Source organism: Triticum aestivum, chromosome 6A, assembly GCF_018294505.1.
Source record: "Triticum aestivum cultivar Chinese Spring chromosome 6A, IWGSC CS RefSeq v2.1, whole genome shotgun sequence".
NCBI lineage: Eukaryota > Viridiplantae > Streptophyta > Magnoliopsida > Poales > Poaceae > Triticum > Triticum aestivum.
This window is the reverse complement of record NC_057809.1, coordinates 106,910,180-107,054,358: the sequence shown is the minus strand read 5'-3', so window position 1 is coordinate 107,054,358 and position 144,179 is coordinate 106,910,180. Positions and strand designations below refer to the sequence as shown.

Sequence of the window (144,179 nt, the reverse complement as noted above, 5' to 3'; positions counted from 1 at the left end):
GAGTATTTGGCTCAAAGTGCTACATTCTTGATAAGCATCGTCGTTCTAAATTTGCTCCTAAATCTCATGAAGGTTTCCTACTTGGTTATGGCTCAAACTCTCACACTTACCGTGTCTACAACAATTTCACCCGAAAGGTTGAAGAGACGGTAGATGTGAAGTTTGATGAATCTAACGGCTCGCAAGTAGAGCAATTGCCAATTGATGTAGGAGACAAAGACCCTTCAGAAGCAATTCAAGACTTGTCCATTGGCAAGATTCGTCCAACGGAAGTGAAGGAAAGTACCTCGTCCATCCAAGTGGAAGCTTCTACCTCATGACAAGGTGAACCAAGAGTTGATACGGAAGCATCCACAAGTGGGACACACCAAGATGTAGAAAACGAGGAAGCGCACCAAGATGAACATCAACAACCTCCTTCTCCACCACGACAAGAGAAAGACAACATCAACAATGAAGAAGGCCAAGAAGAAGCACAAGATGAAGAGGATGTTCCACCCCGACCCAAGCAAAAGCTTTCACGAGTTCGAGCAAGAATTGCTAAGGATCATCCCGTCGAGCAAATCTATAATGATATCCAAACCGGGAGAATCACTCGCTCTAAAACTCGTTTAGCTAACTTCTATGAACATTACTCATTCATCTCTAGCATTGAACCTATGAAGGTTGAAGAAGCATTGGAGGATCCAGACTGGATAAACGCTATGCATGAAGAGCTACACAACTTTGAGAGAAATCAAGTGTGGACATAGGTCGAGAAGCCCGACAACAACCACAACATCATTGGTACCAAATGGGTGTTTCGCAACAAGCAAGATGAAGATGGACAAGTGGTTTGCAACAAAGCATGTCTCATCGCCCAAGGCTACACACAAGCTGAAGGTATGGACTATGGTGAGACATATGCTCCCGTTGCTAGACTTGAGCCCATTCGCATCTTACTTGCTTATGCTAATCACCATGATATCACCTTGTACCAAATGGACATTAAAAGTGCTTTTCTAAATGGCAAAATTGAGGAAGAAGTTTATGTTAAGCAACCTCCCGGCTTCATCAATCCTAAGAAACCTAATCATGTTTACAAACTTCACAAAGCCCTTTATGGTCTTAAACAAGCTCCTAGAGCATGGTATAAATGCTTGACCAAGTTCCTTATTGAAAAAAGGCTTTGAAATTGGTAAAATTGATTCTACTCTTTTTACTAAAAGGGTTAATGGAGAACTATTTGTGTGCCAAATTTATGTTGATGATATCACATTTGGTTCAACTAACCCTCATTTTAGTTAGAAGTTTGGAAAGCTAATGTCGGAGAAGTTTGAGATGTCTATGATGAGTGAACTCAAATTCTTTCTCGGTTTGCAAATCAAGAAAACTAAGGAAGGTACCTTTGTCTCTCAAATGAAGTACACCAAGGACTTATTCAAGAAGTTCAATATGCAATAATGCAAAGGTATGACTACACCCATGCCTACTAGTGGACATCTTGATTTGACCAAAGATGGTGAACCGGTTGATCAAAAGGTTTATCACTCTATGATTGGTTCATTGTTATATCTATGTGCCTCTCGTCCCGATATTATGCTAAGTGTGTGCATGTGTGCACGATATCAAGCTGCTCCTACAGAATGTCATCTTAAGGCTATGAAAAGGATAGTGAGATACCTAATCCATACACCAAATTTTGGCATTTGGTATCCTAAGAGGTCCTCTTTTGATCTTGTTGGGTACTCCGATTCGGACTATGCCGGAGACAAGGTTGATAGAAAATCCACTTCGGGTACTTGTCAATTCCTTGGTAGATCTCTTGTGTCTTGGTCTTCCAAGAAACAAAACTCGGTATCCTTATCCACCGCCGAAGCGGAATACATTGCCGCTGGTTCATGTTGCGCTCAATTACTTTGGATGACCCAAACTCTTAAAGATTATGGGATATATGTGAAACATGTTCCATTGCTATGTGACAATGAAAGTGCTATTAAGATTGCTCACAATCCCGTGCAACATTCTCGAACTAAGCATATTGAAGTTCGTCATCATTTCATTCGAGATCATGTTGCAAAAGGGGACATTAACCTTAAGCATGTTCGCACCGATAAGCAATCGGTGGATATATTCACTAAACCACTTGATGAGAAAGTGTTTTGCAGGTTGAGAGGTGAATTGAACATCATTGATGCTTAAAACTTGGAGTAGGAACTCCATTTGATACATGAGGGGCATGAGCCTTTGACTAATCCTCGATATTTATCTTATAATGCTATTCATATGTCTTGGATATATTTGTACCTTGCATGTTATCTAACCCGTGTAGGTACTTGGTTGAATCTAAATCTATGAGATTGCAACTCACTCACATCTTGAGCAATCTCTACATCACCAAGTCTCTACACAATGGTGGTTGAATACAAGGAAGCACGAAACCATTCAAACATATCCTTTGGCAAATTCTATGTTGAGTCTCATGATTGTCATTTTGGATACACAAGTGCTCTTCCTTGCAAAGCTAACCCATGTAGGTATATGAACTCAAACTCCAAGTGGTGCTCCCAACTCTTGATGAACTACATCAACCTTGAGCAACCCACACAAGTTCAACTACATGATCAAGATCAACACCACCACCCAAGGTATGTTATTCCATCTTAGAGAAGCTTTACTCCAAGTCATGAGCCAAAGCAACTCGACAAGATGTGAATACATCAAGATGCTTAAACAAAAAATGGTAACCCATTTTGAGCTTAAACGATGAGTATGACCTATGATCAAGTGCTCTCACTTGACTCCCAAGTCAATATACTCTAACATAGCTGACTTTGTCACCGACCATTTCTAGATGAAGTTCTCTAGTATTTCTCCGTGTTTTTGCATTTGCATATTTGTTTCTCCATCTAGAACTTTTAGTTTCTTTTCTTTCCTTTTTGTTCTGCATTTTCTGCATCCAATTCATTACAAATCTTTCAGTAAATTCCTTGCATATCCTTGTGAGATCTTACTTGTCTAGTGAGTTGAGGTGACAAGTGGTTTCACTCTGATGAACTCGGTCACACCGGTTTGTTCTCTTCGGCCCAACCGAAATCTTTCGGTGCAACCGAAGCACACAACTCGGAGTCACCGATTCCATCACAGGAAAACCAACTTGCCACTTATTCCTGATTTCTTTTTGCTCCAGCTCCACTCAATGATTCTTGTCCTCTACCAGCATCATATTAGACATGCTGCTTTGCTCTGTGACTCAAGGACCAACCCATTTGTATCACATGTCCAGAAGAGCCCTTCTTGGAAATTGATGTCAAAGGGGGAGAGAGAGATCACATCAAAGCTTAATCCTTCCTATAGGGGGAGAAAGAGAGAATACTCAGGGGGAGAGAGTTGCTCAACTAGGAGAAAGTAAAATCATCAAAGACCCCAGATGCTTGGTGTTCAAGAGGAGAGATGTCACATGTCTTTAAGAGGGGAAAGACATGTTTGGTTGCTTGCTTTAGCTCAAGCTCTATTGTTTCCTTTTTGTTGCTCTGATTTTCTGTTCCCTATCTTCTCCCAATATCCCATGCAGATTCAGGGGGAGCAAGACATCTAAGGGAAGGAAATCTCTGATTTTATTGCATATCTTTACCTTTGGGGACATGTCTATATCCAATGTGGTACTTAGTACTCACTTTACATGTCATCCCAGTCTTGGTTCTCTTGTGGTTTCTCTTGCTTGCTCTGGTCAGTAGGTGTATCTGTGTTATTTAACCTTGTTTGCGCAGGTTCATCCCATCCTAAGCCAACTCAAGACCATAAGGTAAGTATATGCGTCAAAGTCATGTGAATGAGAAGTTCTTGCTGATGTACATACTATTTGCAAGAAGGACTCATGAGCATGAAGGTACATTTCTCACATTCACATCATTTGCTCTGATGCATATAGCCAAGATAGATGTAACACATTGCTTACTCTGTCATGTTTACGGATTCACATGCTCCTATATTCAATATTCACATGATTGCATACATGTAGGGGGAGCCTATGTGTGGTACATGTCTTTCCAAAGCTTTACTTGCTATTCTCTATATCTTTATCTAAAGCTTTGATGTATGTTGTCATCAATTACCAAAAAGGGGGAGATTTAAAGCACAAGTGCTCCCTGGGTGGTTTTGGTAACTAATGTCAACATATCTCTTGTTGGACTAACACTTTTACCTAGTATGTTTCAGATAAGTTCAACAATGGAGTGGCATGGACTAGAGGATGTGGAACCCCTTCAAGATGCTAAGGACAAAGGATTGGCTCAAGCTTCAAGATCAAGGCTCTACATTTTCTATTTTAGTGATCTAAGATCACATTGAGTCTATAGGAAATCCAATACTATCAAGAGGGGATGAGGTGTTGCTTAATGGCTTGCTTGCTCAAAGTGCTTAGTGATATGCTCCAAAACCCTCAACTACCTTCCCACATCCACATATGACCTAAACCAAAAGTCAAACTCGGCCCCACCGATTCTATCTATCCGGCGCCACCGAGTTTCAGATGTCATAGCCACTGCCACAAACCCTAGCAAATCGGTTTCACCGATAGGGATCTCGGTCTCACCGAGATGGGATTGTAATCTCTCTGTGTATGTCCATTACCAAAATCAGTCTCACCGAGTTTGAGCAATCGGTACTACCGAGATTACAATGCAAACCCTATGGTTAGCTTATTACCAAAATCGGTCCCACCGAGTTTGTGTAATCGGTCCCACCGAGTTTGCCTAACCAACTCTCTGGTTAGCTTATTACCAAAATTGGTCCCACCGAGTTTGTGTAATCAGTCACACCGAGATTACGTTATGCCCTAACCCTAACCATATCGGTCCTACCGAGTTGCATCTCAGTCCCACCGAAAATCCTAACGGTCACAAGGTTTGCTGAATCGGTCAGACCGAGTTTAATCATTCGGTCCCACCGAGTTTGGCAAATTGTGTGTAACGGTAAGATTTTCTGTGGAGGCTATATATACCCCTCCACCCACCCTTCATTTGTGGAGAGAGCCATCAGAACATACCTACACTTCCAATACACATTTTCTGAGAGAGAACCACCTACACTTGTGTTGAGGTCAAGATATTCCATTCCAACCATATGAATCTTGATCTGTAGCCTTCCCCAAGTTGCTTTCCACTCAAATCTTCTTTCCACCAAATCCAAATCCTATGAGAGAGAGTTGAGTGTTGGGGAGACTATCATTTGAAGCACACAAGACCAAGGAGTTCATCATCAACACACCATTTGTTACTTCTTGGAGAGTGGTGTCTCCTAGATTGGCTAGGTGTCACTTGGGAGCCTCCGACAAGATTGTGGAGTTGAACCAAGGAGTTTGTAAGGGCAAGGAGATCGCCTACTTCATGAAGATCTACCGCTAGTGAGGCAAGTCCTTCGTGGGCGACGGCCGTGATGGAATAGACAAGGTTGCTTCTTCGTGGACCCTTCGTGGGTGGAGCCCTCCGTGGACTCGCGCAACCGTTACCCTCCGTGGGTTGAAGCCTCCATCAACGTGGATGTACGATAGCACCACCTATCGGAACCACGACAAAAACATATGTGTCTCAAATTGCGTTTGAATACTCCAAACCCTTCCCTTTACATTCTTGCAAGTTGCATGCTTTACTTTCCGCTGCTCATATACTCATTGCATGCTTGCTTGATATGTATTGTGTTTGTTAAACTTGTGCTTAAACTTCACTTAAACTTAAGAATATTAAAAACTGCAACTTTTGGCACTTAGTGTCTAATCACCCCCCCCCCTCTAGACACCTCTTCTCGATCCTTTTAGAAGGCAAGCTAGGCAGTACGGATATGTATATCTCCTCCTTTGTAACCGACCTTGTGTAACCCTAGCCCCTCCGGTGTCTATATAAACTGAAGGGTTTTAGTCCGTAGGACAACATACAATCATACCATAGGCTAGCTTCTAGGGTTTAGCATCTCTGATCTCGTGGTAGATCAACTCTTGTAATACTCATATCATCAAGAATAAATCAAGCAGGACGTAGGGTTTTACCTCCATCAAGAGGGCCCGAACCTGGGTAAAACATCGTGTCCCCTGCCTCCTATTACCATCCGCCTTAGACGCACAGTTCGGGACCCCCTACCCGAGATCCGCCGGTTTTGACACCGACATTGGTGCTTTCATTGAGAGTTCCTCTGTGTCGTCGCCGTTAGGCTTGATGGCTCCTACTATCATCGATAGCGATGCAGTCCAGGGTGAGACTTTTCTCCCCGGACAGATCTTTGTGTTTGGCGGGTTCGCACTGCGGGCCAACTCGCTTGGCCATCTGGAGCAGATCGAAAGTTATGCCCCTGGCCATCGGGTCAGGTTTGGAAGCTTAAACTACACGGCCGATATCCGTGGAGACTTAATCTTCGACGGATTCGAGCTCGTGCCTTGTGCGTCACGCGGTCTCGATGAGTATGATTTAGCTCTACCATCGGACAATGTTCAGGAGATCGCACCGGCAGCCGCTCCGGCCCTCAATTCGGAACCAGTTGCGCCATCCATGAACGGGTGGATAGACCCCGCCACGGAGGCCGTATCCTTTGCGGCGATCGAGCCGAATATTGACCTTACCCTTCACGAGAGTCGTGTTGCCAAATTGCCGGATCCTTCTCCGGACACGGACTCCGAACCACCTGCGCCTGTTCCTGTCGAATCCGATTGGGCACCGATCATGGAGTTTACCTCCGCGGATATTTTTCAGCACTCTCCCTTTAGCGACATACTGAACTCATTAAGGTCTCTCTCCTTGTCATGAGAGTCCTGGCCGAACTACGTCCGGTAGGATTGGGATGCGGATGACGAAGAAATTCGCCGCCCACCCACCACCCACTTAGTAGCCACTGTCGATGACTTAACCAACATGCTCGACGTCGACTCCGAAGGCATCAACGGTATGGACGATGATGCGGGAGGCGAAGAGGAACCACTGCCCATAGGGCACTGGACGCCCACTTCATCACATGACGTATATATGGTGGACACACCTAAAGAAAATAACTACGAGGAACGGAAGGACGCAGTGAAGGGTTGTTCCCTCGAGAAGCAGTCAAAGCGGCGACGCAAATGCCGCTCCAAATCCCGCCTCGGCAGACATAACGATCACATAGACCCAGCGTTAGAGCAGGGTGAACCATTGCCCGACCATGGCAACACGGAAAATCAAGCCGAACAACCCAACCCCGTCGAAGATAACAGTCCAGACGACATCACACCGGACAGGCGCCAGGAGCAACATAATGCCCACCAAAGGCTTGTTTCCACAACGAGGATTCTAAGAAAACAGAAGCAAAGGCTCAAGGCTGCACAAGACACACTCAAAATCAAATGGAGTGAAGTACTCAACACTGCAGCGAAATACGGCAGTAATCGCCACACCAAGAGCTATCCGAAGCGAAAGTTGATACCTGAATTTGATGAGGAGGCCTTAGATCCTCCACAATTAAAAAATAAAATGGCCATCCGGTCGGATAGACGACCTCATAGCCAACATAAAGCGGCAATCGACACCGCACATAAACCAGTACATGATCCGCGAAAGGGCTAGCATCAAAAGGACGGCGCAACCAGATCCATCTATGGACCACGCAGGCGCGCTCCAACATACAATGCAACACAACAAACATCCGAACACCAAGGTACACCCAAATACAGGGGTGCCGCACACCCTCTATGTTTCACCGACGAGGTGCTGGATCATGAATTTCCAGAGGGATTCAAACCCGTAAACATAGAGGCGTACGACGGAACAACAGACCCTGGGGTCTGGATTGAGGACTACATCCTCCATATCCATATGGCTCGAGGAGATGATCTCCACGCCATCAAGTACTTACCCCTCAAGCTCAAAGGGCCAGCTCGGCACTGGCTTAAAAGCCTCCCCGAAAACTCCATCGGAAGCTGGGAAGAGCTCGAAGACGCCTTTTGGGCAAATTTTCAAGGGACATATGTCCGACCATCGGATGTAGACGATTTAAGTCATATAACTCAACAGCCCGGTGAGTCAGCCCGAAAACTTTGGAACAGGTTCCTCACTAAAAAGAACCAAATAGTTGACTATCCAGACGCTGAAGCCTTAGCAGCCTTCAAGCATAGCGTTCGAGATGAGTGGCTCGCCAGACACCTCAGTCAAGAAAAGTTGAGAACAATGGCAGCATTAACAAGCCTCATGACCCGTTTTTGCGCGGGCGAGGACAGCTTGTTAGCCCGATGCAGCACCAGCGACCCAAGTACATTCGAGGTCAGGGATGGAAATGGGAAATCATGACGCAGCAAGAATAAGCGCCGGAATAAAGAAGACAGCCCGAAGAGCACGGCGGTAAACGCGGATTTAGAAGCTCTCGGCCAGGGCAGCAGAAGCCGCCCTCCAAAGGCAATAGAGACAAATTGTCCAGCCTAAACAAAATTCTGGGCCAAATATGTCAGATCCATAGCACCCCTTATAAACCTGCAAATCATACCCATAGAGAATGTTGGGTCTTCAAACAGTCTGTTAAGCTCAATGCCAAACACAAGGGGCAGGATACACCAAGTGAAGACGAGGACAAGCCTCGCAAGCAAAGCACAGGGGAACAGAAGAAATTCCCACCAGAAGTCAAAACAGTCAACGTGTTACACGTGATAAAAGGGAGAAACAAAGCGGCACCTTTAGAGGAACATGCCCCAGGGCCTATCACCGCGGAGCTCTGCCACTGGTCGTCCCAACCGATCACCTTCGACCATCGGGATTACTCGGCAAGTATCCGGCGTGCAGGATGGGCTGCCTTGGTATTAGATCCCATAATTGATGGATACCACCTCACCTGAGTCCTGATGGACGGCGGCAGCAGTTTAAATCTGATATATCAGGACACAGTCCGCAAAATGGGGATAGACCCAAAAAAAAATTTGCCGCAGCAATGCTACCTTTAAAGGAGTAACGCCAGGCCCGGAGGCTCACTGCAGGGGCTCCCTGCTACTAGAGGTTATATTCGGTTTCCCCGGTAACTTCCGCAGCGAAAATTTAACTTTCCACGTCGCTCTGTTCCAAAGTGGCTATCAAGCACTACTCGGGCGTGAAGCTTTTGCTTGCTTTAACGCAATACCGCATTACGCTTCCCTCAAACTCAAGATGCCCGGTCCACGTGGCATTGATACGTCTCCAACGTATCTATAATTTTTGATTGCTCCATGCTATATTATCTACTGTTTTGGACTATATTGGGCTTTATTTTCCACTTTTATATTATTTTTGGGACTAACCTATTAACCGGAGGCCCAGCCCAGAATTGCTGTTTTTTGCCTATTTCAGTGTTTCGGATAAACAGAATATCAAACAGAGTCCAAACTGAATAAAATCTTCGGAAACGTGATTTTCTCACCGAACGTGATCCAGGAGACTTGGACCCTACTGTAAGGGATCAAAGAGGTGGTCACGAGGGTGGGGGCGCCCCCCCTAGGGCGCGCCCCCTGCCTCGTGGGCCCCTCGGTGCTCCATCGACGTACTCCTTCCTCCTATATATACACACGTACCCCCAAACGATCAGAAGAGGAGCAAAAAACCTAATTCCACCGCCGCAACTTTCTGTATCCACGAGATCCCATCTTGGGGCCTGTTCCGGAGCTCCGCCGGAAGAGGGCCGTCATCACGGAGGGCTTCTACATCATCCTAGCCCCTCCGATGAAGTGTGCATAGTTTACCTCAGACCTTCGGGTACATAGTTAGTAGCTAGATGGCTTCTTCTCTCTCTTTGAATCTCAATACAAAGTTCTCCCCCTCTCTTGTGGAGATCTATTCGATGTAATCTTCTTTTTGTGGTGTGTTTGTTGAGACCGATGAATTGTGGGTTTATGATCAAGTCTATCTATGAATAATATTTGAATCTTCTCTGAATTCCTTTATGCATGATTGGTTATCTTTGCAAGTCTCTTCGAATTATCCGTTTGGTTTGGCCAACTAGATTGGTAGTTCTTGCCATGGGAGAAGTGCTTAGCTTTGGGTTCGATCTTGCGGTGTCCTTACCCAGTGACAGAAGGGGCAGCAAGGCACGTATTGTATCGTTGCCATCGACGATAACAAGATGGGGTTTATTTCATATTGCATGAATTTATCTCTCTACATCATGTCATCTTGCTTAAAGCGTTACTCTGTTTTTAACTTAATACTCTAGATGCATGTTGGATAGCGGTCGACGAGTGGAGTAATAGTAGTAGATGCAGAATTGTTTCGATCTACTTATCACGGACGTGATGCCTATATACATGATCATGCCTAGATATTCTCATAATTATGCACAATTCTATCAATTTCTCAACAGTAATTTGTTCACCCACCATAGAATACTTATGCTCTTGAGAGAAGCCACTAGTGAAACCTATGGCCCCCGGGTCTATTCTCATCATATCAATCTCCATCACTTTTATATTGTTTTGCTATTTACTTTGCTTTTACTTTTTACTTTGCATCTTTATATCAAAAATACCAAAAATATTCTATCTATCAGATATCACTCTCGTAAGTGACCGTGAAGGGCTTGACAACCCCTAATCGCGTTGGTTGCGAGTAGCTATCGCTTTGTGCAGGTACGAGGGACTTGAGCGTGGGCTCCTACTGGATTGATACCTTAGTTCTCAAAAACTGAGGGAAATACTTACGCTACTCTGTTGCATCATCCCTTCCTCTTCGGGGAAAACCAATGCAAGCTCAAGACGTAGCAAGAAGGATATCTGGCGCCGTTGCCGGGGAGTCTACGCAAAAAGTCAATATACCAAGTACCCATCACAATCCCTATCTCTCGCATTACATTATTTGCCATTTTCCTCTCGTTTTCCTCTCCCCCCAATTCACCCTTGCCATTTTATTCGCCCTCTCTCTCTATCCTCCCTCTCTGTTTTCCTCTTTTGTCCGCTTGCTTTTTGTTTGCTTGTGTGTTAGATTGCTTGTTTGTCGCAATGGCTCAAGATACTACCAAATTGTGTGACTTCACCAATACCAATAATAATGATTTCCTTAGCACTCCGATTGCTCCTCTTACCGATGTTGAATCTTGTGAAATTAATACTGCTTTGTTGAATCTTGTTATGAAAGATCAATTCGCCGGCCTTCCTAGCGAAGATGCCGCTACTCATCTGAATAGCTTCGTTGATTTATGTGATATGCAAAAGAAAAAGATGTCAATAATGATGTCGTTAAATTGAAGCTATTTCCCTTTTCGCTTAGAGATCATGATAAAGCTTGGTTTTCGTCTTTGCCTAAGAATAGTATTGATTCATGGAACAAATGCAAAGATGCTTTTATCTCTAAGTATTTTCCTCCTGCTAAGATCATCTCTCTTAGAAACGATATTATGAACTTTAAACAACTTGATCATGAACATGTTGCACAAGCTTGGGAGAGAATGAAATTAATGATACGTAATTGCCCTACTCATGGTTTGAATTTGTGGATGATTATACAAAAAATTTATGCCGGATTGAATTTTGCTTCTAGAAATCTTTTAGATTCAGCCGCGGGAGGCTGTCGGCGTTCTGGGAACGGGGGTCCCTAGACTTGCCTGCCTGCGGCCTGCGGCGTGGCTCAAAGGGGGACCTAGCACAGCCCATCTTCACCACCACAGACCCAAGACCCTCGCGAGGGGCCAAGCCTCGCGAGGCGGACGACGTGGAGCTTCCTCAGGTACGGCCTCATCAGCTGGCTCGCGAGGAGGCGGAGAGATCAAGGCGGGGTACCTCACGAGGTGCGCGTGATGCAAGCCATGACGACCAAGGGCGTCAGGCGGGTGCCATCCCGCACAGTGTCATCCTTTCCTCTTTGGTGCAAAGGGGGCAAGCGCAGCCGCGGAGTACCGAGGCATCAGGAAAAGGTTGCCATTTCGGTGCAACAAGACCAGGACCAGGAGGACGGCAAGACGGAAGTCATTGTGGAGCCCAAGACGGCGTCACCACCAGAGCTTTGTGCAGGCGGAGACTACTTTTGTCATGATAGCTGGTACTAGCTGTCCCCCTTCAAATTATCCCGCCATTGTTGGCTCCCTTCCTGCTCGATATTTGGGAAGAGGACCAGGGCCTCTATAAATAGGACTAGCCACCCCCAGGGGAGGGGGGCATCGAGAATCAGGCGGTGAGAGAATCAAGAAATCGAGAATCAGAGAGAGAGAGAGAGAAGGGTAACTGAACTCCTCCCAGCAGTTCATCGCCCCAGCCAAGAACAGACCCTCGCGAGGCTGTTCTTCCTTGTATTGTTCATCATCATCAGCCCAAGAGGCAATCCACCACGCCGCACACTGGAGTAGGGTATTACACCACAACGGTGGCCCGAACCAGTATAAACCCTGTGTCTCTCGTGTTGTTCTTTCCATAGCTTAGATCTTAGCAAGGCGGAGGGGTGCAGGTAGGTAGGAGGCGAAATCTCCGCGCGCACCCCAGTGTTCGAACCTCAAGGGTCTGCCGGAACCTGAAATCCGACATTTGGCGCGCCAGGTAGGGGTGCACCGGAATCCACCTTCTACCGCTTCGTGCCCCGTCGCGTCGTCATCACCATGCCCGGCGACCAGGCGGGCAACCCAGATCCATGGGCGGCGTGGCCCGCCCGCGCAGGGCCGCTCGCCTCGGGCGACCCCGTGCCCCAGGCAGCTCGCGGTCCGCACGGCGCTGCGGGCCACGGGCGACGCGGACAGGCTTCGATAGCTCTCACGCCGCGGCAGGCACGGTCGGCAGCGAGGGCCTCCAATCACGCCACGACCACGACACCGTACACCCGCTGGGAGCAGGCGAACTCGAGGGCCGCACTCACGGTGGCCCGAGAGCTGCTGCAGTGCAGGCTGCTGGAGGGCGGCCGCGACGTGCTGCTGGAGCGGGTGGCGGAGCTCCTGGGCTTCGCCGCCTCGGGGGCTCACCCCTTCTGCACCCAGCTCCCAGCTCAAGCCCAGGGCGGCCCGCGCGGGGGCTCCGCGCGCGCCCACGGGCTCCAAGGCTACTCCAACGCCAGCGAAGCTGTCAACACCGGACTGGCGGCGGCGCTGCCCCCGCTCCCGGTTCGTGAAGAAGAAGGACTCGACGCGACCCGCGGCCCCAGTGGATAGCCGCGCTGCCACCCCACGGTGGGTGCGTCAGGCAGGACCGCGTGGCACGCGGAGCACTATGGTGTGGCCTTCGGGATGACGGCGCCAGAGGAATACGTGCCCCTCATGATGGACCAAGGACACCCTCACGAGAGCGAACAAGGCTTGCTCCTCAGCCCAAGCTGGGGGGATGAGGCACCAGAAGCTGAGCCTTCCCAGGAGCCCCGAGACGGTCCCACTGGCCACGCTGGAGGCAATGATTATCGGGTACCGCTAATTCTTCAGGAGAAGGCATACGCTAACCATGGATCGCGGGAGGTGCAAGTCGCCACAGCGAGCAGCTGCCCCGCTCCCACAGTCTCCTACCCCTCGGGAGGAGGGCGCAGGGGGCTGCAGGAGATGGGCCGAGATCCGACATCACCACCGCGGCGTTCAGAGCAAGGTGTTCTCAGGAGGTAGGCCCTCTGCTGGGGAGGTGCCTCAGGGCCTGCCCCTGGCGGAGGACCCGTGGTCGTTGGGGGAACCGCTGGCGACCGCTCTACCCCATCAGCGGCGTCCTGGTTTCTGGTCGTCGTTGATGGCACTAGAGTGTGGCGCAAGGCGGGGCCCTCATCTGGCAATATGAAGCAAGGCCAGTACCTGTGAAGAAGGCCCAGTGCCTGTGAAGCTCGCTGCCCCGTGACACTCTCACGTAATAATGAGTGGGGTTGTACACGCCCCGGAGTCTCAGGGGTGCCGGCCTCAGGCCCTGGGGCTCCCTCTCACACCCAGTGGCAGCACTTAGCTCCACGCTGGTGAGAAGACGTCCAAGACTAGATTAGGTGCCGGACGCGGCCTTTTGTCTGCTTTCGTTGCTTTTCCCTTTGGTTGTCGCTTTCCCCCGCTGGATTCAAGTTGGATTCGAATTTTAGATTTGCGTGTGTTCGGGGAAGGGGTGCTTAGTCTCGTTCGAGAAATTTCTCGCGTTTTGGTTACCGCTTCGCCTCAGCTGCCTCCCCTCGTGAGCCCCTCGCGAGCCGGGTCGGGCCTAGCTTGCACGCAGCCCAGACTGTCGCCACCGCATCCTCTCAGGAGGGTGTTTTACTGCAGGTCCTACGGATCCAATCAGGAAACACTCGGGACACCACAACCTCCCACAGGCTACCTCAGGGCCAGCACGGGACAAGGTAAACTAGCCGACCAGCGCGTCGCTTAAGCCAACCACTTGGCGCGGGCGCATGGGCAATGTAGTGTCTACTAATACAATGAACACGAGTTTTACATGAGGGGCTCCCCCTCCAAAATGCTCTCACAGCCATCAGGCCAAAACCTGAGTTCTATTCATGCAGGGTAAGGAAGCAGGAACGATGCACAATCAGTCGGATAAATCCCCCAATGCATCCTCGAGAGCACCACCCGGGCCGTTGCTGGCGTCGCTGAACTCGCCATCGATGTCCGCGTCGCCGCCAGCGGCGTCAGGGCCGTTCACCACACCGCCCTCATCGGCACCTACGACCACGCCGTCGTTGTCTGAAGCGAAGGCCCTGATAAGAGCATCCACATTGTCTTCCACCCAGTGCGCCAGGTCGCCTTGGACGGCCTGGGGGACTGGGGCGATGGCGGCATCGAAATCAAAGTGGGGATCCATGTTCTGGAGATAGCTGAAGACGCGAGAAAAGGCACGCCCGAGCAGGGCGCGGCTCCTCTCCTCCACCAACCTGTCAGCCCTGACCAACCGCGCCTCCAGCTGCGTCACCACGTCAGTAAAGAACTGAAGATTGTCGGCGTAGTTGACTGCATGCGGCTCGCCAACAGCCACCTTGCAGATGTTGCCCAAGGCTGTGTTGGCTCTCTCCCGGAGCGTGGTGAGCATGGGGCCGTGCTCATGCTCCAGGATCCGCCGCTGACGTATCTCATCCGCATTCTGGCGCGCGATGGCCTCAGCCTCCTCCACCCGCTGGCGAAGAAGGAGCACCTCGGCCTGGGAGGTGGTTAACTCACCTTGCGCCACCTTAAGGGCGGCCCGAAAAGCATCGGCCCGCCATGTCGCCCCCTCCAACTTGGCTCTCAAGGCAGCAGTCCTGCCTTCAGCCTCGTCCTGGATCAACCCCAGCTTCTCCTCGAACTCGTGCTCGAGGTTCAAATGCGCCATCGCCACCCGACGTCCGACTTCCTCCAGGACACGGGCTTCCAGTGCAGCGACATCATCCTCCGCCTGTGTCACCAAGCGCTCCCTCGTCTCCAGACGCTCGTACTCGCGGGTACGTTCGGCGGCTTCCAGCGTCAGCGTCTCCTCACGCTTCTGGAGCTCTACTGAATCGCCAAAGGCCACCTTCATCAATGCAAGGGCTGCCTCGCACAGCTCCACCTGCTCCTCCAGTGAGTGGCACCAGGCCAGGAGCTCCCGAGCCGCTCCTCCACCGCCTTTCGCCGTCGGTTTGCTTCCCGGGCCTCCTCAGCGGCCCAAGATCGGGCCTCCCAAGAGGCCACCAGCAACGCCTTGGCCTCTGCGTCGTCAAGATCGCGCTGACGGCGCGCAAGGGCAATGGCGCCCTCCAGCTCGCGCCTCTCTGCGGCCAGGCGCAGGCCCTCGGCCTCAAGGCGCACGTCTTCATCAGCAAGCTCCTCACCAAGCAGGCTTACTGCGTCAGCCTCCCTTCGAAGGAATCCTTGGCGGAGAGCGCGACGCCCCCGAGCGCGCTCGAGCACGTCTTCCACACCATCATCTGCCCCAAGCAAGCGTCGGGGGCCATGAATCAGCACTCCCCCTCCGAGCTGGGGGCTGGCACCCTCGCGACGGCCGGGCACGCCGCGCCAAAAGCCCGGCCTGGAGCCAGCCCGTCCCCAGGTGAAGAGCGCAGGGAGCGTCTCAGCCAATCGCAGTCCATGACCAGGCGAGAAGCCCACGGCAGGCTGGCTATGCCACGAGAAGGCCTGCGGAAGAGGATCGCGAGGTGCGCAGGGCCATGATGCGCCTCGGGATGGTCCGCCTCTTCGATCGCCCTCACCACAAGGGCTCCGCTGCTCGGGGCGCTTGAGGACGATGGTGGGGGCGAAGCCAACGGGGACGGCACCTCAGCCGTCTCCGCAAGCTCAGCTCGAAGGGGCCTGCGGAGCAAGGGTCAGTAAAAGCAACAGAAGGATCGGAGCTGGGAAAGGAGAAGGCTTACTCATCAGTGGCGAAGTACTTCCTACGCTTCAGCAGGCGACAAGGGTAATCGTCGCCCAGGGCCTCCCTTCTCTTCTGGAGGGCCTCAAAGTCCATGCGGAAGCGGCCCAAGAGTTGGGCGCAGGGACCAACCTGCGACGAAGACGGAGCGTCAAGCGAATCTGCATCAGGGGCGCCTGCCTGGTGCGCGCTGCCAATCGCCTCGCCAAGAGAAGCAGCTGGAGCCTCAGGGGCCTCATTCACAGGCGCTGAGGGCAGCTGCTTGCCACCCCCAGCCTCAGCGGCACGGGCCCCAAGAGCTGCTCCCTCATGAGCATCGCCCTGCGCTGTCACCCCGCCGGGAGCCCACTCGGTCTCTGGCGCCTCATGCCTCCTTGCTCCGCCGCTTGAGGAAGAGTCGCCGTGGCCGACTGAAAGGGCAGTCACCATCATTGGGTTCTCGCGAGGTCCCTGGAGGCCGGCGGGGCGCGACCCCCACTCATCAAAGATAGACATCTGCTTCACAAAGTCGCCCCTGCTCTGGCAGAGGTACATCAAGGCCCCTCCCTGCTGGATGCTGCCGGGGTTGGGGTCCCCAGTCAGGGTCAAGAGCGCTGTCCTCAGCACTTCAGGAGTCAGGTCCTCTTCCTGGAGCCTCATACGATCATCGCGCTCGCTGAAGGCCCACATCCGGCGGGAGTGGCATTGGAGAGGAGCAACGCGGCGTAACAGGAACTCCTTCACTACCTTGGGCGCTGTCACGCCAAGCAACCTCAAGAACGCGAAGCGGTGCCAGACGAAGATGAGCCGGGGGCTCTCAAGCGTCTCCTGGCCCCAGCCCGAATTAGGGACAGCAGGCGAAGTTGGCTCCGACAGCAGGGGGCTGGGCACCCCTGCGTCCACATACAGCCGCCGCTCGCGGAACCCAGCCGCGGGCGGGGGGAGCTTGAAGTCAATCCCAGAGGCCGCTGTCTCAGGCGCGACAACGAAGCTCACGCACGCCCAGCATTGGGTAGGGTCGACAAGGCGCAGCGAGAAGAAGTGGCGCAACAAGGCAACCGAAGGAAGGATGCCCATCATAGCCTCGCAAACAAAGGCAAAGACCGAAAGGAGGGTGATGGATTCAGGACCCAGATGCATCATGTGGATCTGATAGTGGGAAAGTACGGCATTGAAGAAATCAGAAAAGGGAGGAACCAGACCCGCCCACAGGGCGTCGGCGAAATACGGGACCTCGGTGACTATCCTGTCAATGGAGAAGTGGGACGTGGGCCAGGCCGTCGTCCTCCCGCATTCATTGAAGATAGTGGCCAGAGTCGAGCTGATCTTGCCTAAGCCCTCGGCGGGGGCCGCCAACGGCGGCGAGCAAGGCGGAGGCACGGGTTTCTTCCCTCTTCCCTTCTTCGTCGGAGCCATGGCGATGGGGAGGGGGCGAGTTCGAGATTGGGTCGAGAACAGGAGCTGGAGTTCGAGCGGAGGAAGGACAGAGGGCGCTCGAGCGATAGAAAGGGGAGCGGCTGTGTACAACTACGAGTCCACCTAGCATGGCGCAAAATAAGGGAGGCGTGGGGGAACAGTGCCGCCCACGTCCAATCAACCGCCACACGGCGCCCAAGGCCGCAGGCTGTTAGGGCCCGCGGCGCTTCGCCCTCGCCCTTCCGCCTCCCTGCACGGCCAAGTCCGGGTGCACCTTGGGCCCGGGGGCTACTGTCGGCGTTCTGGGAACGGGGGTCCCAAGACTTTCCTGCCTGCGGCCTGCGGCGTGGCTCAAAGGGGGGCCCAGCATGGCCCATCTTCACCAACACAGACCCAAGACCCTCGTGAGGGGCCAAGCCTCGCGAGGCGGATGACGCGGAGCTTCCTCAGGCACGGCCTCATCAGGCTGGCTCGCGAGGAGGAGAGATCAAGGCGGGGTACCTCATGAGGTGCCCGTGACGCAAGCCATGACGACCAAGGGCGCCAGGCGGGTGCCAGCCCATGCAGTGTCCTCCTTTCCTCTTTGGTGCAAAGGGGGCAAGCGCGGCCACGGAGTACCGAGGCATCAGGCAAAGGTTGCCATTTCGGTGCAACAAGACCAGGACCAGGAGGACGGCAAGACGGAAGTCATTGTGGAGCCCAAGACGGCGTCACCACCAGAGCTTTGTGCAGGCGAAGACTACTTTTGTCAGGATAGCTGGTACTAGTTGTCCCCCTTCAAATTAGCCCGCCATTGTTGGCTCCCTAACCGCTCGATATTTGGGTAGAGGACCAGGGCCTCTATAAATAGGACTAGCCACCCCCAGGGGAGGGGGGCATCGAGAATCAGGCGGGGAGAGAATCAATAAATCGAGAATCAGAGAGAGAGAGAGAGAGAGAGAGAGAGAGAGAGAGAGAGAGAGAAGGGTGACTGAACTCCTCCCAGCAGTTCATCGCCCCAGCCAAGAACAGACCCTCGCGAGGCTGTTCTTCCTTGTATTGTTCATCATCATCAGCCCAAGAGGCAATCCACCACGCCGCACACTGGAGTAGGGTATTACACCACAACGGTGGCCCGAACCAGTATAAACCCTGTGTCTCTCATGTTGTTCTTTCCATAGCTTAGATCTTAGCGAGGCGGAGGGGTGCAGGTAGGTAGGAGGCGAAATCTCCACACGCACCCCAGTGTTCGAACCTCAAGGGTCTACTGGAACCCGAAATCCGACAGAGGCACTTTTATGGAAATCACTTTAGGAGATGCTACTAAACTCCTAGATAATATTATGGTTAATTATTCTCAATGGCATACTGAAAGAACTTCTAATAAAAAGGTGCATGCGATAGAAGAAATTAATGTGTTGAGTGGAAAGAAGGACGAACTTATGAAATTATTTGCTACTAAGAGTGTTTCTTCTGAACTTAATGATATGCCTTTGTCTACTTTGATTGAGAATAACATGGATGTTAATTTTGTTGGTAGGAATAATTTTGGTAATAACGCTTATAGAGGGAATTTTAATCCTAGGCCATATCCTAGTGATCCTTCTAATAATTATGGGAATTCCTACAACAACTCTTATGGAAATTATAATAAGATGCCCTCTGATTTTGAATCCATATAATTTATTTTTATTCCTTGCTATTTGCTCCTGTTTAGTAATAAATAAATTATTTAGCCTCTGTTTAGGTTGTGTTTTTTGTGTTTAATTAGTGTTTGTGCCAAGTAGAACCGTTGGGAAGACTTGGGGAAAGTCTTGTTGAACTTGCTGTAAAAAGCAGAAACTTTAGCGCTCACGAGAACTGATGCCATTTTTATTTGAAGAGTGCTATTTAGTTAATTCTTTTTGCAGATGATTAATAGATAAATTCCGCACGTCCAGAAATTTATTTTAGAATTTTTGGTGTTCTAGATCTTGCGCTAGCTACAGATTACTACAGAGTGTTCTGTTTTTGACAGATTCTATTTTTCGTGTGTTGCTTGCTTATTTTAATGAATCTATGGCTAGTAAAATAGTTTATAATCCATAGAGAAGTTGGAATACAGTAGGTTTAACACCAATATAAATAAAGAATGAGTTCATTACAGTACCTTGAAGTGGTCTTTTGTTTTCTTTCGCTAACGGAGCTCACGAGTTTTCTATTTTGAGTTTTGTGTTGTGAAGTTTTCAAGTTTTGGGTGAATTATTTTGATGGATCATGGAACAAGGAGTGTCAAGAGCCTAAGCTTGGGGATGCCCATGGCACCCCCATGATAATCAAAGGACACCAAAAAGTTAAAGCTTGGGGATGCCCCGGAAGGCATCCCCTCTTTTCTTCCACTTCCATCGGTAATTTACTTGGAGCTATATTTTTATTCACCAACATGATATGTGTTTTGCTTGGAGCGTCTTGTATTATTTGTGTCTTTGTTTGCTAGTATACCACAATCATCCTTGCTGTACACACCTTTTGAGAGAGCCATACATGAATTAAAATTTGATAGAATACTCTATGTGCTTCACTTGTATCTTTTGAGCTAGATAATTTTGCTCTATGTGCTTCACTTAGATCTTTTAGAGCACGATGGTGGATTCGTTTAAAGAAACTATTGATCTCTCATGCTTCACTTAAATTAATTTGAGATTATCTTAATAGCATGGTAATTTGCCTAATAATAATATGCTTGGTATTCTATATTTGTGAAACTTTCTTTTGAGTGTGTTGAATACTAAGAAAAGATTGAAGCATGATAATTGTTTTGAGATATGGAGGTGATAATATTAAAGTCATGCTAGTTGAGTAGTTGTGAATTTAAAGAATACTTGTGTTGAAGTTTGTGATTCCCGTAGCATGCACGTATGGTGAACCGTTATGTGATGAAGTGGGAGCATGATTTATTTATTGATTGTCTTCCTTATGAGTGGCGGTCGGGGACGAGCGATGGTCTTTTCCTACCAATCTATCCCCCTTGGAGCATGCGCGTAATACTTTGCTTTGATAACTTCTAAATTTTTGCAATAAGTATATGAGTTCTTTATGATTAATGTTGAGTCCATGGATCATACGCACTCTCACCCTTTCACCCTTGCTAGCCTCTCTAATACCGCGCACCTTTCGCCGGTATCATACACCTACCATGTACCTTCCTCAAAACAGCCACCATACCTACCTATTATGGCATTTCCATAGCCATTCCGAGATATATTGCCATGCAACTTTCCACCGCCTAGTTCATCATGACACATCCATCATTGTCATATTGCTTAGCATGATTATGTAGTTGACATAGTATTTGTGGCAAAGCCACCGTCATAATTCTTTCATACTTGTCACTCGTGATTCATTGCATATCCTGGTACACCGCCGGAGGCATTCATATAGAGTCATACTTTGTTTTAGTATCGAGTTGTAATCATTGAGTTGTAAATAAATAGAAGTGTGATGATCATCATTATTAGAGCATTGTCCCAGTGAGGGAAGAATGATGGAGACTATGATTCCCCCACAAGTCGGGATGAGACTTCGGACGAAAAAAAAGAGAGGCCAAGAAGCCCAAATAAAAAAGAGACAAAGGCCATAAAAAAAGAAAATGCCCAAATAAAAAGTTGAGAGAAAAAGAGAGAAGGGACCATGTTACTATCCTTTTACCACACTTGTGCTTCAAAGTAGCACCATGATCTTCATAGTAGAGAGTCTCTCATGTTATCACTTTCATATACTAGTGGGAATTTTACGTTATAGAACTTGGCTTGTATATTCCAATGATGGGCTTCCTCAAATTGCCCTAGGTCTTCGTGAGCAAGCAAGTTGGATGCACACCCACTAGTTTCTTTTGTTGAGCTTTCATACATTTATAGCTCTAGTGAATCCGTTGCATGGAAATCCCTACTCACTCACATTGATATATATTGATGGGCATCTCCATAGACCATTGATACGCCTAGTTGATGTGAGACTATCTTCTCCATTTTTGTCTTCTCCACAGCCACCATTCTATTCCACCTATAGTGCTATATCCATGGCTCATGCTCATGTATTGCATGAAGATTGAAAAAGTTTTGAAAAAGTTAGAGTATGAAACAATTGCTTGGCTTGTCATTGGGGTTGTGCATGATTTAAATACTTTGTGTGGGGAAGATGGAGCATAGCCAGACTATATGATTTTGTAGGGATAACTTTCTTTGGCCATGTTATTTTGAGAAGACATAATTGCTTTGTTAGTATGCTTGAAGTGTTATTATTTTCTATGTCAATATAAACTTTTGTCTTGAATATTTCTAATCTGAATATTCATACCACAATTAAGAATATTTGCATTGAAATTATGCCAAGTAGCACTCCGCATCAAAAATACTCTTTTTATCATTTACCCACTCGAGGACGAGCAGGAATTAAGCTTGGGGATGCCTGATACGTCTCCAACGTATCTATAATTTTTGATTGCTCCATGCTATATTATCTACTGTTTTGGACTATATTGGGCTTTATTTTCCACTTTTATATTATTTTTGGGACTAACCTATTAACCGGAGGCCCAGCCCAGAATTGCTGTTTTTTGCCTATTTCAGTGTTTCGGATAAACATAATATCAAACGGAGTCCAAATGGAATAAAATCTTCGGAAACGTGATTTTCTCACCGAACGTGATCCAGGAGACTTGGACCCTACTGCAAGGGATCAAAGAGGTGGTCACGAGGGTGGGGGCGTCCCCCCCCTAGGGCACGCCCCCTGCCTCATGGGCCCCTTGGTGCTCCACCGACGTACTCCTTCCTCCTATATATACACACGTACCCCCAAACGATCAGAAGAGGAGCAAAAAACCTAATTCCACCGCCGCAACTTTCTGTATCCACGAGATCCCATCTTGGGGCCTGTTTCGGAGCGCCGCCGGAAGAGAGCCGTCATCACGGAGGGCTTCTACATCATCCTAGCCCCTCCGATGAAGTGTCAGTAGTTTACCTCAGACCTTCGGGTCCATAGTTAGTAGCTAGATGGCTTCTTCACCCACCGTAGAATACTTATGCTCTTGAGAGAAGCCACTAGTGAAACCTATGGCCCCCGGGTCTATTCTCATCATATCAATCTCCATCACTTTTATATTGTTTTGCTATTTACTTTGCTTTTACTTTTTACTTTGCATCTTTATATCAAAAATACCAAAAATATTCTATCTATCAGATCTCACTCTCGTAAGTGACCGTGAAGGGCTTGACAACCCCTAATCGTGTTGGTTGTGAGTAGCTATCGCTTTGTGCAGGTACGAGGGACTTGAGCGTGGGCTCCTACTGGATTGATACCTTGGTTCTCAAAAACTGAGGGAAATACTTACGCTACTCTGCTGCATCATCCCTTCCTCTTCGAGGAAAACCAACGCAAGCTCAAGACGTAGCAGGCATCATTACAGTAAATGGAAATATTGAGCGCTCCTTGCGCGCCAAAGACGGTGCGGCCGCCTTGGCCACTGCACACTAAACGGCCTCACCAACTCAAGCATTTGACAGGTCATTAAGACCATGGACACGGCTAGACAAGTCCGGCTCAGCTATATGTAATTAATACAGGTTTGATGGCTATACCCCTATTACAATACAAGGGGCTCAACGCGCGCGCAAAAGTGGCAATAAGGCTCACCTTTACTCATTTTCAACTATATATTGTTTATTTAGTATAACTTAACTTTTGCACGGCAACTTTTCAATTAAGTTCCTCTCTTTTTCAGATGACCGTCGTGCTACACCCGTTCAGGATACGGCACAACGGAGACACAGGCGCAGACGTGTAGCAGGGACCCATTCCAAGGAGTCTTTGTAGATTAAGACCCTGCGGAAACCTTTTCTATTGTCTCTTGTTGATTTACATCCCTCAGATTTTCATTACAACCAAGAAGGATGCTGACGTCTTGGCATGTGGCCACGCCAGAATAATGCATGTACCTGGACACCAGGGGCTTATTACAAAGGGTATTGTTTAGACCCGGTTTACACCATAAAGACCGAATACCTTAGGGAGTGTTCGGGGTCGCGAGTTTGGCCTTATATGCATCAGCTCCGAATCATGTCTTTGGTCAAATGTTGGGTTTGCCCGGATCCTGTGTTTTGCTGCCTTACGTTCCGCTCTATCGGCTAAGGCGGCACCAGGAGAACTACTGTGATTGTGCCCTAGTTCATCCGGACGAGTACCTCAGTAGAGAAAGCCGAAAACTGACTGTCATGATATAGCGTGAGACTGGTCAACCACTCGATGACCTATTGGAATCTTTGGGATTCCTCCGCATTAACGAAGGGTCGTTTCCCGGCCAGGCATGTACGCACCCTGAATCAGGACGAGTGCGGAGCCACCAGGGGCTATATAGTAGCCCCACTGTCAAACTCCTATGGCTAAGTGAAAGTGTTAAAGCATTATAGTCCGGTTGCCTAGTTCGCTGCGCTATCGCCTCCTTATTAGGACCAAGACGTTGGATTAAGTGTGAATACGGTCTTTTGTGAACACCCCCGCATTATATGTGTGGGGGATGAAGTCAACAACTGCAATCTTTCAGGTTATACACATGTATACGTAAACGGCCGCACAGGAGGCATCACAACACTTTCGGGCAAAAGTATAAACACAACCTTGATAAATTCAATAAAACGTTGTTTTTACAATGGGAATACATGTCACTCAAACATAACATTCTTCGAGCACTGGGCCTCTATCGTACGAGCGCCCTCAAGAACTTCTCCAAAATAGTGTTCAGCAGCCACTCGGCCTATGGCCGAACCTTGTGCCGCGACAGTGGTGGCATCCATCTCCGTCCAGTATGTTTTGACACGGGCAAGGGCCATCCACGAGCCTTCTATGCACGCTGACCTCTTCATCGCATTAATGCGTGGCACCGCACCAAGGAACTGCTGCACCAAGCTAAAATAATTGTTCGGCTTTGGCCTTTCCGGCCACAGATGATCCACGACAGACCTCATGGCGAGTCCGGACAATCTATTGAGTTCGGCCCATTCGGCAAGATGATTAGTCAATGGAAGCGGACGCTCTGGAACGTTAAATTGCGACTAGAACAGCTTGTCCACTTCACGATCTGTTTGATCTCGGAAGTATTCGGCCGCATCGACAGTGCTCGCCGCTAAGTCCATATATGCGTCGGCCGAACTCCACAGCCGATCCAGAGGGGCATACCGCGGATCGCCGAACTTCCTCCGCAGCATAAAAGGCTTCCCAGCCACAATGTCCCCGGCTTCACGCAGTTCCTCCTTCTTCGCTCTCATTGCAGAGCGGGTGTCTTTGGTCACCATTGTGGCCTTTTCAAGGTTCGTAGCCTTCACCCTGTTCTCTTCTTCAAGAAACTGGTAGCGGTCGGCAGTGTCTTTTAACTTGACATCCATTTTGGCCATTTTCTCTTTGCTCTCGCTATAAGCGGCCTTCTCAGCTCTCAACTCTTCGGACGCCTTCAAAGCGGCCGCATTACTACTCCTTGCTTGCTCCTTAGCTTGGGCAAGCTCCGCCCGCAAGGCCTCCACGGTGGCAGCTCCATCTGCAGTCACAACATATTAAAGATACTGGCATCACGCTGCTCTTACTATGTGACATCCACTATAAATATCACCTACCCTGGGCCTCGTCAAGCCGCTTGTTAACAAGCTCGATGTCGGCATCCGCTGCATCCAGTCGCTATTTTAGTTCAGCAACCCCATCAGTCCGGCTAGCCACCAGAGCTTTAGACACTTGCACATAATGGCAGTCTGGTTATTACCTGGGACTATGATCCTCTGTTCGCCGCCGTTCTCGATGACAACCAGAGTCTCAGGGGCTACTATCTACACAGGGCGCACCTAAAAATGTGCGGTACTACCACAAGTGCATATCATTCCACGTACCTCAAAGCCCATCAGTAGACTCATAATGGCTTCATGCAACCCATTTTTCGCGGACGAAATCCTTTCAATCACCGTACACATTAATGTACGGTGCCCTTATGAGATAGTGGCTCGCTCTAGCAGACCCTTCAGTACGTCCGACCGCATACCAAGTGTTGTCGGACTCTTTTGATTGCTCTCTTCAAGATCCGGATACCGAGGGCTTCGGGTGACCATGGGATTACCTTCTGGCCTTGCCGGATCTAGAGAAACTCTCCATGACGACACTTCAAGGTCGCCCGCTTCTTGAGCCAGGGAATCCGAGGGAGGCGTTTCGCTCTCCATCATCTCCGGAAGAAGATCCCCCGAAGACGAGCTCTGTTGAGAAGGGTTCGGATCCGAACTACAAGATAGATGCTTCGGTTATCTTCCTCAGAAGTAAGGTAGTATATCTTCACTATTAAGTACTTTTTGATTACTTATAGCTCGTTAGAGGGCTGATCCCCGCACGGACTTTGTGCGGCAAGAGCACCCTCTGAGGCGGGACCCTCTGGTGGAGTTTTCTTCTCCCGTTTGGAAACCTTGGTTTCCGGGTCATCAGAGGTAGTCCTCTTCCTCCCACGGGGCGAGGGAATGTCAGATTCCTTCCCTTGGATATCCTCCCTCACGGAGGCGCTCGTTCCCTCGGTGGGAATGGGTAGCGGTGGGGGCCCGCTTTCACCCTCTTTATTCCCCCCTTCATCTTCCTTTGAGGGCACCAGGCAAGGTGCTGGCTCGAGCATCTTTTCCAGCACCGGATTGTCCAAGCCTTCGGGAAGGGGGGCCGAACACCGGATCATCTTCGCCTTTGTTATCCATTCCTGGTCAAAAAGCGATTCTTCATAATGACGCCAGGATAAATGAAAGACAGTGTGTTCGGCTAGAGGATTACTTACTTGGGCCGTGGTGCGGTTGCTGCTCAAGCCCACTTCCTCGGAGGTGTCCGGACACTCTATTTGGGGTTTGAAGAACGACTTGTACATCTCCTCGTGCATCAGGCCGAGGAAATTCTGAATTGCGCGTGGTCCTTCTGGGTTGAATTCCCACAAGCGGAGGGGGCGACGTTTGCTAGGCTGTACTTGACGAACCAGCATGACTTGCACTACCATAACCAAACTAAAATCTCCCTCAAAGAGATCCCGAATGTGGCTCTACAGTATGGGCACATCCTTGGCTGGACCCCAGCTCAGCCCACTGCTAATCCATGACATCAGCTGTGGTGGAGGGCCCGAGCGAAAGGCGGGGGAAGCTACCCACTTGGCACTCTGGGAGCGGTGATGTAGAACCACTCCCGTTGCCATAATCCGAACACCTCTGGAAAGGAACCTTTTAGCCACGGAGCTCCGGCAATCTTGCTTATTAATGCACCCCCGCATGCCGCATACTGCCCTTCGACCGTCTTCGGCTTCACATCAAAGGTATTGAGCCACAGGCCGAAGTGAGGGGTAATGCGGAGGAAGGCCTCACATACGATAATAAATGCCGAGATGTGGAGAAAGGAATCTGAGGCTAGATCATGGAAATCAAGCCCGTAATAGAACATCAAACCCCTTACGAAGGGATCCAGAGTGAGGCCTAGTCCTCGGAGGAAGTGGGAGATGAACACGACATCTTCATTGGGTTCAGGAGTAGGGACGACCTGCCCTCGGGCGGGCGGCCGATGTGAGACTTCGGCGGTCAGGTATCTTGCCTCCCTCAACTTCTCGATATCCTCTTCCGTGACGGAGGAGGGAATCCACCGGCCCTGGAGGCTGGATCCGGACATGATTGAAGATCCGAAGCACCTGACCTAGGCTTTGAGTGTTAGAACTCAAGGCGGGGGAGGGATTCGATTGAGCACGGGAGGAAAAAAAGTAAAAGCCTTGACCCTTTATAAAGAGGGTGAATATCAAGCGTCCTCCTCGTGGAAGTTTGGGACTTACCTAAAATCTAGGAGTCCTAGGCGTGGTTGGGTTACCCACGACCATATTGATGAGAATCCCGTAATAAGGGGGACATGATCTCTGCTTTGACAAGACGTGTCAAGAAACTGCCTCGCCTTATGTGCGGGGCTAGTTAAAGGAAACGGTTCGAATAATCACCGGGCCATGGCATAATGTCATGTTGCCAAAACGTGTCAGCAGATTAGATTTGTGGAAATATTATTCTCTCTACGATGGTATGTGGAACTTATTTTGCAGGGTCGGACATTATCCTTGTATTCAAATTCTTCCATGGTGTATTCGGAGGAAGAACCCGCCTTGCAATGCCGAAGACAACACTGCGCGTCGGACTCATCATCATTGAAGCGTGGTTCAAGGGCTACTGAGGGAGTCCTGGATTAGGGGGTCTCCGGACAGCCGGACTATATCCTTTGGCCGGACTGTTGGACTATGAAGATACAAGATTGAAGACTTCGTCTCGTGTCCGGATGGGACTCTACTTGGCGTGGAAGGCAAGCTAGGCAATACGGATATGTATATCTCCTCCTTTGTAACCGACCTTGTGTAACCCTATCCCCCCCGGTGTCTATACAAACCAGAGGGTTTTAGTCCGTAGGACAACATACAATCATACCATAGGCTGGCTTCTAGGGTTTAGCCTCTCCGATCTCGTGGTAGATCAACTCTTGTAATACTCATATCATCAAGAATAAATCAAGCAGGACATAGGGTTTTACCTCCATCAAGAGGGCCCGGACCTGGGTAAAACATCGTGTCCCCTGCCTCCTGTTACCATCCGCCTTAGACGCACAGTTTGGGACCCCCTACCCAAGATCCGCCGGTTTTGACACCGACAGGCGCCATGCTGGCGAGGACCATGGCGCCTTGGGCTGGGGTGCCGTGCTGGCAATGCATGGCGCCCTAACCCAGGGCGTCGTGCTGTCAACAGGTAGGGCGCCCTGGCCCAGGGCGTCGTGCTGTGAACTGATGTGTTGTTGTTTCTATTCAGTACTGATGCTGCTGCTGGAGTTTTGTTGATGCTTCAAGTACATTAAGTAGAAGAGAACCATCACAAATGCATCAAGTTCATACATAGTTCACCACAAATGCATCAAGTTCATACATAGTTCACCACATATGCATCAAGTTCATACATAGTTCACCACAAATGCATCAAGTTCATACATAGTTCACGACAAAGTTCCCTACATAGTTGAAGACAAATGGATCATCTCCTTCCTTTCCCCCTGAGGGAGTCCTGGATTAGGGGGTGTCCGGATACCCGGACTATACCTTCGGCCAGACTCCTGGACTATGAAGATACAAGATTGAAGACTTCGTCCCATGTCCGGAAGGGACTTTCCTTGGCGTGGAAAGCAAGCTTGGCGATACGGATATGTAGATCTCCTACCATTGTAACCGACTCTGTGTAACCCTAGCCCTCTCCGATGTCTATATAAACCAGAGGGTTTTAGTCCGTATAAACAGACAATCAGACCATAGGCTAGCTTCTAGGGTTTAGCCTCCTTGATCTCGTGGTAGATCTACTCTTGTACTACCCATATCATCAATATTAATCAAGCAGGACGTAGGGTTTTACCTCCATCAAGAGGGCCCGAACCTAGGTAAAACATTGTGTCCCCTGCCTCCTGTTACCATCCGCCTAGACGCATAGTTCGGGACCCCCTACCCGAGATCCGCCGGTTTTGACACCGACATTGGTGCTTTCATTGAGAGTTCCTCTGTGTCGTCACTTTTAGGCCCGATGGCTTCTCTGATCATCAACAGCGATGCGATCCAGGGTGAGACTTTTCTCCCCGGATAGATCTTCGTATTCGGCGGCTTTGCATTGCGGGCCAATTCGTTTGGTCATCTGGAGCAGATCGAAAGCTATTCCCCTGGCCATCAGGTCAGATTTGGAAGTTTGAACTACACGGCCGACATCTGCGGAGACTTGATCTTCGATGGATTTGAGCCACAGCCGAGCGCGCCGCACTGTCACGATGGGCATGATCTAGCTCTGCCGCCGAACAGTGCCCTGGAGGCCGCACCTGTGTCCGCTCCGACCCCTAGCTCGGAGTCGATCACACCAATCGAGGATGGGTGGTTAGACACCGCCTCGGGGGCTGCAATCTCTACGGCGATCAAGCCGAACACCAGCCTTGTCCCCTGCGAAGCCCGTGACTCCAAGGTGCCGGACTCCTCTCCGGACTCCGAGCCCTCCGCGCCCCTGCCGGTCGAACCCGATTGGGCGCCGATCATGGAGTTCACTGCCGCGGACATCTTTCAGCACTCGCCCTTTGGCGACATCCTGAATTCACTCAGGTCTCTCTCTTTGTCAGGAGAGTCCTAGACGGACTATGACCGGCAAGATTGGGATGTGGACGACGAAGAAATTCGATGCCGACCCACCACCCACTTCGTAGCCACTGTCGATAATTTAAACGACGTGCTCGACTTCGACTCCGAAGACATCGACGGTATGGACGACGATGTAGGAGATGAACATGAACCAACGCCTATAAGGCACTGGACAGCCACCTCATCTCATGATGTATACATGGTGGACACACCCAAAGGAAGCGACGACGAGGAACACAGGGATGCAATGAGGGATCGTTCACTCGAAAAGCAATCAAAGCGGCAAGCGGCGCCGCACACAAGCCGGCACGCGATCCACCAAAGGATCCGCATCAAAAAGATGGCCCAGCCAGATCTATCTACGGGCCAAGAAAGCAAGCTCTAGTAAGCAATGCAACACAACAAATATCTGAACATCACAGCACACCCAAATACAGGGGTGCCGCACACCCCCTATGTTTCACCGATGAGGTGCTGGACCATGAATTCCCAGCGGGATTCAAGCCCGTAAACATAGAGGCGTACGACGGAACAACAGACCCTGGGGTCTGGATCGAGGATTATATCCTCCACATACACATGGCCAGAGGAGATGACCTCCACGCCATAAAATACTTACCCCTCAAGCTTAAAGGGCCAGCCCGGCATTGGCTCAAAAGCCTTCCCGAAAACACCATTGGAAGTTGGGAAGAGCTTGAGGATGCTTTTCGGGCAAATTTTCAAGGGACCTATGTCCGCCCTCCGGATGCAGACGATCTCAGTCACATAACTCAACAGCCCGGAGAGTCAGCCCAGAAATTCTGGAACAGATTTCTTACTAAAAAGAATCAGATAGTCGACTGTCCGGATGCCGAAGCCCTAGCAGCTTTTAAGCATAACGTTCGAGACGAATGGCTCGCCAGACACCTCGGCCAAGAAAAGCCAAGAACAATGGCCGCATTAACAAGTCTCATGACCCGCTTTTGTGCAGGAGAGGACAGCTAGTTGGCAAGATGTAGCACCAGCGACCCAAGTACATCCGAAGTTAGGGATGGAAACGGAAAACCCCAACGTAGCAAGGACCAGCGCCGGAATAAGAGAAACAGCCCAAAGAGCACGGCGGTCAACACTGGATTCAAAAGCTCACGGCAGAATCAGAGAAAGCCGCCCTCAAGGATAACAGGGACGAGCTATCCAACTTAAACAAAATCTTGGACAAGATATGTCAAATACATAGTACTCCCGGGAAGCCTGCGAACCACGCCCACAGAGATTGTTGGGTTTTCAAGCAATCCGGCAAACTCAACGCCGAACACAAGGGGCTCGACACACCAAGTGAGGACAATGATGAACCCCACAAGCAGAGCACCAGGAAACAAAAGGATTTCCCACAAGAAGTAAAAACAGTAAACTTACTTCACGCAACGAACAGAATGGCGCCAACAGAGATACGCGCCATACGGCCTATCCCAAAGGAGTCTCGCCAATGGTTGTTAAAACCGATCACCTTCAACCATCAGGATTACTCTAGAAGTATCCGGAACGCAGGCTGGACTGCCTTGGTATTAGATCCAATAATTGGCGGACTCCACTTTACAAATGTCCTGATGGACGGAGGCAGTGGTCTAAACCTTTTATACCAGGACACAATCCGCAACATGGGGATAGACCCAACAAAAATTCGCCATAGCAAAACCTCCTTTCAAGGGGTAACGCCAGGCCCGGATGCCCGCTGCATGGGTTCTCTCCGGCTAGAAGTTATGTTCGGCTCCCCCGATAACTTCTGATGCGAACAGCTAACTTTCCACATCGCCCCATTCTCAAGTAGCTATCAAGCACTGCTGGGACGCGAAGCTTTCGCCCGCTTTAACGCAATACCGCATTATGCATCTCTTACGCTTAAGATGCCCGGTCCACGAGGCATCATCTCATTAAAGGGAAAACATTGAGTGTTCCTCCCGCGCGGAAGACAGTGCGGCTGCCTTGACAGCCCCACAATAAAGCGGCTTCACCAGCCAAAGCACCTAAACAGGTCGTCAAGACCACGGACACGGCTAGACGAGTCCAGCATAAACATACAATTGATAAAGGCTTAATAGTCGTATACCCCTGTACTAGGGGCTCCGCGCATATAAAACAAGAGATAATAAAGCTCAATTTTACCCATTTTGATTTATACTTCGTTTATTTAGTATAACTCATGTTCGGCATGATCTTTCCTAAAGTAAGTTCCTCTCTTTTACAGATAAACACCGTGCTACGCCCGTCCAGGATACAGCACAACAGAGGCACAGGCGCAGACGTGCAGCAGGGACCCGTTCCAAGGATTCTTTTCAGATTAAGACCCTGCGTAAACCTTTTTTACTGTCTCTTGTTGATACACATCCCCTGGTTTCTTGGTATAACCAAGGAGGAGGCTAGCGTTTTGGCATGTGGCCACGTCAAAGTTTTGCGCGTACCTAGACACTAGGGGCTTATTACTAAGGGCGTTATCCCGCCCGCCCTCATAAAGACCGAATACCTTAGGGAGTGTTCGGCGTCGCGAGTTTGGCCTTATATGCATCAGCTCCGAATCATGTCTTTGGTCAAATGTTGGGTTTGCCCGGCTCCTGTGTTTTGCTACCTTACGTTCCGCTCTATCGGCTAAGGCGGCACCAGGAGAACTATTGCGATTGTGCCCCCGTTCGGCCAGGCGAGCACCTCGGTAGAGAAAGCCGAAAACTGACTGTCATGATATAGCGTGAGACTGGTCAACCACTCGATGACTTACCAGAATCTTTAGGATTCCTCCGCATTAACGAAGGGCCGCTTCCCGGCCAGGCACATACGCGCCCCGAGTTCGGGCGAGCGCAGGCGCCACCAGGGGCTATATAAGTAGCCTCACTATCAAACTCCTATGGCTAAGTGAAAGTGATAAAGCATCATAGTCCGATTGCCTAGTTCGCTGCGCTATCACCTCCTTTGTAGGACCAAGACGTTGGATCAAGTGTGAAAATGCGCCTTCTGCGAACACCCCCGCATTATGTGCGTGGGGGCTGAAGCCGACGACTGCCACCTTTCAGATTATATATACATATATGTTAAACGGCCGCACGGGAGGTATTATAATACTTGCAGGCACAAGTATAAAAAGCTTCTACAATTTATCAAAATATTGTTTTACAATAATAATATGCTATTCGAATATAGTATCCTTCGAGCACTGCGTCTCTATTAAACGAGCGCCTTGCAGAACTTCCTGAAAATAGTGCTCGGCAGGTACTCGGCTTCCATCCGAGTCTGGGGATGCAACAGCGGTGGCCTCCATTTCCGCCCAGTATGTCTTGACACGGGCAAGAGCCATCCGCGCACCCTTTATGCACGCTGACCTCTTCATCGCATTGATATGTGGCGCCGCACCAAGGAACTGCTGCACCAAGTTGAAATAACTTTTTGGCTCTGGCCTCTCTGGCCACAGATGACTCATGACATACATCATGGCGAGACCGGACAACCTATTTAGCTCGGCCCATTCGGCCAAACGATCGGCTCATGATAGTGGACACTCCAGATTGTGGAACGGCGACCAAAAGAGCTTTTCCACTTCGCGATCTTCTTGATCTCGGAAGTGTTCGGCCGCATCTGCGGCACTCGCTGCCAAATCCAGATAGGTGTCCGCCGTACTCCACATCCGGTCTAACGGAGCATGTTTAGGATCAAAGAACTACCTCCACAGCATAAAGGGCTTTCCAGCCGCGATCTCTCCGGCCTGACGCAACTCCTCCTTCATAGCTCTCATCACAGAGCGAGCATCCTTGGCATCAGCAACGGCCTTCTCCAGGTCCGTATGTTCTGCCTGATCTTCTTTTTCAAGAAGCTTACAACGGTCGGCAGCGCTCTTCAGCTTCACAGACAACTCGGCCATTTCCTTCTTGCTTCGGCAGTGAGCAGCCTGTTCGGCTTTTAGCTCTTCAATTGCCTTTCCGGCAGCCGCATCACTTTTCCTGGCTTACTCCTTGGCTCGGGCAAGTTCCGCCCAAAGATTCTCCATGGCAGCAGCACCATCTGCATCAAGCGCACACATTGTAAGATACTGGCATAAAGCTCCTCTTACCAGGTGTCGCCGGAGTAATTATATACCTTGTGCCTCGTCAAGCCGCTTGTTGACAAGCGCGATGTCGGCATCTGCCACGTCAAGTTGCCTCTTTAGCTCGGCAAATTCATCAGTCCGGCTGGCCACCCGACACTTCGCCACCTACGTATGAAGGCGGCATATTAGACCTGGGATTATGATCCTCTGCGCGCCGTCACTTTTGACAACGCACAGAGTCTCAGGGGCTACTATCTACATAGGGCGCATCTTATTTATGCGCAACTGTCCAAAAAGGGTACATTATTTCGCGTACCTCAAAACCTGTCAGTAAACTCCTGACAGCCTCGTGCAATCCGCTCTCCGCGGATGAAATCCTCTCAATCACCGTACCCATCAATGCACGGTGCTCCTCTGAGATAGATGCTCGCCCTAGCAGATCCTTCAGCTCCTCCGACCGCGCACCAGACGATGCTGGACTCGTCCGATGGCCCTTTTTGAAGGCCGAACGCGGAGGGCTTTGGGGGTCCATATGACTACCTTCCGGCCCTGCCGGATTCGGAGAAACCCTCCACGACGATACCTCAGGGTCGCCCGCCTCGCAAGGCGGTACGGCAGGGGGAGGCGTTCCGCTCTCCATCATCTCCGGAAGAAGATCCCCCGAAGACGAGCTCTGCTGAGAAGGGCTAAGGTCCGAGCTACAAGGTAAATTTTCGATTACTCTTCTCAGATATAACGCAAGGATTTCTCTCATTTCCTAAAAATAAAAACTCCTCTCTACTTACGGCTCGATGGAGGGCTGATCCCCTTGAGGGCATAATTCGGCCGAAGTATCCCCCGGCGCAGGACCCTCTGACGAAGATTTCTTCCCCCGCTTTGAGGCCATGGTCTCGGGTCGTCAGAGGCGGTCCTCTTCTTCCCCTGAGGAGAGGAATTTTCGATTCCTCCCTTCCGGACAACCTTCTTCGAGGAGGCTGTAGCTTCCTTGTCCCCTCCCTCGCTTTCATCCAAAGGCACAACCTCCAACATCCTGACTAGCACGGGATCCGGCATGGTCTCGGGGAGGGGGCCAGACACCTGATTAGCTTTGCTTTTGCTATCCACTCTTGTTTAAAGGACAGCTCTTTTAGGGGCAATTTTATGATAAATATACGAATAGCGAGTTCGGGCACAAGGCTACTTACTTGAGTATCCAGACGATTGCAGCTCAGACATGCGTCCTCCGTAGAATCCGGACACACTACTTGTGGTCCGAAGAACAATTTGTACATATCCATGGGTGTCATGCCAAGAAAATGTTGGAGAAGTCGTGGTCCCTCCGGGTTGAACTCCCACAGGCGAAGGGGGCGAAGTTTGCGGGGCAAAACTCAGCGAATTAACATAACCTGCGTCACCACGACCAGACTGATGTCTCTTTCTAGGAGATCTCGGATGCGGCCCTGCAACAGGGGCACGTCCTTTGCCGACCCCCAGTCCAGCCCCTTACTAACCCATGACGCCAGTCGTGGCGGAGGACCCGAGCAGAAAGCAGGCAGCGCCACCCACTTGGTGCTCCTGGGAGCTGTGATATAAAACCACTCTCGTTGCCATAAGCTGGACTCCCCTTGAAAAGAGCCCTCGGGCCATGGAGCACCAGCATTCTTGCTTATAAAAGCACCTCCGCACTCCGCGTGTCGTCCCTCGATCATCTTCGGCTCTACTTTGAAGGTCTTGAGCCATAGTCCGAAGTGAGGAGTAATACGGAGGAAGGCTTCACACACGACGATGAATGAGGAAATATGGAGGATGGACTCCGGAGCTAAGTCGTGAAATTCCACCCATAATAAAACATGAGCCCCCTCATGAAGGGATCCGTCGGGAAGCCTAGCCCCCGAAGGAAGTGAGACATGAACACCACACTCTCACCAGGCTTGGGAGTGGGAATGACCTGCCCTTGAGCAGGCAGCCTATGCCAGATTTCGCCGGTCAAGAACCTGGCCTCTCTCAACTTCAGCACGTCCTCCTCAGTGACGAAGGAGGGCATCCATCGGCCTCGAAGGTCGGAACCGGACATTGTCGAAGGTCTGAAGCGCCTGAAATCTAGAGCCTTGGGTGTTGGAACTCGAGGCGAAGGGCGAACTCGTTTGAGATTGAAAGAAGTAAGGCCTTGGTCTCTTTATAAGAGGTTGAATACCAAGGGCCCTCTCCGTGACCGTTTGGGACTCGCCTTTGATCGAGAAAACATACCAACGGGTACGACTGGGTTACCCACGCCCGTATTGATGAGAATCCCGGAATAAGGGGACACGATCTCTGCTTTGACAAGACATGCCAAGGAAACCACCTCGCTAAACATGCTGAGGTGGGACAGTAAAACGATTCGAATAAAGACTTGGCCGTGGTGTGATGTCACGCTACGGAATACGTCAGCAGATTAGATTTGTGTAAATATTATTCTCTCTATGGCAATATGTGAAAACTTATTTTGCAGAGCCGGACACTACCTTTGTGTTCAAAATCTTCTATGAAGTACTTGGAGGAGGAACCCGCCTTGCAATGCCGAAGATAATCTGCGCGCCGGACTCGTCGTCATTGAAGCCTGGTTCAGGGGCTACTGAGGGAGTCCTGGATTAGGGGGTGTCCGGATAGCCGGACTATACCTTCGGCCGGACTCCTGGACTATGAAGATACAAGATTGAAGACTTCGTCCCGTGTCCGGAAGGGACTTTCCTTGGCATGGAAGGCAAGCTTGGCAATACGGATATGTAGATCTCCTACCATTGTAACCGACTCTGTGTAACCCTAGCCCTCTCCGGTGTCTATATAAACCGGAGGGTTTTAGTCTATAGGAACAGACAATCAGACCATAGGCTAGCTTCTAGAGTTTAGCCTCCTTGATCTCGTGGTAGATCTACTCTTGTACTACCCATATCATCAATATTAATCAAGCAGGACGTAGGGTTTTACCTCCATCAAGAGGGCCCGAACCTGGGTAAAACATTATGTCCCCTACCTCCTGTTACCACCCGCCTAGACGCACAGTTCGGGACCCCCTACCCGAGATCCACCGGTTTTGACACCGACACCCCCTCTTAGCCGGTGCAGCATCCTTCCCCTTCAGTAAGCGCCTTCTCCTCTGCAGCGGCACCTCCACCTCCTCTTCCTCCTCCTCTGAGGCAGCCTCGATCACCGAGTCCTTACGTGCCTTCCTTGCATATTTTCCCGGAGTATACTTTCCACGCCTTTGACTAGGCTGAGGCGCACCGGGCATCTGTGAGGTGTTAATCTCATCATGCGTCTGTTCATCCCCCTCCTCCTCCATGTCATGAACCGATTCTTCGCCTTGCTGCTGGGTGCCACTTGACTAGACTAAGATAACCTGCTTCGGGGTCATGATGTCAAGCTCGTTGCAGTAGTGAAAATACATGGTCTTTGAACTACCAACAAAACCTTCAACCTTTTCCCACTTATACGCCCATGTAGGCATACGGTCCGGGTCATGATGATCATCCCACTGGTCGTAACCCTTTGGTGTTGGCTGCCCCACTGGCAAGTGCTCCTGAGGGAGTCCTGGATTAGGGGGTATTCGGACAGCCAGATTATATCCTTAGGTCGGACTGTGGGACTATGAAGATACAAGATTGAATACTTCGTCTCGTGTCCGGATGGGACTCTACTTGGTGTGGAAGGCAAGCGAGGCAATACAGATATGTATATCTCCTCCTTTGTAACCGACCTTGTGTAACCCTAGCCCCCTCCGGTGTCTATATAAACCAGAGGGTTTTAGTCCATAGGACAACATACAATCATACCATAGGCTAGCTTCTAGGGTTTAGCCTCTCCGATCTCGTGGTAGATCAACTCTTGTACTACTCATATTATCAAGAACAATCAAGCAGGACGTAGGGTTTTACCTCCATCAAGAGGGCCCGAACCTGGGTAAAACATCATGCCCCCTGCCTCCTGTTACCATCCGCCTTGGACGCACAGTTCGGGACCCCCTACCTGAGATCCGCAAGTTTTGACACCGACATTGGTGATTTCATTGAGAGTTCCACTGTGTCGTCGCCATAAGGAAGGATGCCTCGTCTCATTGTTAAAAACAACATTACCGCCGGAGGAGCCCTGGCTGTCGGCCAAACTCTCTGGCTTGGCAGTTTCATCATGACCGCCCGTTCGCCGCTGCACCGATGATGACTTCTCGGGTAAACGAGCTCTTGGATCGTATCGCCACCTTGGGAGTCGCTACAGACTATGATCGGATTGGGCTTAAACCCGATCAAAGGGAGATTAACTCTCCACCGGTCACCCATCATATTGCGGTGGTGGAGGAACAATGCGGCGATTCTTCCTCTATCTTGAGGACTAACTATGTCCGGATTCCTGAGCTCTCCGAGCCGGATACCCATTTACGGGAGGACGTCACCCAAGCCCTGAACCTAGAGTCAGGCAGTGGGCCAGACTTATCGGGCAACACTCCGGAGTCTGAACTTCCAAGATTGGAAACCCCTCGGCCCCTAGGTCTCAGATTGGGTAGGGGTTTGGACTCAAATCCACCCACCCACCCAGACATAAATGATCTTTCCCACATCAGGCAAGAGCCCCATGAAACAGTACATCATTATTGGGCCAGATTCCTCCTTGTGATGAACAAGGTTAAGGACTGTCGCGAGGAAGACGCAGTCTCATTTTTCTGCAATAATTGCACGGACAAGGGAATTCTTAACGCCTTAAGTCGCCGTGACATATCACGCTTCGCTGACTTGGCATAAATAGTATGAAAGTACTGTGCGATGGAAAGCGCCTGGAAAACCGAAACAAAATTTTGGGATAATCCGGCTCGGAATATACACCCAGTCCGAAGTAAAAGGGTGCACTATCATAAGACACCCGAGTTAATTACAAAGAAACAAAAACCCTCTACAGGGCATGGAACCGTATTGGAGGGATGCCTTAACGGACCCTGCAAAATTCATAGTACAACGGATACCATACCAACACACAGCCTTAGAGCATGTTGGATACTCCGGCAGGTGGCCAAAAGTGGTGAGGATCTTCTCATCCCAAATGCCATAGAGCACCATCCCGTGGATAACAATACGGTATTAACAGTCTTTGAAACCTTCGCATCAAATAATAGGCGCAAGCGAACACTCCGCAGCCTCGCCAAAATCTGCCACATGGCAGCAATGAATCCATGGAGTGACACGGCTATTACCTTCAATGCCAGTGACGAACCTAAATTCCGAACAGCCCGAGCACCAGCTGCACTGGTCCTTAGTCCAATTATGGCGGCTTTCGACTCACCAAAGTACTCATGGACGGCCGGAGTGGATTAAACCTCATCTATGAGGAAACTCTTCAAAAAATGGAAATAGACTGGAACCGCATTGAGGAAAGCAGCACAACCTTCAGAGGAATCATCCCCAGTCAGGAAGCACGCTGTGCTGGAAAAATCACACTAGATGTGGTATTCGGCACGCCGGAGAACTATAGGTCCGAAGAAATTACATTCCAAGTGGCCCTGTTCAGTAGTGGATACCATGCCCTTTTAGGACGGGAGGCATTCACGATCTTCCAAGCCATACCCCATTATGGGTACATGAAGCTCAAAATGCCCGGGCCCAACGGAATCATCACTCTCGCTAGTGATTCGGACACAGCACTCCGCGCCGAAAAAAAATAGCTGCATTGGCCCTCGAGGCATTATCCGAAGCCCTTTCGGGCGAGGAATTAACTGCGCTACGCTCCACAGTGGACGGGGACGATGTGATACTTGACAAGAGATCCAAGTCCACCTCTTTTAAACCAGCGGATGAAATAGTCAAATTCCAAGTCCACCCAACGGACCCTACAAAAACAGCCTCCATCGGGGCACAGTTAAGCCCCGCCGTGGATGCCGCACTACGAGAGTTCCTGCGCGAGAATTGGGACATATTCGCCTGGCACCCCTCAGACATGCCAGGAATCCCACGCAGACTAGCCGAGCACAGCCTCAATATCCTAAAGGGATTCAAGACGGTCAAGCAGGCTCTTCGGCGTTTCTCTGAACCTAAGAGACAAGCTATGGGAGAGGAACTAGCCAAGTTATTGGAGGCCGGATTCATTAGAGAAATAAAACACCCGGACTGGCTAGCAAACCTAGTGATGGTACCAAAGAAGGACAAATCCTGGTGCCTATGTGTCGATTTCAAGGACCTCAACAAGGCTTGCCCAAAGGATCCCTTCCCCCTCCCCCGCATTGATCAAATTATCGATGCTACCGCAGGACACGAGTCATTGTGTTTCCTCGACGCATACTCCGGCTACCACCAAATCAACATGGCGGAGTCCGACCAAGCCGCAACGGCATTTATCACACCATACGGCCCCTTCTGTTTCAACACAATGCCTTTTGGGCTCAAAAACGCCGGTGCAACATATCAGCGCATGATTCAGACATGTCTGGAGAAACAGATCGGCAAAACAGTAGATGCATACATAGATGATGTGGTCGTCAAAACCAAACACGTTGACTCTCTAATAGACGACTTGAGGCTCACATCCGACAACCTCCAAACATACGACATCAAGCTCAATCCGGAAAAATGCGTTTTCGGCGTACCAGCCGGAAAGCTCCTGGGCTTCATTGTCTCTAGTAGAGGAATTGAAGCTAATCCGGCCAAAATCCGAGCTTTGTCACAGTTGGCTACCCCAACAAACCTCAAACAAATCCAGAAATTAACTGGATGTGTGGCGGCTCTAAGCCGCTTTATCTCCCGCTTAGGAGAAAAGGCATTACCCCTTTATCGCCTCCTTCGGCGCACCGAACACTTCGAGTGGACGGACGCTGCCACAGCCGGATTGGAAGAAATAAAAGCCATACTGGTAACCAACCCAATCCTGGCCGCGCCAAACATCGGTGAACCAATGATGTTATACATTGTGGCAACTCATTAGGTTGTAAGCGCAGTGCTCGTCGTCGAACGAGAAGCGAACGGACATAAATTCCTCTTCAAAAGCCGGTATATTATGTATCCACTGTCCTCACTCCATGCAAATCACGGTACCCACATTATCAAAATATAGCCTATGCGGTATTCATGGCATCTCGGAAGCTGCGACACTACTTTCAAGAGTGTTCGATTACAGTAGCCTCGGAAGTGCCACTTAATGATATTATAAACAACCACGACGCCACGGGCCGGATTGCCAAATGGGCCATTGAGCTCCTCCCGTTCGACATAACATACAAACCTCGGCGAGCCATTAAATCGCAAGTATTGGCCGACTTGTCGCCGAATGGACGGAAGCCGAACTCCCTAAAGAGTACGGCACATACTCCAATTGGATCATGCACTTTGGTGGCTCCAAAATGCTGGCTGGTCTAGGGGCTGGCGTCGTCCTGACGTCCCCAACCGGAGATACCATTCAATACGTACTGCAGATACTGTATACAGGCTCCAACAATGCAGCCGAATACGAAGCCCTGTTGCATGGTCTTCGGATGGCAGTCTCCATGGGCATTCAACGCCTGGAGGTGCGTGGAGATTCGAACCTTGCAATATCCCAAATAAATGGAGACTTCGATGCCAAGGATCCGAAGATGGCGGCCTATCGAAACACCGTCCTAAAGATGTCAGCTCGGTTCGAGGGGCTCAAATTTCACCATGTGGCTCGGAAAAACAATCAGGCGGCGGATATCCTCGCCTGCATCGGTGCAAAACGCGATGCGGTCCCCCCAACATCTTTTTGGAGAGGTTGTTTAAGCCATCCGTGGTATGGGAAGGGGACACCGGTAACAACAGTCCGGACCCGGCCAAAATGCCCGATACCGAACACTCTGACATAATCGGAGGCTCTGCCGAAATAACACCTTCAGCCCACGTAATAATGGCCATCATCGCCCCGTGGACAAAACCATTCCTGGCCTACCTAACTAGGCATGAACTTCCCGAGGACCAAAATGAGGCATGCTGCATAGTGCGGCGATCTAAAGCCTACAGGGTCCACGAGGGAGAGCTGTATAAAAAAAGCACTACTGGAGTCATTCAAAGGTGCATCTCCGAAGAGGAAGGGCGGAAGCTTTTGGCAGAAATTCACGCCGGACTCGGCGGCCACCACGCCGCAGCCCGGGCCCTTGTAAGCAAGGCCTTCCATACAGGTTTTTATTGGCTGACGGCCCGGGCAGACGCACAGGACTTGGTCCAACGCTGCGTCGGCTGCCAGCTTTTTGCAAACCAAAGCCACATGCCACCCACCGCCCTCCAAACAATCCCCATTACCTGGCCCTTCGCGGTCTAGGGGCTTGACATGGTTGGACCCCTTAAAGGGGGAACCCATAAGAAAAAATACTTACTGGTCATGGTGGATAAATTCACCAAATGGATAGAAGCCAAACCTGTTAAAATAGCCGAATCCGGACCGGTGATAGACTTCATATCCGGGGTTGTACACCATTATGGCATCCCCCACAGCATCATCACTGACAACGGTAGGAACTTCACGGCCGACAAGGTAAAACTCTGGTGCAGCAACATGGGCATCAAGCTCGATTATGCTTCCGTCTATCACCCACAAACCAACAGCCAAGTTGAGCGAGCAGATGGTCTTATCATGAGCGGCATCAAACCCAGATTAGTGCGGTCCTTAAAGGAGTCTAACACGCACTGGGTAGAGGAGCTCAACTCCGTACTCTGGGGGCTGCGGACCACGCCAAATCGTACTACCGGATACACACCCTTCTTTATGGTGTACGGCGCAGAGGCAGTTCTACCCTGCGACATAATTCATGACTCACCTCGAGTGCGCATGTATGAAGAAAGAGAAGCCGAGCTCGATCGGCAGGACAGTCTGGACACTCTGGAGGAGGAGCGTGACGTGGAAAAAGCCTGTTCCGCATTCTATCAGCAACAGGCTCGCAGATACCAAAGCAGAGAAGTACGGGCCAAAACTTATAACGTTGGCGAGTTAGTTCTACGCCTGTCGGAGAAGAAAAAGACCAAGCTCGAGCCCAAATGGGAAGGTCCCTTCATTATTGACCAAGTTCTGACCGGTGGAGCATACCGTCTACGGGATGCATCGAATAATCGACTTGAGCCGAACCCATGGAACGCAGCTAGGCTCCGAAGATTCTACGCCTAGCGCCGGACTCTATGTTCGTCTCCTTCCTCTGTCCATATTTGCATATGTTGGAAATATGCCCTAGAGGCAATAATAAAATGGTTATTATTATATTTCTTTGTTCATGATAATTGTCTATTGTTCATGCTATAATTGTGTTATCCGGAAATCGTAATACATGTGTGAATACATAGACCACAACACGTCCCTAGTGAGCCTCTAGTTGACTAGCCCGTTGATCAAAAGATAGTCATAGTTTCCTGACTATGGACATTGGATGTCATTGATAACGGGATCACATCATTAGGAGAATGATGTGATGGACAAGACCCAATCCTAAGCATAGCTCAAAGATCGTGTAGTTCGTTTGCTATAGCTTTTCCGAATGTCAAGTATCATTTCCTTAGACCATGAGATTGTGCAACTCCCGGATACCGTAGGAGTGCTTTGGGTGTGCCAAACGTCACAACATAACTGGGTGACTATAAAGGTACACTAAAGGTATCTCCGAAATGTCTGTTGGGTTGGCACGAATCAAGACTGGGATTTGTCACTCCGTATGATGGAGAGGTATCTCTGGGCCCACTCGGTAATGCATCATCATAATGAGCTCAATGTGACCAAGTGGTTGATCACGGGATCATGCATTACGGTACGAGTAAAGTGACTTGCCGGTAACGAGATTGAACGAGGTATTGGGATACCGACGATCGAGTCTAGGGCAAGTAACGTACCGATTGACAAAGGGAATTGTATACGGATTGATTGAATCCTCGACATCATGGTTCATCCAATGAGATCATTAAGGAGCATGTGGGAGCCAACATGGGTATCCAGATCCCGCTGTTGGTTATTGATCGGAGAGTCGTCTCGGTCATGTCTGCGTGTCTCCCGAACCCGTAGGGTCTACACACTTAAGGTTCGGTGACGCTAGGGTTGTTGAGATATTAGTATACAGTAATCCGAAAGTTGTTCGGAGTCCCGGATGAGATCCCGGACGTCACAGGAGTTCCGGAATGGTCCGGAGGTGAAGATTTATATATAGAAAGTCAAGTTTCGGCCATCGGGAAAGTTTCGGGGGTAATCGGTATTGTACCGGGACCACCGGAAGGGTCCTGGGGTCCACCGGATGGGGCCACCTATCCCGGAGGGCCCCATGGGCTGAAGTGGGAGGGGAACCAGCCCCTAGTGGGCTGGTGCGCCCCCCTTGGGCCTCCACCTGCGCCTAGGGTTGGAAACCCTAGGGGTGGGGGGCGCCCCACTTGGCTTGGGGGGCAAGCCACCCCCTTGGCCGCCGCCCCCCCTTGGAGATTGGATCTCCTAGGGCCGGCGCCCCCCCTAGGGACCCTATATATAGTGGGGGGAGGGAGGGCAGCCGCACCCTAGCCCCTGGTGCCTCCCTCTCCTTCTCGTGACACTCCTCCCTCTCCCTGAGCTTGGCGAAGCCCTGCCGAGATCACCATTGCTTCCACCACCACGCCGTCGTGCTACTGGATCTTCATCAACCTCTCCTTCCCCCTTGCTGGATCAAGTTGGAGGAGACGTCTTCCCGACCATACGTGTGTTGAACACAGAGGTGCCGTCCGTTCGGCGCTAGGTCGTCGGTGATTTGGATCACGACGAATACGACTCCATCAACCTCGTTCTCTTGAACGCTTCCGCGCGCGATCTACAAGGGTATGTAGATGCACTCCCCTCTCCCTCGTTGCTAGAAGACTCCATAGATTGATCTTGGTGATGCGTAGAAAATTTTAAAATTCTGCTACATTCCCCAACAGCATATACATTATCTGTCTTTTTTCTCTTTCTTTCTTTTCATTCTTTCTCAAGGCCTTCAAGGGCCAACTTGTGCCTCGCTTGCAAACTATAGACGCGCTAACCGCGCTCATTATACCTGGGGGCTTCTTACACAGAAGCTTAATTATCTATCTGGGCTTCATGCCCCGCACATGTCTTATTCTTCCGCATGTACCTTTTCTTCGCCATTATATGCATCGATATGACTTAAGTTTTGGCCAAGCTGGGTTGCCTGGCTCTTGTATTTATGCCCTACGTTCCCGTTAATTCGGCTAGGGCATAAGGGGAGCACCTCTGCGATTGTTACTGCCGGGTCAGCCGGATGTGTACCTCAGACTGGGTGAAGCCGAAAGCTAGCGTTCTTAAGGGAATATTCGGTCGGTGAACAAAAGATGATTTTTATTTATTTTCCATATGTGCCCCCAGATGTTTTTGCCTGCGTCTCCTATCGCAGTCCGAACATGCACTTTAGGGCATGCGTACCCAGCGAAAGGAACCCCTAACGGAACTATTCTCCCTGGAAGATGTTTCTTACTACCCATGTAATATAACATAACTAGTTGGGTACTTGTCTGTTCAAGCACTAATGACCCCTACGCCTGGTTTCCACGCATACCCCGGTTCTTATATAACTGAGCGGGTATTCGGACACACTCCGGACTATCGGGTCCCGAGGTTGAAGCGAAACGGTCCGCCATGACAAATGATTTACAATCGGGCTAGAAGGCATTATACATGTCACTTTAATTACATAGTCATGTAGACTGACTAAATTCCTCTTCTATACCATCCAACAGGCTGTCTAGCCTACAATCCTGTTGGGAATACTTTGCGGCTAATTCTAATTGCCAATACACTAAGCTAACGGGGATCTCTTTCCCATAGGGCCCCACAGGTCCGACCTCGGCCATGTGGTTTGGGTCAGTCTTGGTATACGCGTCTTCACCATGGCCCAGGCTTCCCTGGCACCTTGACGGCAGGCTGATATCTTCCATAATCGGAAGCGCCGCCGTGCTCCCTTGAGCTTCTCCGCAAGCTCTCCAATGCCTTCTCGCAGGGAGATGGATGGCCACAAGGCCTGGGTAATACCTTGCATCACGTGCCGAACTTGTTCGTGCAGTTGTGAGAGCTCGGATAGAAGATCACCCGTAGACCCGGGCACCTCCTCCGCGGGACGACCCGTTAGCATAGACATAACTCTATTAGCCGGCTTCTCCGCCGCCCCCTTTTTTAAAGGTTCGTTCAAGCACTTACTAAAAATGTCGCGTCGAAGCCGCTTATTCTCCTTCTCGGAGTCCGCAAGCTGGGCCCGTACATCTTTCAGTTCCACGCTCAGCTTGGTATTGGCATCTTAGAGATTGTTTTTCTCCCACCTAACCTCAGTTAGCACGCGTTCGCTAGCCTTTAGCTGCCGTACGACATGCTGGTCCTTCGGATTCTCTCTGGATTCATTTGCAATATCTATTGTTAGATCTGCAGCCACGCCGTACGCTATATGATACCTATCATTATTTGAAACAAATGTTACCAGCTGGGGACTTTTTGGGTTCCTTCAATGCGGCAACGGCGGCCCAAAGTTGGGTCTTGCATTCCTCTAGCTCTTGTGACAGTTGAGTATTCTTCTCTGTAAGAACTAGGGCTGGGCGTTCGGTATAAACCGAAAATTCAGTTTCTACCATTCAGTTTTTTTGAAAATTCGGTTAGACAAACTAGGAACCGAAAATGCTAGCTGAGATTAGCTAACCGAAAATTCAGTTAACCGAAATTTCGGTGCGGTTTTCGGTTTTATGCCGAATGACCACGCCTCAAGTATCCATGCTCCGATTGCACTAGCTGCACCCTCTTATATAGGCAAAAAATCTGGCTAATCTCCTCGGTTGGGCGAGGTGGGACTAAAGGAGCGAATGGCCTGGTCAACTATTCGCATACTCATACGCGCATGCACACCGTTCACCAAAAAAAGCCCACGTGAGCTGGGCCTTATCCTTGTTGGCACTTTGGTCAGGCAGGCCCACTTTATGTGAGATGCGCGCACGTCAGGTGGGCGATTGTGGGAGGCTGGTCGTGTGACTCCCGGGAGACGATGCTGCGCGCGTACAATCAGCCACATCTGTTCGGTTTTTGTTCGGTTAATCGAGATGAAAACCGAACCTACCGAATTTTGTTCGGTTAGTGGACATAAAAACCGAATTTTTCTGTGACAGTAAAAAAACGAAAATTCGGTTTATTAGGTTTTGGCATCGGTTCGGTTTTCGGTTTGTCAGTTTTTATGCCCACCCCTAGTAAGAACCTACACAATAGATGATCCTTAAATCAGTTCTGCTAACTGTTTCAAGTCTCAAGGGCTACTGATACATATAATCGTCAGATTTGCTTACCCGTACATCCCTTACATATTGGTCTGTGGCTCTGGCTAGACCATTTTGAGAAGCACGGAGGTACGCGTCTCCAGAATTGAAGGCATCAAATGCCTCTGGTGAGAAGCAAGCGTCACGGAGTACGGCCCGACGACGCCTATGATTCATGGTGCTCTCCACTTCTGAATTTGTAGCGGATAGTCTATCCGCATCCTCTATAGGGGGAGTATCCGGCCTCCGCCCCATGTCGGCTTCCGCCTCTATGTCCGGTCCTGGAGCCCGACTAGTGGAAGCATGATCGGCAGCCTCACCGGACATATTCCGACGAGTGTTTTCTTTGTTAAAGAAACATGGACGTCATTACATTTTGAGAGAGATGACAACCATAGAGCGGGGTTTTTGTCATACCTCTGCACCGGCGTCTCCGTCCTGACCGCCTTCCTTTTCGGCCTACCCGGCCTCGGCGCCTCTTGTTGGCGAGTTGCCGCGGGTTCGGCACGGCGTCCCGAATGCCTTCCCTGTAAAACACCATATGTATATGGTAGGTGAAGTCTCTAAAAGGGGATCCTAGTTTTTGGAGTTGGGATTTTGGTTTTTCTTACGAGTGACGCAGGGAGCAGTCTGGGATAGTCGGTCGTAATGGCCACCATGGCATCATCACAGCTCAATTGATAGAACTGCCGGTCTATCAGCTCCATGAATATGTCTAGATCTTCTTCGAGTCCGGGACTGAGGGCCCGGTCGGGGTCCTCTGGTTGTGGGGATGGGTTGTTGACCTCCCTTATGGCTTTTCGCAGTTCCTGCCGTAAAATGGCAAGGTGAGTACCTGCAACTAAGAATGCGGGAAGAATGGGAGTAAGGAGATATAACTCACCCAGCTTGGAGGGTTGTACATGGAGAATCCATCCCGTGGTTTGATGCGGATAAACTCCTCTTCCTCTCCCTTGAACAGCTCGGACAGGATTTTTGCTAAAGCAGCAGCATTGTCCGGACCCTTGCGTCCGCAACGGGTGGCATCGTCTTCCCCGTTAAAACACCACAGGGGGTGCCCTCGATATTGAAGTGGCTGCACTCCCCGCATTATGCATATTGACATAACCTCGATTATTGTCAATCCTGATTGAGCCAGCGCTTTAATCCGGTTCATCAGGTAAAGGACTTCTCCGTTGTCTTCCTCCTGGGGGCTCCGTGGGCGCCAGCTTCGGCGTTTCTTCAGAGGAGCGTTGTTGAACTCAGGAAGACCCTGCCGAATAGGGTCTCGAAGGGGGACGCCCTCCATATAAAACCACTCCGAAGGCCAGTCCTCGGACGTCTTCTTCGAAGTACCGGACAGGTATCCGGTTTCGGCAATGCGCCATATTTCGGCTCCGCCCACTTGATAAAGTGACCCCTCTTGTGTGCGGGGGACAAGGCAAAATAACCTTTTCCACAGCTTGAAATGAGCCTCGCAGCCCAGGAATAACTCGCAGAGGGCAACATAGCCGGCGATGTGTAATATGGAAGCAGGGGTGAAATTATGCAGTTGGAGGCCGTAAAACTCCAGGAGCCCGCGGAGGAACAGATGAATTGGAAATCCAAGTCCCCTTAATAAGTAAGGAACAAGGCATACCCGCTCCCCCGTAGAGGGGCTGGGGAAGCTCTCTGCTTGCTCCCCGCCATTGTAGGTGGCGAGCCCGGCTTGGACGGGAACCATATACGCTCGAGGGAGAAATCGCTTAGTCTACAGTTTGACTAATCGACTATGTGGGATAGAACACCTCTCCCAATCATCGGGCTTAGGGCTACGGGGGCGGGAGGAGGAGCTGCGGAGGTCAGCCATGCTGGAGTGGATTTTTCTGAAGCGCGCTCCGACGGATTCTCGCTGGGGGAGGATGATATGGATTGGATCTAAGAATCCCCATCCCTTTAATAGACAATTTATTTATCTGGCTAGGGGGGCGAATGTAAAAACGCCCTGGCTCCTCGTATTCATTCGACACGTGGAAGATAACCCTTATTGGGCGCAGAAGCCAAGAGGTCCAACATTTATGGGGCCGGACACTGCTTAACAAACGTTCGGAATTTGGAGAAGAACCCGCCTTGCAATGCCAAAGACAATACTGCGCGTCGGACTCATCGTCATTGAAGCCTGGTTCGGGGGCTACTGAGGGAGTCCTGGATTAGGGGGTATCTGGACAGTCGGATTATATCCTTTGGCCGGACTATTGGACTATGAAGATACAAGATTGAAGACTTCGTCCCGTGTCCGGATGGGACTCTACTTGGTGTGGAAGGCAAGCTAGGCAATACAGATATGTATATCTCCTCCTTTGTAACCGACCTTGTGTAACCCTAGCCCCCTCCGGTGTCTATATAAACCGGAGGGTTTTAGTCCGTAGGACAACATACAATCATACCATAGGCTAGCTTCTAGGGTTTAGCCTCTCCGATCTCGTGGTAGATCAACTCTTGTACTACTCATATTATCAAGAACAATCAAGCAGGACGTAGGGTTTTACCTCCATCAAGAGGGCCCGAACCTGGGTAAAACATCGTGTCCCCTGCCTCCTGTTACCATCCGCCTTAGACGCATAGTTCGAGACCCCCTACCCGAGATCCGCCGGTTTTGACACCGACAGCTCCCAATTCCAGATCGATAATAGAAGCATCGGACCACCGATGTTGGCTTCCTTTGACTCTACAACGTTTCTTGGATTCGTGCCCCTACGGCACGCCTTGTCCAGCTACACACAAACAAGAAATATGTCATTACAAACTAGAGAAAATTTCTACATGGTGAACACAATATTATAAGCAAAACTACTTACCTGACGATACAAATAAGCCAACGCCGTCGTACCCCAATTGAGTCCATGCTCCCACCCAGCAAACAACTTAGGCCACATAAAGGAAGCATTCACGCCAGTTTCGTCAGAGAAAAGAGTCCGGCTGACTACATTCCACAAGTATGCCCTGGTATACTGCTGCACTGTTTCATCGTCCGCATTAGCCATGCGTTCCCCAAAGTGTTCAGCAATCCAATGATAACTTGCACCGGCGGACTTCCCCTGTACCCCTGGCTCCCTCCCAATGCGTCCAACCATAATCTCACGCCATCCATCATAATCTGTGCTAAAACAAATAGGCTCTCCTTTGATGGGAAGTCCAGTGGTCAGAGAAACATCCTGCAAAGTGACAGTCATCTCCCCGGCATAGAAGTGAAAAGTATGTGTCTCAGGGTGCCATCGGTCAACGAGTGCCGTGATCGCACAAGGGTTCATCTTCGGCATCGAACAAGACACGAGTGAGATGAAAGGGAGAAGCCCGGTCATCCGGATATACTTCGTGTATCGCTCGTCATACTTCATCTTGTCATGAACCGAACCGGACCTCAGGTAAAGCTGATCAAAAACCCTTCCTTCATCTGCCATGAACCGTGCATGATGCAATTGATCATACGATGGATGGATAAGAGAAGCCATCCTGCAAATTACAAATGTATATGGTAAGCCCCGTTCTCATTTACAAATATCTGCACTAGTGCAAAAACATACATACATGTGCAAAATTTCTACACTGATTCTTCTTCCATACACCATATATGTGCATATAATTTTCTACAACATAATACACCATGTATTTGTTGGGGAACGTTGCAGAAAACAAAAAATTTCCTACGGTTTCACCGAGATCCATCTAGGAGTTCATCTAGCAACGAGTGATTGGATTGCATCTACATACCTTTGTAGATCACGCGCGGAAGCGTTCAAAGAACGGGGGTGAGGAAGGCGTACTCGACGTGATCCAAATCACCGGAGATCCTAGCGCCGAACGGACGGCACCTCCGCGTTCAACACACGTACGGTCAGCGTGACGTCTCCTTCTTCTTGATCCAGCAAGGAGAAAGGAGAGGTTGAGGAAGATAGCTCCAGCAGCAGCACGACGGCGTGGTGGTGGTGGAGCTGCAGTACTCCGGCAGGGCTTTGCCAAGCACATTGGAGGAGGAGGATGTGTTGGAGAGGGAGAGGGAGGCACCAAAGGCGTGGGGTGAGAAGTCCTCCATCTCCCCACTATATATAGGAGGGCCAAGGGGGGGCGCCGGCCCTAGGAGATCCAATCTCCTAGGGGGGTGCGGCCAAGGGGAGGAATCCCTCCTCCCCAAGGCACCTAGGAGGTGCCTTCCCCCTTTGGGACTCTTCCCTTCTTGAAACCCTAGGCGCCTGGGCCTCTTGGGGCTGGTGCCCTTGGCCCATATAGGCCAAGGCGCACCCCCTACAGCCCATGTGGCCCCCGGGGCAGGTGGCCCCACCCGGTGGACCCCCGGGACCCTTCCGGTGGTCCCGGTACAATACCGGTGACCCCGAAACTTGTCCCGATGTCCGAAATAGCACTTCCTATATATAATTCTTTACCTACGGACCATTCCGGAACTCCTCGTGACGTCCGGGATCTCATCTGGGACTCCGAACAACATTCGGGTTACTGCATATACATATCCCTACAACCCTAGCGCCACCGAACCTTAAGTGTGTAGACCCTACGGGTTCGGGAGACATGTAGACATGACCGAGATCGCTCTCCGGTCAATAACCAACAGCGGGATCTGGGTACCCATGTTGGCTCCCACATGCTCCTCGATGATCTCATCGGATGAACCACGATGTCGAGGATTCAATCAATCCCGTATACAATTCCCTTCGTCAATCGGTATGTTACTTGCCCGAGATTCGATCGTCGGTATCCCAATACCTCGTTCAATCTCGTTACCGGCAAGTCACTTTACTCGTACCGTAATGCATGATCCCGTGACCAGACACTTGGTCACTTTGAGCTCATTATGATGATGCATTTACCGAGTGGGCCCAGTGATACCTCTCCGTCATATGGAGTGACAAATCCCAGTCTTGATCCGTGTCAACCCAACAGACACTTTCGGAGATACCCGTAGTATACCTTTATAGTCACCCAGTTATGTTGTGACGTTTGGTACACCCAAAGCACTCCTACGGTATCCGGAGTTACACGATCTCATGGTCTAAGGAAAAGATACTTGACATTGGAAAACTCTAGCAAACGAACTATACGATCTTATGCTATGTTTAGGATTGGGTCTTGTCCATCACATCATTCTCCTAATGATGTGATCCCGTTATCAATGACATCCAATGTCCATAGTCAGGAAACCATGACTATCTGTTGATCAACGAGCTAGTCAACTAGAGGCTTACTAGGGACATGTTGGTGTCTATTATTCACACATGTATTACGATTTCCGGATAACACAATTATAGCATGAATAAAGACAATTATCATGAACAAGGAAATATAATAATAATGCTTTTATTATTGCCTCTAGGGCATATTTCCAACAGTATTTGCACTAATCCTTCCATACACCATATATATGTGCATACATATCCTAACCAAATTCATAGCACTTTCATAATAATCCTATATCATACATATTGTAAGCCATACATATCCTAAATCACACTAATCCCTACATTATCACACCAAAATCCACTATTCATTTCAACAAAAGGATGAAGTAGGGTTTCATCCAAATCAATCAAATGGAGAGATTTCAACCAATAGAAAGAGGGGAAAGGGAGGAGAATACCTTGAGGATTCAAAGGGCAACCGGATCCACCGATCTTCGGCTCAGATCCGCAGCTCTTGAGTGGGGATAGGGAGGGGCGATTTGAGGGGCACCATGGAGTGGGGAAAGAACAGAGAGAGGAGAGAAAGAAAGAACAGAGAGCAGAGGGGCTCGGGCGGCGATGTAGTGAAGGGGTATGGCGCCCCGGGGCGGGGCGTCGTGGTACAACCCACAGCGCCCTGGGCCGAGGCATCATGGGCCCAAGGCCAAGCCGACGTGGCAGTCAGTGCCGATGCGCACGGCGTCGTTGACCAAGGCGTTATGTTATCTAGCATGGCGCCCCGGGTGCGGGCGTCATGCGGTTAGGGCCATTTTATGAAATATTTTCAAAATAAGACCATTTTGTGCTGAACTTTGGCCAAAGGGCTAGTTTTGTGATTTTTCACCGCGGCCTGGGCTGCTGTTTAGGTTGGTTGTAATGGGGGTGTATCATATACTAGTATCATGCATATGATACTAGTGTGATAATATATCCGTAATGCATAGTACTTTCTCCGGTCCTTTTTACTCTGCATATAAGAATTGTCTGAAGTCCAACTACTCAAAGTTTGACCATATTTATATGAAAAAATATTAACACCTACCATGCTAAAGTTATACAATATGAAACTTTAAGTCATGATGGGTAAACTGGTATTGATTTCACATTGTGAATGTTGGTATTTTTTCTATAAAGTTGGTCAAACTTTACGAGGCTTTACTTCAGACAAATCTTATATGCGAACTAAAAAGGACCGGAGGGAGTATCATATGTTGGTATCATAGAGGGCTATATTTATTACCATGCATGACACAAAGTAGCACATCATTTAATATGATACGGTATCATGATATGATACTCAATCATCTTTTTCTTCATTTAATTTTATGCCACCTTATCAAAAGTGCTTAGTTGGCATGCATGATACTACCTATGATACTCCCATTATGGACAGGTTTAGTCTCACCTTGCTACCTGAGTGGTGTTTTGGGTGGTTTATAATGGGAAGCGCTGCCTGACAGGGACGGGAACAGTCTTTTGGACTTTCCACTAGCACACTGCGGTTAAGACTACCCGGTTCGGCGGATCTTATCCTGCGGCCGTGTCACACTTGCTCCTAGCCATGCATGGTGTTAGATCCATAGCATCATCCAAAAATGGCCAAACATTGTCGTCTGTATAGCACTCCTCTGCCAATGGTGCATGTCGTCTGTATGGCACTCCTCTGTTAATGGCGCATACGGCTAAACACCCATGTCGCTGCATCTCAAGTGCCCACGGTCATTCCTGCCATGTTTTTTCACTGCCCACGACTATAAAATCATTGTCGCCGTGTTTCAATACTCCACTTTCCGGTTGCCATACACATCCTGTCCATAACCTTCATTTTTCTCACCGCCACCCACATCCTCCACTTCGTTTCCCGTTGCCATGTTGCTTCCCCTGTGGACGGACTAGGTGCATCTCTCAGGGGAGGAGGAGGAGGAGAAGCGGGTGGTGGACAAGGAGCAAGCAGAGGAGATGTGACACCCCAATTTTTGGCCCTTTTCTTTTCTTTTGGACTGGCTTTGTGGACTTGAAACCTGAGAAGACCATCTCCTTTTCTTCTCCCAACTGGTTTATCACTCTCAAATCTTTCCCAAGACCATATCATTTCCATACTAGCCCAACCCTAATCTTTATTTCTTGGAAATATTCATTTTTCTATTAAAGGAATAACCCTATTTGCCCTAGTTTGTGAGGCATTCTATATTTCTGTCTTTCCAAAAATTCCCAATAAATTCTTATAAATACCTTAACTCACCTAGACCTTGCACATGTAAAAATATTCAAACTTACATGTTCATGGTGAGCACACCATCCAATTATTGCTTCTGGTCACATTTTCAGTTTGTGAAGAAATTATATTTTATATTGCTTCACAATTTCTTAATTTTTTTCAAGATCATGATCCCACTATATGACTTCCATCCACAAAATTTGAGATCAATTCATCTAGCCAATATTTCGCAATAATTCTCTCAAGATTCTGTCTTGAGAGGACCTCTGTGAAGGAACTACCATCTAGGTATTTCCAAAAGCCATGAAATTGTATCAGTGCCTCACTATGCCTAAATCATCATCCTACACCAAATTTCAGCTCAACCCAATACTCCATGTGAGTGCAGCTTCAAAACCTAGTTTTTGGCATAGTTTGTGAGTTGTGAAGCAACTACCTCCAAAACTTGTCGTAATTATCTCAAATTTCTCCAGCCCATATTGCTTCCTACCTCATGACTCTGTGACAACCTTTCCAGACCATTCAATTATCCATTTGACCACATCATCTAGTCCAAGTTTCTGACCAGAAACTGTTGATGATGCTACTGATCAACACAAAGCTACTTTGGTCGATACATGACCATAGTGGAGCTCCAGTATGTAGGGTCTTCATGCCAGACATCTTTTGACAAGCCTACATGCCCTTGGAGTGACATGCACCGCGGTGACAGCGCGGCTGGCATACCGTTGGCCGCGCTCTGCACGTCGTTTCCCCTCGGGCTCACTCTCCTCATCCGCCCCCGCGCGTCCCTGGTGCCGACCACCCTTATCCTTCGTCCACCTAGCCCTCTGGACCTTTCTTCCCTCCTACAACGCACTTGTCAGACCTGAGCCGCCCACGATCACGGAGGAACAGTGTGGCCCGAGTAGCCGACAACCCTTGTCCTCCCCGCGTCTGCCCTCCTACGCCTCGCCTACGTCGTTGGCATCTCACTAACCTCTCTCACCACCACCCAAGCCCTCCCATGCGCCCACGCGTACCCAACCTCACCAGAGCTTCGGCAGGATCTCCATGGTGGCTCATGACCCCAGGCATCTTCCCCTGAATATTTAAGCCCCTCTCGAGCCCGCCTCTCCTCACCAATCATCCTCCCCCTCACTCAATCGACCCCAGAGCCACTCAACCCAGCCAGAGAAGCCCTCCTTCCTCCTCTCCGGCATGAGCTCCACCACTCGGCCTCTGCCATGGCCAGCTTGCTCTGGTGCACATCCGGATAAGCCAAGGATACCCTTGAGCTCCCCGTTCTCTCCCGGTGTCGATGTCGTCCTCCAAGCTCCGAATTCATGCCTGGACGGGTGAGTCTGATGACCGCCGAGGGCCACCACCGCCTATAGAAGTGCATGCTCTAGCCAATCCAACCAAAAGACTGATCTAACGGAAGAGACTAGACAATACATTTATATGTCAACACTCCCCCTCACATGTGGCTCCCTCGGGCCTAAACATGGATCAAAAGTGTGCTGCAATTTCATTGAGCCAACCTAGTTTTTAACTGAAGACCTCTTGGCTCTGATACCATGTACAAGTGCATGTTGTAGCTAATGCAACCAAAAGACTGATTTGATGAAAGAGACTAGGCAATACATTTATACGTCGACATCGTCGAAGAGGACGCTGCCGACGCCGTCCGACCAGCATTCGATGGGCTGCGAGTACGGGCATGCTCGCCGTCGAGCGCCTGGTCCATCTCCGTCGTCTCACCGCTCGGCCTCCTCGTCGGCGGGCGACCATCGATAAGCCATTGCCTCTCTGCTTCTCTCTCTTCCTCTTATAAACCTGCAGCTCGACCCCACCCGGCAGCCTCTCGCCCGATGCCCGAATCATTTTCAAGTGAAAACATATTCTGGAAATACGCCACCGTCATGGCCTCTCCATAGGTTTTCTGGAAATTCAACTTAATTCATTTTAAATCTATTTCGAGTCATATTTTGACCATTATTTTAACTAATAAAATATATGTTATATGCAACAAATATAATATCCTTGAAAACTACATTCAAATACGAATCCAGCAACATAATTTTTTGTGACATGCCTTGACATTTTTCTAGTCAAATGTGTGGTCAACCTTTGACCCAAAATACGACGGAGACTAATAATCCTAGAGGTAGTACTCTGTCCGGCAAAATAAGGAAAGCGCTTGCAATCACGCGACGGATCGCAGCTCTCGTGTCTGCCACCTTCCCTGCACGTCACATGCTTCATGGGCCACCACCACTAGTTTTGCAACTAGCCCATTATTGCAATTTTACCACCGCAATAATTGGTCTGTTGCAGACCCCAGAAGACGAAGGCGAAGCGGTAGCTTCCTCATCCCCGCAACACCGAGCGAGAGATGCGTGTCGCCGGCAACGGCCCACCTCACCGGAGAGGAGGATGGTAGCGAGGTTGCAGCTGGGGTCGAGTACGATGGCCGCCTTTGCCATCCGCTTCCACCACGCACGTCGACTGCACACAATGGGCCCACCGCGCTGGAGAGGAGGCGAGGCGACATGGCAGAGCTGCGGCGCTCGCTGGCGGCGGTGCCATGGCGGGGACGGGCGGCGTCACTACTCCCTCATCACTGTTTGACAGGAGATCACTGCGAATATCCAACGGTGATTTTTTTCTTGCAACATCCTCACTGTTGCTACATTGTTGATGTTGCAAAACTCTCTTACATAACGCCTATGTAAAGATGAAGACAAAAAACTGCAACATTAGCTCTGTTGGAAAAAAAATCTACAACGAGATCTTTGTTGCGAAAAAAAATTATAATGATACCGCTGTTGCAAAAGTTCTGCAATATGAACTGGGTTGCAATTGCAAACGTTCAAGCCCAACATCATCCATGTTACAAAGCTGGCAGCTAAATTTGACGGTCGTCTTATATAAAATTCAGTGGCTCGCGAGGCGGCAGATCTTTCAAAAGGACCTCCCCAAAATAAAAGGATAAAACAGCTAAATAAATACAGGGGAAAATTGGGGACCAACCCGTAAAATTTCGAAGGATTTCCTTCTCGTGCGTCTATTCTTTTAGAAACCGAATACCAGGCCGCCCCCGACTGCCCGAGGAGGCACGCACCACCTGGAAGCATCTGGAGGCGTGGCACCGCAGCCGCAGAGCAGCCGTCGCCCGCAGTTACCAGGCACCACCCCGCGACGCCGTGCACCTCGCGGCGGCGGAGCACGTACGAGAGCACGCAGTCGATCGGGAGGCGCCGCCGATGGACCCGTCCGACGTCGAGATGGAGCCCGCGGAGCATCCGCTCCAGCCCCAGCCCCAGCAGCCTCCGCCGCCGCCGCAGGCAGCGGCGGCCGGAGATGGGTGGAGCATGCTGTCCCGCGCCCGCGGGCTGCTCCAGGAGGGCCAGCCGTCCCTCGCGCTGCAGGCGGTGAGAACCCTCGCCTCACTCTCTCTGCCCTCACATCCCCTCTTCCGCTCCGCCTCCATTTCCTGCGCTTCGTCGCGTCTCGACCCTCGCCGTGCGTGCCGGAACGGGAAATCCGCGAGGTTCGCACCCGCCATAGGCTGATCACGCGATTAGAACGGACGCGGTGGGTTTTCTCTGGTTTCAGTTTCGCTTTGGATCGTCTTCTCCATGGCGTAATCCGCCTTGGGATTTCGCGCGGAGCGACAAAACAGGGGTTAGGTGTTGTGATTCGCTCTAGGTCCTAGGGTTCTAGGCTTTGAGGTTTAGGGTTTGTTAGGTATGATTCGTGCCAGAAGATGTTTAGGTGTTTGGGTGGTGCCCCCCTACCTGCGCACCTGTTCTTTTCGGCTATATTCCCCCCTTAGGCTAGCAGTGGTTATTCTCATGTTTCCCCTCCTTGAGAGGTAAAAGGGAGGAAGTTTATGAAGTGATGCACACACAGGGAGATGCTTCCACTATGTTGAGTGCTCGTAGGCTCGTACATATCTCACACCTATCAGTATTTCAATTTGCTATTTACTAATGGGTTTCCATTAGCACACTGAGTAAGCTCTAGGGATGGTGTTTACAAACGTATAAGGATTGAGCTTGCAAAGTGGGGAAGTAGCACAGATGCATTGTAGCCTTACAAATCTGTTTTGGTAATCCTTGTCAAGATTTCATTTCCGATTGCAATTGCCATGCCACAATGTAGATTCGAGTGAATTCCTCATCCCACACAGTTACAATAGTTTTTGATTAAAAAATCTTAAAGAGTTTTGAGTTTCCCGCGCAGTCGTGAAGCTAGTTTTACTACTCCCTCTGATCCATATTAATTGTCGCTGATTTAGTACAACAATTACTATGGATCGGAGGGGGTAATTAATTATTTTCGAAGTGTTTGAGTTTGCCACAGTTGTGTAGCTAGATTTAGTAATTTTCTTAGGGTAATTGTTAGACTTGGTTTTAGTTTCATACAGTGTGTTTTTCTGATGATTTGATTGTGCCTGCACAGTCCTGTTTCTGCTCTTTCTGTTCCCCCTTAGTTGGTATGCTAGTTCCTTACCTTCTTTTCTTTCATTTTCTGGTAGTAATGGGGAACCCCAAATAATTACCTTCTTCGATTGAGTTGAGAAATGGGGATGTTTAGAGACCTACCATTTAAGTATTTATATAAAGTTTGTTTCTTAACAAGGGTTTTACGAATTCATATTTTCCGAGAATGAACACCAACGCTCCACCCAAAGTGGGTGTACAACTTCAGCCAAGCATGCTTGAACTTTTGAACAGGGATTATTTTCCTCATCCTCTAGCCTTTATTAGATGGTTAAGTTTGTATCTGCTAGTTTTGCTGTTGTTTGGGTTGTGTGCTCCGCATAGTTAAAAAAGGCGCGGCTAGGCTCTAGGCGATAGCAAAACGCCTAGTGCATAATCGCGCTTAATCTGCGCATAAGCATGCGCTTTGGTCAGAAAAGCGCAAGGAGGTGGCAAACGCGCAATTAACGCTTAGCGCTTTTTTGAACTATGGTTGCTCGGTCACCTCTCCCCTGCCTGGCCGTTATTTCCGGGCTCAATGTCTTAATGGAAAAACAGTTCAGGTGGGCTAATCGCCCCCCACCCCACCTGACCTTTCAAAAAAAGGTGTGAATCTGCGTTGTTTAAACTATTGAGCTGTCGTGAGGTCACACTGGCAAAGGTGGGTTGCAATGCTTAACATATGGAGATGCGCTTTAACCATTTATAGTGAAGCCAAAAAATATGGGTACAAAAGGCACGAATGAGAAGTCAACAAGTTAGGATTTGATACCTTGGTGAAACCGCTCAGTCATTGTGCTAATTTAGTACTGGCCCAACCTTACTAAATATGCTAGTATTCTGTGTAGCATTAGGATGTTCAAGCCATGTTTGCATTGGACATATATGATTTCCTGTCTTATGTGTAGAATAGACCTTTCCTAAGATGATCCAAATGAGGAATGTGCAGTCTTCGTCAGGACTTGAGTGCTGTGAATCCTACACAATGGCGTTTGCAGCAATGCTGCAATACTCACTAGCATTTCCTGTTACTCTTATATGTGACTGGAATTCAACATGTGCAAATTGATTCCGACCACCGATACTCATTGGCATTAACAGCTGCTTTCCTATTGCGTTATTTCTTTCATTCCTTTGTCCGGAGTCTTTCCTTAGTAAAATAAAGTACCAATAGGGACTAGCCCCTCTGGTCTTTTGTTAAGAAATGTTGGCACATACCCAGCGGAGCCAAGGCTCAAACGCGAGCGGTGGGCTAGGTTGCGCAATCGTCTCCACGCCACTAGCTAACTGGTCGATGCCCAGTTCCTATTCCCTAGTCAAACACGATTTGGTTGTAGCAATGGTGGGAAGGAGAAGAAGCAGCCCTGGGGGAGGTAAGAAATAGCAGAAATAGAAAGGGATAAAGACCGGTGAATGAGAAGAAGGGGAAGAAGGCTGTGGGGAGCAGATGTGGAACAGTGGAAGAGGGTTATGCCAGGGGGAAAATGGTGAAATCTATTGCAATTGAGTAGTGGAGGACGGAACTAGTATTGTTTTTGTCAAGGATACATGAATGAGTGGTATTTTGGAAAAGGGCAATTTTCTTAGTGGTATAAGATCAATTTTCCCTTAAGTGCAGCACTAATAAGTGAATTTTGATGAGGTTTGCAATCTGCTTCTTAACTTGTATACGTCAATGAAAATAATGTTGTGTGTCTGTTAAAAGAAAAGCTCTGTGGGGGATGCAAATATAGTAAGCTTCCAAATTGGCAACGTTTCTTGGCGGCAATTATTTTTTACTAAAATATTAGGGTCTTTCTAATGTGCGTATGTATATTTTTGGGTTATATTTTGCTGTACGAAGATAAAAACAAAATAAAAATTCAGAAAAGGAAAACTAAGGTTACAACAACAAGCAACTGAGTTAGCGAAAGGCTCAACCCACTGCCAGGGAGCTATATTTCTTTGTCTTAGCTCGATGAAGAAGCCACTGCAATTCCTCTTCGAATTTTTTTCCTGCATCTGTAGAGATGGGCCTGATGCCCTTGAAGATGTTGATCGTTCCTGGTATTCCGGATTTCCCAAGCAACTATACTTGGTTGTGATTATTCTGATGATCCCTTTGCGACTTACTTTACATAAATTTCACATTTCCTAGTTCTGCCAAGGAACTGAACTCTGGAATATTATGCAGGTACTCTTGGCCATAAGATCTCAAGGTGGTGAACAGGCTCTCATCCAGACTCTGAACCGTGCACGTGACCTCTACAGGCAGAGATCGCAGCCTGCTCCCAACATTGATGAGCTCGCTTCTTTGCTCGCACAGTGTGCTATAGCAGAGGCTCAGTCATCAAACCCTAATCCACTAGCACCTGGTTCTGACCCTGTTACGGCGTTGAACTCTGATGAGGCCTGCATACTTGCTGAGTGTGGAAGGAAGCAGATTATCCTGGACGCCTTCAACGATGGCAGCAGCTTCATTTGCTTGAAATGTGGTGGGCTCTTCAGCACGTCACGCAAAGATGAGCACCTGGCCTACTGGTGCGGGGCGGCATGATCCTGGTGATAAATCCTTGCTACTGTATATGGGTGCTCACCCCAGACGGTGATCATGATGTGCATGATATTTTGTAGAACCTGCTCTCTTTTCCGGGTTACCGCTTCTCTACTGCAGGGATGCCAGAGATACATCTCCTGTTCACCGAAGCAAATACATAGACAACCTAGAGCATTATGAACTGGAATCGACGCTTCATTGTGCCTTGCTGTGTTCTTATGGCACCTTTTTGCTGGTGGTATGGTAAATCCTGATATGATCCTCTGTTATTTGCTCGAGGTTGTCGAAATCCTCATAGTCTGGTGAGGAAAATCTTCCGTCCATCATTAGACGGCGTATACTCTATGGAAAGTTAGTTAACTGATGTTCTGTCCCTTTTAATTATGATCTGCTGATTCGGACACCGGGAGTTGGTATCCATGGGCAGATCTATAAGAAGATGGAACTCTGTTGTCACTACCTGCTACATTACTTTTCAGTATTGTTTCACTTTCTTTTTACCCAATGCATGTGCCTGCTAGATTATTGCTAGCAGTAAACATATACAAGTTCTTCGTTTGAAATTTTGAATGAGCTCAGGTTACCACGAAACAGTCTAGGTCTTGAACATGTCGGTGCGTGTTTCATGCCAGTGCTTTTGCCGAGGCTTCACTCGAAGGCAACGGAAGGAATAGACCGACAGCCACCTCCCATCTACAAACGTTAGTTCCTGCATGCCACATCTGTGAGACTGTGAGTCGCTTGAATCCCAAGTGGCCAGTCTCCTTTTGCGTCACCCTTGTCAAAGGAGGTTCAGCCTTGTTCAACAATTTTCTCACCAAATATGATAGTTGTATCTGCAACCTTCTTTCGTTTGATATCTGAGTCTGATGGCCAGAAAGCTGCCCGTCTTCAATCAAAGTACCAAAATCTGGATCCATCTCCTGTATCTGTTCAGGTAATTACTGATGATCCTCTGTCATCGGGTTAATGGCACATTGCCGTTATGTGTTCCATATACCACACGGAAAAAAGAAGAAACATAAGGTGACATTGCCCAAGAAATTTGGTAGCCTGCCCGGGGTTGATCGCAGCTCAATCTGCGTTCCACGCTGAAAGTTTTGGATGGCGGGGATATGAGTGTTCATATTCTGAAGGAGAAAGTTCCAGCGTCCAAATCAAAGGAGTGCCCATCCAAACCTACCGGAATTTGAGCCACTCCGAAGCAAACCTGCAGCGAAGTGAATTTTCACCTAGATTGCTTTCTCGCCAAACATGCCAACTACTGATCAAACGCTTATTCGTTTATTTCCCAAAAGAAATAAACTTCGTCTTATTCTACTTTGCTTGATTAATTAAGCTTAGCTTGGCTTGTCTGCCATCACATCCAAACCTGCATTCCCCGGCCAACAACTCTCACGCTCTGAAAGGCTGAGATGTCATTCTGGTACGGTGAGCCATTCTCTCCATCCCCGTCCCTTCTTGTACTAACACCATTGCTCTTCACCCGGAGCGCAAGATCACACGCATAAATGGTGTGAGAAACACAGGGGCACAAGAACTCGAGCACCAGCCACTCCAGCTGCCTGCTCTGCTCATTGGTTTGGTTGGTTACGCGGGCCGGGTAGGGAGAGATGAAGGCGATGTCCGGGACGAAGCTGCTCCTCGTCCGCCAGCCGTCGAGCAAGTACGGGAACGGGGCGGCGTCGCCGGCGACGGCCGCGTCCATCTCCTGGCGCCGCTTCTGGCTCGTCGCGTTCCTCGCGCTCTTCACCTGCGCGTCCCTGCTCACGGTCTTCTCCACGGCGCGCGCGCCGTCCGGGGCGGCGTCGCCGCGGGTCACGTTCGCGGCCGGCGCCGGCGCGGGCAGCGCCGTCGGCGGCGCCTCGGCGGGCGGAGGGGCGCTGCCGGCGTACGTGTTCGACGCGCTGGTGCGGTACGCGGCGGCGGCGGGGGCGAACTCGACGGTGAGCATGCCGGAGGAGGACGTGCGCGCGATCGCGTCGGTGCTGCGGCGGCGCGCGCCCTGCAACCTGCTGGTGTTCGGCCTCGGCGCGGAGACGCCGCTGTGGCGCGCGCTGAACCACGGGGGGCGGACGGTGTTCCTGGACGAGAACCCCTTCTACGTTGCCCACATGGAGGGCGCGCACGGCGGGCTGGAGGCGTACGACGTCGCCTACGCCACCGCCGTGCGCGAGCTCCCGGACCTCCTCGACGCCGCGCGCGCGTCCCGCCGCGCCGAGTGCCGCCCCGTCCAGAACCTGCTCTTCTCCGACTGCCGCCTCGCCATCGGCGACCTGCCCAACCAGCTCTACGACGTCGCCTGGGACGTCATCCTCGTCGACGGGCCGCACGGGTACGCCGAGGGCTCGCCGGGGAGGATGGCGGCCATCTTCTCGGCGGCGGTGATGGCGCGGACCAAGGGGACGGTCACGGACGTGCTGGTGCACGACTACGAGCGGGAGGTGGAGAGCCTGTGCGCGCGGGAGTTCCTCTGCGACGAGAACCGCGTGGAGGGGACCGGCACGCCGTCGCTCGGCCACTACGTCGTGCGCGGCGGCGCCGCCGCCAACCGGGAGGCCTTCTGCGGGGCGCCACCGACCGCGAAGAAGGCGAACTAGTCGGTCAGGGAAACGGCTTTCCAGTTTGGTTCCTTGTACTTCGATCAGATGGGTTGGTCTATTGTGTGCGCTTTGGCATTTTGATGCACCGTTGTAAATGTGGCGTGGTCTCGATCAGACAAAATGACACTTGTGAACAACTGAACAAGTAATTTTTAAGAGGGTTTCCGGCATCATTTTTTTTGTTGCATGGTAATACATGTCTCATTTATATTGAAAGGATCAAACTACAAGTCGTGTATATACCGAACTAGCGAGATTGGAAAGAAAAAAAGAGCAAAACGCTAGTTTTGCATAAAGAAATACTGATCAAGAAGTAAAATTACAAACAAGACCAAAGAATCCTCCGTCACGAGCAAGTTTAGAATGACATATTTAGCGCTCACACACTTCTTTTTTCAAGAGCATATCAAGAACGTGCCATATTCTTATATAGAAGGCATAAATATGTTACAAGAAACACTCACATAACTTGGTGCTACCGAGCTCTCAAGCCACGGGCGCATAGCCAAAGAGGAAGACTCGTTGTGTTCTAATTAATACTACTATTTTTGTGTCTTTGAGTTGATCGTTACAATGTGTGTTCTTTTTATCCTAAACACGTAATGTGTATAGCTCAAGAGAATGGAGTACCACGTGTGGGCATCATGTGTGTTCGATGTCCATCAAACACCAGCAATTATCTAGGAATGTTATCAAGCATACGTTGCACATATGCGCATAGGCTATGTGAAATTGACTCATGAAGCATCAAGCATGTCATCCCCGAGTTCTCCTGTGATCTTGCATTGCAAATGCATGAACGTCATGTGATAATCTAGTAGATCTCTATTGAACAAGTCACTCCTTGTTCACAATCGAAGCTTCGAAAATTTGAATGAGAATACTTAATGGAATGCTGAATTAAGGGGAGAAAGTACATCTGGCCAAAAGATAGGATTATACTCCTTTTATCTTGTTCGAGTATTTCCAAAGTTTCTCCACACATGTTTTAACGAGGCTATCTACAAAACATGCATAGTACAAATACATTTTCTCCCTTCTTAAACTAAACCCACCAGGGTTTGGTAGACTCCAACTCCAACACGCCCTGCAATTCTACATCTTGCGTCTCCTATCTACGTTTTGCTCCTACTTTTTTGCCTGCATTCCATGATGATCTCAACACATACATCCATCTTCAGATGTCTCCATGCACTCGCCTTTTTGTGCTTACAGGTACATAAAAGCAACTTCGCATTGCAATTGAACTACCGAATTACCATGAAATCCCACTTCCATTCAGCGCTGGAATGAAAATCATCATAAGGGTAAAAAACACGGTCCATGTGCCTCGAACCCCAAAGGTGCCGAGCATATTTGATGTCCAGCAGATTCGCAACATCAAAGTCAATTATACCCGAGGTAGCATCAAGGGGACTGCGGAAATTGTATGCTCCAAAAGATGGGTTGATAAGCCTTTGATGAAGACTCTCACAAAGATCGCAGTGACCTGATAAAAGTATAAACATGTCCAATCTGAGACTAGCGTCATGACATAAAAAGTGTTTCAGATAATCAGTATGCATAACTGCATGGAGTACTGATAAACATGATATATTACACACAAACAGTTAGCAAACTTAGGGCACGTGCATTAACTAGCTCCTTAATTCTGTAGCATTTCACCGCGTTCAAGGGCGAGGGGTAAGGGCAGGAAGGTGATGGTGGGGTTTAAATGGTTGTAAAATATACCCAATTTGATTACTACCTCTCTCTCAGTTTACAGGGCGTGCGCGTACCTCTAGGTCGTCAATTTGACCAACCTAATACATGTCATATATTACAAAAAATATACCAATATAAACTTCGGATGTTCTATTTTCAAACAATATAATTTTTGTGTTATATAGTTTATATTAGGGTAATAAAATTGACAATCTAGGTATACGCGTAGGACTTATAAACTGAAACGGAGGTAGTATATCGAAAGCATGTAAAGCCCTGACTAGCAGCTAAAAAGAAAACACTTCCGCTTCGGTAGACCCCCTGTAAACACAAGGAGGGCTGAGATTGCCCAATACCCCTTCATAACAAAGGGTAGGATGGGCATAAGATTGCCCCGCCGGCCCGCCCGCCCGCAAAAAAAAACAGACGGAGGTATACGTATATGAATACAGGCCGGCCGCCCGCCCGGGAGGGAAAAAAATTAAAGCGGCCGCTCGCAGTCAACGCGTTGTCGGTGGCGCCGCGCCGGCCCCACCCCCACGCCCGCCGGCCCCACGCAATCCCACACCCGTCGTGTGGCGTGTCGGCCGCCAATCACGGCGCCTGAGGCGCGCATGCATGCAGGCGGTTCCACGCGCGTGCCTCCTTGCGTGTCGCGCCGCCGCTGCCGCCTGCAGCCGCGCCTGCCGGACGCCACCGCTGCCGCCTCCTCGCCTGCCGCGCCGCCTGCCGGACGCCACCGGTGCCGCCTCCTCGCCTGCCGCGCGACCGCTGACGCCTGCCGTCGCTGTCGGCTCCTCGGCTGCCACGTCGATGCTGCCACCCGACCGGCCCGCCGCCTGGCCTGCCCCCTTCCGACGCGCTGTTCGCTTAGCCCGACGGTCAAACGCCGCCTCGCCTGCCACGCGCATTAACGCACCGGCGTTAATAACCACGGCGCCGCCTGCCCGCCTCCCTCCCTCCCCCCGCTATAAAACGGCACCGGCCCGATGGCTTTCTTCCGCCACCTCCCGCACCTCCCGCACCCTCCACCTCCACGCCACCTCCCGCACCCGATGGCTTTCTTCGGCGGCAGCAGCAGCACCGGTGGCGGCGCCGCCGCCGACGCCCCCGGCGCATGGCCGACGAGCATCGGAGGGCCGGAGACGGAGGAGCTCCACCACTACTGCCTCCCCGTGCCGCCGGGCTGCCGTCTAGCGCGCAACTGGAAGATCGACGCGGAGGGCTTTGCGACGTTGGGTCCCGGCGCGACGGAGGAGGAGCTCCGCAACCACAGCGGCGGCCGGCACAACATCGAAGGCCGAAAGCGGTTTTGGCGCGGGAAGGACTATTGGGAGGTGATGGCGGCCTTCCGCCTTGCCGCGGCCGGCGAGACCCCCGATCTGACGGGTCGCAGCGGCCGTCTTCGCGCACCGCCTCCACCGCAATATCGCCGCAGACGTGGCGGCGGCCACGGTGTGTACCCGGCACGGGCGCCCACGCCGGCCGCCCCTCCCTTGCCGCCGGGGATCGAGTTGCCGCCGGAGCAGGTCATCCTCCGCGAGGACGGTGATCCGGATGACACAACGGGGTACCACGTTGTAACGCCCGGATAATTAAGCTACAGTAATCCCTGCTAATGATGCCGCGTCACCTCGGTTACCGTGATTAAACTCACGTTGATTCGAACTCGGTTCAAATTCAATTGAAAACATAGGCAAACAATAAAAGTTTTCAAAAATTAGATCTAAAATGTTCGGGGGTTGTCAAATATTACAAAGATAATTATGGTGAAGTAAACAAATTTTTATAAAATGCATAAATATTTTAAATTGAATAAAACAGAAAGGAAAGTAAATTAAAAAAAACAGAAAACAAACCAAATATATATATATATATATATATATAAAAGGACCCCCCCACTGGGCCAGACGACCCAGCCGACTAGGCCACCACCGGCCCAACTGGGCAAAGGCCCAGCCGGCCATCCCCCCCCATAACCCCACGCCCCCGGAACCCTAACCCCACCCCGTCACCCCACTCACCCTCCCCCCCACTCCCCACTCGCTCTCCCCCACCCCCCTCGCGCTGGATCTGGATCGGGAGGAGCCCGATCCCCTTCTCCCTCGCCCGGCCCCCAACACCCGTCGACCGTCGCCGCCTCCCCCCCCACCGGCGCTTGACCCCCGGATCCCGACCACCGCCGCCCCGTCGCTCGTCCTCACCCCCTCCTCGCCGGACGCCGTGGACGCGGCCGTCCCGCCGCTGCCGAACGCCTCCTTCGTCCTCCTCCTCGCCGGTCTTCCCCGACCTCCCCCGAGCCCACTGCCCCGTTGCCCTACTCCCCCCCCCCCGTGAGCTTTCCCCCCTTCGCCCTCCTCTCCCCCTAGGTCGCCTCGGCCGTCGCCGCTCGACGCGCTCCGGCGCCACCGTCGCCCGCGCCGGGCCGTCCCGCCCCCGGCCCCTCCCCGCTCCCCCGTGCGGCTCCCCTGCCGCGGCCGCCGCGCCCTTCCCCCCCTGGTCGCCTCGGCCACGTGCACGGGCACCACCGACCGCGCCATCGCCCCGCCTCGCCTCGCGCCACAGCCGCTCGCCGTCCCAGCCCCGCTTCGGTCGCCGTCGCGGCCCCTGGACGCCGGCGCTCGCGCCCAAACGCCCCGGGGCTCCGCTCGGTTGCAGCCCCGTTTGGCCCGCGCCCATTAGCCCCTGGTGGCTCGGATGAGCCACTGACTAGGGGGGCCCCACGCCCAAAAAAAAATAAAATAAATAAATAAATAAATAAATAATAAAATAAATAAAAACAATAAATATAATTAATAAAATTAAAATGATTTAATAAAATTATTAATTAATTAATTGATTAAGTTAATTAATCCGGTTTAATTAAATTAATTAACTAGTTAAGTTTAATTAAACTGTAATTAGATTAACCTAAAACCTAATTAACATAAATAGAGAATGACAGGTGGGTCCCACTGGACCCACATGTCAGGGTTGACTCAGTCAACCCCTGTTGACTGCTAACGTCAGCATGACATCATGCTGACGTCATAAATACATTTTTCGAATTAATTAAATAAATAATTAAATTCCAAAATTGTTAAAATCTTTTAAAAATCATATCTTTTAATCCGTAACTCGGATTAAAATATTTTCAACATGAAAGTTGCTCGCAACGACGTGATGATTCCGGATACGCAGTCCGTTCGTCCGCCACACACCCCTAACCTATCGAACTCGCAACTTTTCCCCTCCGGTTCATCTGTCCGAAAACACGAAACATCGGGAATACTTTCCCGGATGATTCCCCCTTAACCAGTACCACCTCATACCACGTTAGGGCACGCCTAGCATCGCTTCTTGACATGCCATGCATCGATATGCATCTGTTTACTTGGTATTCATTGTTTCTTCCCCCTCTTCTCTCCGGTAGACTACGAGACCGACGCTGCTGCTGCCCAGTTCGACTACAGAGTTGACGACCCCTCTCTCTTGCCAGAGCAACTAGGCAAGCCCCCCCCCCTTGATCACCAGATATCGCCTATTCTTCTCTATACTGCTTGCATTAGAGTAGTGTAGCATGTTACTGCTTTCCGTTGATCCTATTCTGATGCATAGCCTGACATTGTTGCTACACCTGTTGATACCTTACCTGCAATCCTAAATGCTTAGTATAGGATGCTAGTTTATCATCATTGGCCCTACATTCTTGTCAGTCTGCCTTGCTATACTATTGGGCCGTGATCACTCGGGAGGTGATCACGGGTATAGACTATACATACATACATTCTATACAGATGGTGACTAAAGTCGGGTCAGCTCGAAGAGTACCCGCGAGTGATTCACGGATTGGGGGCTGAAAGGACCTTTGTCCCGACGGCCCTCTGTGTGGATCTTTGTGGCGGAGCGACAGGGCAGGTTGAGACCACCTAGGAGACAGGTGGGCCTGGCCCTGTTCGGCGTCCGCGGATACTTAACACGCTTAACGAGATCTTGGTATTTGATCTGAGTCGGCTACGAGCCTATACGCACTAACCATCTACGTGGGAGTAGTTATGGGTATCCCGACGTCGTGGTATCAGCCGAAGCACTTCAGACGTCAGCGACGGAGCGGCGCGCGCCGAATTGGACTGGAACGCCACTAGGCTAGGTCTGCTTTCGGCCGCCCTCGCAACGTGCAGGTGTGCTATGGGCGATGGGCCCAGACCCCTGTGCGCTTAGGTTTAGACCGGCGTGCTGGCCTCTCTGTTGAGCCTAGGTGGGGCTGCGACGTGTTGATCTTCCGAGGCCGGGCATGACCCAGGAAAGTGTGTCCGGCCAAATGGGATCAAGCGTGTTGGGTTATGTGGTGCACCCCTGCAGGGAAGTTAATCTATTCGAATAGCCGTGATCTTCGGTAACAGGACGACTTGGAGTTGTACCTCGACCTTATGACAACTAGAACCGGATACTTAATAAAACACACCCTTCCAAGTGCCAGATACAACCGGTGGTCGCTCTACCTCAGGGATATGAGGAGGGGATCGCCGGGTAGGATTATGCTATGAGTTGTTACTTGGAGATGCTACTTGGAGGACTTCGACCTACCCTCTTCTGCCTGTTGCAAGACGAAGGTGACCAGAAGCGTAGTCTTCGATAAGACTAGCTATCCCCCTCTTATTCTGGCATTCTGCAGTTCAGTCCACTGATATGGCCCTTTACACATATACCCATGCATATGTAGTGTAGTTCCTTGTTTGCGAGTACTTTGGATGAGTACTCACGGTTGCTTCCTCCCCCCTTTTTTCCCCTTTTCCTTCATTTCTGGTTGTCGCAACCAGATGCTGGAGTCCAGGAGCCAGACGCCACCGTCGACGACGACCCCTACTACACTGGAGGTGCCTACTACTACGTGCTGCCCGCTGATGACGACCTGGAGTAGTTTAGGAGGATCCCAGGCAGGAGGCCTGTGCCTCTTTCGATCTGTATCCCTGTTTGTGCTAGCCTTCTTAAGGCAAACTTGTTTAACTTATGTCTGTACTCAGATATTGTTGCTTCCGCTGACTCGTCTATGATCGAGCACTTGTATTCGAGCCCTCGAGGCCCCTGGCTTGTATTATGATGCTGGTATGACTTATTTTATTTGTAGAGTTGTGTTGTGATATCTTCCCGTGAGTCCCTGATCTTGATCGTACACATTTGCGTGCATGATTAGTGTACGATTGAATCGGGGGCGTCACAAGTTGGTATCAGAGCCGACTGCCTGTAGGAATCCCCCTTCCACACTCCTTGGCCAAAGTCGAGTCTAGTCACTACAAAACTTTTACTAACATGGCTGTGAGCCTTACGGGCCCACGTCGCCATTGGGTGGTACTAGGATCTTTTACTCCTCGACCTTTACTCTGGGACTCTGAACTCTTTTCTACTCGGGTTAAACGAATTTACTAACTCTGACATTAGGATCCCGTTACCACGTTCACCCCAAAGTTGGATAAGCCATAGTTATTCTGCAGGATAGCATTTTGAATAGTGCCCGTGTTGTCATTTGACTCCATTGAAACATCTTTGTTTTCAGATGGAACCCGCGAGGCAGGTCGTGCGCCACACTGCGGCCATTGGTGCCTCAGGATCACCTGCTGTGCTAGCTGATATGATGACCTATCTGGGTTATCGCTGGCACCCTGAGTACACCGTCTACGAGGAGTACCAGGACTTTAACCAGGAGCAGTACCGTGCCATCGTCCACCTCTACTCTCGGGAGTATGAGTCCACTACCGTGCTGCACACCGCTCATGGTGTTGGAGTGACCATCGAGATGGCAGTCCACGATGCGGCTCATGCTGCTCTGACACGTCTTCGTGGAGAGTATCAGGCATTGGACACTTCCCCTTTCAGGCACATTCCTATCGCATCTGACGTTGGTGCGGAGGGATACTACACTGCCGCCTACTCCACCGTCACCCGAGAGCCTTTCCACCATCAGCGCCTGGTTCTGCATGCTGATGGGCTGGACCGAGCTAACAGAGCTCTTCGCCACGAGTTGTACACCACTCGTCAGCACCTTTACAGGGCTCTGACGCGGTTGCACCCCTTTGTCCGGTCTGGACAGCTGCAGCGTTCTGCGATCTACCCAGCCAGGACCGTGATGCCCCACGGTGTCGGATGGCCAGAGGTGGGAGGCTACTCTCCCGCACTTGGTCCTCTTCTGCCACCTGAGCGTCGGGTTCTACACCAGAGTATCCGCAGCCCCCAGGCCACTGACGTGGAGGACTATCCGTTGCCTCACTACCAGCTGTCAGGTTACAGCTACCTTCACAGTACCTCCTGGGACTGATGTAGTCTTGCTCATTAGTCTTAGATGCACTCGCGAGCCTGCGTGCCGCCTATGATGACTTAATCTATGTACTGAACTCTGTGTACTGAACTCTATGTCCGACCCCTTTTGTAAGTTATGCCGACTATCTATGTGGTATCTGTCGTGCTCCTTTCATTATGCATGTTTCATCATGAATGACTCTTGTCTATGCAAATTTCTCAATACTGAACTACCCCTGTTATATATTAGTAGGATGGTTAGACCAGCTGGTCGTGGTCGTGGTGGCAACTTTCCACCACCGCCTGAGTACATGGCTGGTATGATCCAACAGCTTGAGATGAATCGCCAGTTCATGGAAAACATGATGGCTCAGTTTCCTCGCCCCAATATGAACCAGCATCCAAACACAACAACTCTGCAGGATTTCATACGCCTCAACCCAAGTGTGTACCGCAGCTCAACCCAGTCGCTGGATGCTGATGACTGGCTCCGTGACATCACCTATGAGATGGAGTCTGCTGATGTAGCCCCTGCCAGCTATGTCACTTTTGCTTCCTTCTTCCTGAAGGGACCCGCAGCTCAATGGTGGGACAGCCATAGGCGTACTCTGCCAGTTGGGACAATCATCTCCTGGCCAGACTTTCAGGCTGCCTTCCGTGCCCGCTTCATTCCTCAGGGAATCATGGACAGGAAGAAGCGTGAGTTTCGCAACCTCACCCAAGGCAACAAGACTGTTGAAGCTCATCAGCGGGAGTTTCTGGACTTATCCCGCTATGCTGAAGAAGACATTGCAACTGATGCTCGCAGACAGGAGAAGTTCCGTGAAGGCCTTCAAGCTGACATCAAGCTCACACTTCTAGTGCATGACTTTGCCGATTTCGCCACCTTGGTGAACAAGGCCATCAATGTCGAGACTGGTCTGCAAGAACACCAGAGCTCTCAAAGGCGCAACCGTGACACGGGCTCATCTTCGGGCCCGCCCTCGCAGAAGCGTAAGATATGGATCCCGAACAGCATGTACCGTCCAACTGCACCTGCCCCAAGGCAGTCTTATGCTGCACCTCGTCTGCCGGCTGCTCCAACTAGGCAGCCGAGGCTTCCAGCTCCACCACCCCAAGCTCCTGTTCCTACCCTCGAGAATGGGTTGTGCTTCAGGTGCGGACAACCAGGGCACCGTGCTAGGGAATGCAACCAGAAACAGAATCAACTGGCCCTTCCAGCAACTGGCCGTGGGAACAACCAGGCCCGCAACAACAATGCCAAGTCCTATGGCCGTGTTCATGCCAACCACATTGATCTGAATGAAGCTCAAGACCAGCCTGCTACTGTGATGGGTACACTCCTCGTAAATTCAGTACCAGCATCTGTTTTATTTGATACAGGAGCATCGCATTCATTCATGTCAGAAGATTTTGCATTCATGCATGGCATTAAAAGTGAAGACATGAAAGCTTCTCTATTAGTGCACACCCCTGCGGGCCAATGCCGAACCTCCATGATTTGCAACGACGTCCCTGTAGAAATTGAAGGACTAGAATTCCTTGTCTCTCCCATCGTACTGAAGTCCTGTAGCATTGATCTCATTCTGGGAATGGATTGGTTAAAGGCGCATACCGCTTCTATCGTTTGCGCCACCAAGACCGTCCATCTGCTACACCCTTCTGATGAAATAATTAGCTACGATGCTCATCTGGTTCGGAATGCCGAGGCCAGACTTTATGCCTTAAACGCATTGAACGCTGCACCACTTGAGGGCATTGAAAACATTCCCGTCGTGCGTGAATTCCTAGACGTCTTTCCTGAAGAACTCCCAGGGATTCCCCCTGCTAGAGTTGTCGAATTCGTCATCGACTTGAAACCAGGCACCACTCCTATAGCCAAGCGACCCTACAAGATGCCGCCGCATGAACTCCTTGAGCTTAAGGAGGAAATCGATAAATCTCTTCGAAGTGGTTTCATTCGCCCAAGTTGCTCTCCTTGGGGAGCACCTTCTCTCTTTGTCAAGAAGAAAGATGGGACAAACCGATTGGTCCAAGACTACCGTCCTATAAACCAAGCTACCATTCAGAATAAGTATCCTCTTCCTCGGATCAATGATCTGTATGATCAATTGGCTGGATCATCAGTGTTCTCTAAACTCGACTTGAGGTTGGGTTACCACCAGATCCGTGTTCGTGAGGAAGATATCCCCAAGACCGCCTTTGTGACTCGTTATGGTTCATACGAGTACACCGTCATGTCTTTCGGCTTAACCAATGCTCCAGCCACCTTCTCTCGCCTGATGAACTATATATTCATGGATTACCTCGACAAGTTCGTCGTGGTTTATCTGGATGATATTCTGGTATTTTCCAAGAACGAAGAGGAACATGCTGAACATCTTCGCCTCGTGCTGGAAAAGCTACGAGAGCATCAACTTTATGCCAAGTTCTCCAAATGTGAATTCTGGCTTCCCGAAGTAACCTATCTCGGGCATGTCATCTCTAAGGATGGTATTGCCGTCAACCCTGAACGAGTTCAGGCTATTCTCGATTGGACTCCTCCGAAGAACGTTAAGCAAGTCAGAAGTTTTCTCGGTCTCGCCAGCTACTGCCGTCGATTCGTCGAGAACTTCCTCCAAGATTGCCAGGCCTCTGACTAACCTATTGCATAAGGGCGTCAAGTTCCAGTGGACAGACAAATGTCAGGAAAGCTTCCAGGCACTCAAAGACAAGTTGACTTCTGCCCCAGTACTAGCTCCACCTGATACTAAGAAGGACTTCGTCATTTACTGCGACGCTTCCCGTCAAGGATTAGGCTGTGTCCTAATGCAAGAGCGCAAAGTGGTTGCTTATGCCTCTCGGCAATTGCGCCCTCACGAAGAGAACTACCCAGTTCACGACCTCGAACTTGCTGCTGTCATTCATGCGCTAAAACAGTGGCGACATTACCTGCTCGGTAATCGCTGCGAGATCTTCACTGACCACCAAAGTCTGAAGTATTTGTTTACTCAGCCAGACCTGAACCTCCGTCAGCAGAGATGGATGGAGACTGTTGCATACTTTGATTTGGGCATTTCCTATACACCAGGCAAGGCTAATGTAATGGCTGATGCCTTGAGCCGCAAGTCTTACTGCAACCACCTCCAGGTTCACAAAGTTCAGCCCTCACTCGTTGAAGAATTCAGAAAGCTGAACCTCCATATTGTTCCTCCGGGTGCACTCGCTCCCCCTCCTCCGGAGTTCCGCAAGATGAATCTCAGTGTTGTTTCCCAGGGTTCCCTCTATACCCTGGCTGTTGAACCCGATCTCGTGGGCACCATAAAGACAATGCAGGGATTTGACTCTGAAGTCTACAAGATTAAGCAAGACCTCAAAGAAGGAAGTTCCTCATCCTTCACTATTGCTGATGATGGCGCCTTGTACTTCAAAGGCCGCCTAGTGGTGCCGTGTAAGAAGGAAAACCTGAATATGACTCAGGAGGTTATGAAAGAAGCTCATGATACGCCTCTATGTATCCATCCTGGTAGTACGAAGATGTATCAAGACATTCGACAGAGATTCTGGTGGTCTAACATGAAGCAAGACATTGCTCGTTATGTTGCTGAATGTGACGTTTGCCGTCGTATCAAAGCAGAACATCAAAGGCCTGCTGGAACTCTGCAACCTATATCTATTCCTGAATGGAAATGGGACCACGTCGAGATGGACTTCGTTACTGGATTTCCCAAATCGCAAAAGGGTAATGATGCTATTCTTGTCGTCATTGACCGACTTTCTAAGGTTGCACATTTTCTGGCGGTCAAAGAAACGATCACTGCTAGTCAGCTTGCAACTCTCTACATGACCAGAATTGTTTCGCTTCACGGTATTCCACTGGTTATCAGTTCAGACCGTGGCAGTTTATTCACTTCAAGATTCTGGGCAAGTTTCCAAGAAGCTATGGGCACTCATCTGTCTTTCAGCACTGCTTTTCATCCTCAGTCACAAGGGCAAGTTGAACGTGTCAACCAAGTTCTCGAAGACATGCTTCGAGCTTGTGTTATTTCCTTCGGCAAGAAATGGGAGGAATCTCTTCCGTATGCTGAGTTCTCTTATAATAATAGCTATCAAGCTAGTCTGAAGATGGCCCCCTTCGAAGTGTTATATGGACGAAAGTGCCGAACCCCTCTGAACTGGTCAGAAACTGGGGAACGTCCACTCTTTGGTCCGGATATTATCCAACATGCCGAAGATCAAGTCCGCATTATCCGCGAGAATCTCAAGACTGCTCAGTCACGCCAAAAGAGTAATTATGACCGTCATCATAAAGACATGGTCTATCAACCTGGCGAGAAGGCCTATCTTCGAGTTACACCAATGAAGGATGCTCACCGCTTCGGGATCAAAGGGAAGCTAGCTCCCCGCTATATTGGTCCTTTCACTATCCTCGAGAGGCGTGGAAAAGTGGCATATCAATTGGAGCTTCCGTCGAACCTTTCTCAGGTTCACGATGTGTTCCACGTGTCCCAACTTCGACGCTGCTTCAAGGACCCAATCCGAGCAGTGGACCATGAAGTGCTCGAATTGCAACAGGACCTCTCCTATAAAGAGCATCCGGTCTGCATTCTCGACCAAGCTGAACGCCGCACACGTCAGAAGGCGATCAAGTTCCTGAAGGTCCAGTGGTCGAATCACTCTGAAGACGAAGCCACCTGGGAACGCGAGGATCGTCTTCGTGATGAATACCCCGCACTGTTCCCTTCTACCTCCTAAATCTCGGGACGAGATTTCTTGTAGTGGAGGAGATTTGTAACGCTCGGATAATTAAGCTACAGTAATCCCTGCTAATGATGCCGCGTCACCTCGGTTACCGTGATTAAACTCACGTTGATTCGAACTCGGTTCAAATTCAATTGAAAACATAGGCAAACAATAAAAGTTTTCAAAAATTAGATCTAAAATGTTCGGGGGTTGTCAAATATTACAAAGATAATTATGGTGAAGTAAACAAATTTTTATAAAATGCATAAATATTTTAAATTGAATAAAATAGAAAGGAAAGTAAATTAAAAAAAACAGAAAACAAACCAAAAAATATATATATATATATAAAAGGACCCCCCCCACTGGGCCAGACGGCCCAGCCGACTAGGCCACCACCGGCCCAACTGGGCAAAGGCCCAACCGGCCACCCCCCCCCATAACCCCATGCCCCCGGAACCCTAACCCCACCCCGTCACCCCACTCACCCCCCCACTCCCCACTCGCTCTCCCCCACCCCCCCTCGCGCTGGATCTGGATCGGGAGGAGCCCGATCCCCTTCTCCCTCGCCCGGCCCCCAACACCCGTCGACCGTCGCCGCCTCCCCCCCCCCACCGGCGCTTGACCCCCGGATCCCGACCACCGCCGCCCCGTCGCTCGTCCTCACCCCCTCCTCGCCGGACGCCGTGGACGCGGCCGTCCCGCCGCTGCCGAACGCCTCCTTCGTCCTCCTCCTCGCCGGTCTTCCCCGACCTCCCCCGAGCCCACTGCCCCGTTGCCCTACTCCCCCCCCCGTGAGCTTTCCCCCCTTCGCCCTCCTCTCCCCTAGGTCGCCTCGGCCGTCGCCGCTCGACGCGCTCCGGCGCCACCGTCGCCCGCGCCGGGCCGTCCCGCCCCCGGCCCCTCCCCGCTCCCCCGTGCGGCTCCCCTGCCGCGGCCGCCGCGCCCTTCCCCCCTGGTCGCCTCGGCCACGTGCACGGGCACCACCGACCGCGCCATCGCCCCGCCTCGCCTCGCGCCACAGCCGCTCGCCGTCCCAGCCCCGCTTCGGTCGCCGTCGCGGCCCCTGGACGCCGGCGCTCGCGCCCAAACGCCCCGGGGCTCCGCTCGGTTGCAGCCCCGTTTGGCCCGCGCCCATTAGCCCCTGGTGGCTCGGATGAGCCACTGACTAGGGGGGCCCCACGCCCAAAAAAAAATAAAATAAATATAAATAAATAAATAAATAATAAAATAAATAAAAACAATAAATATAATTAATAAAATTAAAATGATTTAATAAAATTATTAATTAATTAATTAATTAATTAAGTTAATTAATCCGGTTTAATTAAATTAATTAACTAGTTAAGTTTAATTAAACTGTAATTAGATTAACCTAAACCCTAATTAACCTAAATAGAGAATGACAGGTGGGTCCCACTGGACCCACATGTCAGGGTTGACTCAGTCAACCCTTGTTGACTGCTGACGTCAGCATGACATCATGCTGACGTCATAAATACATTTTTTCCAATTAATTAAATAAATAATTAAATTCCAAAATTGTTAAAATCTTTTAAAAATCATATCTTTTAATCCGTAACTCGGATTAAAATATTTTCAACATGAAGGTTGCTCGGAACGACGTGACGATTCCGGATACGTAGTCCGTTCGTCCGCCACACACCCCTAACCTATCGAACTCGCAACTTTTCCCCTCCGGTTCATCTGTCCGAAAACACGAAACACCGGGAATACTTTCCCGGATGATTCCCCCTTAACCAGTACCACCTCATACCACGTTAGGGCACGCCTAGCATCGCTTCTTGACATGCCATGCATCGATATGCATCTGTTTACTTGGTATTCATTGTTTCTTCCCCCTCTTCTCTCCGGTAGACTACGAGACCGACGCTGCTGCTGCCCAGTTCGACTACGGAGTTGACGACCCCTCTCTCTTGCCAGAGCAACCAGGCAAGCCCCCCCCCCTTGATCACCAGATATCGCCTATTCTTCTCTATACTGCTTGCATTAGAGTAGTGTAGCATGTTACTGCTTTCCGTTGATCCTATTCTGATGCATAGCCTGACATTGTTGCTACACCTGTTGATACCTTATCTGCAATCATAAATGCTTAGTATAGGATGCTAGTTTATCATCATTGGCCCTACATTCTTGTCAGTCTGCCTTGCTATACTATTGGGCCGTGATCACTCGGGAGGTGATCACGGGTATATACTATACATACATACATTCTATACAGATGGTGACTAAAGTCGGGTCAGCTCGAAGAGTACCCGCGAGTGATTCACGGATTGGGGGCTGAAAGGACCTTTGTCCCGACGGCCCTCTGTGTGGATCTTTGTGGCGGAGCGACAGGGCAGGTTGAGACCACCTAGGAGACAGGTGGGCCTGGCCCTGTTCGGCGTTCGCGGATACTTAACACGCTTAACGAGATCTTGGTATTTGATCTGAGTCGGCTACGAGCCTATACGCACTAACCATCTACGTGGGAGTAGTTATGGGTATCCCGACGTCGTGGTATCAGCCGAAGCACTTCAGACGTCAGCGACGGAGCGGCGCGCGCCGAATTGGACTGGAACGCCACTAGGCTAGGTCTGCTTTCGGCCGCCCTCGCAACGTGCAGGTGTGCTATGGGCGATGGGCCCAGACCCCTGTGCGCTTAGGTTTAGACCGGCGTGCTGGCCTCTCTGTTGAGCCTAGGTGGGGCTGCGACGTGTTGATCTTCCGAGGCCGGGCATGACCCAGGAAAGTGTGTCCGGCCAAATGGGATCAAGCGTGTTGGGTTATGTGGTGCACCCCTGCAGGGAAGTTAATCTATTCGAATAGCCGTGATCTTCGGTAACAGGACGACTTGGAGTTGTACCTCGACCTTATGACAACTAGAACCGGATACTTAATAAAACACACCCTTCCAAGTGCCAGATACAACCGGTGGTCGCTCTACCTCAGGGATATGAGGAGGGGATCGCCGGGTAGGATTATGCTATGAGTTGTTACTTGGAGATGCTACTTGGAGGACTTCGACCTACCCTCTTCTGCCTGTTGCAAGACGAAGGTGACCAGAAGCGTAGTCTTCGATAAGACTAGCTATCCCCCTCTTATTCTGGCATTCTGCAGTTCAGTCCACTGATATGGCCCTTTACACATATACCCATGCATATGTAGTGTAGTTCCTTGCTTGCGAGTACTTTGGATGAGTACTCACGGTTGCTTCCTCCCCCCTTTTTCCCCTTTCCTTCCTTTCTGGTTGTCGCAACCAGATGCTGGAGTCCAGGAGCCAGACGCCACCGTCGACGACGACCCCTACTACACTGGAGGTGCCTACTACTACGTGCTGCCCGCTGATGACGACCTGGAGTAGTTTAGGAGGATCCCAGGCAGGAGGCCTGCGCCTCTTTCGATCTGTATCCCTGTTTGTGCTAGCCTTCTTAAGGCAAACTTGTTTAACTTATGTCTGTACTCAGATATTGTTGCTTCCGCTGACTCGTCTATGATCGAGCACTTGTATTCGAGCCCTCGAGGCCCCTGGCTTGTATTATGATGCTGGTATGACTTATTTTATTTGTAGAGTTGTGTTGTGATATCTTCCCGTGAGTCCCTGATCTTGATCGTACACATTTGCGTGCATGATTAGTGTACGATTGAATCGGGGGCGTCACAAGTTGGTATCAGAGCCGACTGCCTGTAGGAATCCCCCTTCCACACTCCTTGGCCAAAGTCGAGTCTAGTCACTACAAAACTTTTACTAACATGGCTGTGAGCCTTACGGGCCCACGTCGCCATTGGGTGGTACTAGGATCTTTTACTCCTCGACCTTTACTCTGGGACTCTGAACTCTTTTCTACTCGGGTTAAACGAATTTACTAACTCTGACATTAGGATCCCGTTACCACGTTCACCCCAAAGTTGGATAAGCCATAGTTATTCTGCAGGATAGCATTTTGAATAGTGCCCGTGTTGTCATTTGACTCCATTGAAACATCTTTGTTTTCAGATGGAACCCGCGAGGCAGGTCGTGCGCCACACTGCGGCCATTGGTGCCTCAGGATCACCTGCTGTGCTAGCTGATATGATGACCTATCTGGGTTATCGCTGGCACCCTGAGTACACCGTCTACGAGGAGTACCAGGACTTTAACCAGGAGCAGTACCGTGCCATCGTCCACCTCTACTCTCGGGACCCAACGTCATAAGGGTAAAAAACACGGTCCATGTGCCTCGAACCCCAAAGGTGCCGAGCATATTTGATGTCCAGCAGATTCGCAACATCAAAGTCAATTATACCCGAGGTAGCATCAAGGGGACTGCGGAAATTGTATGCTCCAAAATATGGGTGGATAAGCCTTTGATGAAGACTCTCACAAAGATCGCAGTGACCTGATAAAAGTATAAACATGTCCAATCTGAGACTAGCGTCATGACATAAAAAGTGTTTCAGATAATCAGTATGCATAACTGCATGGAGTACTGATAAACATGATATATTACACACAAACAGTTAGCAAACTTAGGGCACGTGCATTAACTAGCTCCTTAATTCTGTAGCATTTCACCGCGTTCAAGGGCGAGGGGTAAGGGCAGGAAGGTGATGGTGGGGTTTAAATGGTTGTAAAATATACCCAATTTGATTACTACCTCTCTCTCAGTTTATAGGGCGTGCGCGTACCTCTAGGTCGTCAATTTGACCAACCTAATACACGTCATATATTACAAAAAATATACCAATATAAACTTCAGATGTTCTATTTTCAAACAATATAATTTTTGTGTTATATAGTTTATATTAGGGTAATAAAATTGACAATCTAGGTATACGCGTAGGACTTATAAACTGAAACGGAGGTAGTATATCGAAAGCATGTAAAGCCCTGACTAGCAGCTAAAAAGAAAACACTTCCGCTTCGGTAGACCCCCTGTAAACACAAGGAGGGCTGAGATTGCCCAATACCCCTTCATAACAAAGGGTAGGATGGGCATAAGATTGCCCCGCCGGCCCGCCCGCCCGCAAAAAAAAACAGACGGAGGTATACGTATATGAATACAGGCCGGCCGCCCGCCCGGGAGGGAAAAAAATTAAAGCGGCCGCTCGCAGTCAACGCGTTGTCGGTGGCGCCGCGCCGGCCCCACCCCCACGCCCGCCGGCCCCACGCAATCCCACACCCGTCGTGTGGCGTGTCGGCCGCCAATCACGGCGCCCGAGGCGCGCATGCACGCAGGCGGTTCCACGCGCGTGCCTCCTTGCGTGCCGCGCCGCCGCTGCCGCCTGCAGCCGCGCCTGCCGGACGCCACCGCTGCCGCCTCCTCGCCTGTCGCGCCGCCTGCCGGACGCCACCGGTGCCGCCTCCTCGCCTGCCGCGCGACCGCTGACGTCTGTCGTCGCTGTCGGCTCCTCGGCTGCCACGCCGATGCTGCCACCCGACCGGCCCGCCGCCTGGCCTGCCCCCTTCCGACGCGCTGTTCGCTTCGCCCGACGGTCAAACGCCGCCTCGCCTGCCACGCGCATTAACGCGCCGGCGTTAATAACCACGGCGCCGCCTGCTCACCTCCCTCCCTTCCCCCCGCTATAAAACGGCACCGGCCCGATGGCTTTCTTCCGCCACCTCCCGTACCTCCCGCACCCAATGGCTTTCTTCGGCGGCAGCAGCAGCACCGGTGGCGGCGCCGCCGCCGACGCCCCCGGCGCATGGCCGACGAGCATCGGAGGGCCGGAGACGGAGGAGCTCCACCACTACTGCCTCCCCGTGCCGCCGGGCTGCCGTCTAGCGCGCAACTGGAAGATCGACGCGGAGGGCTTTGCGACGTTCGGTCCCGGCGCGACGAAGGAGGAGCTCCGCAACCACAGCGGCGGCCGGCACAACATCGAAGGCCGAAAGCGGTTTTGGCGCGGGAAGGACTATTGGGAGGTGATGGCGGCCTTCCGCCTTGCCGCGGCCGGCGAGACCCCCGATCTGACGGGCCGCAGCGGCCGTCTTCGCGCACCGCCTCCACCGCAATATCGCCGCAGACGTGGCGGCGGCCACGGTGTGTACCCGGCACGGGCGCCCGCGCCGGCCGCCCCTCCCTTGCCGCCGGGGATCGAGTTGCCGCCGGAGCAGGTCATCCTCCGCGAGGACGGTGATCCGGATGACACGCCGGGGTACCACGTCGCCCTACGGGCGTCGGAGGCTGCAGCGGCGGCAGCGGAGGCGACGGAGGCCGCCGAGATTGCGGACGCAATCTAGGCGGCCGAGGCGGCGCAGCAGGCGGTGATGGCGGCGCAGCAGGCGGCGATGGTGGCGCCGGAGTGGCAGCAGGTGCCGCCGGAGTGGCAGCAGGAGTGGCAGCAAGCGCCGGCGGCGGTGGCGGAGGAGGATTCCGACGACGATCCGGTAGACTGGGACGACCTCGCGAACCGGTCCAGCAGCGACGATGACGGCGGCGACGGCCCGGCCGTCATTGACCTCGTCAATAACGACGACGAGTAGTTTTTTTTGTGTTTTTTATTTAATTTGGTTATGTCGTTGTAAGCGTAAGTAGTAGACTTTATGTGGTGAACTTTTAATCGTTGAGTTAGCCCGAGTATGTAAACTATTTTATCTATGTTGAATAAAATTTGAGTGAAATTAATTTTGTCCATTTCATTCGCGAGTTTTGATTTGATGATGCGTTTGTACATAAATACTTGCTAAAAACGCTTAGTATGAGAGTACGTCCTGCACGCACGATATGGACAAAAACAGAGAGGAAAGACACGTCGCGTCACGTTCGGACATCGGTGTAGGGTACTTTTTCCTTAAAAACCCCAGAAAATGCGTGGAGCGTCGAAAAAATACGCGAGTTGGCGTGGGTGCTGTGGATGGTAATGGCAACTTGTGGAAAAAGTGTCGCGAGGTTTGACGGAGTAGAAAAAAAACCGTAGTTGGGAACCCCCTCCCCGGCAGACCGACAAGTAGCTGGTTGCACTGGGGCTACGTGATCGCATGCATGCAACTGCACCAAAGTGTGCGTACGTGTGGGCACGACCAACGTAGCCCCCCACGCAAGGTTGGAACGAAAACGGACACAAAACGGACGTTGCGTCACGTCCGGGCAGTGTTTTTGCGATTTTGGACCTGGAAAACCCTAGAAAATGCGTGGAGCGTCGGAAAAATACGCGAGTTGGCGTGGATGCTGTGGATGGTGATGGCAACTTGTGGTAAAAGTGTCGCGAGGTTTGACGGAGTAGAAAAAAACCGTAGTTGGGAACCCCCTCCCCGGCAGACCGACAAGTAGCTGGTTGCACTGGGGCTACGTGATCGCATGCATGCAACTGCACCAAAGTGTGCGTACGTGTGAGCACGGCCAACGTAGGCCCCCACGCAAGGTTGGAATGAAAACGGACACAAAACGGACGTTGCGTCACGTCCGGGCAGTGTTTTTGCGATTTTGGACCTGGAAAACCCTAGAAAATGCGTGGAGCGTCGGAAAAATACGCGAGTTGGCGTGGATGCTGTGGATGGTGATGGCAACTTGTGGTAAAAGTGTCGCGAGGTTTGACGGAGTAGAAAAAAAACCGTAGTTGGGAACCCCCTCCCCGGCAGACCGACAAGTAGCTGGTTGCACTGGGGCTACGTGATCGCATGCATGCAACTGCACCAAAGTGTGCGTACGTGTGAGCACGGCCAACGTAGGCCCCCACGCAAGGTTGGAATGAAAACGGACACAAAACGGACGTTGCGTCACGTCCGGGCAGTGTTTTTGCGATTATGGACCTGGAAAACCCTAGAAAATGCGTGGAGCGTCGGAAAAATACGCGAGTTGGCGTGGATGCTGTGGATGGTGATGGCAACTTGTGGTAAAAGTGTCGCGAGGTTTGACGGAGTAGAAAAAACCGTAGTTGGGAACCCCCTCCCCGGCAGACCGACAAGTAGCTGGTTGCACTGGGGCTACGTGATCGCATGCATGCAACTGCACCAAAGTGTGCGTACGTGTGGGCACGGCCAACTTAGGCCCCCACGCAAGGTTGGAACGAAAACGGACACAAAACGGACGTTGCGTCACGTCCGGGCAGTGTTTTTGCGGTTTTAGACCTGGAAAACCCTAGAAAATGCGTGGAGCATCGGAAAAATACGCGAGTTGGCGTGGATGCTGTGGATGGTGATGGCAACTTGTGGTAAAAGTGTCGCGAGGTTTGACGGAGTAGAAAAAAAACCGTAGTTGGGAACCCCCTCCCCGGCAGACCGACAAGTAGCTGGTTGCACTGGGGCTACGTGATCGCATGCATGCAACTGCACCAAAGTGTGCGTACGTGTGAGCACGGCCAACGTAGGCCCCCACGCAAGGTTGGAACGAAAACGGACACAAAACGAACGTTGCGTCACGTCCGGGCAGTGTTTTTGCGATTTTGGACCTGGAAAACCCTAGAAAATGCGTGGAGCGTCGGAAAAATACGCGAGTTGGCGTGGATGCTGTGGATGGTGATGGCAACTTGTGGTAAAAGTGTCGCGAGGTTTGACGGAGTAGAAAAAAAACCGTAGTTGGGAACCCCCTCCCCGGCAGACCGACAAGTAGCTGGTTGCACTGGGGCTACGTGATCGCATGCATGCAACTGCACCAAAGTGTGCGTACGTGTGGGCACGGCCAACGTAGGCCCCCACGCAAGGTTGGAACGAAAACGGACACAAAACGGACGTTGCGTCACGTCCGGGCAGTGTTTTTGCGATTATGGACCTGGAAAACCCTAGAAAATGCGTGGAGCGTCGGAAAAATACGCGAGTTGGCGTGGATGCTGTGGATGGTGATGGCAACTTGTGGTAAAAGTGTCGCGAGGTTTGACGGAGTAGAAAAAAACCGTAGTTGGGAACCCCCTCCCCGGCAGACCGACATGTAGCTGGTTGCACTGGGGCTACGTGATCGCATGTATGCAACTGCACCAAAGTGTGCGTACGTGTGGGCACGGCCAACGTAGGCCCCCACGCAAGGTTGGAACGTAAACGGACACAAAACGGACGTTGCGTCACGTCCAGGCAGTGTTTTTGCGATTTTGGACCTAGAAAACCCTAGAAAATGCGTGGAGCGTCGGAAAAATACGCGAGTTGGCGTGGATGCTGTGGATGGTGATGGCAACTTGTGGTAAAAGTGTCGCGAGGTTTGACGGAGTAGAAAAAAACCGTAGTTGGGAACCCCCTCCCTGGCAGACCGACAAGTAGCTGGTTGCACTGGGGCTACGTGATCGCATGCATGCAACTGCACCAAAGTGTGCGTACGTGTGAGCACGGCCAACGTAGGCCCCCACGCAAGGTTGGAACGAAAACGGACACAAAACGGACGTTGCGTCACGTCCGGGCGGTGTTTTTGCGATTTTGGACCTGGAAAACCCTAGAAAATGCGTGGAGCGTCCGAAAAATACGCGAGTTGGCGTGGATGCTGTGGATGGTGATGGCAACTTGTGGTAAAAGTGTCGCGAGGTTTGACGGAGTAGAAAAAAAACCGTAGTTGGGAACCCCCTCCCCGGCAGACCGACAAGTAGCTGGTTGCACTGGGGCTACGTGATCGCATGCATGCAACTGCACCAAAGTGTGCGTACGTGTGGGCACGGCCAACGTAGGCCCCCACGCAAGGTTGGAACGAAAACGGACACAAAACGGACGTTGCGTCACGTCCGGGCGGTGTTTTTGCGATTTTGGACCTGGAAAACCCTAGAAAATGCGTGGAGCGTCGGAAAAATACGCGAGTTGGCGTGGATGCTGTGGATGGTGATGGCAACTTGTGGTAAAAGTGTCGCGAGGTTTGACGGAGTAGAAAAAAAACCGTAGTTGGGAACCCCCTCCCCGGCAGACCGACAAGTAGCTGGTTGCACTGGGGCTACGTGATCGCATGCATGCAACTGCACCAAAGTGTGCGTACGTGTGAGCACGGCCAACGTAGGCCCCCACGCAAGGTTGGAACGAAAACGGACACAAAACGGACGTTGCGTCACGTCCGGGCAGTGTTTTTGCGATTTTGGACCTGAAAAACCCTAGAAAATGCGTGGAGCGTCGGAAAAATACGCGAGTTGGCGTGGATGCTGTGGATGGTGATGGCAACTTGTGGTAAAAGTGTCGCGAGGTTTGACGGAGTAGAAAAAAAACCGTAGTTGGGAACCCCCTCCCCGGCAGACCGACAAGTAGCTGCTTGCACTGGGGCTACGTGATCGCATGCATGCAACTGCACCAAAGTGTGCGTACGTGTGGGCACGGCCAACGTAGGCCCCCACGCAAGGTTGGAACGAAAACGGACACAAAACGGATGTTGCGTCACGTCCGGGCAGTGTTTTTGCGATTTTGGACCTGGAAAACCCTAGAAAATGCGTGGAGCGTCGGAAACATACGCGAGTTGGCGTGGGTGCTGTGGATGGTGATGGCAACTTGTGAAAAAAGTGTTGCGAGGTTTGACGGAGTACAAAAATAAATTATTTGGGAACCATATTTTTAAAAAAAATTGTTTTCTGTTTGTATTTAAAAAAATAAAATAAATCATATTTAATATTGTGATGTGACTTACCTAACTGCGCGGCAGTTCACTGCGAGACAGTGTACTACCTGGCAGTTATGTAGAGCCATATCATAATATAATATATAACCATGCATGGACTACCGGAGACGGCTATATAAACTGGTCGGGACATCCTTCGACGGCCGAGGTGGGACTAAATTTGAAGTGCAGCACGCCGACGCGAATCGCCTTGTCGTCTGGGGCCCGGCCCAATCATTGCGGACGGCAGTAGAGACACAGGAGACGCGGGCCTGACCGAATCTATCGTTATTAGCACCTGGCACGCCCGCCGCCGTATGCCCTCGTCACCCACCCTAACCCACCCGCATAGTTAATAGCCGGATCTAACCCCACCTATTGCTGACGTGGCGGGGAGGGAGTGGCCCTCGAAGGTGTCCCGGCTATAGCCGACTCCAGCCGATCCGAGGAGGTCAAAGCCCTAGTGGACCTCGCCTCGATCGGGGGTCAAAGCCACGCCGTGTCCACGATCGCGAGTCCACGCCGCCTCCACGATCGCCACTAGTCGCCGCCTAACCCTAGCTGCCTGCGCCCGCCGCCCCCGACGCAATCTGCGGCTGACGCCGCCACCGACGCCCCCGACGCCGACGGCCCCGACGCCATCTGCCGCCGACGCGCCTTCACGCCGACGCCCCCTACGCCCCCGACGCCACCTTCTAGCCGACGCCCTCGACGCCGACGCCCCCTACGCCACCGACGCCATCTGCCGCCGACGCGACCTCACGCCGACGCCCCCGACGCCACCTTCACGCTGACGCCCGACGCCCCCTACGACCTCGACGCCACTTTCGAGGTAACTCCCGAAACCTGCCCCCCGTCGCCGCCGTAGACGCGTTCTGACGCCGACGCCAACTTCCTAGAGTAATTAGCAAATATTTTTAGAGTAGGCCTAATATTTTTAGAGTACTTAGAAAATAATTTGTTATGAAACAGGGCATTAAAATATAAGCATAACCTTGATCGTTGAATATTTTGTCCCAAGGTCAGTACACTATGTACTTAGAGAATAATGTGAGAATGTCTAATTTGATTATGTCTAATGTGAATGAGGTTATATATCTAATTTGGCTATAGTTTTGGTAATAATTATGCATGCATGATAGCTTATATATGTATGAATTTTGTTTGTAGTTAGCAACGCCAGCGCGCCATCGTCCCCAAGGGCGGGCACCGATCTCATGGCACGAGGTACTATGAATTCATCATGTTTATCATGTACGCATACATAGTAGCTAACATTATTTTTGCTCCTATTCCTAGCGATGGAGGAGTACGGAGAGATTTTTTGTTCGGTTGAGAAGTGGTGTCTCTTGGTCAGCAAACTAAACTCTAGGCAGAAAACGCGGTTTGCGAGCACTAGTCTTGAAAAAATGTTGATGATTCCTAGTGTGCTGATGCGAAAATGTTTGCTCAAGTTTATTATTAAATCGTATGCAATGGACAGAAAAAGGTTCATCATGCCATCAAAAAACGGTGCGATTTCATTGCGCACCGAAGATGTGTATGACATTTTTGGGCTACAGAACAAGGGCAAAGATGCCATGAAAGCCCTAGGTAAAGGGGGGTTAAAGGCGAAGGTGAAGGTGCCTAGTCGTTTTGTAGATTCGAAAATGGGGCAAATGATGATAGACGATCTGATTGACAACATCGTTGCCAGTGGCACGTACGATGATGATTTCCTCCGTAGAATTGTTCTGGTTCTTCTGGGCACGGTTCTTGCACCGCAGTCCACCAGAGAAGTTCCTAATGCTTACTACAAGTTAGTGCACGATGTGGAGGCCATCAAATCATATAATTGGAACGCATTTACTTTACGCGTTTGCGTGGAAGGCATCACAAAGACCTTGTCAGATCTTGAAAAATTTACTTGGCCGATCGGAAACCTTGCCCTCATACAGGTAAACCTTATGTTATATTTGTTTATTTGAAACTAAAGTTTGTGAAAAGAATTTGCTGATATACTTCATGTTTGTGCAGTACATGTTTGGGAGAAAGTGCAGCCACTGGATGAAGAGGCATTTGATCCACTAGCTCATGAGTATCCGTTGATGGTCAATTGGTCAGAAGATGAGGCTATGAAGCGTGACGCGTACGACACGGCATACGGCCGTGGTAATGGGACGGTAAGTTTTAATGGTTCCAACTGCATGCAATTATGTTGCCATTTATGTGTTGAGAAATTTATATTGATTTAATATGTAACAGATTGATGACGTGATAAGTGAGAAGTACAGACAGACATTAATTGCTCAGCAAGGAAGAAAGGCAGAGGAAGAATTAGAGCAAGAAGATGGATCAGATCGTGCCCAAAGAATGAAAGATAATAGAGACGAGGCTTCTTCCAGCAGGGATACTACATTAGATCAAGTGATGAAATGCATCAAAGATATGCAAAAAGAAATTAGACTGCTCCCTGAAAAATGTGCTGAGGTAAATACTGATGTGTATTTCAGTTTGCATGGGATTATTGATAATTTATGCATGTAATAAATAATTTCGATGTGTCATTGCAGATTGTAGTGCAGAAGCTAGAGAAGGAAGGTCTTGCCTTCAGGGGGTTTCGTGATGACATTGAGTTTGTGGAGCATAGTGAAGCGTGGATGGGGAAGTATGGTCCATCAAAATATAAATCAAAATATTGGACAGATGTAAAATCAACTCCCGCAAAAGAAGACATGGACAACAGGGTGGATGCATCCTTCACCACCGGGAACGGGAAGAAATTGGCGCGTGATAAAGGTGTGCATCACAACACACCTGGTACAGGAGATGAAGGCGACCCCTTCGTTATTTATGAGAACGGTAATTCACCCGACCCATCTCTTGAGATGGTAGCCACGAATGAATTTCCACCTTTTACTTCAACCCCCAAGAATATGAATGAAGTGTCAGACGGGTCTAGCGCCGATAAATCTGAGGAGTTTAGTATGGATAGTCTGAACACCCGTATTAAAAATGCGATAGAAAGTGGCACTCAGAAGAGTGATGGGAAGGAGAATGATGGGAAGGAAAATGATGGGAAGGAGAATGATGGGAAGGAGAATGATGGGAAACGCAAGAGGAAACAGTCAAAATATTGCCTTTCACCTTACCAGCAGAACGGTGGACGTAAACGTGCAAAGAAAAGTAAGTGCTAAGTAGATTATTGAAGCAACATACTTCTGTACTTGGTATTTGCTACAATATTACTCTTATCTGCGGCATGGTTTAGCATGTTTCGCAACTAAATAAATGTGATGTGGTCTGCTACAATATCACTCTTACTTGCAGCATCGTGGGTGATGATTTTTGAACATGTTATGTACGCACTTTGTATTATGCACTGTTTGCCATTTGTCGCAACTAAATAAATGTGATGTGGTCAGTGCGGGCTGTTGTTTGCAGCCGCTATTTTCTGCCAAAATAAAGTGAAGTTTTTTTAAAAAAAAATGCCCGACCACCGCTGCTGGGCCCATAGTAGCTTACGGAAGCTACCCAAATCAAGCCTAAAGGCGACTCGGGCGGCCGATCGAGCCCACTAGCGGGCCCAGCAGCGCGGTCCAACGGGGCGCACGGGGATAATAAGAGAGGAGTTCGAAAGGGGGGGCGGAGGCAGGTATTTAAGCCGCTCCTGGCGCCCCCCCGCTTCCGAGGTGGGACTAAAACTTGGGCGCTGCCCCGCGCGGGCGAGGGGGAGGGGGCGTGGGCCGCGGGAGGGGCGCGGGGAGAGGCCGTGGGCCGGGGGAGGAGCCCCGCGCGGGCGAGGGAGGGCCAGCACGTTTTTTTAATATTTTTTCTGGTTCGTTTTTTCTTTTTCTTTTTCTTTTTCTTTCATTGAAAGTTCACGGATTTGAATAAGTTAATGAAATTTTATAACTAGTTCAGGAAATACAAAATAGTTCAAGAAAAATAAAAATAGTTTTTTTCAAATATAGTTCATGTATTTTATAAAAAGTTCAGCAAATTGAAATAAGTAAAGAAAAAGAAAAAGGAAAAATATATAAAAAAACGTGCTGGCCCTCCCTCGCCCGCGCGGGGCTCCTTCCCCGGCCCACGGCCTCTCCCCTCGCCCGCGCGGGGCTCCTCCCCCGGCCCAAGCCCCCTCCCCTCGCCCCTCCCCCGGCCCACGCCCCCTCCCCTCGCCCGCGCGGGGCAGCGCCCAAGTTTTAGTCCCACCTCGGAAGCGGGGGGGCGCCAGGAGCGGCTTAAATACCTGCCTCCGCCCCCCCTTTCGAACTCCTCTCTTATTATCCCCGTGCGCCCCGTTGGACCGCGCTGCTGGGCCCGCTAGTGGGCTCGATCGGCCGCCCGAGTCGCCTTTAGGCTTGATTTGGGTAGCTTTCGTAAGCTACTATGGGCCCAGCAGCGGTGGTCGGGCATTTTTTTAAAAAACTTCACTTTTTCAATTATTTTGGCAGAAAGTAGCGGCCAAAAACAACATCAAACAAAATCATCATCAGTACAACATATATGCCCACGTAGCAAACAGCAAACAAAATCATCATCATGCCCAGGTAGTATAACATATGCAATGTCATCTCCAAATTTATTACATATATCTTTTATCAAAACACAAACAAATAACTTATCAAGTTTTCTTGCGGACACGTACGAATAAAAAACGACAAAGGTTCGTGCGACCACTTTTATTCTCCGTACAAACCAACCTGCATCTGTACCTACGCCCAGTTCCTGAACAAAACATAAAGAATTGGTGAGCAAATATAGTTGCTAAAATCAAAGTAGGAACATAACAACAATAAGAAGATAACATCTTACTTCTCGTTCAAATGACATGTAGCCTTATTATGACCTGCGTGACTACACAAACTGCACAAAGGACCACTTTTCTTCTCTGTAAAATCTTTTGGCCTACCATTCTTTGTAACGCCGGGGCCCCCCTTTGACTGCCCCTTCTTAGGTGCACCCTTCGTCGAAACTTTCTGAGGATCACCAATACCAGGCTCAACTTGTTGCACTTGACTTGCCTCCTTCTTCAGCATAGCATACCTTCTACTTCCTATAAGTTCCTCCTCTGAAATCTTTTTCTGTGCTATTATGTTGTCTAGACACTTCATCAACTCATCGAACAAGAAGGGATCATTTGCTGCAACATGAGCAGCTTGTGCGGTTTTAATGGATATTGCACTATACCGTTCTCTCTCCAATGGCCCTGACCAACCCCATCCAAACATATCACTCTTCCTCTGCACAGGCAACCCATCTCTTGCATGTTTGGACAACCGATGAAGGACACAACACTTTGGTATTTCAGTTAAATTCAGATGATGGAGAACAAACAGAATGTGTTTGCATGGCAGCCCTTTCCGAACCATCCTAAGACAACTGCATGTAATAGTTTCTTCTGAGTTACCTGGTTCATAAACAACATTATACCTAAACTTGTGGTTATCCTTCCATGTCACAATGAATGTCTCACGCCCAATTCCCACGAGCGTCTCAAATATCTCCAGCTGACCCATCTTATGCAAATCATCTTGCAAGATGTAGAAATTAGCAGGTGTGAATACTTTGGCGGCATGCTCCTCAAGGACTTTATATTCAGTAACAGACGGTGGTTCCTTCTGGAATGCCTCGCAGTCATCGTACGCCTCGTTCTCACGCAGGCGAACTATACAGTTCTCATAATGCACCACCAAATCAACAATTGTCATACCGTAGTCCAGGTGAAGGTGAAGGCAGGAGTTGAGGCTTTCACTCCTATGGTTACTTCGCATACCAAGAAAAAAACCATCGGAAAGATATGAAGCTGCCCACAGTCTCCTCTTCCTGTACATCCTGTCAAGCCACTCTTCAGTTCTATCCGTCTTCCACTTATCATAGAAAGCTTTCCATCTCTGCTCAAAGTTCGCTTGAGAGGTGGCATAGTACAGGAGCGATCTGAACTCATCCAGTGACTTGTAATGCAGGTGCCTCTGCATATTTTTCTCGATATGCCACGAACAAAGACGATGGAAAACATCTGAAAGGACGGTCCGAATAGCCCGGATCATTGCAGCGTCACCGTCTGTGATTATTGACTTTGGCTTCACCTGACAGTTTGCCTTCATAAATGTCTGCAGCAGCCACACGTATGTCCCTTCCGTCTCGTCAGCAATGATGGCACAACCAAACACTGTGGTGCAACGGTGGTTGTTAACTCCTACAAAGGGGACGAACGGCATACCGTATCTGTTCATCTTATACGTGCTATCAAACACGACCACATCTCCGTAGTCCTGATAGTCCCTCCGCGACTGTGCATCGCACCAGAACATACTCTTCAGTCGCCCTTCCTTGTCACGCACATACTCAAAAAAAAACTCAGGGTCCTTCTCCTTCCTACTCCTCATAATGCCAACTGCCGTCTCTGCATCACCCTTTGCAATGAGCCTCATTTTTTCTCTGCAACAAAGATTGTAAATGTCCCTCCTGATAAGCCCGCACTTATCGTACGAACCGTATCTGCTGATGAAGTTGTCCATTATAATATGCTTTCTTATCCCGGCCGCTTCCATGGCCAATATCTCGGCCCTCTGCCCATCTCCAATCCGTCTGTGTGACCATAAAAAACAAACCTCGTCGGGCCGAGCCATCGCGTGGTTGTGATCATCCACGAATGATGCGACGAACCAAACGCCACGTTCTCTGTCCAGCTTCACCACCATATGTGCACCGCAGTCACAACGAGTCTCCGGTCTAAGCCTGCGCTTGCGGCCCTCCATGGTTATGAACTTGCTCTGCCTTCTCCCAGCCCTGGAGCAAAGAAACCGCCGGTACCGGATCATTCCCGAAGCACCTCGTTTCACCTTCTGTTTCCTTATGCTAAACCCGTGTTCTCTGGCGTGATTGTTGTAGAATATGTATGCATCCCCTTGCGACCGAAAGGTCATAGCCATGACCTTCCAATGTGTCTCAAGCATCTTCTGCTGCCTTTGAGCCTCCTCAATATCGATCTCTCCCTCATCGTGATCAACGCTCGGACCATCTGACTCCTCCTACAACATTCATTTCAAAATATATATGTCAAATTATTATCATTTAAATCATACTATTGATCCATGTACAACATCTATCAACTAACCTGGCTCAAGTTATCTGCAAATGATTCCTGCCAACTATGTTGCACATTGTCAACATCCACATCTTCCTGGAAATTTGTACACAAAGATATACAGTTAGCCATGCCATACTTTGCAATTTCGAAAATAAAAAAATATACGGCACTTACGTTTTCGCTATTTGCGCCATGTTCATTATTATCAAAATCCTCCGGAGGTAAGATATCATATGACGAGACGGAATCGTTGTCGCTGCTGTCATCATCTTCGTTCAAGTTATCGTTATTGGTCTTAGTCACCTTATCAGTACCATTCTCGTCCCTCCCGAATGCAGATTCTTCGTCCATGTCAACACGCCTAACTCACAGAACTGCAAAACATCGTGTGTTAGGTTTAGTACAATGCATCATGCCCAAAGCAACGCTAGTTCTGTAAATCATGCCCTAGTCCGTAGAGGAGGCGCTGCGGCGGGAGGTTTTGATGAACCCTAAACCCTAAATCCGTACATGCATGAACTAGCCCTCACTTCTATCCAGCGGCGAGTCTACTAGACAGGCTTAAACAGGCTCAAGCCTACCCTCCAGAAAAACAATTTTTTTAGTACTGCTATTACTACTTTCATTCCAGCTCATTACTACATCTATTATCCAGTAGAAAACACACAACACCACGCATGCGCAGTTACGGGCAGCACAAACGAATGACCAGTCTGCATCAACTGTGTAATTACTCGTTCATGTACTGTAAACGAATTTAGTGCCCAACGCAACTTATTTGCAAAAAAAGAAAAATAAAAAAATGAGTTTGCATGCATGTATTCCTCACGCGAAACCTGTATCTATCCCGCTAGGTTTAGATGACGGGCATGACAAACCTTGGCCTGCGGTGTAGACGTCGACGACGTTCGACGACAGTGCTGCGGAGGCGGCGTCAGACGTCGGGCCCTTCACGTCCCCGGCGTACAACGACGACGGTTAGATGTGGCGACGGACGACGTTGCGACGGCGAGGGCGGTGTCGGACGGGGTTCGGGCGGCGAGGGCAGCGTCAGACGTCGGGCCCTTCACGTCCGCGTCGTCGGGCGAAGTTGGGACGGGCGACGTGGGACGGGCGACGTTGGGACGGTGAGATGCGGCGACGGGTGAAGTTGGGACGGTGAGATGCGGCGACGGGGGCGGCGGCGGGCGACGTCCAGACGCCGAGGGCGGCGACGGGCGACGTTGGGACGGCGAGGGTGGCCTCGCACGGGGTTCGGACGGCGGCGATCTGCTGCGGCGGCGATCGCCAACTCTGGAAATACCGTGATTAGCGGGCGGGCGACTAGATGGGCGGGCGAGAAGATGGGGGCGGGCCCAGATCATGGGTACTTTTTTTTTCATGCGCGCGGTATACGTATGCCCGGCAGAGCTGTACAATACGAGGTGGGCATACGTTTCTTTCGTATGCCAATTATGCCCTTCTACGTTTTGTTGGGGGGGGGGGGGTCTACCGAAGCAAGGCCCAAAAGAAAAATGAAATCATTGTCTTGTCAAGGAATAGCCCTTTACTAGGCCAAACAGACTCTTAACTTAAATAGCCCCATGACACATGTGGTAAGCAATCCAAACAATTTTTTAAAAAAGGACACTAACTTAAATATGTGTTTGTGCTATTATCAAGAATAGATCCAAACTTAAATATCATCATCGAAAAGCACGAATGAGTTACGTTGTAGCATCGTTCGACTGATCCTCACACACTCCTGAGATGATTAAATATAGTAGTGGTATTATTCGTTCTCTATCAAAGAGAGCTAAGATTTTGCTCACTAACATAAGTACGGAGGGAGTAGGTACTCTGATTATGAGAGTATACTGCTTACCGCTTAGAGAGACGGAGTCTTGGACAGGGCAGCAAAGCACGACCCCCATTTTTCTTGCATATTCCGCAAAGAAGAGTTGTATGGCCGCCGGACTATCTGTTGCAGAGGCCATGAAGTTGATATGTTGGTAACCATGGCTGTCAACACTGGCGTCACAAACAACATGGAGCTGTAGCTCTGGCCCCTTGGGAGGAAGAAATTTGCAGTACATAGCAATGACGACTTGACGATTAGCACCAATGGCCAGGAAATAAAATAGGCGTATGAAGATGTATGAAGATGTGATTATTGTTGGATAAAGGGACTGACCCCAATGGTGCGGCTCCAGTGCTGAATCGCCATGTTAGCCAGCTTCCGTCTCCATCGTTGCCCGGCTCTGATGTACTCCTCCCTCTCCGCCGGGAACTGGGGCTCTGGCACCAGGCAAGAGTCGAGCGGAGGAGCCGAGGGTCGAACGAGTAGGACGGCCAGCCGCTCGACATCCTCGGCGGAGAGATGGGCGCTGCTGCCACCGGCGAGCAGCTCTGTGACGGCGGGGCTTGTGGCAACCCCCGACTGCGCGAATGCGGCGAAGGCCTCGCAGTTGGGGTGCTTCGCGGCAGCAGCGGCAGCGTAGTAGTAGTCATAGTTCCGATCGGCATCGTGGACCACGCGATTGAGGCCGTGGAAGGATCTGTGCTTGATGTCATCGATGTCGACGACATCGACAACGGTGTCGGCGGCGGCGAAGCGGGCAGGGGGGGAGGCGGCGTAGAGCCAAACCGTGTTGACGATGACGTTGGAGGCGCCGTCGGGGAGGGGCCCGAAGCAGTGGCCGCCGGCTAGGAGCGCGGGCAGGAGGGACGGCACCGTCGGCACGCCGTGGGGGCCGTTCAAAGGGAGCCGCGCGAGGGCGCGCAGGTAGGCGTCGTGGATGGAGTCCCTCAGAGCGGTCTTCCTCACCCACTCCGCGTGGGGGACGACGCTGGCGCCACCGCGGCTGTGGCCCGGGAGGTGCCGGAAGAAGAACTGCGCCGTCTTCGGGAGCGCCAGCGGCGGGGGCTTGGAGAAGGACGTCGCCGAGGTGGCCTTCGCTGCCCTCGCCTCCATTGGGTTTGGCCTCTTCCGCGGGCGATCTCGGCGACGGGGGGACATGTTCGTCGCCGCTTCGCGCTCTCCTCTCCGATTGCGGGGGCGTCCGTCCGCTCGCCTCACGCGATTTTGCGGGCGACGGAGGTACTAACTTTTTCTTTCTTCTTGGAAATTGTAACAAGGAGATTGGAATTCGAAGTCGCATCAGATGAAATCAGTACTCCTCCGTTCCACAACAATATAGTACGCCCGCGCTTCTCAAGATCTAACTTTGACCGTAAATTTAATCAACGAGACCGATTGCAGCGGGAGCAAGAGCTATACCACTGAATACATGATCGATCTTGTTGGTTAAATTTACAGTCAAATTTAGATCTCAAGATGCGTGGACACATTACATTGTGGAACGGAAGGAGTAGTTCAGTACTAGCCATGATAAGAAATTCAAAATCACAAGGGGTAAAGCTCCTCCTGGCATGTTTGCGCTTGGGTTTTTTTTTTTGGAAACTCGCCATCTTTATTCATTCAAGGCAATCGACATAGGTACAAGGTTTGGGTTACAAGAATTGCTCAACCAAACATATCTATCTAGGGCTAGATTACAAGCAAATTTGACGAGATTGTGAGCCTCAAAATTAAAATTTCTACGTTCATGGATAAAAGAGCAAGAAATAAAACTATTACAATAACTTGATATTTTGCCCTCGGAGTTGGTGCAGGTGGAAGTGGGGGACTAAATAGCCCATCTCACTTAAATTGACTTAGTGGGCTCCCATCGGATAGAAAAATAATGATCAGGCAATCCCACTAATTCCATTTGGAGCCCACCTCGTCCTATTAACACAACTCCCATAGACTTAGGAGCTGTTTGGTTCGCTGCACTGCATGTGGCTCGCATCTACCATGCAAAAATTGTTTGTTTGGTACACTGCATGGGCTTTTGAGCCTGGCCCGGTGGATGCAAAATTAGGCCTCTCAGCCTTCCAGGCTGAGGGGAACGTAAGTTTCGAGCGTAGCTCGCCTGCAGGCTCGTTGCCTCGTTCGTTCCCTTCTTTTTCCATCTTCTATCCAGCGCCGCCATCATCCTCGTCAAGCACCGCCGCCGTCGTTCGTCCTCCACCAAGCTCCGTCGCCATCCTCGTTCGTCCTCGACTAAGCTCAGCCGCCTCCATCCTCGACCAAGCGCCGCTGTCGCCCTCGACAAGCCGTCGCAGGCCGGATCCTAATGCCTCGCGCCACCGCAGGCCGATCTTGCCATCTGGAGCCGCCGCCGCAGGCCGGATCTCGCCATCTGGAGCCGCCACCGCGCCCTCTCCAAGCGCCAGCGCCGGCCAGGTCAAAGTGCCGCAGTCCTTGGCCGTCATCATCAATCGCCGGTGACGCCCTTGCCCAAGCTCTCCCGCCAGCCTCTTCAAGGGTAGCAGTTCTTGGCTACCCTCGTCAAGCGCCGCGGCGGCCTTGGTCAACAGCCTCTTCAAGTGCCATCTGCGCCATCTTGAGTTCACCTCGTACATCCATATCATGCAAAGTTCACCAAACACCATCTCGCCTCATTCTTGCATCAGTCCAACCAGGCCACACTCACCCAGCATCATCCATGCGATGCAGCCTAAAACTACCCAGGGAACCAAACACGCCCTTAACGTGCGTAAAAGAGGGCGGCGCCGCAGCGTGCTCACCATCCACCCTCACCTCACTGGTTGTGCCCAGCAGCGGGCGCTCATGTGTGCGCGGCGCGCGTGCGGCCTCCACCTCCACCCCGCTGGCATGCGTCCAGCAGCGGCCATCCCCTCCCCCTGGTGTCATGCTCCCGCGGCGGATCCTCCTTGCCCCAGCCGTCTTCGGCCGGATCTACGTCGTGTTCGTCCTTCTGTTGGCCGAAGCAGGCGTGCAAGGTGCCCCTACTGCCCCGTGTGCGCACTCCACCCCGTCACACTGGCCCGTGCGTAGCAAGGGGCTCTCTTCCCACTTGGTGTCCAGATCCAACGATGGCACATTGAAATTCTTTGCAAGCTTAATTGAGTAACTAAGCTCACCGTGGATTATGTGGGATCCCACATGTGCCCACATAATTTGTGTATGTTCTAATGGGATGTCCGGTTATTCCCACTAAACCTACTGGGACTAAGCGGGCTAAAGGTGGGATGCCCATATATAGTCCCACCTGCAGCCTGAGCTCGAGGGCTCCCAGTTTTGGAGATACATCCAACGGATTAAGGAGGATATTTGGTTAGGGATCTTCTTCACTGTTGGAAATGTGGGAAGGGAGCCAATTCTAGTTGGATCCTTGGCTAGGTGGTGAGTCACTTAACACTTAGAGTGAACTTCCCTAGTCTATATGCTATCTGCACCGACCGATGATCCTGATTTCCACAGCTTCCCAATATGGGCAATGGAACATCTTGTTCCGTCACATATTTGGGCAGGAGGAAACTGAGGAGTGGGCTAGATTGCGGGCAGCCTCCCGCCAGTGTTGCCGGATTATACAAACACCGTCTCTTGGATCATCACACCTTCGGATGAGTTCTCAATGAGCTCGGCATACCAGGCACTATGTCGGTCGTCCATTATTCCCTAGTTGTCTCCTCTTTGGAAGGTACCATTGCTTTTGAAGATTAAGATTTTTGTATGACAACTATTATGGGACCGCATCCCCTTGGGGACAGAGGTGCTTAAGTGGCACAGCCCGGGTGATGGCATTTGTCCCTATGTGCAGTATTGGAAACCAAGACCCACATCATATTCTTGTGCACGACAGCATGGGTCCTCTAGACTTTCGTCCGCGAGGCACTAGGGTCCGACTGGGAGGCCCTGCGAAGTCCCTTCAAACTAGAGCTACCCAGTCCGGGAGGCATCGCCGCTTATTCTGGCTAATCTTTGCAGCGATGTCATGGATGTTATGGATGGCATGTAATAAAATGGTGATTGAGTGGGTCTTTCGCGACAGGTCTCTGACTCCTTCAAATTCCTTGCTTTTCTACAGCACTGGCACCCGCTCTTTAGGCAGCGCGACCGCAACCGGCTTAGACTCATGCTAGATGCGCTTCTGGCTACCACGCGTCGCTTATCTTCATCATAGGGCCGCATGGCGGTCGCCACTTGGTGGTTTTTTTCTTATTTATCTTTATGTTTTCTTTGGGTGTGTTTGTGTTGTTCCTCAGCCGTCGTACTAGCTATGCAATTTGTATGTTGGTTGTATGGATGGTTGCTTTATTTATAAAGTGGGGTGAAAGCCTATTTCGAGATCAACTCATCAACTCTATGAGTTTCAGTCCCCTAGTGAAAACCTAGGTTTTTTGGTCCTTTGGTGGTGCTCACTCCGCCGTCGTGGGTATCCTTGTCCTGACTCGCCTACAACACGTTCTCCTTGTACATAACCGACTGGATGTATCTCTAGAACCCTAGATACCTATATAAACTGAGGGATAGGACTCGTAGACGACACACAACGATCTCGAGGTAGATCATCTATACTCTGTACTCCACCCAAAAGCAATAAAACACAAACATGGCGTAGGGTTTTTATCTCTGAGGAGAGCCCGTGCCTGGGTAAAAACGCATGCCCCTATTACCATCGTGTCAAGACCCTTAGTTCGGGACCTTCTACCCGAGATCTACCGAATTTAGTTCCGTCAAGATCTATCTGGGGGAATTTTTTTGCTAAAAAAGACTCGGGTCATTATAAAGTTCACGAGAAGTGCAAACCACCCAAAACATAATAAAATTACATCAAGGCCACTGGACCACCGAACGATTACTACCACCGCCAGGATGAGCCACTCACGCGTTAGTGCTTCCTTACCGGAGTTGGATTTGAAGGAAATATGCCCTAGAGGCAATAATAAAGTTATTATTTATTTCCTTATATCATGATAAATGTTTATTATTCATGCTAGAATTGTATTAACCGGAAACATAATACATGTGTGAATACATAGACAAACATAGTGTCACTAGTATGCCCCTACTTGACTAGCTCGTTGATCGAAGATGGTTAAGTTTCCTAACCATAGACATGAGTTGTCATTTGATTAACGGGATCACATCATTAGGAGAATGATGTGATTGACTTGACCCATTTCGTTAGCTTAGCACTTGATCGTTTAGTTTGTTGCTATTGCTTTCTTCATGACTTATACATGTTCCTATGACTATGAGATTATGCAACTCCTGTTTACCGGAAGAACACTTTGTGTGCTACCAAACGTCAACGTAACTGGGTGATTATAAAGGTGCTCTATAGGTGTCTCCGAAGGTACTTTTTGGGTTGGCGTATTTCGAGATTAGGATTTGTCACTCCGATTGTCGGAGAGGTATCTCTGGGCCCTCTCGATAATGCACATCACATAAGCCCTGCAAGCATTGCAACTAATAAGTTAGCTGCGGGATGATGGATTACGGAACGAGTAAAGAGACTTGCCGGTAACGAGATTGAACTAGGTATTGAGATATCGACGATCAAATCTCGGGCAAGTAACATACCGATGACAAAGGGAACAACGTATGTTGTTATGCGGTCTGACCGATAAAAGATCTTTGTAGAATATGTAGGAGCCAATATGAGCATCCAGGTTCCGCTATTGGTTATTGACCGGAGACGTGTCTCGGTCATGTCTACATTGTTCTCGAACCCGTAGGGTCCGCACGCTTAACGTTACGATGACAGTTTCATTATGAGTTTATATATTTTGATGTACCGAAGGTTGTTCGGAGTCCCGGATATGATCACGGACATGACGAGGAGTCTCGAAATGGTTGAGACATAAAGATCTATATATTGGACGGCTATATTCAGACACCGGAAGTGTTTCGGGTGATTTCAGAGAAAACCGGAGTGCGGGAAGGGTTACCGGAACCCCCCGGGGAAGTATTGGGCCTTAGTGGGCCTGAGGGGAGAGAGAGGGCAGCAGCCCAGGAGGTGGCGCGCCCCCTCCCATGGGGAGTCCGAATTGGACTAGGGGAGGGGGGCGCGGCCCCTCTTTCCCTCTCTCTCTCCCTCTCTTTCCTTTCCCCTTCTCTCTTCCTAGTTGGACTAGGAATGGGGAGTCCTACTCCTACTAGGAGGAGGACTCCCCCCTCTTTGGCGCGCCCCAAGGGCCGGCCGGCCTCTCCCCCTTGCTCCTTTATATACAGGGGCAGGGGGGCACCTCTAGACACACAAGTTTATCTTCGTGATCGTTCTCTTCGCCGTGTGCGGTGCCCCCTCCACCATAATTCTCGATAATATTATAGCGGTGCTTAGGCGAAACCCTGCGATGGTAGAACATCAAGATCGTCACCACGCCGTCGTGCTGACGGAACTCTTCCCCGACACTTTGCTGGATCGGAGTTCGGGGATCGTCATCGAGCTGAACGTGTGCTAGAACTCGGAGGTGTCGTAGTTTCGGTGCTTGATCGGTCGGGCCGTGAAGACGTACGACTACATCAACCGCGTTGTGCTAACGCTTCCGCTTCCAGTCTACGAGGGTACGTAGACAACACTCTCCCCTCTTGTTGCTAGGCATCATCATGATTTTACGTGTGCGTAGGAATTTTTTTGAAATTACTACGTTCCCTAACAGTGGCATCCGAGCCTAGGTTTTATGTGTTGATGTTGTGCACGAGTAGAACACAAGTGAGTTGTGGGCGATATAAGTCATACTGCTTACCATCATGTCATACTTTGGTTCGGCGGTATTGTTGGATGAAGCGGCTCGGGCCGACATTACGCGTACGCTTACGCGAGACTGGTTCTACCGACGTGCTTTGCACACAGGTGGCTGGCGGGTGTCAGTTTCTCCAACTTTAGTTGAACCAAGTGTGCCTACGCCCGGTCCTTGCGAAGGTTAAAACAGCACCAACTTGACAAACTATCGTTGTGGTTTTGATGCGTAGGTAAGAACGGTTCTTGCTAAGCCCGTAGCAGCCACATAAAACTTGCAACAACAAAGTAGAGGACGTCTAACTTGTTTTTGCAGGGCATGTTGTGATGTGATATGGTCAAGACATGATACTAAATTTTATTGTATGAGATGATCATGTTTTGTAACCGAGTTATCGGCAACTGGCAGGAGCCATATGGTTGTCGCTTTATTGTATGCAATGCAATTGCGCTGTAATGCTTTACTTTATCACTAAGCGGTAGCGATAGTCGTGGAAGCATAAGATTGGCGAGACGACAACAATGCTATGATGGTGATCAAGGTGTTGCGCCGGTGACGATGGTGATCATGACGGTGCTTCGAAGATGGAGATCACAAGCATAAGATGATGATGGCCATATCATATCACTTATATTGATTGCATGTGATGTTTATCTTTTATGCATCTTATCTTGCTTTGATTGACGGTAGCATTATAAGATGATCCCTCACTAAATTATCAAAGTATAAGTGTTCTCCCTGAGTATGCACCATTGCGAAAGTTCTTCGTGCTGAGACACCACGTGATGATCAGGTGTGATAGGCTCTACGTTCAAATACAACGGATGCAAAACAGTTGCACACGCGGAATACTCAGGTTTAACTTGACGAGCCTAGCATATAACAGATATGGCCTCGGAACACAGAGACCGAAAGGTCGAGCGTGAATCATATAGTAGATATGATCAATATATTGATGTTCACCATTGATACTACTCCATCTCACGTGATGATCGGACATGGTTTAGTTGATTTGGATCACGTGATCACTTAGAGGATTAGAGGGATATCTTTCTAAGTGGGAGTTCTTAAGTAATATGATTAATTGAACTTAAATTTATCATGAACTTAGTACCTGATAGTATCTTGCTTGTCTATGTTTGATTGTAGATAGATGGCTCGTGCTGTTGTTCCGTTGAATTTTAATGCGTTCCTTGAGAAAGCAAAGTTGAAAGATGATGGTAGCAATTACACGGACTGGGTGCGTAACTTGAGGATTATCCTCATTGCTGCACAGAAGAATTACGTCCTGGAAGCACCGCTAAGTGCCAAGCCTGCTGCAGGAGCAACACCAGATGTTATGAACGTCTGGCAGAGCAAAACTGATGACTACTCGATAGTTCAGTGTGCCATGCTTTACGGCTTAGAACCGGGTCTTCAACGACGTTTTGAACGTCATGGAGCATATGAGATGTTCCAGGAGTTGAAGCTAATATTTCAAGAAAATGTCCGGATTGAGAGATATGAAGTCTCCAATAAGTTCTATAGCTGCAAGATGGAGGAGAATAGTTTTGTCAGTGAACATATACTCAAAATGTCTGGGTATCATACTCACTTGACTCAACTGGGGGTTAATCTTCCTGTTGATAGTATCATTGACAGAGTTCTTCAATCACTGCCACCAAGCTACAAAAGCTTCGTGATGAACTATAATATGCAAGGGATGAATAAGACTATTCCTGAGCTCTTCGCAATGCTAAAAGCCGCGGAGGTAGAAATCAAGAAGGAGCATCAAGTGTTGATGGTCAATAAGACCACCAATTTCAAGAAAAAGGGCAAAGGGAAGAAGAAAGGGAACTTCAAGAAGAACAGCAAACAAGTTGCTGCTCAGGAGAAGAAACCCAAGTCTGGACCTAAGCCTGAGACTGAGTGCTTCTACTGCAAGCAGACTGGTCACTGGAAGCAGAACTGCCCCAAGTATTTGACGGATAAGAAGGATGGCAAAGTGAACAAAGGTATATGTGATATACATGTTATTGATGTGTACCTTACTAATGCTCGCAGTAGCACCTGGGTATTTGATACTGGTTCTGCTGCTAACATTTGCAACTCGAAACAGGGGCTACGGATCAAGCAAAGATTGGCTAAGGACGAGGTGACGATGCGCGTGGGAAATGCTTCCAAAGTCGATGTGATCGCGGTCGGCACGCTACCTCTACATCTACCTTCGGGATTAGTATTAGACCTAAGTAATTGTTATTTGGTGCCAGCGTTGAGCATGAACATTATATCTGGATCTTGTTTGATGCGAGACGGTTATTCATTTAAATCAGAGAATAATGGTTGTTCTATTTATATGAGTAATATCTTTTATGGTCATGCACCCTTGAAGAGTGGTCTATTTTTTATGAATCTCGATAATAGTGATACACATATTCATAATGTTGAAATCAAAAGATGCAGAGTTGATAATGATAGTGCAACTTATTTGTGGCATTGCCGTTTAGGTCATATCGGTGTAAAGCGCATGAAGAAACTCCATACTGATGGACTTTTGGAACCACTTGATTATGAATCACTTGGTACTTGTGAACCGTGCCTCATGGGTAAGATGACTAAAACGCCGTTCTCCGGTACTATGGAGAGAGCAACAGATTTGTTGGAAATCATACATACAGATGTATGTGGTCCAATGAATGTTGAGGCTCGTGGCGGATATCGTTATTTTCTCACCTTCACAGATGATTTAAGCAGATATGGGTATATCTACTTAATGAAACATAAGTCTGAAACATTTGAAAAGTTTAAAGAATTTCAAAGTGAAGTTGAAAATCATCGTAACAAGAAAATAAAGTTTCTACGATCTGATCGTGGAGGAGAATATTTGAGTTACGAGTTTGGTCTATATTTGAAACAATGCGGAATAGTTTCGCAACTCACGCCACCCGGAACACCACAGCGTAATGGTGTGTCCGAACGTCGTAATCGTACTTTATTAGATATGGTGCGAACTATGATGTCTCTTACTGATTTACCGTTATCGTTTTGGGGTTATGCTTTAGAGACGGCTGCATTCGCGTTAAATAGGACACCATCGAAATCTGTTGAGATGACGCCTTATGAACTATGGTTTGGCAAGAAACCAAAGTTGTCGTTTCTGAAAGTTTGGGATTGCGATGCTTATGTGAAAAAGCTTCAACCTGATAAGCTCGAACCCAAATCGGAGAAATGTGTCTTCATAGGATACCCAAAGGAGACTGTTGGGTACACCTTCTATCACATATCCGAAGGCAAGACTTTTGTTGCTAAATTCGGAGTTTTTCTAGAGAAGGAGTTTCTCTCAAAAGAAGTGAGTGGGATAAAAGTAGAACTTGATGAGGTAACTATACCTGCTCCCTTATTGGAAAGTAGTACATCACAGAAACCGGTTTCTGTGACACCTACACCAATTAGTGAGGAAGCTAATGATGATGATCATGAAACTTCAGATCAAGTTACTACCGAACCTCGTAGATCAACCAGAGTAAGATCCGCACCAGAGTGGTACGGTAATCCTGTTCTGGAAGTCATGCTACTAGATCATGATGAACCTACGAACTATGAAGAAGCGACAGTGAGCCCAGATTCCGCAAAATGGCTAGAAGCCATGAAATCTGAGATGGGATCCATGTATGAGAACAAAGTATGGACTTTGGTTGACCTGCCCGTTGATCAGCAAGCAATTGAGAATAAATGGATCTTCAAGAAGAAGACTGACGCTGACGGTAATGTTACTGTCTATAAAGCTCGACTTGTTGCAAAAGGATTTCGACAAGTTCAAGGGATTGACTACGATGCGACCTTCTCACCCGTAGCGATGTTTAAGTCTGTCCGAATCATGTTAGCAATTACCGCATTTTATGATTATGAAATTTGGCAAATGGATGTCAAAACTGCATTCCTGAATGGATTTCTGGAAGAAGAGTTGTATATGATGCAACCAGAAGGTTTTGTCGATCCAAAGGGAGCTAACAAAGTGTGCAAGCTCCAGCGATCCATTTATGGACTGGTGCAAGCCTCTCGGAGTTGGAATAAACGCTTTGATAGTGTGATCAAAGCATTTGGTTTTGTACAGACTTTTGGAGAAGCCTGTATTTACAAGAAAGTGAGTGGGAGCTCTGGAGCATTTCTGATATTATATGTGGATGACATATTATTGATTGGAGATAATATAGAAATCCTGGATAGCATAAAGGGATACTTGAATAAGAGTTTTTCAATGAAAGACCTCGGTGAAGCTGCTTACATATTGGGCATTAAGATCTATAGAGATAGATCAAGACGCTTAATTGGACTTTCACAAAGCACATACCTTGACAGGTTTTGAAGAAGTTCAAAATGGATCAAGCAAAGAAAGGGTTCTTGCCTGTGTTACAAGGTGTGAAGTTGAGTAAGACTCAATGTCCGACCACCACAGAAGATAGAGAGAAAATGAAAGATGTTCCCTATGCTTCAGCCATAGGCTCTATCATGTATGCAATGCTGTGTACCAGACCTGATGTGTGCCTGGATATAAGTTTAGCAGGGAGGTACCAAAGTAATCCAGGAGTGGATCACTGGACAACGGTCAAGAACATCCTGAAATACCTGAAAAGGACTAAGGATATGTTTCTCGTATATGGAGGTGACAAAGAGCTCATCGTAAATGGTTATGTTGATGCAAGCTTTGACACTGATCCGGACGATTCTAAATCACAAACCGGATACGTATTTTTACTAAACGGAGGAGCTGTCAGTTGGTGCAGTTCAAAACAAAGCGTCGTGGCGGGATCTACATGTGAAGCAGAGTACATAGCTGCTTCGGAAGCAGCAAATGAAGGAGTCTGGATGAAGGAGTTCATATCCAATCTAGGTGTCATACCTAGTGCATCAGGTCCAATGAAAATCTTTTGTGACAATACTGGTGCAATTGCCTTGGCAAAGGAATCCAGATTTCACAAGAGAACCAAGCACATCAAGAGACACTTCAATTCCATTCGGGATTTAGTCCAAGTGGGAGACATAGAAATTTGCAAGATACATACGGATCTGAATGTTGCAGACCCGTTGACTAAGCCTCTTCCACGAGCAAAACATGATCAGCACCAAGGCTCCATGGGTGTTAGAATCATTACTATGTAATCTAGATTATTGACTCTAGTGCAAGTGGGAGACTGAAGGAAATATGCCCTAGAGGCAATAATAAAGTTATTGTTTATTTCCTTACATCATGATAAATGTTTATTATTCATTCTAGAATCGTATTAACCGGAAACATAATACATGTGTGAATACATAGATAAACATAGTGTCACTAGTATGCCTCTACTTGACTAGCTCGTTGATCGAAGATGGTTAAGTTTCCTAACCATAGACATGAGTTGTCATTTGATTAACGGGATCACATCATTAGGAGAATGATGTGATTGACTTGACCCATTTTGTTAGCTTAGCACTTGATCTTTAGTTTGTTGCTATTGCTTTCTTCATGACTTATACATGTTCCTATGACTATGAGATTATGCAACTCCCGTTTATCGAAGGAACACTTTGTGTGCTACCAAACGTCACAACGTAACTGGGTGATTATAAAGGTGCTCTACAGGTGTCTCCGAAGGTACTTGTTGGGTTAGCGTATTTCGAGATTAGGATTTGTCACTCTGATTGTCGGAGAGGTATCTCTGGGCCCTCTCGGTAATGCACATCACATAAGGCTAGCAAGCATTGCAACTAATAAGTTAGCTGCGGGATAATGGATTATGGAACGAGTAAAGAGACTTGCCGGTAATGAGATTGAACTAGGTATTGAGATACCGATGATCAAATCTTGGGCAAGTAACATACCGATGACAAAGGGAACAACGTATGTTGTTAAGATCTTCGTAGAATATGTAGGAGCCAATATGAGCATCCAGGTTCCGCTATTGGTTATTGACCGGAGACGTGTCTCGGTCATGTCTATATTGTTCTCGAACCCGTAGGGTCCGCACGCTTAACGTTATGATGACAGTTTCATTATGAGTTTATATATTTTGATGTACCGAAGGTTGTTCGGAGTCCTGGATATGATCACGGACATGACGAGGAGTCTCGAAATTGTCGAGACATAAAGATCGATATATTGGACGGCTATATTCGGACACCAGAAGTGTTTCGGGTGATTTCGGAGAAAACCGGAGTGCCGAAAGGGTTACCGGAACCCCCCGGGGAAGTATTGGGCCTTAGTGGGCCTGAGGGGAGAGAGAGCAGCAGCCCAGGAGGTGGCGCGCCCCCTCCCATGGGGAGTCCGAATTGGACTAGGGGAGGGGGGCGCGGTGTTGGGGATCGTAGCAGAAATTTAAAATTTTCTACGCATCACCAAGATCAATCTATGGAGTAATCTAGCAACGAGGGGAAGGAGAGTGCATCTACATACCCTTGTAGATCGCTAAGCGGAAGCGTTCAAGTGAACGGGGTTAATGGAGTCGTACTCGTCGTGATCCAAATCACCGATGATCCTAGCGCCGAACGGACGGCACCTCCGCGTTCAACACACGTATGGAACGGAGAGGTCTCCCACGCCTTGATCCAGCAAGGAGGAGGGAGAGGTTGAGGAAGAGAGTCCAACAGCAGCACGACGGCGTGGTGGTGATGGAGCTCGTGGTTCTCCAGCAGGGCTTCGCCAAGCACTATGGAGGAGGAGGTGTAGGAGGAGGGAGGACTGCGCCAGGTTCAAGGGTGTGGCCGCCCTCCCACCCCTCCACTATGTATAGGTGGGGAGAGAGGGGGCCGGCCCCCTTAGATCCCATCTAGGGTTGGGGGCGACGGCCAAGGGGGGGAGGAGTGCCTCCCAAGTCAAGTGGAGGCCCTCCCCCTTAGGGTTTCCCCTCTCCCATGCGCATGGGCCTTGGGGGGCTGGTGCCCTTGGCCCATTAAGGTTAGGGCGCCCCCTACAGCCCATGCTGCTGTATTGGACATGGTGGAACATTTTCCGGACCTCCGGACCCCTCCAGAATCCTCCGGAACCTTTCGGAAGCTTCCCGGTACAATACCGAAAAAAACCGAACTTTTCCCGGAACCCGAACAACAACTTTCCATATATAAATCTTTACCTCCGGACCATTCTGGAACTCCTCGTGACATCCGAGATCTCATCCGGGACTCCGAACAACATTCGGTAATCACATACAAGTCTTCCTAATAACCCTAGCGTCATCGAACCTTAAGTGTGTAGACCCTATGGGTTCGGGAACCATGCAGACATGACCGAGACAACTCTCCGGCCAATAACCAACAGCGGGATCTGGATACCCATGTTGGCTCCCACATGTTCCACGATGATCTCATCGGATGAACCACGATGTCGAGGATTCAATCAATCCCGTATTCAATTCCCTTTGTCCAGCGGTATTGTACTTGCCCGAGATTTGATCATCGGTATCCCGATACCTTGTTCAATCTCGTTACCGGCAAGTCTCTTTACTCGTTCCATAACACATCATCCTGTGATCAACTCCTTAGTCACATTGTGCACATTATGATGATGTCCTACCGAGTGGGCCCAGAGATACCTCTCCGTTACACGGAGTGACAAATCCCAGTCTCGATTCGTGCCAACCCAACAGACACTTTCGGAGATACCTGTAGTGAACCTTTATAGCCACCCAGTTACGTTCTGACGTTTGGCACACCCAAAGCACTCCTACGGTATCCGGGAGTTGCACAATCTCATGGTCTAAGGAAATGATACTTGACATTAGAAAAGCTTTAGCATACGAACTACACGATCTTTGTGCTAGGCTTAGGATTGGGTCTTGTCCATCACATCATTCTCTTAATGATGTGATCCCATTATCAACGACATCCAATGTCCATGGTCAGGAAACCGTAACCATCTTATTGATCAACGAGCTAGTCAACTAGAGGCTTACTAGGGACATGGTGTTGTCTATGTATCCACACATGTATCTGAGTTTCCTATCAATACAATTCTAGCATGGATAACAAACAATTATCATGAACAATGAAATATAATATTAACCAATTTATTATTGCCTCTAGGGCATATTTCCAACAGTCTCCCACTTGCACTAGAGTCAATAATCTAGTTCACATCGCCATGTGATTAACACTCACAGGTCACATCGCCATGTGACCAACATCCAAGAGTCTACTAGACTCAATGATCTAGTTCACATCACTATGTGATAAAAACTCAAAGAGTTCTGGGTTTGATCATGTTATGCTTGTGAGAGAGGTTGTAGTCAACGGTTCTTGCCATATTCAGATCCCTATGTATTTCACAAAACTTTATATCGTAGATGCTGCTACCACGTTCCACTTGGAGTATTCCAAATTAGGGCTCCATTATACGTATCCGGTATCTCTACTCAGAGCTATCCGGATAGGTGTTAATCTTGCATTGACATAACTCTTTATGTCGAACTCTTTATCACCTCCATAACCGAGAAACATTTCCTTATTCCTCTAAGGATAATTTTGACTGCTATCTGGTGATCCACTCCTAGATCACCTTTGTACCCTCTTGCCAGACATGTGGCAAGGCACACATTAGGTGCGGTGCTTCAGCATGGCATACCATATAGAGCCTATGAAAAAAGCATAGGGGACGACCTTCGTCCTTCCTCTTTCTTCTGCCGTGGTCAATCTTCGAGTCTTACTCAACTTCACACCTTACAACTCAGGTAAGAACCCCTTATTTGACTGATCTATTTTGAACTCCTTCAAAAACATGTCAAGGTGTGCGTTCTTTGAAAGTATCATCAGGCGTTTTGATCTATCTCTATAGGTCTTGATGCCCAATATGTAAGCAGCTTTATCCAGGTCTTCCTTTGAAAAACACTCTTCAAACAACCGTTTATGCTTTCCAGGAATTCTACATCATTTCGAATCAACAATATGTCATCCACATATACTTATCAGAAATGCTGTAGTGCTCCCACTCACTTTCTTGTAAATACAAGTTTCTAACAAACATTGTATAAACCTAAAAGCTTTGATCACTCCATCAAAACATATATTCCGATTCCGAGATGCTCGCTCTAGTCCATAGAAGGATTGTTGGAGCCAACATACCTTTTAGCATCCTTAGGATCGACAAAACCTTTTATTGTATCACATACAACTTTTCTTACGAAAACTGGTAAGAAAACTTGTTTTGACATCCATCTGTAAGATTTCATAATCGAAAAATACAGCTAATGCTAACATGATTTCAACGGACTTAAGCATCGCTACGGGTGAGAAATTCTCATCGTAGTCAACTCCTTGAACTTGTGAAAAGATTCTTTCCCATAAGTCGAGCTTCATAGACGGTAACATTACCGCCCACGTCCGTCTTCTTCTTAAAGATCCATTTATCTCAATGGCTTGCCGATCATCGGGCAAGTCCACCAAAGTCCATACTTTGTTCTGATATATGGATCCTATCTCGGATTTCATGGCTTCTAACCATTTGTCGGAATACGGGCCCACCATCACTTCTCCATAGCTCGTAGGTTCATTGTTGTATAACAACATGATATCTAAGACAGGATTACCGTACCACTTAGGAGTAGTACATATCCTTGTCGACCTACGAGGTTCGATAGCAACTTGATCCGAAGCTTCATGATCACTATCATTAACTTCCTATTCAACAGATGTAGGCACCACAGAAAACATCTTTCTGTGTTGCATCACTCTCTGGTTGAAGTAAAGGTTCGACAACCTCATCAAGTTCTATCTTCCTCCTACTCAATTATTTCGAGAGAAACTCCTTCTCGAGAAAGGACCCGTTCTTAGCGACAAACAATTTGCCCTCGGATCTGAGATAGAAGGTGTACCCAACTGTCACCTTTGGGTATCCTATGAAGATGTGTTTGTCCGCTTTGGGTTCGAGCTTCTCCGGCTGAAGCCCTAAGCATCGCATCCCCAAACATTAAGAAACGACAACTTTGGTTTCTTGCCAAACCAATGTTCATATGACGTCGTCTCAACGGACTTAGATGGTGTCCTATCTAAAGTGAATGCAACTGTCTTTAACGCATAAGCTCAAAATGAAAACGGTAGATTGGTAAGAGACATCATAGATCGCACCATATCTCATAGGGTTCGATTACGACGTTCGGACACACCATAACCCAGTGGTGTTCTAGGTGGCTTCAACTGTGAAACAATTCCACAATGTCTTAAGTGATTGCCAAACTCATAACTCAAAAAATCCCCTTTTGATCAGATCGTAGGAACATGATCTTATTGTTATGATGATTCTTAACTTCACTCTGAAATCGCTTGAACTTTTCAAACGTTTCAGACTTGTGCTTCATTAAGTAAATATACCTATATCTACTCAAATCGTCAGTGAAGATGAGAAAATAGCGATATCCACCACACACTTCAATTCTCATTGGATCACACGCATCAGCATGTATGATTTCCAACAAGTCACTTGCCCGTTTCATTGTACCTGAAAACGGGGTCTTAGTCATCCTGCCCATGAGGCATGGCTCGCATGTGTCAAGCGATTCAAAATCAAGTGACTCCAAACATCCATCGACATGGAGTTTCTTCATGTATCTTACGCCAATATGACCTAAGCGGCAGTGCCACAAGAAAGTGGTACTATCTACATCTTTTGGCGTGAACATGTGTATTACTACGACCGAGATTCAATGAACCATTCACATAGGGTGCATGACCATGAAAGGTATCATTCATGTAAACAGAATAACCATTATTCTCTAACTTAAATGAATGACTGTATTGCAATGAACACGATCTAATCATATTCATGCTCAATGTAGACACATGATAACATTTATCTAGGTTCGATACTAATCCCGAAGGCAGATGGAGTGTGCGATGGTGATCTCAACAACTTTGGAAACACTTCCAACACACATCGTCACCTCACCCTTAGCCAGTCTCCGTTTAGTCTGTAGCTTTTGCTTCAAGTCACCAATAATAGCAACTGAACCGGTATCCAATACCCCGGTGCTACCAGGAGTACTAGTGAGGTACACATTAATAACACATATATACTTTGTTGAAGTTGCCAGCCTTCTTATCTACCATGCATTTGGGGTAATTCCGCTACCAGTGACCGTTCCCCTTACAATAGAAGCACTTAGTCTCGGGTTTGGGTTCAACCTTGGGATCCTTCACTGGAGCGGCAACTATTTTGCCATCCATGAAGTTTCCCTTCTAGCCCTTGCCCTTCCTGAAACCAGTGGTCTTGTTAAACCGTCAACACTTGATGCTCCTTCTTGATTTCTACCTTTTGCGGTCTTAAGCACCGCGAACAGCTCCGGGATCAACTCCATCCCTTGCATGTCATAGTTCATCACGAAGATCTAGTAGCTTAGTGATAGTGGCTAGAGAACTCTATCAATCACTATCTTATCTGGAAGTTTAACTCCCACTTGATTTAAGTGATTGTAGCACCCAGACATTCTGAGCACATGCTCACTAACTGAGCTATTCTCCTCCATCTTGTTGGCAAAAGAACTTGTCAGAGGTCTCACACCTCTCAACACGGGCATGAGCCTGAAATCCCAATTTCAGCTCTTGGAACATCTCATATGTTCTATGGCGTTCAAAACGTCATTGGAATCCTGATTCTAAGCCGTAAATTATGGTGCACTAAACTATCAGGTAGTCATCAAAATGTGTCTGTCAGGTGTTCACAACATCCACAGACGACGTTGTAGGGGTTTGCACATCAAGTGGTGCATCAAAGACGTAAGCCTTCTGTGTAGCAGTGAGGAAACTCCTCGGACTATGGACCTAGTCCGCATCATTGCTTACAATATCTTTCAACTTAATCTTTCTCTAGGAACGTATTGAAACAGGGAGCTACAACGTGAGCTATTTATCTATAACATATTTGCGAAGACAATTTAGACTATGTTCATGATAATTGAGTTCATCTAATCAAATTAATTTAATGAACTCCCACTCAGATAGACATCCCTCTAGTCATCTAAGTGAAACATGGTCCGAATCGACTAGGCCGTGTCCGATCATCACGTGAGACGGACTAGTCATCAACGGTGAACATCTCATGTTGATCATATCTTCTATACAACTCATGTTCGACCTTTCGGTCTTCTGTGTTTCGAGGCCATGTTTGTACATGCTAGGCTCGTCAAGTCAACCTAAGTGTTTCGCATGTGTCCCGAGGCCATGTCTGTACATGCTAGGCTCGTCAACACCCGTTGTATTCGAACGTTAGAATCTATCACACCCGATCATCACGTGGTGCTTCGAAACAACGAACCTTCGCAACGGTGCATAGTTAGGGGGAACACTTTTCTTGAAATTTTAGAGAGGGATCATCTTATTTAAGCTACCGTCGTTCTAAGCAAATAAGATGTAAAACATGATAAACATCACATGCAATCAAATAGTGACATGATATGGCCAATATCATTTTGCTCCTTTTGATCTCCATCTTCGGGGCTCCATAATCATCATTGTCACCGGCATGACACCATGATCTACATCATCATGATCTCCATCATTGTGTCTTCTTGAAGTTGTCTCGTCATCTATTACTTCTACTACTATGGCTAACGCTTTAGCAATAAAGTAAAGTAATTACATGATGTTTATGCTGACACGCAGGTCATAAATAAATAAAGACAACTCCTATGGCTCCTGCCGGTTGTCATACTCATCGACATGCAAGTCGTGATTCCTATTACAAGAACATGGTCAATCTCATTCATCACATATATCATTCATCACATCCTTTTGGCCATATCACATCACAAGGCATATGCTGCAAAAACAAGTTAGACGTCCTCTAATTATTGTTGCAAGTTTTTACGTGGCTGCTATAGGTTTCTAGCAAGAACGTTTCTTACCTATGCGAAAACCACAACGTTATATGCCAATTTCTATTTACCCTTCATAAGGACTCTTTTCATCGAATCCGATCTGACTAAAGTGGGAGAGACAGACACCCGCTAGCCACCTTATGCAACTAGTGCATGTCAGTTGGTGGAACCAGTCTCACATAAGCGTACGTGTAAGGTCGGTCCGGGCCGCTTCATCCCACGATGCGGCTGAATCAAGATAAGACTAGTAACGGCAAGTAAATTGACAATATCGACACCCACAACTGCTTTGTGTTCTACTCGTGCATAGAAACTACACATAGACCTAGCTCATGATGCCACTGTTGGGGATCGTAGCAGAAATTTAAAATTTTCTACGCATCACCAAGATCAATCTATGGAGTAATCTAGCAACGAGGGGAAGGAGAGTGCATCTACATACCCTTGTAGATCGCTAAGCGGAAGCATTCAAGTGAACGGGTTTGATGGAGTCGTACTCGTCGTGATCCAAATCACCGATGATCCTAGCGCCGAACGGACGGCACCTCCGCGTTCAACACACGTACGGAATGGAGACGTCTCCCACGCCTTGATCCAGCAAGGAGGAGGGAGAGGTTGAGGAAGAGAGTCCAACAGCAGCACGACGGCGTGGTGGTGATGGAGCTCGTGGTTCTCCAGCAGGGCTTCGCCAAGCACTATGGAGGAGGAGGAGGTGTAGGAGGAGGGAGGGCTGCGCCAGGTTCAAGGGTGTGGCCGCCCTCCCACCCCTCCACTATTTATAGGTGGGGAGAGAGGGGGCCAGCCCTCTTAGATCCCATCTAGGGTTGGGGGCGGCGGCCAAGGGGGGGGGGAGGAGTGCCTCCCAAGTCAAGTGGAGGCCATCCCCCTTAGGGTTTCCCCTCTTCCATGTGCATGGGCCTTGGGGGGGCTGGTGCCCTTGGCCCATTAAGGTTAGGGCGCCCCCTACAGCCCATGCTTCTGTATTAGACGTGGTGGAACATTTTCCGGACCTCCAGACCCCTCCGGAATCCTCCTGAACCTTCCGGAAGCTTCCCGGCACAATACCGGAAAAAACCGAACTTTTCCCGGAACCCGAACAACAACTTTCCATATATAAATCTTTAGCTCTGGACCATTCCGGAACTCCTCGTGACGTCCGGGATCTCATCCGGGACTCCGAACAACATTCGATAATCACATACAAGTCTTCCTAATAACCTAGCGTCATCGAACCTTAAGTGTGTAGACCCTACGGGTTCGGGAACCATGCAGACATGACCGAGACAACTCTCCGGCCAATAACCAACAGCGGGATCTGGATACCCATGTTGGCTCCCACATGTTCCACGATGATCTCATCGGATGAACCACGATGTCAAGGATTCAATCAATCTCGTATTCAATTCCCCTTGTCCAGTGGTATTGTACTTGCCCGAGATTCGACCGTCGGTATCCCGATACCTTGTCCAATCTCGTTACCGGCAAGTCTCTTTACTCGTTCCATAACACATCATCCCGTGATCAACTCCTTGGTCACATTGTGCACATTATGATGATGTCCTACCGAGTGGGCCCAGAGATACCTCTCCGTTACACGGAGTGACAAATCCCAGTCTCGATTCGTGCCAACCCAATAGACACTTTCGGAGATACCTGTAGTGAACCTTTATAGCCACCCAGTTATGTTGTGACGTTTGTCACACCCAAAGCACTCCTACGATATCCGGGAGTTGCACAATCTCATGGTCTAAGGAAATGATACTTGACATTAGAAAAGCTTTAGCATACGAACTACACGATCTTTGTGCTAGGCTTAGGATTGGGTCTTGTCCATCACATCATTCTCCTAATGATGTGATCCCGTTATCAACGACATCCAATATCCATGGTCAGGAAACCGTAACCATCTTATTGATCAATGCGCTAGTCAACTAGAGGCTTACTAGGGACATGGTGTTGTCTATGTATCCACACATGTATCTGAGTTTTCTATCAATACAATTCTAGCATGGATAACAAACGGTTATCATGAACAATGAAATATAATAATAACCAATTTATTATTGCCTCTAGGGCATATTTCCAACACGCGGGCCCTCTTTCCCTCTCTCTCTCTCCCTCTCTTTCCTTTCCCCTTCTCTCTTCCTAGTTGGACTAGGAAAAGGGAGTCCTACTCCTACTAGGAGGAGGACTCCCCCCCTCCTTGGCGCGCCCCAAGGGCCGGCCGGCCTCTCCCCCTTGCTCCTTTATATACAGGGGTAACGGGGCACCTCTAGACACACAAGTTGATCTTCGTGATTGTTCTCTTAGCCGTGTGCGGTGCCCCCCTCCACCATAATCCTCGATAATATTGTAGCGGTGCTTAGGCGAAGCCCTGCGACGGTAGAACATCAAGATCGTCACCACGCCGTCGTGCTGACGGAACTCTTCCCCGACACTTTGCTGGATCGGAGTCCGGGGATCGTCATCGAGCTGAACGTGTGCTAGAACTCGGAGGTGTCGTAGTTTCGGTGCTTGATCGGTCGGGCCGTGAAGACGTACGACTACATCAACCGCGTTGTGCTAACGCTTCCGCTTCCGGTCTACGAGGGTACGTAGACAACACTCTCCCCTCTTGTTGCTATGCATCACTATGATCTTGCGTGTGCGTAGGATTTTTTTTGAAATTACCATGTTCCCTAACAGGATTGACCTTGTCAATGACAATTGGGAGGTCTTTTTGCATGTGCCCCTAAGGACCAGCTCAGTTGTTGTTGTTGAACCCTTGAATCAATTCAAACGGCTTGACACCAAATATTGTTGTCGTTGTGCATGACAAGAAACTCTAACCTCGTCACCTAAGGAGACGACAGAAATCTACACCAGAGGTCTGTCGACTCCATCCTAACGAACAAACTTGAGATGGATCAAAGGCAGGAGACCATCTCGAAGATGAAGCACTGCCCCAGTGAGGACTGAAAAACCCTAACCTGAATTAATAGCCGAAGTCGCACTGGGATTCACTTCCCTGCCACCGACTGCTGGAGTGGCATCTAGAGGGGATGTGAATCCACAGGCTAGTCGGAGGACCTAGAAGGAACGAGATCTTCACCCTAGCCGCCGACCGCCGTTGAGAGGAAGAAAGATGACATCGATTTCACAAGAATTTATGTATAATTAATCTTTGTAAGGTTGTTTTATAAGGGTTGACCAACTTTGATACATGGTCTTTTTTTTTCTTTCTAAATATATATATGTTTGCTGCATCATGATTTAACGGAAACACCCCACACATGTTTTTTAGAATGTAGTACTCCCTCCGTTTGGAATTACTTGTCGCAGAAATGGATGTATCTAGACGTATTTTATTTCTAGATACATTCATATCCAAGACAAGTAATTACGAACGGAGGGAGTATATGTCACACACATGTTGAGAGAAATGTATATCCGCGATATTAATATGTTCCCCTTGTCGGAAAAATGTTTGAGAGAAATGATTACAATCTGAATACATCTATCCGCAAAAAAGAAAAAGAAAAACAACTGAATATCGTCGCGGGTTCTGGGCATTGGCGCTGGGCCACAGCCCATTTTCTCGGGTTACTCCTATAAACGCCGTCGGCTCGTCCCGAGAGAACGGCGCCTGCTTTCCATTCCACCTGGGGCTCGGGCGCGACCAACGACGGACGAGCAGCAACAATGCTCCGCCTCTCCCGCTTCCTCCCCTCCACCTCCAGGTCAGCTGCCGCGAAACCCTAAACCTCCCCTCCCCCTCCCCCTCCCCGTCTCCGCTCGGCGCGACCCCGCCTCGGGCGCGCGCCAAATGGGAGACCCTAGCCGCCGCCGCCGCCGCCGCCGTACCATTTCCCTGTCCCCGTGTCCCGATTTCGAGGGTTGGTGTGCTTGCTGAAGCGAATCAGCCCCTCGACCGAGTCCGTGAGCGCGCGTGCTCGGTCGATTCGGGGGATTTCGTTCGGGATTTTATTTTGCATAAATTTGGCTGGGGGGTTTTCTTAGGGTTTAAGAGTTGACTTGTGGTAAGAGCGCGGAGTTGGTTACCTGTCGATTTCTCCGCCCTTTAAATTTCTGCAGAATATGGCCATGTTGTTTCTAGGCGTAGATTTTGATGCTATTTGCGCTCTGACTGTTTCATTTGCTGGAGAACAATCATCCTAGTCATACTGTTAGGATCAAATTTGGTCATCATAGTAGCTATATGTTCATATGTTAATCAGTGCTCGAAGTGCATAAATGTGTATGGATACAATGACCAACTAAGACAGTAAATTGTTAGTGCCAATTTTAATAGTTTGATGTGCCCTAGTTATTGCACATCTAAGTGACCCAATCAAACACAAAAAGGAAAATAAAAATAATAAAGAGAAACAGTTTTGCTAAAGCACATCTAGATGTGCCATAAGTATTGCACATCTAAGTCCTATATCATATCATTGATCTTACGTTGAGATTCATGTGGATATTTTCTTTTTCCTTTTTTCTTTTCCTCTTTGTGCTTGATTCACTCACTTAGATGTGTAATAACTAGAGCACATCTAGATGTGCCCTAGACACACCCAGAAAGAAAATACCCACACGAATCTCCGTGCAATATCAGTGATATAGGACTTAGATGTGCAATACTTAGGGCACATCTAGATGTGCTTTAGCAAAACAGAATTTGATACTACCAGGATCTCATTGTTGTTTCAACTTGATGCTGCTTGCCACGCCCTTGTAAAAATGATGACACCACTGAAATTAGCAATTTGTTGTCACCTGATCAATTTTAATCTTGTTCAGTTTTTCCTTCTGTTTGACATGCTTTGTGATTTCTCTTGTATTTATGTACAGACACAGAGGGTCTCATCTTAAATATTATGTTTTCTGTTTGTATGCCCTATGTGATTTCTCTTGTATTTATGGTCTGTTGGTTTGTATAATGTGCGCTTTGACTTAATTTGGCCCTCCACATGTAAGGTTTGATGTATGTTCCTTGTACAACATATTGTTCATAACTACAAAATCATGATTGTAGCAAAAATACTTCCAGATATTATCACATAACCTATCTATAGCTGTACTTATTATTGGTAAAAAATATTGTGAAGTTTGAATATTGAAAAGCATGTCTGACTTATAGAATTAAACAGATGGATCATTACCCAACCTTTAAATTAGAGACTCAAGTAGTTCTTTGTTGTAATATCGTTCTGCAGTTTTTCGACCAGTTGCAATGGGTGTACAATAAGTTTTTCTTTGTCCTTTGCAGGGGAGTCACTGACCTAAAAGATGTTCTCTGGAGCGGTTCGTTGACATTCAAGCACGCGCTTTCAACTTCAGCTGCAAATGTTGATGGTACAGCCTTAGTTTATATACTTATTCTTACACAGCCCGCTGCATGCTTCATTCGCTAACTGCAAGAACATCTTTATCTGCAGAGAATGCATCTGTTAAAAAGTATGCGAGCTACACTGTGTTCAAGGGAAAGGCTGCACTTTCTATAAGTCCTATCCTTCCTTTATTCACCAAAGTTGAAGTATGTTTACTTTTATATCTTTGTGTTCCACGTCTAAGCTTCTAGCAAGCAATGCCTTCCAATATATATGATTTTTTGTATGTTATCAGTCTGGAGGATCTCGAGTGGACAGGAATGGGTCAGTAATGTTGACCTTTTTCCCGGCAGTTGGACAAAGGAAGTACGACTATACAAAGAAACAGGTAAAATATTTTCTTGTGTATTTGGTATTTCCTAGTGGTAGAAACTGGTCATAAGCAGGTCAATTCCTAGTCATAGCCCATTTTATCCATATTCTTGCCATGAACTCCAGACCAAATCATTACTGTGACCAGTATTCATATCTAAAGTATACATGACCATTGCTAGTACTGTTATTACTTTATGTTGGATATAAACTCCACTAAAAAATTATGAAGTGTGCACTTTTTAGTAAGCCATAACAAATGGAAGCGAACTTGCAGGATGTTTGCTACAATTAAAGAATGAAATTAATAGTTGCGTTTGGCATGAATTAGCTATGCACACAACAATAGTCAAGAGGGAAGGAAGGTTCATCCTGCATTTAGTTCAACCATTAAAGGATCATCTGTAGTTTGTACTCCCTTTTTTTTTCTGTTGTTGGTCATAGGCTCAGCTGGCAGCGAAGACCAAAAGTATCTTGATATTTCTCTTTGTAACAACCGCACTGTTTTCTTTTGCTTTTAAGTTCCTCTTTGTAAATTTGTTTTTGTACGCACAACATAGGAATACATTGTCTAAAACTCGATACTGCATTGGGCTTTATGGATCTGGAACATTTGTTTTACAGCTCTTTGCTCTGTCACCTACTGAAGTTGGGAGCTTGATAAGTCTTGGGCCTGCTGAATCATGTGAATTTTTCCATGATCCTTCCATGAAATCAAGGTTTGTGATAGTATTGTGCAAAGAATAAAAAGTTACATACATATACTTTGTGCTTTTAGTTTTAGCCTTCTAACTACACCAACATTTCACCAGTCATGAAGGCCAAGTGAAAAAATCTTTGTCAATCACTCCTCTTGGCAGTGACAATGGATACTTTGTTAACATAAGTAAGTGACTTATGGATCGTATCGCCTTTCTAAGTTCTAATGTACCTTATTTATTATTTTCGATAGTAATTGATTTCGCCCTCCCCCCAAACGCACACATCATTTTTGGGATGTCCAATCTCTGTCTTCTACATGAACCTAGCAAGGAGTGGACTAAAAATCATTTTATTAACTGAACATAATGTCATAATTATCCATGTCAAGGCCTTAGCATTTTCAGAGTTGCGAAGAAATTGTTCTCTTCATCACATGAGTCTGTTTTATTTTCTGAAAGGATGCATTCAGCATGCCTTAGATCATTCAGCATGCCTTAGATGACTTAAAAGGCTTTGTGCCTGCCTATGGCTACTTGATATTTGTACTTTTGTAGATGACACAATACTCAAGCTGTGCCATCTGTCCGCCATAGCCTAAATCTAGAATGCTCAACAGAGCCTAGGAGTTAGTCAACTTGTGAATTATATTGGTCCTGCCCACGTGCTCAAGTACAATCTCTTGCATTAATTTGACTTCCGAGGGATTTTATCTCTGAATCTTAAAACAACTGCCTGATAAAAGGGAATGATTCTGCTCTATAGTTATCCTATTCACCATATTTATTCAGCACACTGTACAGAGCTATTATATTTTCTTTGTCCACTACTATCTCTGTATGTTTGTGTTATTCTGCTAGCTTCCTTTTCTTGTGTTATCATTGAATGATTTTGGCAAGAGATACATGACAATCTTCTTTTCAGCTGTTCTGAATAATGTGCAGAAGACCAACGAACGCCTTTCAGTCCCTGTAACAAAAGCTGAATTTGCAGTTATGCGCACGGCATTGAGTGTAAGTTTCCATGTTGCCATTCTCATCTATTGATGCAGAAGTTTATTACCAGGTTATCCTGACTACCCTAATTCCCGCTGATAATTGAATCGACAGATTTAGTCCAACTAACTGACATGCTGGCAATGCATAACTAACAATAGTAGGTTTGGTGTACTTGAACTTTTATCATAGCTCTATTTCACCGCATTCCGTTTTATAGCATCAGGTTTGTGTCATACTGCATGGATTCATTCTCTTCCACAAAGTTGCTTGGGTCATTGGCCCCTGGTGCTCATATTTGCTTTTCTATTTACGCGATTTTCAAGTATATCATTGTAACTACTAGTGATGACTCATGAGTCATAACAAGCAAATTCAGGCTGTTGCCAACAAATTTTGTGTTGTTGCTTCTCTATGATTACGTTACATGTACATTTATGATGTCTTTTGACTACTCGCTATATGTATGCATTTGTGCAGTTTGCATTGCCGCATATCATGGGTTGGGACCAGGCCCTATCGACTCACCCTCAAAGCACCTCGACCTCAGCTAGCAAGCCTAGGTTCGAGCGGCCAAATCCAGCTTCGGAGTGGGACAGGTGAAGCTTTCCCCCTAGCAGCAGATAGCCGGAGGGCTCTAAACACCGCCACAGGTCGCCACTGAATGTGTGGAGGTGTGGGATGTTGAACTGTGTTTCTTTTCTGATCAAACTAGGGAACTCTCAGATTTTATGGTACCCAAGGAGATTGAAGTTAGGATGAAAAGCACCATGAAACCTCTTGTGTCTGTTCAGTGCACGTGTAGATTCATGGCGAATGTCTATTCTAGATTAAGCTATAACTTGCGTTTGATGTCCTCAGTGGCTGTTCAATCCTGTGGACTGTGTGTGATTCAAATGTCTGGATGCTTGGGAGTCATTTGAATATATCACAAATCTGCCACAAACCGGAGTGCGCTACAGCAACCATTGCCTTTGACGCACATAAAAGGAAAATAAGAATTGACAACTTAAGATTTATTTGACTTCAGCTCCACTTGAACAACCAACGAACAAGATTCCACATATTCCTCTTAACAAAACACTATACACAGGGGCTATGGGGCGATGAGGTAGTGCCTTCGAACACATGCTCTTTCAAATATCTAGACTACAGATGCTACAACAGCGATAAGATGATGTCGATCAGATTCACAAGAATTTATCTGATGTCTTGGGAGGACCAAGCAGGTGCAAAGAACCACAAAGAACCAGGACAGGCTACACACAAAGAATTGGTTACAATCCAGCGGAGACCAACCCATGCAGTGTAATGATCCCAGACACGACGTTTTTGTCATCGACGACAGGCAGGAACTGCACAGGTGAAGGGGGCGACTCCATCTTCTCCATGGCTTCAACGGCCATTGCATCCGCAGTGATTGTCCTTGGGTTCCTGAAAGAGGTCAAGCAGGCCTGTTAGTGAAGGGGGCTCTAGATCATATCAAGCATACCAACAGAACACATGCAAAAGAACAGAAGGAAATTGGTATGGGTTGATTCAGTTTTATAACAAGATGATGCCACATTCTTCAAAGCTACTTCTAACTTATGCTATTTGTACTCTGGATCTTGAGGGGAACTTAATAAAGTGACCAAAATGCGCTTGAGAAACAGAGCGCACAGTGCGGGGTCATTGAGATCTGAATGTGGCTAGCCAGTAGCATGTTGTCATGAACCACAAATCCCAGGGCATAACAAGAGTTACACTGAACAACCAATGCACCAGGCATGCGCTCACTCACTAGCAGCTGGGCAAATCACCATCTCCTCAGTGACAGCTCAAAACACCCTACCAGGTGATCACTACAGGCAAATGGCATGCTGTTGCCTCTCACATCCACAGAATCAGCACTGCCCTCATGGGAGCTGTGGTCCTTTATTGGGACATGACAAGAACAGGTCAAGGACTGACAACAATACTCTCTGTTACCAGATCTTGTTGCACCACAGGACAACCACAGGACAATTACGAGGAGTACGTTATTGAGCTATCAAGATCCTATCTGGGGCATCAGACCACTTTAACTAAGAAAATAAGGAACATTACTAGGTGGAAGACAACCATTGCATGCAGAAAGTTTAGTTGTTGAAGACCAAAGATTCAACTAGAATGACCAGTGAACAGAATAACTGAAATTAACTCTGAACAAAGGAAACTGGACTTTTAACAGAACACTCGGTAGCCAGTCCTCATCATGAACTGACAGAATATTCATACGAGTAATTTAAGTATATATTGTAAGAAATGACACATTAGGTTTAGGGTACATGATAAAATTTACTCCCTCCGATCCTAACCTTAGTTCAAAACTGCGACACTTATTATGGACTGGAGGGCCTAGCATATACTCCCTCCAGCCCAAAATAAGTGTCTCAACTTTAGCACAACTTTGTACTAAAGAAGTTAGTACAAAGTTGAGACACTTATTTTGGGACGGAGGGAGTATTTCCTTTGATTCTAAAAAGAAACACTTGTTAAACGGCGAGGAAAGAAACAAAAGTCTCTTTTCATGACCGGTTTTATTTTTAACACTTGTGCTTAACTTCATCTTGTTTCAAAAGGCTCTTTATGCCAAAGAAGGATGATATCTTTGTTGAACGATGCCAGCCATGTTATTACCCAGTTTACCATTTTCCAGAGTATTATTCCAGATAGTTTTCCAAATCCTGGCTCTACTAGAAAAGATAACGCTATACATAAAGACTGAGCAGAGACAAACCTGTTGCACATCTCTCCAACTGTTAGACTGAAAATAGCTGGCCCGCTTGCCTTGAGTGTACGCCGGAGGTCTCCGTCGGTGAAAGTTCCAATCAAATGATACTCATCATCAACCACAAGAAGACAGCCACAACCTTTACTAGTGAGCTCAGTAAGTTGATCCATTATCATATCTCCCTCCTTGCACAATGGAAGCTCATTTTGTTTCTTCATGACATCCTTAACCTGCAGGGCAGTTTTGCAGGTTATGATTTTGACACACTATTACCTGAAGAACATTCCACATGCACAAGAAAAGAACCAATTGTTTTAATTAAAGGATAACGTAATTTCTCATGGTTACAAGATGCAAGTATTTCACATTGTATGACCATATTATTATCTGTTCTCGTTTCTGGCCAAAAAAGTACGAATTTAGGTAAAACTCAACATGGTGCTGATAGTTTTCCAAACTCTGTATGAATATATAGATCAGTTAAATGAGTTTTAATACAATGACATAAATCAGTTAGAGAAAATGATGTAGGCTTGCTTTAAATTGTGTAACCATACTACTAAACAAGAAAGGCAAAAACATGCATCCATCTGTTTAGCATGATTGTATTGTTATGCAAAATATGTGCCAAAGTATTTTTGTTATCTGATGAACACAAGGGAAAAGCGACCTATCAACAGCAGACCACATTGCTATAATTCCAAGAGGTGTCATAAAAAAAAGAGAAGGTGACAAGAAACAGCAACAGAAACAAGATGTTGAATGGATAGTGACACAATCGTGAAAACATAACGAGCATGTGCCGCATCATGTGTACAGCATTTCAAGTTGGGGAAATGATGCAGGTTTTCTCTCATTTTTAACCATACTACTAAACAACACAAGTAAAAGCATGCATTCATCTAAGCAAGTTTCTATTACGAAGTATCTATGCTGTTGCATGAGCACAAGGCGAAAAGAACTTATCAACAGCAGACCACATCGTTATAACCCCACGACGTCTCATGAAAGAGATAGTGACAAGTATATATAATCACAAATAGAAACAAAAAGTTGGTTGGATAGTGGCAAAATTGCCAAATCATGCCGTATCATGTGTACACCATTTCACCTGAGGAAATTATACAAAGAAGGCCACCGATACGCAATGCATCAAGTACAAATTAGTAATTGTATAAGATCTGATTTTAGATCCGATGTCCCATTGGGTGGCTGCACACGGAATTGCCAAAAACTGATAATAATGTTCATAATGCAGGATAGCTTGCTGATGAAGGAAGGTATACCTTGAAGATGAGGGTCTTTCCGATCTTTCCGGCGGGGTGGTTTGACGCGTACTGGTCCCTGGTGAGGCGGCGCGCCTCCATGATGGCGGCGACGACGGTGTCGCCGAAGACCATCTGTATGGCGGTGGAGGTGACGGGCGCGAGGCCGAAGGGGCAGACCTCTCCCTGCAGCGGGAGGTGCACGTTGAGGTCGCAGGCGGCGGCGAGCGGGCAGTCGGCGCCGGAGGCCGCGGAGGTGAGGGAGATGAGCTTGGCGCCCTTGGCGCGCGCGCAGGGCGCGAGCGCGAGCAGCTCGTCGGAGGCGCCGGACTTGGAGAGCAGCACGAGGACGTCCCCGGGGAAGACGGAGCCGATGTCGCCGTGGAGCGCGTCGACGGGGGAGAGGAACCCGGCGCGCGCGAAGCCGAGGGAGGCGAGCGTCTGAGCCAGCTTGCGGGCCACGATGCCGGACTTGCCGACGCCGGTGAAGAAGACGGCCCCGGGCGCGTCCAGCAGCGCCTGCGCGAACGCCGCCGCCTGCGGCATGTCGAGCCGGTCGAAGAAGTGGTCGAGGTGGCGGCGCTGCGCGTCGAAGAGCGCGGCCAGGTCCGACGCCGCCACCGTCGCCCGCGTCCCCTCCGGCGGCAGCGGCGCGCATTCCGCCGGGGAGAGCACCGGGAGCGAGCCCATGACGCCGCGCGCGGAAATGCCGCGGCGGCGAGGGGGCGGGAGGAGCAGGATGGGCTCTCTCTGCGGTGAAACGGGCGCCGCGGGAGAGAGGGGTGTGCGGGTGTGTGTCGTTTGCGCGTCCCCGCGGCGATCTGGAGCTAATGGAGGAAGTGCGCTACGAGCTGATTAATTAGGGGATTTTGACGCGGATAGATCTGTGGTGCGCTCTGGCGGTTTGCATGATTGCATCAGCGCTGCCTGTGGCATTGACGGATGCCGGTAGGACGGGGATGGTCGCGCGGTGATTGAGGATGGCAGGGGGTGGCCAACTCGGTGTCGAGAAAGTGTGGGTTTACGGCCCGAGATCGCGACCCACGTGCTCTCATTCGCAGGCTCGTCACGTCGCAGAAGAGTGTGGGACCAATCAATTCAAGTCCCGGTGCTCGTATTATTTTTAAATTTATTTCATGATTTTCGATGATTTGCTTTCGGTGGAAGGAGGTGTTTTCGTCGGCGACGAGGCATCTATGATGACTTCGTAAATCTCAAGATGATATACCGGTTCAGTTTATTAAAGATGCTCATAGGGGTAGGGTATGCGTATGTACGTTCACAGGGATAAGTGTATGCGTATATATATGAGCGCTTACGTCTGTACCATGTTCAAAAGAAAAAGAAGAGTTTGGGACCCATCAATTCTGGTAGCATATGCAAAGGTATCCAGACGATAAAATACATCCCTCCAAGATGCAAGGCCAGCAAAAATGATGGGCCCTGGTTGCTCATGATAGATTTTATCAAGGACTTTGTGTAAAAATAAATCGTCGATGTCTCCACATGTCACATATCGCCCGTATCTTTAGCGAGGAAAAGAAGTTAGGAATGGAGATACCAATGTTAGAGCATCTCCAATAGTTGATGTACAAGCCAATGCTTAAAAATTATTTTAGGGCAGCAGAGATAAGGTATTTGGGGACCAAACAAAATTCTACCGTAAAACTAGTGCCCTGAAATTTTGTCATTTTTCAGCTATCAAACATTCAGCTATCAAACATTTTAAAGTTTATTCGACCCAATAAACCCAAGAATAATAATATCAAACTCATGTCAAATTAATCCAAAACAAATAAAACACATCCATTACATAATTAATACATAGTTCATCAGTCCACAAGCTCAAATTCAACATGCTTGTTCATCAAACATAACACAAAATTCATCGCTCATGATATGAAACATAGATGGACCATCCGAGCTATATGAAAGTTGAGCTATTCGAGTTGATCACCCCCCGCCCTCCCCAGCTGTATGAAGAAGTGTGCAACAATCAAATTTTCTTTGTTCAACCTATATATAACTAGTGTGTATGCACGAATGCACGTGCAATGCACGTCTTAACAGTATGGTGTGATTCCAAAAAAAAATACTTTGAAAAATGAATTCCGAGCAAAAAAAATATTGTTGATGCACACGAAATAGAGTTTAGAAATTTACTAATTGGTAGTATAAAATGCAACTACTGCCTGCGGTCATCCAGAAATTTTTGAAGAATATAAAAAAAGTACGTGGTGGAACCCACAAATTGTTTACTTCAAGTTTAGTTTCTCCTCCAGACCATCTCTCATCGGCTCACAACCAACTCTCTTTTTTTACTCATCACAACCTGACAATTGCAGCATAGTAGAGGAGGCATAGGTCTTCTTTTCAGGAAGGTATGACACTGTGCAGCGATGATTCCAGAACCAAGTAGATTCAGCTGCAGGCACTGTTATGGTTCCAGCCTTCGCAGTTGATCATTTCGGTTCCTCCCGAGCTGTGTGAAAAAGTGTCAAGTTAGTTCAGAATTTTCTCTGTTCAACCTTATCTTTGCCCGCTTCATTACAAACACATTTTTGAGAGAACTCATAGGTCTTGTGCTAAGTTCAAAGGGAGTTTACTCCAACATCCATGGCAAGCCTTTGAATCTCTCCTCTCCTCTTTGATTTCAAGCCCAAACTTTCAAAGATCTAACCTCCCAATCCAGGGATCCATTCTACGAGGGTTTGAGTGTGCATGAGATTATATTTTGAAGCACAAGTAAGAGATTTGTCACCAAGAAACCTTAGTCTAGTACATTTGGAGGGGTGCGCGCCTCCTAGATCGGGCTTATTGTGATTGTGAGCCTTCAATGTGTGAAGGAACCAATAATTTTGTGAGGGCTTGGAGATCACATAATTCATTAATATATACCGTGAGTAAGGCTTAACCTTCGTGGTCTAGAAGCCATGGCGGAATAGGTTGTTTGGTCTTTGTGGGCCCTTTGTAAGCGTGGAAACCAGGACCTTCATGGTGTTTGAACATATGCGGTTCGAAGCCTCCATCAATGTGGACTAGTATAGCACCAACTTTCCGGACGACGAACATCATCGAGCCCCCATGTTTGTAATCTCTACCATCACACTCTTTACCTTGCATGTAAATTTAGCTTGTGTGCTTTGCTCTTTTATAGATTTGCATGTGTTGCATGCTTTAGCTAGCCACTAGATTATCTTAATGCTAAGAATTAGAATTGACTAGACCTCTACTTGGTCTTAGATTTTTAATATTTTGTTCACCCCCTAGACTTCGAAAGAACCTACACGTCATCGCCATCTTTGTCCTTCCTACCGTTGTTTCTCATATGTAGAACATCTATAATTCCCTACTAAGACATGGTGTAGTATGCAATTAGTCTTTCCCCGATGATTTACTGCAACTTTGTATACATGTGTTAGAAAAGAGTATGTAGTTTCCCATGTCTTTATGGCGCCGATGATCTAATATGATTAGTATGCTTTAATATGATGCGAACCTTCATGATAGTGCATGTGCGCACATGCACATTAGATAGGCATAATAGGTTTTTCAACATGTCTAGTTAGATAAAATATGGCGAGTTCTCGTTCATGATGTATGGGATTGTAGGGAAGCCACATAACTCAAAGCTGTGGTTGGGTTTCTACCTTAATTATTTCCAATGACAGTTGGGTATTCCATTGGGGATTCAACCATAAATAGTATATTAGTCAAGGGTGTTGATGCATCCTAAGCCGAGGATCCTCCCTTGTACTAAATGTAAAATGTGTATCGTTTTTTCATTATGGGAGTCAATGGTTGATACGTTCTAAAGCGTGTCTATAACTTTTGAAGTTTATTTGTCAACTTCTTATGATTTTATTAAATATTTCAATGTTCACTGGACTAACCTACTAATTATTGCAGAAGGGAAGTATTACATGTTTAATGCCTCCCAAATCCTAAAAACTTTGGAAAACTTGCAAAAGATGGAGCCAGGGGGTCTTGTGGGCCCCATGTGGACCTTGGTACAACGAGGCCCTAGGGTCTACCCTTATAGTGTGTGGAACGCACAGGTTCACAGGTTCCCTTGACTTGGGTATTCGTGCCTAGCTTATATAAACTGTGTGATCACTGATCTAATTAAGAAGAATTTATATATCGCCACTGCAGCAAGATAGTCATGATTCCAGGCGTAGCCTATTGGAATTCTCTTCCCAGTTTGGAGTACGTCGACATCTTCATCAACTATGCCTCCCCACTACTCTCACATGAGGTGTGAGTAGTCCACCCTCTAGATCATGGGTTCGTAGAAGTACTATGTAGCAAGATCTCTTTTTGTGCTTTCAAGATTACATCGCATAAGTGTCCATCATGATTGCAATCATCTCTGTTTAATTTTTGCGATCAAGAAGTACCATGCAACTAAATATAACTCATATATTTTTGCTGCATATAACTCATATTTTGTTATGCACATGTATGGTCAGACTAGCACAAAATGTGAGGGGGCCTAATAAATCCAGACAGAGGAAGTATTCTTTTTGTCATCACCTAGAATGACATGCTAAGAGCCAATGCATTGTGGGTACTCCCAATGTCTTTTAGGTGTTGTATATAAGTGATGTTGTATTTTGTTGGTTTAGGGATAAAGTTTCTCAACATTGTGGCCGTTTATTGAGAGAAGGGAAGGAAAAAGATAGGATAAGAAGCTACACTGGACCTAGGGAAACAAGCTAAGAGTCGTATCTTCACTAACATACAACGCCCCTCTTTCTTATTTAATTACTGTGTCACCTCAATATTTTTATATGAAACCATGATAAGAGACAAGCATTGGGATGCCCTAAAGAGAAGATTTGTTACAACATAACGGAAGACAGCAAATGATATGGCTTTATAATGTGCTCCATGTAATGTTCTACATAATATATGCCTTTCTTCTCTTATATGTCGCATATTATGTTCTTATCCTTTTTGTGTCGAGATTCATTGTGTGTATAGAACATAAATTGATGCAAATTAACAGGTGAATAACACTATTTGATGTTTTACTCGTATTGAAAGTTTTTTTTAGAAAAGAAGGATGACCCCCGGCCTCTGCATCTGGACGATGCATGCGGCCACTTTATTAATTATTTACACAAGACCTTACAAAGTCATACAACAGTAAGACCAAAGCCACCATCTAGGCAACAACTGTCGCTACTCCTATCCAATTGATGAAGGGGCGCTGAAAATCTGGGTCTAATTGAAGGAAATATGCCCTAGAGGCAATAATAAAGTTGTTATTTATATTTCCTTATATCATGATAAATGTTTAGTATTCATGCTAGAATTGTATTAACCAGAAACTTAGTATATGTGTGAATACATAGACAAACAAAGTGTTACTAGTTTGCCTCTACTTGACTAGCTCGTTGAATCAATGATGGTTATGTTTCCTAACCATAGACATGAGTTGTCATTTTATTAACGGGATCACATCATTAGAGAATAATGTGATTGACTTGACCCATCCGTTAGCTTAGCACGATGATCGTTTAGTTTGTTGCTATTGCTTTCTCCATAACTATACATGTTCCTATGACTATGAGATCATGCAACTCCCGAATACCGGAGAAACACTTTGTGGGCTACCAAACGTCACAACATAATTGGGTGATTATAAAGGTGCTCTACAGGTGTCTCTGATGGTGTTTGTTGAGTTGGCATGGATCAAGATTATGATTTGTCACTCCGATGGTCGGAGAGGTATCTCTGGGCCCTCTCTGTAATGTACATTGCTATAAGCCTTGCAAGCAATGCAACTAATGAGTTAGTTACGGGATGTAGCATTACGGAACGAGTAAAGAGACTTGCCGGTAACGAGATTGAACTAGGTATTGAGATACCGACGATCGAATCTCGGACAAGTAACATACCGATGACAAAGGGAACAACGTATATCGTTATGCGGTTTGACGATAAATATCTTCGTAGAATATGTAGGAACCAATATGAGCATCCAGGTTCCGCTATTGGTTATTGACCGGAGACATGTCTCGGTCATGTCTACATAGTTCTCGAGCCCGTAGGGTCCGCACGCTTAACGTACGGTGACGATCGGTATTACGATTTTATGTGTTTTGATGTACCGAAGGTACTTCGGAGTTTCGGATTTGATCACGGACATGACGAGGAGTCTCGAAATAGGGGTGGAAACGGATCGGATGCGGATCGAATAGTGCTCTTACCACTTCCATTTTCATATTTTCAAAACGAATACGAATCCGAATACGGATGTTATCGGATACGGATGCGGCTCGGATATTATTCGAATACGGATACGTATCGGATATTTTCTTAATTCGGAGTGGATACGAATAATATCAACATATTGCTTAAGTAAATTAGTCCATAGCTATGTGACCTGAAATAATCAACTTGTGACATACAATAAGTCAATGATAAATAGGTTTATGAAGAAATACTATTGTAATGCATAATAATTTATAAGTTTAATCATATAAAGAGTAAAATTTGACCCATTATTTGGCTTTTATGTTGGATAATTGGAATACTGGGTCTAGAATTTTGAAAATTACCTCCCATAATCTTATCCGGATATGGATATATCCACTTCCATATCCATATTTGTGTCAAAATCTCCTACCATATTTTATTTATTATTTGTTTAATAAATTCAGATACGGATAATTTCCATTTCCATTTTGATTCGGATGCGGATGTTTCGGATACGAATAGGCATTTTCTCGAATACGAATATCGGATATTTCGGATTATCCGCTACCACTTTCCACCCCTACTCGAAATGGCCGAGACGTAAAGATCGATATAATGGAATCCTATGTTTGGACATCGGAATGGTTCCGGGTGAAATCGGGAGTATATCGGAGCACCGGGGGGTTACTGGAACCCCTCGGGAGGTATATGGGCCTTATTGGGCCTTAGTGGAAGAGAGGGAAAAGAAGCAAAGGAGGGGGCGCCCCCCCAGCCCAGTCCGAATTGGGAGGGGGGCCGCCCCCCTTTCCTTCCTTCTTCCTCCTCCTTCCTTCTCTCCTAGAACCAACAAAGGGAAGGGGGGAATCCTACTCCCGATGGGAGTAGGACTCCCTTGGGGCGCGCCTAGAGAGGCCGCCCCCCTCCCCCTCCTCCACTCCTTTATATACGGGGGAGGGGGCACCCCATGGACACACAAGTTGATCATTGATTTTTAGCCGTGTGCGGTGCCCCCCTCCACCATAATCCACCTCGGTAATATTGTAGCGGTGCTTTAGGCGAAGCCCTGTTCCGGTAGCAACATCATCACTGTCATCACGCCGTCGTGCTAACGAAGCTCTCCCTCGAAGCTCTACTGGATCGTGAGTTTGCGGGACGTCACCGAGCCGAATGTGTGCAGATCGCGGAGGTGCCGTATCTTCGGTCGGTCGATTGTGAAGACGTACGATTACATCAACCGCATTGTCATAACGCTTCCGCTTACGGTCTACGAGGGTACGTAGACGATACTCTCCCCTCTTGTTGCCATGCATCACCATGATCTTACGTGTGCGTAGATTTTTTTTTGAAATTACTGCGTTCCCCAACACTAATGCCAAACAGACCTCGCAGCCAAACCTAACATCTAAGACCTGAGGTCCCAACCAGGATGCCTGCCAGGTATGGGTCGCCCACCAGTCTAGCGCACTCCTCAACCAAGACGCCTGCCAGGTATGAGGCCTCCGTAACCACCTGTCACCAATCCATCTTTAGTGTTGTACTGCTGCATTAACCTTGCCCGGTCTAGCAGTCGTTGACGCCACCACGATGCCAGACAACGCCATCATATTGCGCTCGTCCATCATCACACGCCCACCGGCGACACTCCGCCGCTCCATGCCGCTGAGACCCACCGTTGTCGACGTATCCGATACCATGCCGCTCCTCCTCTTGTCCCCTCCAACCAACACTTGTTCCAAAACGATGCCCTCGGGAAGGAGAACAACATCGAAAGTCACCATCGTCCGATCCAGTATATCCAGATCTAGGGTTTCCCCTAAAACCTTCCGACCAGGTTGACGTGACCTGCAACGACGATGCCTCGAGAAAGGAACGACGTCCGAGACGCCACCATCATCCGCCATGACCGCAGTCAAGCACGATTTTCACCAGAAGCCACGTTGTCCCGATCTCGCGGTTGGCTGGAACTGAGCGGAGTCTCACCATGAAGACGAAAGCCGACTTCGGTAAACCAGCGGAGATCCTATTGGGGAACGCAGTATTTCAAAATTTTACCTGCGATTATGCAAGATCTATATAGGAGATGCATAGCAACGAGAGGGAAGAGTATGTCTACGTACCCTCGTAGACCTAAAGTGGAAGCGTTTAGTAACGCGGTTGATGTAGTCGAACGTCTTTGTGATCCAACCGATCCAAGTACCGAACGTACGGCACCTCCGCGTTTAGACACGTTCAGGTCGATGACGTCCCTCGGGCTCTTGATCCAGTTGAAGCCGAAGAAGAGTTCCGTCAGCACGACAGTATGGCGATGGTGATGATGAAGTTACCGGCGCTGGGCTTCACCTAATCACTACGACGATATGATCGAGGTGTGTAACTGTGGAGGGGGGCACCGCACACGGCTAAGACAAATCTTGGAGTGCCTTTGGGGTGCCCCCTGCCCACGTATATAAAGGAGGGGGAAGAGGAGGCCGTCCTAGGAGGGCGCGCCTATAGGGGGAGTCCAACTAGGATTCCCAATCCTAGTTGGAGTCTCCTTCCTTTTCCAAGAGGGGAGAGAGGGAAGGAGTAGGAGAGGGAGAAGGAAAGAGAGGGGGGCGCCGCCCCCTCCCTAGTCCAACTCGGACTTGCCATGGGGGGGCACGCGGCCACCCCTTGAGGTCCTTCTCTCCTTTCCCGTATGGTCCATTAAGGCCCACTACTTCCCCCGGCGAATTCCCATAACTCTCCGGTACTCCGAAAAATACCCGAATCACTCGGACCCTTTCCAATGTCCGAATATAGCCTTCCAATATATCGATCTTTATGTCTCGACCATTTCGAGACTCCTTGTCATGTCCGTGATCTCATATGGGACTTCGAACAACCTTTGGTACATCAAATCACATAACTCATAATACAAATCGTCATCGAACGTTAAGCGTGCGGACCCTACGGGTTCGAGAACTATGTAGACATGACCGAGACACATCTACGGTCAATAACCAATAGCGGAACCTGGATGCTCATATTGGATCCTACATATTCTACGAAGATCTTTGTCGGTCAAACCGCATAACAACATATGTTGTTCCCTTTGTCATCAGTATGTTACTTGCCCGAGATTCGATCGTCGGTATCCTTATACCTAGTTCAATCTTGTTATCGACAAGTATCTTTACTCGTTATGTAATGCATCATCCCGTAAATAACTCTTTAGTCACATTGCTTGCAAGGCTTATAGTGATGAGTGTTACCTCTTGAGCACTGCGTTGGTTTTCCTTGAAGAGGAAAGGGTGATGCAGCAAAATAGCGTAAGTATTTCCCTCAGTTTTTGAGAACCAAGGTATCAATCCAGTAGGAGGCCACGCACGAGTCCCTCGCACCTACACAAACAAATAAAATCCTCTTAACCAACGCAATAAAGGGGTTGTCAATCCCTTCACGGTCACTTACGAAACTGAGATCTGATAGATATGATAAGATAATATTTTTGGCATTTTTATGATAAAGATGCAAAGTAAACAAAGAAAAATAAACGGAAAAGGAAATAGCTTGTTGACGGAAGATTAATATGATGGAAAATAGACCCGGGGGCCATAGGTTTCACTAGTGGCTTCTCTCGAGAGCATAAGTATTATGGTGGGTAAACAAATTACAGTTGAGCAATTGACAGAATTGAGCATAGTTATGAGAATATCTAGGTATGATCATGTATATAGGCATCACGTCTGAGACAAGTAGACCGACTCCTGCCTGCATCTACTATTATTACTCCACTCATCGACCGCTATCCAACATGCATCTAGAGTATTAAGTTCAAAAGAACAGAGTAACGATTTAAGCAAGATGACATGATGTAGAGGGATAAACTCATGCAATATGATATAAACCCCATCTTGTTATCCTCGATGGCAACAATACAATACGTGCCTTGCTACCCCTACTGTCACTGGGAAAGGACACCACAAGATTGAACCCAAAGCTAAGCACTTCTCTCATTGCAAGAAAGATCAATCTAGTAGGCCAAACCAAACTGATAATTCGAAGAGACTTCCAAAGATAACCAATCATACATAAAAGAATTCAGAGAAGATTCAAATATTGTTCATAGATAAACTTGATCATAAACCCATAATTGATCGGTCTCAACAAACACAACGCAAAAGAATATTACATCGAATAGATCTCCACAAGAGAGGGGGAGAACTTTGTATTGAGATCCAAAAAGAGAGAAGAAGCCATCTAGCTAATAACTATGGACCCGAAGGTCTGAAGTAAACTACTCATACTTCATCGGAGAGGCTATGGTGTTGATGTAGAAGCCCTCCGTGATCGATGCCCCCTCCGGCGGAGCTCCGGAAAAGCCCCCAAGATGGGATCTCACGGGTACAGAAAGTTACGGCGGTGGAATTAGGGTTTTGGCTCTGTATCTGGTAGTTTGAGGGTACGTAGGTATATATAGGAGGAAGAAGGACGTCAGTGGAGCAACATGGGCCCCACGAGGGTGGAGGGCGCCTGGGGGGGGGGGGGTAGGCACGCCCCCTACCTCGTGCCCTCCTGGTTGCTTTCTTGATGTAGGGTCCAAGTCCTCTGGATCATGTTCGTTCCAAAAATCACGTTCCCGAAGGTTTCATTCCGTTTGGACTCCGTTTGATATTCTTTTTCTGCGAAACTCTGAAATAGGCAAAAAACAGCAATTCTGGGCTGGGCCTCCGGTTAATAGGTTAGTCCCAAAAATAATTTAAAAGTGGATAATAAAGCCCAATAATGTCCAAAATAGTAGATAATATAGCATGGAGCAATCAAAAATTATAGATACGTTGGAGAGGTATCATTCTCAAACTTTTTCAATCTTCACGCAATACATGAGCGTGAGCCATGGACATAGCAGTATATGTGGAATAGAATGGTGGTTGTGGATAAGAAAAAAAGAAAGAAGATAGTCTCACATCAACTAGGCGTATCAACGGGCTATGGAGATGCCCATTAATAGATATCAATGTGAGTGATTAGGGATTGCCTTGCAACAGATACACTAGAGCTATAAGTATATGAAAGCTCAACAAAAAGAACTAAGTGGGTGTGCATCCAACTCGCTTGCTCACGAAGACCTAGGGCTTTTTGAGGAAGCCCATCATTGGAAAATACAAGCCTAGTTCTATAATGAAAAATTCCCACTAGTATATGAAAGTGAATGAAGATCATGGTGCTACTTTGAAGCACAAGTGTGGAAAAGGATAGTAGTACTGTCCCTTTATATTTTTTTTGGGAGAATACTCTATGAATGATGATCATCACACTTCTATTTATTTACAACTCAATGATTACAACTCGATACTAGAACAAACTATGACTCTATATGAATGCCTCCGGCAGTATACCGGGATAGCAATGATGCATGAGTGACTTGTCGTGGAATTGTCACGGCAGATGTCCTAGCGAAAGGACTTAGTCGTAGGGCCATCACAACTAGGAAGCTTAAAGGGGTTAATCAGGACAAAGGACACGAGAGGTTTATACTGGTTCGGCCCCTTACGGTGAAGGTAAGGCCTAGTCCAGTTGATGTTGTATTGCTAGGTTTCGATGACCAAGGAGCGAATCCGCTAGCTTGGCTATCGATCTATTGATTCTTCTCCTAAGCCGCCGCCGGGTCGTCCCCTTATATACACGGGTTGACGCCTGGCGGCCTATAGAGTCCTGGCCGGCTCATAAAACGTGTCCGGCTCAGTGACTTCTTTTATATGCCTTTCTTTATAAGTATTTCTTTACATATGTCAGTTTACAATATTGGGCCTTAAGGCGCCTCTAGGATTAGGCCTTCTACAATTCTTAATAAACTATCACCTTGAATATTACTGGGCTTCTCTTAAAAACCCGCCATTAGGGTTGACCCGGCCCCTCCTGGGCGGGTCATACCTGAAAGTTATATTCCCAACATTAGGCCCTAGGTTGATTTGAACCTTCTTCTTGTCAACCTTCAACCTTTAGACGAAATCCATCTTCCTTTGTCTGTAAAAGCTTTGTAACCCGCCATGATGTCATCTTCCGAAAATATGAAAACCTGCTATGATGTCATCTCCAACAGATCTTTATCCTTAAATGTCTTCCGAGAATCGAGGCGTCCATTTTAGCTGGATAATCATTATTTGGATCTTCCTCGATTTTCGCGCCTGCTTGTTCGCTTATCCCCTTATAAATAGGCACGACCAGGTCTTTCCTCATTCTTCCCTTTCTTAATCTTCTTCCTCTCGCAACCCTACCGTCGCCTGAGCTCCGCCGCCGTCGCAGAGCACCTCGTCTTCCTCGACCTCGGCCACTGAATCAACCTGAATCGATCCAGAGAACGGCGGCGACCTTCCGCAGAAGATCCGTGGCTGTAAGTGTTCACCTTCCTGCTCCTCAGATCCACATTAGGGTTTCTAGGTTTCTGTGTGTTCTTCATAGTTCATCACAGTTGCTTCGTGGTTCCTCCTCCGCAGCCTCTCCTGATCCAAAAAGGAACACATAACTTGTGGGTAGTTGTTTTGCGTCCATTTTTGACACTAGTAGATCCCCTTTTCCTGTACAGAGGCCTCATTATAACTCACAAACTCATCTGTACCAGATTTTTAGGTCTAGAATATTTCCTTTTCTGAACGGCCACTTGATCCAAAATAATAGTGACAACTTGGTAAACTTGTTTGTGTAAACACTTAGCCAATTCTGTTTCTGGCAACCTTCGAATACTTTTTAGTCATGGCGGCCTATGACTCCAGCTTATTTTTCCTTTATATGTCATTAGCCCTTATTTAAGCCGCCATTATTCATCTGTATCATGAACCTGTAACTTCATCAATAAATTGAACTGGCAAATTACTTTCTTTTCAGCTTGCCCTTTCATCATGCCGTCCAAAGTGCCAACAGTCTGCAACTGGGTCCCTTCCACAGTTACTGAGGATACCTTGAAGGAATTTGTCACCATAGGATTTTTGCCACAGAAAAACGTTATGTCTTATTGTGCTCCTGACCCGGAAAAAGAACGGCCTCATCCCAAAGACGGTGAAGTTATCATTTTCTCTAGTCACATGAACCGGGGCTTCTCACCACCCGGCTCAAAGTTCTTCCGAGACGTTTTGCATTTTTTCAAGCTTCACCCACAAGACATTGGACCCAACTCTATATCCAATATCTGCAATTTTCAAGTTCTTTGTGAGGTATATCTTCAAGAAGAGCCGACTATGGAACTCTTCAGAGAATACTTTTACTTGAACTGTCAGAACGAATGCACCAACGGCCTTAGTCTGGAGCTTGGTGGAATCTCACTTCAGCGCCGACAGGGCGCCGTCTTTCCCTTAATAGTCTTACCGAGCCATCCCAAAGATTGGAATCAGACCTGGTTCTACTACCAAGATACGTCACCAGCCAATGAAAAACCACTGCCGGGTTATCGCGCGGAGCGTCTGGATTCCAAGTTTGTGCTCCCTGATAAGCTAACCGCTGCTGAACAAAGAAGCTTATTCCATCTATTAAAAGGATTCAAGCTTTATTGGGGAATGGCTTTACTGGAGTTGACCTGATCCGTTGCTGGGTCGCATGGCGGGTTGTCCCTCTAAGCCGTTGATCCAAGTTAATGTATGAGTATGGCGGAGGCCCAAATGACTCTCTTCGTTATAGCTCTATTCAATTGACTGAAGAAGACATTGTTGCAATGTCAACCATCCTTGTGAACGGCAAATACGAGGATTGCAGTAAGGTTGGGTTAAACCCCTTCTGCAAACTTAACCCGGCACCAGAGGTGAAAAACCCTGACCTCTTTCTCTTTTTTGTGTTTTCCTCAGTAGTTTAAATACTTGCATGACCCTTTAACCTATTTATTTGTTTACAGGCCAAATCCGACTTCTGGAAGGCCACGTATGATCATGAAGCTGCCAAGAAGGCTAGAGCCGCTGCCATAGCTGCCAGGAGAACGACCTGGAAGCCCAAGAAGAAGAAGACTGCATCTGACTTATTCCACCTGGATGATGCTTCTGAGTCGGAGGTAGCCCTTGACTCCCTTGGCCATTTTTTAACTATCTTATTGACACTGACTATTGCCAGGACGACACGAGGGCCAGCCAGGCCGTGGAAGAAGAGGTAACTATTTCCTCCGACTCAGCCCCTTTGCCAAGACAGAAACTTCGACTGGTAACCCAGAAAGTAAGGTTTTCGCACCCTTTGGCTTATCTGGACCCTCATTTTCTTTTGAAAAAGCAGCAACATGAGAGCCGCCGTCAGGCCCGGACTAATGACGACGATGAACCGCCTTCCGATTTACAACAAACTCCTCAAAAACGCCAGAATGAGGTTTCTTTCATCTTTGTCTTTTGCTTCCATTAATGGATCTATTCCCTTGCATCACTAACTTTATTTTACCTTTGCAGGAGGTTTCTCTCTCTTCTGGCGACTCGTCGCAAACTCAATTTCTGGCTTTCAAGACTGCCCCTGGGTAAGGACAATCATCTTTCTTCTGTATCTTTTAAAAACTGCATTGTTACACTAATTGTCTCATAAAATCTTTCTTAGTGGTCAAGCCAAATCCAAGAAGGCCAAGGTGATTAAGCCGACAGAAGACCCAAAAGTTCCTGCACCTGAGCCGGCCATGCCAACTCCCTCTCAAACTGAAGCACCAGAAGACCCGGTTGTTCATACTCAATTGGACCCTCCTAAGTTGTCAGCCGATGAGGCCACCCTTAATCCGACCATTACTGAACCATCTAGCTCAGCTAACCCACCAACAACTTATGATACTGACGTTTTGATTACCGGTAGCCGGTTTGTTGAACCGGGGACCCCCACTGTATTAGTCCGGCATACTGCTAAGCAAGAGGCTTTAGAGAAGCAGAAAGTGCAGTTTGATATCTCCCATTATGCTCACCTCAATGTTAATGATGTACTGTCCGGCTATCTCAGTCATTTGCACTCCAGCCGTGACTCGAAAATCGAGATGGTCAAACAATTGCAGCTAAAATATGAGGTATGTTCTCCGGTTTACTTATACTCTGCCAGCCCCCAAGTCTTCAGATGATGAACTTGAATGATCTGTAGACTTTATGATATAAGTTGATACTTTGTCTCTAGGTTTTTAGAAAGTCCAATAGAGTAGCGTAAACTTCACCTGTAGTCCCCAAGTGCCGGCTCGATTTATCATAAATGAACCGGTACTTAATTGCATAACCGTCTTTTACTAGTCCCAATAGGTATTGTGATCCGGCTCAATCTTGAAAAACTTTCTGAATATCTTGCATTAGCCCCCAAGTGCCAAGCGTTGTTACTTTGTAAAACCCTTGGGACTTGAAACATATAAAAGTCATAAAAAATTGCTTTGGCAGACATTAGCCCCCAAGTGTTAAGTGGTATTGCGGTGGAAAGTACTTGAGACTTGAACCCTTATAACTTTTAATTTAAGTATTGAAACACCTGTGAATGTTTTGTAGAACGCCCTATCTGAATTGGGTTCTCAATTGACGGATGCCAAGACCCGGCTGGCGGAGCAGGAGACAGAGATAAAGACCACTGACTCTAAACTCCAATTGAGCCTCACTGAATCTGAGAAATTGAAGACCAACTTAGCTGCAAAAAAGAAATCCCGGGCCAAAGAAAAGACGCTGCTGATACAACGCGCTGAGACAGCTGAGGCGGCTCTTGTGGAGGCTACTACAGAGCTCACCGGTTTAAAAAACCGGGTGTCTCAAATGCCTCCGCATCTTCGGTGAGTTATTTGCATAAGTCCCTTATAGTTTATTTTTACCAAGAATGTGAACCGCCTGCTTAACCTTTGTTAAAATACTTACAGGTCCACGGAGTAACAACCTGAGCCAGGATAGTGTGACGAAGCTGAAGGCGGTTTATACCTTGGTGGAACAACTTTATACGGGGGCTCAACGGGCACTTGCTGCTATCTCTCCTGCCAACCAAGGACCCAACCGCCTAAGTGATGTTTTGAATAAGTTATCGATCTTACCCACCAGGTTTCAAGAGGTCAAACGATCCTGTGCCAGAGCCAGAGCCCTGACTGCCCTGAGCCGCTCCAAAGCCTGGGTGCCGGATTTAGACCCGGTGGACGTGGCTAAGGGGTACCCTACCGTGAAGGAAGACGGGACTCCATTTGAGCAAGATGACTTTATTGCCTGCGTGAGGGGAGTTCTTCCTCAAGCTACCATTCTTGGAGAGGAGACCAACATCGACAAATATCAGCCGGGTTTTGATATGGAGAATAAGAAGATGGCGACTCCCTCTTATAAGGTGACAGATCTTATCCCGCCGGTTCGCCAACACACTTTTGCCCCGGAAGTCGACCCAGTCGGCCTGATTGATGATGAAGCGGAGTTCGTTGCTCTAAACGCTTTGACTGGTCCAATCCCAGCTTCCAACTAGTAGAGGGAGGTGAACCGGTGAGGGGAGAGTCATAACCCTCTTTTGGGCTTTCAAAGCCTTGTAATAGATCAGTTTGAAAACTGCATGTTTTGCATATGCCATCGTGCATAAAATGTTGCATATGACTCTTTGCCAATGATGTCGATATTTTTATGCAGAACATCCGTGATTACATATGCAATGTTTTAACTCTGTTCCTGTAAAAAATGAAAGAGCTGTGTTCTTTGAATCTGGACTCCCGGTTTACACGACCCGTATGATGAGGTTAATAACCCAATCTTTTGTAGAAGTCAATACTTCCATATGTCTAATGACTGTTATGCCTTGGCAACTCATTGTCAAAAATCCGAGCCGGTTTAATTTGAAACCATACTGATAGTTAGATTTGAAATGATAAAAAGCAGCAAGACAAAACACTAGGCTTCAGACAATGTAAATCAAAACATTTAAATAAAAATTGGAGGCTTCTGATTCGAATACGATCAGTAAA

The 144,179-nt window shown here is 48.5% G+C and overlaps 5 protein-coding genes across 5 annotated transcripts; 3 read left to right on the top strand and 2 right to left on the bottom strand.

Moving 5' to 3' along the window:
- Positions 1-57,536: 57,536 nt before the first annotated feature.
- Positions 57,537-61,969, top strand: LOC123132349 (uncharacterized). The gene is made up of 2 exons (XM_044552124.1): positions 57,537-57,880; positions 61,107-61,969. Exons 1-2 carry the CDS (start codon positions 57,713-57,715, stop codon positions 61,467-61,469), a joined length of 531 nt encoding a protein of 176 aa, XP_044408059.1. The 5' UTR covers positions 57,537-57,712; the 3' UTR covers positions 61,470-61,969.
- Positions 61,970-62,880: 911 nt separating this feature from the next.
- On the top strand, positions 62,881-64,245 carry LOC123132348 (protein IRX15-LIKE). The gene has a single exon (XM_044552122.1). The coding sequence runs from the start codon at positions 63,083-63,085 to the stop codon at positions 64,067-64,069; it is 987 nt and encodes a 328-aa protein (XP_044408057.1). The 5' UTR covers positions 62,881-63,082; the 3' UTR covers positions 64,070-64,245.
- Positions 64,246-65,319: 1,074 nt separating this feature from the next.
- On the bottom strand, positions 65,320-97,596 carry LOC123130405 (uncharacterized). The gene is made up of 3 exons (XM_044550309.1): positions 96,492-97,596; positions 96,183-96,366; positions 65,320-65,561 (listed from the first exon to the last, which is right to left on the bottom strand). The coding sequence occupies exons 1-3, from the start codon at positions 97,314-97,316 to the stop codon at positions 65,320-65,322; spliced, it is 1,251 nt and encodes a 416-aa protein (XP_044406244.1). The 5' UTR covers positions 97,317-97,596.
- Positions 97,597-119,279: 21,683 nt separating this feature from the next.
- LOC123132347 (single-stranded DNA-binding protein WHY2, mitochondrial) lies at positions 119,280-123,966 on the top strand. The gene is made up of 8 exons (XM_044552121.1): positions 119,280-119,432; positions 120,965-121,050; positions 121,134-121,231; positions 121,321-121,413; positions 122,022-122,116; positions 122,210-122,283; positions 123,021-123,109; positions 123,572-123,966. Exons 1-8 carry the CDS (start codon positions 119,395-119,397, stop codon positions 123,692-123,694), a joined length of 696 nt encoding a protein of 231 aa, XP_044408056.1. The 5' UTR covers positions 119,280-119,394; the 3' UTR covers positions 123,695-123,966.
- A 126-nt stretch (positions 123,967-124,092) lies between these two features.
- Positions 124,093-128,030, bottom strand: LOC123132346 (probable arabinose 5-phosphate isomerase). Its single transcript, XM_044552120.1, has 3 exons — positions 127,133-128,030; positions 125,853-126,076; positions 124,093-124,525 (listed from the first exon to the last, which is right to left on the bottom strand). The coding sequence occupies exons 1-3, from the start codon at positions 127,799-127,801 to the stop codon at positions 124,369-124,371; spliced, it is 1,050 nt and encodes a 349-aa protein (XP_044408055.1). The 5' UTR covers positions 127,802-128,030; the 3' UTR covers positions 124,093-124,368.
- Positions 128,031-144,179: the final 16,149 nt, after the last annotated feature.

Bases quoted from the DNA above. Each gene is read 5' to 3' on its own strand.
- LOC123132347 (XM_044552121.1), top strand. From the start codon at position 119,395: ATGCTCCGCCTCTCCCGCTTCCTCCCCTCCACCTCCAG. The intron at 122,117-122,209 runs GTTTGTGATAGT...ACATTTCACCAG, and splicing joins GATCCTTCCATGAAATCAAG to TCATGAAGGCCAAGTGAAAA. The intron at 122,284-123,020 runs GTAAGTGACTTA...TCTTCTTTTCAG, and splicing joins TGGATACTTTGTTAACATAA to CTGTTCTGAATAATGTGCAG.
- LOC123132349 (XM_044552124.1), top strand. From the start codon at position 57,713: ATGGACCCGTCCGACGTCGAGATGGAGCCCGCGGAGCATCCGCTCCAG. The intron at 57,881-61,106 runs GTGAGAACCCTC...AATATTATGCAG, and splicing joins CGTCCCTCGCGCTGCAGGCG to GTACTCTTGGCCATAAGATC.
- LOC123132348 (XM_044552122.1), top strand. From the start codon at position 63,083: ATGAAGGCGATGTCCGGGACGAAGCTGCTCCTCGTCCGCCAGCCGTCG.
- LOC123132346 (XM_044552120.1), bottom strand. From the start codon at position 127,801: ATGGGCTCGCTCCCGGTGCTCTCCCCGGCGGAATGCGCGCCGCTGCCG. The intron at 126,077-127,132 runs GTATACCTTCCT...ACTGCCCTGCAG, and splicing joins GAAAGACCCTCATCTTCAAG to GTTAAGGATGTCATGAAGAA. The intron at 124,526-125,852 runs GTTTGTCTCTGC...GACCTCTTTCAG, and splicing joins GTTGGAGAGATGTGCAACAG to GAACCCAAGGACAATCACTG.
- LOC123130405 (XM_044550309.1), bottom strand. From the start codon at position 97,316: ATGTCCCCCCGTCGCCGAGATCGCCCGCGGAAGAGGCCAAACCCAATG. The intron at 96,367-96,491 runs GTCAGTCCCTTT...CTTCCTCCCAAG, and splicing joins ACTGGAGCCGCACCATTGGG to GGGCCAGAGCTACAGCTCCA. The intron at 65,562-96,182 runs GTAAGCAGTATA...TACTTTTATCAG, and splicing joins AGACTCCGTCTCTCTAAGCG to GTCACTGCGATCTTTGTGAG.